The sequence below is a fragment of the Centroberyx gerrardi genome, chromosome 5 (assembly GCF_048128805.1).
Source record: "Centroberyx gerrardi isolate f3 chromosome 5, fCenGer3.hap1.cur.20231027, whole genome shotgun sequence".
Classification (NCBI taxonomy): Eukaryota; Metazoa; Chordata; class Actinopteri; order Beryciformes; family Berycidae; genus Centroberyx; species Centroberyx gerrardi.
In genome coordinates, this window is record NC_136001.1 from 11,769,531 (window position 1) to 11,913,709 (window position 144,179).

Genomic DNA, 144,179 nt, shown 5'->3' on the forward strand with positions numbered 1-144,179 from the left:
CTTTCTATATACATTTTACACAATGTAATTCTCCAACAACTACATTCAATCAAATCTTGAGTTCACACTGTAGTTGACACAATAGTTTTTCTTGTTTTATAATGCTGATTATAGATTGGTACAATAATGTGCAACAATACAATAAAAGTGCTGCACACTATAGTGTTAAGACTGAAAGTACAATATTTCATATTAGAACACTGGCAGAATCTTACTCTTGCTAATACATTAATGAACCAAAAATACTGCACATTTTTCAGTGTGAGAATAGATTGATTCAGAATAACTTCCAGTACAGGAGCCTCAAAAAGCAAAACAGTGCCAGATAGCAAGCTCAATTTAGTATATTGCACATTACATTACATTATTTCAAACCATCTTCAAATATATTTGTTTTTCAGTTGTGCTACTCAAAAAATTACGTGTTACCTATGGACCACTCACTCAATATGAACAACCAGCAATCTACAGAGACCAGCTGTGCTTGATCCTCCCTTTTAAGGCTACTGATCATTTTTCTTTCAGTAGAAACATACAGTAGATGTAGTGGCAACCTCTTCTAAGCTCTCCAGCCCTTGTGTGCAGCCGGGCCCTGCTCTCTTCATTCATTTTCCTCAGGGCAGCCTTCCTCTACCTTGCTATTGATCTGCTGTGCAGCATCAACATGCTGGAGTGTCAATTAGAGAGCCACTCCTGCCCATCTGTGAGAGGCGAGCTACAGCGCATCTCTAAAAGTCTCTGTGGCTGGCCTCCCCGCCCAGCAGCTGCACGCATTTTAGAAGATGAAGAAGGGAATAATGTGTCAGAAATATGCATTTGTTTCATATGTTTCCTTGTTTGCATTCCTTTGCTATATTGAATGCACTGGAAAGTGTTTGGGCTGGAGTGGTGAAATGCCTTTTATTTGAAGTGGTAATAAATATAAGGTCTCATGGTGAATGGACTGGCCTGCGGAACGCATTCTATATAGCTTCAAAGAAAACACATCTAAGGTTTTCTGAGGTGAAGTGCGTTTGTAAGGGCAGCCAGGTTGAGGAGAGCGGTAAGGACGGATATATTCGCTGAAAAAGGATTCTGTTTGCAGGATCATTACTCTTACGCAACCTGAGTCTGAGCCTATGTTTGCAGATCTTACTGGATCACATTTTCCCCAATGAATTAGCTATTTATGTTCTTTCATAACACAACCGTCTCCAGACCTCCTTATAATGTCAACAAATTGTTGAAACATTTTTCCTGAATATTGACGCTCTCTGTACACTAGAAAACCGGTCTTCTGACAGGTGTGTAGGAGAAGCAAGACAGGCCACAATTTTAAAAACACCTACACATTAAAAACAGTTTTATTAGATACTGTTTCAGTCAGGGACCTTCAAAAGGGTAAATCTCCTGGACTGAAGAGTTGCCAAAACAAACATTATGTTTTTGAATGTGTAGGTGAAGACAGTATCAGTTTTTGCAGCACATTATTGCAAACTGACAAGTCTTGGTCTCACCAGAATCAAGGTGTTATATTCACAGTCGCTGTTATGACTTATGAGGCCATGTAACAACACACACACAAATATTGCCTGAAGGTTATTGTATGGCCTTTTGAAATGAATGCATACTCTATTACAAAATCTGCTTTTGCACCTGAGGAAAGATTGTTCCCTTGATAGGAATCTCCAGTAATTCCTGCAGCTGTCTGTGACATTTTGTTTGCTGGTATGCATTTTGGTTGTTTTTCCTCAAGTCTCACTTGCACATGTTTACTGAGTTACGCCATTACAGTCTGATCTGTAAATATACACATATTTGTTCATCTCACTCAGTGCCCTTGTAACTTGTTTTCATTGTGAACAGAGTTCATTCTTCCAAGCAAGCCAAAGCTCTTCAGTAACAAACCAAATCACACTACAGTCAGAGTTGGAAATGCTAATAGGAGCTAAGGCATCTAATCTCTGTTATATACTATACAGTATATCAAAGCTGAATTATGGAAATAAAGTATATACAGCGAAAACATTTATATGTGTAACCCCATTTCACCCAATATGCTAATACTGTGCTCCTGATTTAGTTACTACATCACTACATTTTGAATAGAGCTCTGAAATGTGGTCTGTGGTTACCCGTCTTGCTTCATTAAAAAGGGACTTATTTAGGTTTCAGTGGAGTGATGGTCTGTGAAGTGATTTATTCAGAGGCCAGGCCACCAAGAATGCACTGAACTTAAGATCTTTTAGATTACAGAATGAATTACCTACATTCTGTTCAAAGAGGAAACACTTTTGTGATATTCATCTGAAACAAGACAAAACACGCTGATTAACATGATAATAGTTGATGCAATCTTGTGAGCCGAGTGATAAGATATTTTCTTTGAGTTGCACGCAACACAGCCGCTCAGATCGGCTAGCTGTTTTTCAGTCTGAAGAAGACACACACGAGCCCCCTCCCCCACCCGCTCTTCTTTTGTACAAACATGAAGTTTGATTACATCTGCCTGGAAATCTGCAGTCTTGCAAAAATGTTCCTACCTTTAACTCTTTTGCGATTACAGCTGTATTTTTTCTCTTGCCTATGTATACCAAGGGATGTTTGCAGCTACAATTTTTATTGCCTTTGCCTCAGTGTTTGCTGTTTGGTTAGATATGCTGGTGCATGGTGGCATTTGGTTATGGGCCTTTGGTGTGTTGGCGAGCTTTCTGCCTGTCATTTGCTCTGCAGCAGTTAAAGTGGACCTGTAGTGAATCAGCCCTGAAAAATTACTTCTCACTCACTAGGAGATAGTTGGGTGTATTCAAAGGACCTTGTCACTTCCAATATGCTCTCAATGAATCTCAGTCCTTGCTGAACCAAGGCTTCAACCCACTCCCCTGGAAAACCAATGCCTACAGCCCTATTCTGTGGCTGTGTGCAGGGAGATTGTTCCTTCAGAGTCTATTACAGCTTCAGCAGTGAACAGGTTTCAGATACATACAAGATGGGTTCTAGTGGCGTATTTGTGTGTCTATCTTTCTATCTTGCATGTATGTAGTGTGTGTGTGTGTGTGTGTGTGTGTGTGTGTGTATGTGTGTGTGTGTGTTTAAGGAAGGGAGGGGGAGAGAGAGAGAGAGAGAGAGAGAGAGAGAGAGAGAGGAGGGGACAATAGAGGGAGAGAGAGAGAGCGTAGATCTAAGTTATGACAATGGAGCTTAATTTAAAATCCAGTTTTGAATGAGCATCATGTATAACATAATCTCTTTTCACAACACTAGAATATGTATAGAATCTTCATCTAATACCCACAGCAGTGAAACATGCTGACTACAGAATCAAAACACAATTGATTCACTTAGGTACATCTTCACCTCTGTCGGCTTTATTCATGTGAACACTTTTCAAACTGACATCACAAACCTGAAGAAAAGGGGTTATAAGCTGCAAGTCTTCAGTGAATTGGAGCTATATTTCTGGATGTGATCAATGTGAATAGGACACTATCTTCTATATTGTGTTGTGATGTGTTGCTGTTTAGAATCAGGAATCAAGTTGTCCAATGCAGTGGTTTCTTCTCTCTAACCAGCTCTGGTTATCAAAGCTTCTCTCCATCTGTAGTAATAGCATAATTACCATTTCATAGTCATTTCCTAGACCCTATCCCCATGGTTTGTTGTACTTTTTCACCCCCCCAAGGCACAGACTTAGACATGCTTAAGAGATTCTGAGACCCACATATGAATTCTATTAAGATATGTAATGAATTTTGCCTGTAGTAAGCAGAATTACCTAGGCAATGTTGAAGTAATAAATTTGGCACAAAAGGAAACCAGCTATATCAATAGCTTATTCAGTCCTTTTGAACTTGACTGTGAAACCTTAATGTTTCTAATGAGCTGTTCAAAAGATTTTGAAAAAGTATGTAATGTGGCAGCAATTGTGACGTTTTCAGGTACATAAATGTGACAAAGTAAGTCCAACATGAAGAGCCACAGCTACTACTGCCAATTCCAACAACACAGCCTTGAATGTATTATATAATGTCAATTCATGACATCAATTTGATATAAAATTAGCAGTGAAAACAGGAAGATCTAGCAATGACACAATATTGCAGTGCTATGGGCTGAAAGTCTCTGCTGACAAGCTTGCTCATTCAATATGTGAAAAAGAAGCATGCGGGATCTGACTTTCAAGCCTGTCAACCTTGGGAGTCCATGGCAACCTTTTGAATTCAAGATGGTAGACGTAGGAAGAGGAGGAGTGTATAAGAGAAAGAGATGAGTGTGGGAGCAGAACTGTCTCTTCATTCCACACAATACTGCAGCAAAAAAGGTTAAGCAAAAAATAGTATTGAAAAGCTCATACCAATACAAATCCCTTTCCCATCTTTCCGTTCTCTCTGTGCGCTGTGTCTCACTCCTCTTCTCTTTTTCATCTTTCAGGAATTCACTCTGAAGCCTGTGGACCTGAGCGGGCCTGAGGGCTCTGACATATACCAAATCCCTGCCCAGGGGAGCAGGGGAGATTAAAAACTTCTGATTGAGGTGGAGAGGAGAGAGAGAGAGAGACAGAAAAAAAAAGCTTATCGTTCACCTTTGTTCTTCCTAATGCCCCGAGTGAAGGATCTCCATAGGCCAGGCTGTGAATAACAGCAGACACAAGAGCAGCTGCCCACCACTGTGGTCAGATGATGGAGTGAGAGAGGGGAAGAGAAAAGAACAGGATTACAGCCGGCGAAAGAGCCAAGCTCATATTCTGCTTTAATTGAATGCCTGGAAGAGAGGAGGGAAATGAGAGGAAGCCTTTTCTGTGCCAACTACTTCAAGAGGTATTACAATTAACCCTCTGGCCATCATAAAGTAATACCTGCTTTTTGTTGTTTTCTGATTCCTGGGGTGGGCTGTACGGTGTGGATGTGTGTTGGGGCCGCGGTCATGTTTCAACCTCCGGGGTGTAGACCGGATCGGACTGGCTGTCAGCGAAGCAGCCCGGTTCTGCTGCTGCTGCTCCTGCTTCTCTACGGCTCCCTCAAGGTCTCGCAGGCTGCCAAGCCCAAAGGGCCGGGACACACACATTTGAACTCCATCCGCATCGATGGGGATATCTCGCTAGGTGGCCTCTTCCCGGTGCACGCCAGGGGCCACGATGGCAAGCCATGCGGGGAGCTGAAGAAGGAGAAGGGTATACACAGACTGGAGGCCATGCTGTTCGCCCTTGACCGCATCAATAATGACAATAATCTGCTGCCTAACATCACATTGGGGGCGCGTATCCTGGACACCTGTTCCAGGGACACTCACGCCTTGGAGCAGTCGCTCACCTTCGTGCAGGCGCTGATCGAGAAGGACGGGACGGACGTCAAATGTCTGGGCGGCGGGGCGCCCATCATCACCAAACCTGAGAGGGTGGTGGGTGTTATTGGAGCCTCCTCCAGCTCGGTGTCCATCATGGTGGCCAACATACTACGCCTGTTCAAGGTAAGATCAGACCACAGCAGTTGTCTGTCTGTGTGGGTTTGAATGTTTGCTGAGTAAGAGTGGATATTGGTCTGGAAATCTTGGTATGTATGTGATGCGCAGTACAGAGAGTCAGCTGTGTTTGTTTGTTTGTCAGATATGCCGCTCCTCATTCTTAGACACTGAACACTGTGATCTGTGATTTCTTTACTTTATTGATTTTCCTATATATTTGTTTGAATAATTAATGGCAGTGACAGAAGAACAAACAACATCAGCTATAAAAGGCTTGAGAGAATATGTGTTGGATATCTGCTGCCACACTATGGGCATTTTCATAACTTTAGAGAAGTGATCCCATGGTAAATCTCATCGCTCTGACGATTGCTCCTGAGGAGTCGGTTGCTAAGCAGTGAGAGGTATTGCCTCTCACAATAATGATTAATAGGATACTAGTTGATTTCATTCTTACCCCCTAGCCCCCTTCTCAGTGCAGTTCAGTATGCTAAGCTCAGTATTTATATCTGCTCACACTGTGGAAAAATATGTTTTGTTAATTTGGACACTTGCTGAATTATTTAATAAATATTCTAACCACCCAGAAATTGCAAGCCTAATAGCTCTTTCTGCTTTAGTGAAGGTTTGATTGCTACTTATTGCTTGGCTCACTGCAAAATGAGACACCTTTCTTTGAAGTAAAAAAAAAAACCCCAAAAAAACCCCATCTTTTTTGAAAGTACTATATCATGTGTTTGAACTTGAAATTACACTTTTTCGATATCACTCAAATCACTTTCTCTGGGACTGGCTAGTTGGTTGTATATTTCACTTCTACAGCAATTAAAATTAGGGATTCTAATTCAGATAACGCCATGAGTTAATGACGTTGCATTTCAAATCCTCTGGGTTCTGTATTGTAGTTCTCCAGTTTATGGCAATTTTATTTTCTTTTTATAGAAGTGAGCACTTCAGCTGCGAATGACTTCTGAATGGGCATTTATCCATAAAAGCAAAGGGTGTGTAATGCTCTTCATTTGTTATTGTGGCATAGAGTTGTTTGTGGTTAACTTGAGCTTTCACTTTAAATGTTGATTATAATCCTAACCTTGACCTTACTCTTACCCGACAATTCATGCCTATAATCCTAACTAGAATTGAAGATTGAAAAAAAAAATGTTGCTTGACCAGAAAACTCTGGTATGATCAAAGAGACTTATTTGTACTGTATACAAACATGCTGCGACTTGCAGGTGGGCAAACAAAATTCGCTTTTTTCTTGCCACCCCCCTCTGGGAGGTCAAAGGTCAGGTTCATCTACAGAGCAGCGATCCTGGAGCTGACAGGGGTTCAGTGTCTGGCTTGAGGACACCTCAGCAGACCAGATGCTTACTGTCACAGGGGATTGAATGCAGGTCTTCCAGTTGAAGGACTGCCTCCCTGCTCACAACACCACCCCTAACAAGTTTGGATTTTGGTGAGGCGGCTTACACCAACACCCAGGGCTTGTATGTTTTTGTTTGCTTGTTTTTTGTAATACTTCTTTTTTTAGTATTTGGTTGTACAGCACTACATAGCGTCAGCCCACAGGTGCGATTCGATAAGCTCCTTCTGCAGATCCCAGCTGATACATCAGAGTGAAACAAACCAAGTGGGGTGTATCCTGCTTGCCGTCGCCCCCCCAGTGTTAATCTGAGTGAACCCAGTGTGACTGAACGTGCACAAACACACACACACTTCAGTATACGACCTCATGCATAAACACACTCACGCCTACACAGTTCTGTGAATTAACTCTCTCGCTTTATTTCTCGTTCTCTTTCTGTTACACACACACACACACACACACACAAATGCAGATACAGTAGATGTGGGCCAGAGTAATGAGCATCTCTGGCGGTGTGTTCTTGATCCCACTCTCACATGGAAGCCTCAAATCCTTCGTCATTAGCACAGCACTCATTTCCTCTTCATTAATGCACATAAGAGGTGTCCTTGCATATTTGATTTGGAGTTCTCTGATCTCCTTTCTCTTTATCCTCAACGTATATATTAGCATTCCCCTCTTCTCCCTTCTTGCATTCAGACAGAGGTTAACACAGCAGCTCCAGTCAAACTGTAGGTTGAGTAGATGTAGATGGTGAGTCTGCCTGTTAGTATCACTTACACTTCTGAGTCGCACTATTGAAAATCAAACTGTTTCCAAAGCAGCCGCCAATCAATCAACATCCGCTCTAATTGAATAACGGCCCTTACAACAATCAAAAAAGAGGGTAAGCTCCTGACGTGATGTAAAGCAGACCTGGTCAGTCGTATAGATTAAACAGTAAAAACTTAATGGAGAGTGGTGTGTGTTCGTCTCTGTGGGGTCTTGAGTTATGTCTTCCTGGGGATCCACAGGTCAGCTCGATGCCGGATGGGCTCCAGGACCTGATGGACCTGCTGATGGCTTGGGAGGGTTTTAACTTCACTGCCGTCTCATCACAGGCCCTGCGCCAGCAAGGCCTCATTTGCTGCATGATCTAGCGTGCAAAAACAAAGGGGACAACTGCTAACACTGTGGCTAACAGCTAGACATAAATGTTTGCTTTAAATGGAGGCGATGCATACATACAAGTACAAACACAGCATACTGATGAAGACGCTCGCAGGCTCCCTCATAGACAGGCGGACACACATGCGCACATGCGCACACACACACACACACATACATAAATGCGCCACACATAAATACCACAGAAAAACACAAGCGTACGCAAAAGCAATCAGGCGCATTTGCACGCAAACCACTCTAAACCGAGCAGCAGCAGCCACCCTTGTGTAGTTAGCAGGTTTATAGAAAAGTGTTTCCTCAGCACTCAGCTGCATACAGATGTGGTCCAGAGCAGAACTGATGAATATTTTACACCGGCCTTATGTAATGGCAACATGGGGGCCGGGAGCTGCAGCTCAAGAACATTTTAGTGTAGTTCACTGAGAAGTGGGAGCCACTGTGACAGGTAGTTGGGGAAAAGGTAATTCATGTTCAGAGACAAGCCATGTCAGATGATTTCATTATTCATTTGCATAGCAGATGCCTTTATAAAGGCGACACACATCACCTACAACACAGATTCCACTGCCAGGTCTGTCCCTCTTAATTACATGTTTATCTCAGTGTAAAGCGCGGTGGTTTTGACCAGGGTTTCCCATCCAACCCATCCATAGCACAAGCACTTTGTGGTAAATGCAAAGTTTGGCTCTTCTTTCAGAGTTAACTTTTTTGAATTAGTTTAGTCAAAAAGAACAAATATTTCTATAAATTTCATTTATTTGATTCTGTGATGCTATGTGAAGTAGCATGGCAGACTTCCAGTGACCCAGGAATAAGAAGCTCAGAGTGTTCTACCCTCTTAATGCTCAGTGGAAAGGATTTCAGTGGCTCCTTGTCCTGACATTACAATTTACTGTTGCGTGGACAAAGTATCTCACATTCACTGAATTGAAGAAGTAACCAGTTTCAGTGGTAAGGGGACCACAGAAGAGTCAAAAATGATCCATTTACAGGAAGGAATGTGGAAAAAAATGATTTTTTTTCATGCAAGAGTACACAGGCCTTTAGCATCCCACTCATTTTGACATTTTTCCTCACCCCTTAGTTCATGCTCTTGTTTGCAAGTCTCCCACTGGAGTCACAGATTCAGAGGAGCTAGCTCGCAGTTATTCTGTACATGAGCCTGTACAACTTGTGTAGGAACCTTAATGATTGTCTTGCATAGGGAAATCATCACTTCTAATTTTGAAAGGGTTCAAAACGAATGAATACCCACATGAACAACTTACACATTTGATCTAGACCCTTGCATATTTAATGTTATTTGCAACTTATAAACCAGAAGTATTGCCACCTTGCTGTGGCATGGCATTATTGTAATTAAATAGTGTTACTGCAGTTTAATTGGTCTGAACCCTCATGGGTGATGTGCTTCAAACTGTCAACAAAAAGTAAAGTAAATACTATTCAGTGCTGGATAAACACCACAGATTATGAATTGTTGATTAAAAATTGCAGACAGATGGCATCTGTAAGCCGTGTTTTCTCATGCACTCCAGAGTTATTCTATACATGATAGCATCAGTGGCAGAGGCATGTAAAGGCATGTTTTGGATAATAAATGGTTTAATGCAGATCAGCAGTTATGAATGCACTTTCATAATCTTTTGTCTTATGGTATACTGTTATTCCCAGGCCTTGTGGTGAGTGCTGTGATCCAATACAATGAACTCAGACATTTGAATTTCAAATGGTGATTCTTATTGTAATCTCCGGCATACATAAACAGTCTTTACACAATGGTTGTTGGCAAGGGCAACATACTTTGTAAGTATGACAGCGACGTAGTTCAAATACAGTTTTCTTTTCCTCCTTCCCTAGCAGACTGTGTTTTCTCGATGTGGTCAAATACTTTTAAAGACCTGTATATTGATAATGTTTTTGCATCCTTTCAGCAACTCTCGGACAGATTTTCACTTCCCAGGCAACATTTTTTCAGATATTTACAGGTCCGTAGCTTTGCCCATAAAACGTTCCCCATGTTTCCCAACCTACCTAATGATTCCATTTTAGATGGTTTCCTGACACCACTCCCAACTATGAAAGGCTCAATTTCATATATCTACAACCAAATTAATCTTTTACGTCCAGAGTCATTAAACTCTATAAAGACCCTTTGGGAGGAGGATCTGGGGGAGGTAATACCAGAGGAAGTTTGGGCGGAGATTTTAGAACGTGTACACAGATCTTCTATTTGTGCAAGACATGGTCTTATTCAATGTAAAGTGGTACACCGTACCTACTACACTAAGGCTCGGTTGTCTAAGATCTATGACGGTGTATCACTAGCCTGTTATACGTGTCAGCAATCTCCTGCAAACCTCATACACATGTTCTGGCTTTGCCCATCCCTACATAATTATTGGACAGAGATTTTTAATACCCTATCAGAGATAATTGGGGAAAAACTAGAACCAAATGCTCTCAGTGCATTGTTTGGGGTCTTCCCTTCATTGCTTTCCCTCCCTACATCCAAAAAAGACGTCTTTGCTTTTGTCACCCTACTGGCTAGAAGATTAATCTTGACCAATTGGAAATCAACTGTATCTCCTTCTCATACCCACTGGATAAGAGACATCCTTTATTTTCTTAGATTGGAAAAAATCAGACTTTCATTAAGTGGCTCCTCCAATAAATCTGGGAAAATATGGGGTCCATTCTTCCAATTTGTTCAGAGGATAAATTTCCCACTCATTCCTGATTGAAGCAACTTTTGCGGTCTGGAGGGGTATCAATATTGTGTTTGTTGTGGCGTGGGTGATATGCTGCTGTACTGACTGTTAGTGTCTATTACTGACACGGTTTACTACTAACTGACTGATGTTTTTTTTTTTTTATTATTATTATTTGTGTTTGTTTGTGGTTGTGTTATTTTAGTTTTCTCAGTCTTTGTAAGCTGTTTTGGTGTTTAGCAATAATTGTCACTTTTTTGTAATGTCTTTTTATAGAGGGAATATATACCTTTTTACTTTTTATAAATGCTCTGATGACACAATTGTATGTTCTTGCAAAACCCAATAAACAAAGTTAAATTATTATTTTTTTTTAAATACAGTTTTCTAATTAAATGTACAGTCTGAAATCGTTTGTGCTTACCTTTTCACTGTCTACAGTGATGACTCATTTCTGAGCTTGTGAGTTCTTGGAAAAAATAACTCAGAGTAAAGCAGCAGTTGCATGTTGACTGCTTGTAAGGTAAAGTAAGATGAAATCTATCACAATGGTGATCTCAGCCTAGCTATATCGTATGTGTATACGGGCAACCCAGTTACAGCAAATTGGGAACAGGATGACAGATGTCATTAGCTATTGACAACCTCCGTCACAATCCATTCAGCCGCTCCACTGTGGTTGAAGCACCGCCGCATCGGCCCTTCCCGCAGGCGCTCACCATCTGCTTTGTTGCAACCTCTTTTAGCGAGTTAATGGTTATATCCCCCTAGTTGCTCCTCTGCTCCTTTAAACATTTCAGGTTCATAAGAGGTTGGTAAAATTACAGTTAAAAATAAACTACTAAAACCTCTAAAACCTCCTTCCCCTGTCTTTGGCTACAATGACAGATCTTTTATATAGTCATCACAAAATTCATTTACGTCCCCTCCAGCATGTCTTGAAAAGAAAAAAGCACTTTTTGATTTGTCTTTGGTATTGCAATTCAAGTACAACCTCTAAAATGTATATTTTGGCATTGTGGAAATTTTCTATTGTACCTTGGAGCTATCCAAAATACATTTTTCCTTTTAAAAACAAAAGGTAATGGAGATTGTGTTCATAATAGCATCTCTGTGAGCACTATCTCAACCTTGTTTGTGTTCCAAAACATATTATTTGGGCAATATTATACCTTTATGTCAATGGGCTTGTTCTCATTTTGAATGAAACAGTAACCTGAGCAGTCCCTCTCTAGAAAATTGTATCAAATCACCAAATTTAACTGTATTCTTATTGTATTAATTTAGAATCTGGACTCAGACAGAATTAGGTCAGAGAAATAATTAATAATAATTTATTAATAATAATTGTATTCTTTAAGTTCTTCCCTATAAAAGGGATTTTAAGTATGCCAGTCTTTCTAGTGGTTTTATGCTATATGACACACATTCATATTGTTTACCCTGAGTTTCATCACTGTTTGCAGCTGAGGGTTGAAAATTAGTCATCCCCCGTGTTCATTGCATTTCATCACTGTGGTTGACTACACAAACATCTGGAAGACACGACTACAATAAAGCTTCTTCTTTGAAGGATAGGAGAGCAACCTGATAGTTCCAAATTTAATCAAGATAATATGGGTCCTTTTGCAGTATCCGGTCCTCCAATATCCAATACTCTTTCTTTCTTTTTCAACCTTATCAGGGCCCTGGCGCAGTCAATTCCTAAAATGAGAAAAAAGAAAACAGGAATATGTCACAAAATATCATGCTCCATCTCCCCTTGTTCTGATGGTTTTTATTCCCCTATAAACCTGCCGTTGACACAGTTGAATGAGGGCGCCGTGTCACAATTGATTTAGCAGCTCATTTAGGGAACGACAGCTAAATCAAGATAAACTGGTATCAGCCCATCAAGACATCTCCCTTCAACCAAACCCATTCATTCAGGGTGAGCCAAACAGGCACAAGAGGGTTGCTCACGCTGACCACATCACTATAAAACAAGAAAGGCGGGTTTTCTTCCTCACTGTATGTTATTTTCATGCAACAAGGTGAACATTTAATCAGAATCGCTATCGGAATATACAGCAATTTGTCTTGGTGACTGATGCAGAGGCATATTACATTGACTTATTGTACAAAGTTTTACTGTATACTAACACACAGTAGAGGGACAATAGGATGTCATATAAGGCAAAGTGCAAGTTATACTATGGAACAGATAAACTATATTTAAGCTATCAGCCCGAATAATAACAGAACATGACTTGTGGATTTATTGTCAGATTTTTGGTGTATACGTTTCAGCACAAGCACAATTCAACCCTTTATAAGAGAGAAAGTTGAAGGATATATCATTAGTGCCTCAAAAACATGAAGCTGCAGCGCCCATGGCAAAACAGTATAGGGCAATGTTGCTGAATAATTTTTAAATGAGAGCCATTTTGGCAGGTGTACTGCAAGTCATTACAGGAGCTGCAGATAGTAATCCTGCACAGTTCAGGGAGGTGATATTTTTCCATATTCTATATTTTCCTGTCCCATGTTTTTTTTTTTTCCCCTCATGCGCCCTCTCTCTGTCCTCCAACCATTATACTAACAAAATGCTGACTGCCATATTGTCCAGCGATTAAGTCCGTCGACGCTTTCTTTCTCCCCTCTTTATTAATCGAACGAAAAGCTCCTGTTCAACAAACTGATGGATTGATTTAGCTCAGTTAGAGATTTTGATGAGTCAAAAACGATTACACTGGTAACCCATTGTTCTTTGACTGGGGGGGGCGTCAGCATCATCCTTGTCATTTCATTCTGCTCATGCACACAGTGGCTGCACCACAGTGAAGGCTCTGGGCACACAAGAGAGGTATTTTGCCAAATTCTGGGTTTTTTTCAGGGTTCTTGTCTGATTTAGGATTTTGGCCAGATCAGACCTCAGATCAGATTTGATGGTCCTGCTGCTGAACCATATTCTGCAAGTCATATTTGTAGTGAAGGCCTAAGAAGGCAGGGCAGTTTGATACCATATACATGTTGCACTGGTTCTTAGTTCATGTCCATGTTTTACATTGTCTTGCTCACTTGCTGAATTGCATAGTGAAAGTTAATTTAGATTTGTCAGTTTTCTCTTGTTTTGGCTTTATGAAATAAAGCTTGACAACAGTGATTTGCACAATTTACAGCTGGAATTACAGCTAGGACATTGTTGTTATCACTTGTTAAATTCAGCTCCGTCTCACACTCACTGTCACACCTGGCATCACAAGTGTGTCACCGCAAGGAGGAAACAGAGCAGCACATCCACCGCTATCGGCAGTCCAAGGTTTTATTACAAATAAAAATGATCAGTTATATTGTCACACTAATGCAGTCAACCGTACTTAACGAAAAATGAGAAATATCTGCTGTGGTTCGTTTATGGTTGATTTTCAACTCATAAATACAAATGATTTTGGATGTGGGCGTTCCAGCGAGTAAAACACTTTCAAACGCTTTCAAACTGAAGTAAAGAAATCCTGTTCTTCTGCTTCTTCTGATATCCTGAACGCAGCAGAAAACCGGCAGCCAGCAAAGTAAACAAGGAAGTCAGCAACGGTAAAAAAGCATCAAATGTGCTATTAAAACTGTGATAATTGTTAAATCGCAGCCATTTAAAGGCATGTGGAACTGAATCGTGAGTGTTACTGTGTTGAAAGGACGTGTTTCAAATGCTTTTTCGTCTCAACCGCCCGTGCTTGCTTTGGCCCTTCAGTGTGTATTAAAGCTACATAAAGCTCTACAGTGAAGTGATGACATTTTGAACACAATCGATTGTCATGATGGCAGAAACTAGGAAAACAAGGCCCAGGTGGAAAATAACTGGAATTATCCTTTAATGTGATGATGACCACTCAAACAACCTACAATTAACTGTTACATGGAGGAGGATTTTTTTGAAGCAGCAAGTGCCCTTAAACAGCTATTTTTCCGACGGGTGGTGGAAAGTATTTTTATCTCTGCGCACAAGAGGGGACAGAACACCTTTTGATGAAATCTATTTGTTCAAGCTACAAGCCTTTTAAATTGGAAAGTGCATCCAAGGGACAGTTCATTTGTAATCTGCTATATAACCCGGTTACAAAAATGTATAATGAACCTGTAATAAATGATGATTGGTCATTCATGAGTGTGACATGAAACATGATGTTAGGGGTGTTTTTATGAAAACGGCATGCAGTCCGCTTACAAAGAAAGTGTTTGCAAATATTCTACAGTTCAGGTTTTACTGTGAAGGCAAAAAGTAACAAGCTACTCATTCTGCTTTGACACAATGGATAGAATGATGAAATACAATCCAAATCTTAACTTTACACTCAAGTAAATAACACGCTATCGTTATAATTACTTGATCTTCCACTTGTATTTTGCTGCTGGATGAGTAGGTGTTGATTCGCGGTGACTCATTTGTCTGAATAAGATAAGTTCTGACAACAAACAAAGCCCCAAGACAGCCATTTTATAATAACAACTGTAAGAATCAAATATGACAAATATGTCTCGGGGATTTCACGAATTTGAATGATTTAAAGTGATTTAAATTACATTTGAATCAGGAACAATTCCTGATTATGTGTCCTGTGATCCTCCACGGGTTTCTGTTTGTCTGACAATGCTTTTTTCCCTTTTCACGCACACTTTGTTTTGTTCATATTGAAGTGACAAATTACTTGAGGCAGGTGTTGGCTTTCTCTGTAGGATTTCTTTGAACTGCGTGTTGTGTATTCCTGTATAATTATATTTTGCCTTAGTTGTGTTTTCATGTCATCCAATACAAGCAACTGATTGTCCATGCAAATCTGATACAACAACGTTGCTGTATCTTCAAGATTTTACGAACCTCCATCCAAAAGACCTGCTACCATCTGTCAGTTTCTTAGCATGCCAGACACTCGTGTGTGTGTGTGTGTGTGTGTGTGTGTGTGTGTGTGCGCGTGTGTGTGGGGGTGTGTGTTAGAGGCTGCTTGTTTACATCTATAATTATGTATATCTGTTAAATAATATCTAACTGAAAATTCTGCCAGTCTAATGGACACATGTTTTCCTCAGAACATCAGAACAAACAGCGAGAAAACCGCCAGTATTCCCTCATGGCTGAACATACTAAAAAAATACAAAAAGCTTATTTCTACTGCCAAAACATAGGATCTATTGCGGTGATTTAGGTTGTCCCATTTAATAATGCACCGCTTTATCTCAGGAAATATCAGCTACTTCTACTGTGGGAAAAATCCCCCCTAAAACACTTAAAACCAGCTGTCGGCGCTGTACCTTGCACTTCTAGGCCCATTTTGTTGTTTTCTGCTGTATTTTTCTTATTCCCGCGGATAACTGGCCAAACGCAGCCGTCATGTTGAGATATTTCCAAAATGGAGTTTGATAGGAGAAACTTTTTTCAGCTGTCTAAAAAATCAACAGCAAATCTCAGGTTTTGGTGTCAGCCCCTCAAGACCACCATTTTGCACCGACAGTCGGATGGAGAAATCCATTCTAGAAGAGGCAGAGATACCAATTTCTCCATCAACAGCAGCCTCAGTAGACCACAGCTTGCCTTTTTGCAGACCTGTCATTGGTTGCGTGTGAAATATAACGCCTTCTTTGATGGCTTTTTTTTGTAATTGGGCAAGACACACCACAGCATTATTCTTTCTGCACTCTCCTTTTATCTCAGCTGGAAAACTTATTACACTCTCACGATCACTGTTGCTCTCTCCACCTACACATATGTAGTACAGAGAGTTGAAAGTCATTCTGGGAAATGTAGGAAATCACTAACTGAAGCAGACGAGGAAAGTCTGCTTTCCTCGTCTTGGTGGGTACACCAAAAAAGTAAATTACAACCCTTCATCACAAAATAACTCCTGAAATGTCCACTTTGCAAGTATCTGAGGTTGGAATTTTCCTTTAACAGTTATTAGCGCTACATGAAGTGCCAAACTGTGAGTTCACTTTCTATAATTTACTAGAGGTTTTACATGGCAGGACACAGATTGTCTAAACTTTGTGGTACTTATGGTAATTGTATTGTGGTATGCAGCTAATTAAACCCACGTGATACTCCAAGCAGGTTAAAACAAAATGTTAAGAATTGTTTGCAAATGCTATTTAACCCAGGTCTGTTGTGAGTCTTTAAGAGCCAATTAGACCCAGAAGAGTAAACCGAAGCAAAGGAAATCACTCTGCCTGCCACTATCTCCAATAAATACAATGTTTTCTGTGATAGACAAGCCTGCACTATAGTGGGCTATTCTTCAGCTGAAGAATGGCGGTGGATTGGATGCAAATAGCACTATTCAGAGTGTGTCAATGCTCTGCCTGTAGCTATGGCGATCTTTGACATGTGCTAATCTGGCTGTGAAAAAAATGGAAGCGTATTGATTCTATATTGAGTCACACATGCCCGATTAAATATTATCATGGCTGGGTTTACAGATCAGTGAGCTATGTGATTGCATGATAACGCCTGGCTAACTATTATTGAAACAAAAAGAAATGTAATGCTGTGCCTTTCATCATACCTTATCATGGCACAGACATGACATCAAGTGTTTTGAGTGTGATGTAGACAAGGTGATTCATGAAATCAAGTCAAACTTATGATTACAGATGACAATATATCATGAAGGATCTATATCACACCCTCCCCTACTATATCTGCTGACAGGCGAAAGGTCGATGTGGTTTGTTATTGGACAAGATGATTTATTGATCCTTGATGGTCACGACCAGTCTTTGGTGGCTTAGCTATGCTCCTTTCATCCTTATCATACCCACAACAGCTATACAGGTAATTACAGCTGCTTACTGATCACTACTGTTATAGACTGCTGTCGGACAGGGAAAAGGCCAGACTGTCTCCACAAAACATAATCAGCTGTCTGTGAGAAGTCTGAAGGCTTCTTATCAAGCAGCTTGGCTGAGACACACAGATCGATTGTCAAGATGCTGTAATGTCAGATTGTCCTGGGTGGAGAGAGAGGTTAAATCCCATTACATTCCATTTCTTCACAATGACATCTGCTTCATAAAACTGGACCTATCATAACCTCTCTAAACATAAAAAGACCTAGTCTTCCACCGGAGGATGAGGCAGGGATGAATGAATAATTATAGGGCAGGCTTATTTTCAAGACATCTTGGACAACAAGCAATTTGGTTTGACCTATAGTGATAGTCAGTCTGACAAGGAATTCAACAAATGCCAAACAGAGGAGAGACTCAAACAAACAGAGCCTGAGTGTTTTCCTCTTTGCCTGTGCACAAGTGTGTGCACGTGTATGTGCATATAAGTGTGTGTGTGTGTGTGTGTGTGTGTGTGCGTGTGGGCACACATGTTTGTGCTTAAGTGCTTCCAGCCTTGTGTGTGCAGTGTGGGTGTCTTTGTGAAAAGGCCATTGGACCTGTCGGGAATTGTGGAAAAGTGTTTGTCAACCTCCACCAAGGCTCTGTCTAATTCTGTATGGAGTTTTCCCAGGCTGAAGACAGTCTGCAGTGAGGCATGAGAGAGACCATTACACACATGTCTAGCACGCTCTGGATGATGAAGAGATCTGGGAGCCCATCCTCCCATGGAAAGAGCCTCTGGCCAAGACGTGCCATGTAGTCGATACAGGCCGCAGCCGAGCCCCGCCAAGCTCTGCTGACTTAACACACACGTGCAGCGCACTGAGACCAACCTTGTTTTCAAGTGTTAGCAACATGATGAAATGAATCCAGTGTACTCAATGTAGAAAGAAATGGAAATACAAAGGTGAAAATATCTTCTGTTAATGTTTTCTTTGTAAGTGCATATCTTCACAGTAGCACAGCTTTGACACATTATCAAAATTGTTGGGATAATTTGGTTGTGTATAGCAAGGTAGTGGCTGTTTAGCTCACACATACGTGTCGCACACACACAAATGAGATGCAGTAATGCTGGCATAAGACGCAGTAACATACTTCACTTACAACAACAAAACAAGCGAGACTGCTGGCAATGAAATTACTGAAATTCGTGCACTGATTACTAGCTAAACACTAGTTTCAGACAGCATCCTACTCTAATGTATTCATCTTAGAGCAGCAATAACAACCCATCTCCCATTAGATAGGCCATACTATCCATAATAATATCTCACTGTTGCGTTGTTCTCACTTATTAACCCTAGAACTTTGCAAGACACTTTGCAAAATAGTGATCCATGATGGTAACCATGAAGCCAGTGTAGCACAATAATGATCCGTCATCCCTAGACGTCATGCAGCCATGATCAGTAGTGATTAGAGCTCAGGCATTTCACGCTGTGTGCTAAAAATACACACATTTATCAGCCCAAATCATAAAGTGGGGCTACAACAGTGCATCCCATTGAGATGCTGTAGATTCACCTTATTTGCCCAAATTAAATTCTGGTGTCGAGGATGGACACGGGAAGTGACAAATCAAAATAAGAGCAAGATACAAACTGTCTCCTACACGGAGCGCTCCATCCACAGAAAGCTGGACTCACCAACATTAGCTCTTTTGTCTCTCTCGTCCTTTGGTATAAAATGAGCACACACCGGCCGGGTTGGTAAACATGAGCGTGCTGTATGCCTGTATGTATTGAAGTTCAAATTTTTCAAACAGTTAACTTCTGCTGCCATTTGGAGCTGCCAACATGCACAAAGTTGCCTAGTGCATCTTTAAATGACATGTTCATACAAGCCTACTGACATGTTCCATGATGCAATCATGAATTAGCAATCAAAACATATCTGTATCATCACACATTTATGTAACATGATTGCACGGTGATGTTCAAATATTTTTTATTTGTGCTCAGTGTTTATAGTGAAGCTTTTTTAAAAGAGAAGGGAATACCTATTATCATAACCTCAATAGCCCACTTAGTTTTCGGGTGGCGTTAAATGCCAGGTTCATGTTCTGTGTGAGAGAGCTGCATCAATGAAGCAATTAGGGGAATTCTTACCACTAGCTCTCCTGATAACTGAGACCAGAAAATGTGCTCCTGTTCTAGGGAATGTTAAGTAGCCGCTTAGTGTGTCTGTGGCTCTTTGGAAGCTGTGATGTGTGCATTTTTTGTCATTGTTTTAGGCAGCACCTTGACTCTGGTTCATAATACATCAATAGTGCCTGAACAATAGCTTCATAAAAGCTACATTGAACATTCATAAATTCTCTCATAAATTTGGCCATTTTCAATCTGGACCATATATTCCCATAATTTTCCATCATACCGATCAATTCTGAACAAAAACCTGTCAATTGCTTCACTATAGAGCTACTTACATCTTCCTTGCCTGGGTGTGCGGCTCTTAAATACAGTCCTATAGAGCCAATGGACACTCCACCCAAAGCATGACTTATTCAGCATATTGCTGCTTACTCTGTAATGAGACATGTGTATATATTTAATTCTCAGTTTAACCATGACCTGACAACTTCCACTACTGATTTTGAACTACTTTACACAGTGGCACATGCAGATAGATAGCAGCAGCTGGCCGGCAAAGAGTAAACAAGGAAGTGCCAATTGGCAATGGCCAAGGTAGCATGAAAACTGTATGAGAAAGGCATGAATTTGGATAATTTTCATTTACATCTTTTTATCAATGTGTCTCATTGCAGAGCGAGCAATGAATGTGTTGCAAAAGACATGATTTGGTGCTTCTGGGGCAGATGGAAAAATAGGATCCAGGTTGAAAATGATGCTTTAAGTCAGCTTTCATTCAGTGTTAATGTTTAATATCGAAAAAGGGGTGATTTGTCTTTAATACAGCTGATAAAAACTACAAATTAACAACAATATACAATACACAAAGTAAGTGCAAATTGGGCGACACTGAACAACAGGGTCTGTCACAGTGGTACATACAGCTACAGCACATCATCCATATCAGCAATGTCATCATTATGCAGTAACATCAAAAGGTTGAAAACATAACATCACAGTAGGCTACTCAGTTCGACATCTTCATTATTATCATCAGCCATCATCATGCACAAGGTACAAGGTAGCCTTTATTATCCCTTCAGGGAAATTTTGTTGGTCAGATGTTTGTTGATGAGGTTAACTGCAGCTTTGATAAATGAGTTCTTAGAGCAGACTGCCTAAGGCTGGGGACACACTAGAGGATTATGGGGCTGATTAACACCATATTTGGACATCCCAACAATCAAGAGAGGAATCCCAATCTGAGGACTGGTCAGGGCCGGTGGTTTGAACAGATTATTTAGTACTGTGAGGTGTTTACAGATTCAATCTTGGCCACCGATCGTCTCGCAGACTGACCTGAGCCGCCCCAATACTATCAAACATGTTTGAAAATAACGATCCGACATCTGGATGGGTCCCTTAGTGTGTGGAGATCACAGATTCATTCCAAGAGCGGAGAGTGCCAATGGTGAGGGGAGCCGGAAGTGGTATATTAAAAAGTTATATTAATGCTAATAAATATTGATGATAATGCAGGGATAATAATTTAACAACATCTGTCTACAGTAGCAGATAATGTCTACTCACCTCCAGCTCTTGCTGAGCCCAGTTTTCAGCCGGTGTGCAGGCTGAGGCAGTGACGAGCTGTTGGATTTTAAGGTGGAACTGAATAAAGAAAATTGGGATTGAGCCAAACAGAGGAGAGCAGCTGCTGCCCAGTGTCACTCGCCAACTGGGCTAATGCTCCCTTTTCTGGACTTGCCTTCTCTCAAAATCACTCACTTATGGCGGGTGGGCAAGCTTAATTTCATGCCCTGCATTGTGATTCACACTGGATCGTATGAGTTCCTGTGAGATTCGAGGTGCAGACATCAGTGACGTTTCAGGAGTCAGCAGGATAATCTCAGTTATATCGTTAAGTGTGTGATAACCCATCCTTGCCTAATTGTCTAGTGTGAGCGGATTTACCACTGAGAGACAAAAAAATATGTGATATCCATCATTATGCATGTGTTGCAGTGTGTTTTCAAAATCGGTTGGGATTTCTCTGGTGTAAAGTCCTCCAGTGTGTCTGCAGCCTTACACACAGGCAGCCTGTATCTGCACTCCGATCAAAGCATCAATTCTTTGTAAAGGGGATGCTGAGGCTCCATTACAACAGCTTGAGCCGTGTTAGTGGTCTGAACTTAGTACAGATAGGGGAGGTCACCAGACTTTGTCCCTGTGATCTTATCACACATCTTTTCAATGCTACCCAATCCACTGAGAGGCCAGGAGGAGAATGGAGGAGAGGTTAGCTGACAGAAAGAAAAACTTTCCTCATCTAAACATGAAATGTTGATTGGGTTTACTGTTGTAATGCCTTCCTCAGAAAACAAAGCTAAAACAGTAAGAAATTCTAAAACACAAAATAATATTATGAAACATGTTTGTGTCCAAGGCACTCTTCCCATACAAAAAGTAAAAGGTCTTTATTATTTACTAGCTAATGCATAGCATACACATGTTAAACATGTTTAAAAAGCACCTAGTAAACTATGAAACAGTTTCTGGGCTCTCAGAGTATTGTTTCTGCTGCGGAACGTGAGAAATCGCTTTCATTCCTGATTTCGGTTCTGTTCTTTTCATTTCCTGAGAAGGTTCCCTCCCATGCCAGAAGCACATAGAATAATGGATAACACAGCGGGGGTGGTGCATGTAACAAACAGCCTACACTGTCGCTGTCTTCATAACAAACACTTCATGGCTAACTCCCATGGAATGCTTTTTAGATAAAATGGCAAATTCTCAATTGCCAGGGGGAGACTTTTATCTTGAAATTTCCACTTAATAAATTCCCTCTTTGTCAATAGACTCTCTCCCATCTCTCCCTCATATACCAATTCAACAATTTATAAATGTGATGCTCAGATATTCCTGCCAAATATATCATTCCTAAAACCTCACCTGAAGATATCTATGTTTATACATAAAGTATATTATGTATACTATATAAAGCACTGCATGTATTACTATATATTGTATATTAAAGTAAATCATATACAGTATATATAGTATAATGTAGATAAAGACTACACACCCTCACATTTCTAACTTTCTAGTTTAAACATTAAATTAGATTTAGTTTTCACTTTAATTTAAGTACAGTATCCAGCAAAATCAAGGTAAAACAAAAAATTACAAATTGGAAAACTAAAACACCATAGTTGCATAAGTGTACACACCTTTTATAATTGGGGGTTGTATTTTGCTGAGGGTTTGTGAGCGAAACACAAGATCTCCAAGACCTTATTGTTGAAAGGTTCAGATTAAGTGAGGGATATAAAATGATTCCAAAGACCGTAAATATATCCTGGAACACAGTGAAGACCATGATCAAGAAGTGGAGGAAACATGGCACCACCAGGACCTCGCCTAGATCAGGCTGTCCCTTCAAGATGGATGATAGTGCGAGAGGGAAGCTCATCAGGGAAGCCAAGAGGCCACAGCTGCCTTAATAAAACAGCAGCAGCACTGTATGGTTTGGTTGAGTCTGGCCACTCCATGCCTATAACCACCATTTTGTATTTGGAAGCCACTTTTCACTAAAAAAGACACATCCAATCCAGTCTTAATGATGCAAGAAGACACTGTCAGTCTGCCCAAAGCATGTGGGAAAATGTCTTATAGGCTGATAAAACCAAGATATCACTTTTTTTTGTTTTAATTCCACAAGATATGTTTGGCACAGAGAAAACACAGCCCATTATCTACAGAACAGAATAGCTAATGGTCATCATGCTATAAGGCTGTTTCTCTTCACTGGGGACAGGGGAAATGAATAGCTCCAGATACCAGGATAATTTGGGGAAAAATCTGCTGTCCTCTGCAAAAAAACGAGCAGTTAAACGAGGATTTCATCTTTCGGCATGACAACGATTTGAAGTAGCCTACACAACCAAGTTAAATAAGGAATGGGTGAAAAAAAGGAAGATCAGTATATGGGAATGGACTAGTAAGAGACCTCAATCCTAAAAGAAAATATGTGAGCTGACCTAAAAAGAGTGTACATAGGAGAAGTGTACATAAGAGATCCCACTGCAATTTGAGTGAGTTTGAGCTCTTCTACAAAGAAGAATGAGGGAAAAAAAGTTCTAAATCCAGATACAAATCTCTAAATTGGTAGATTTATACACACAGATTTACTGCTGTTACCAGTAAAGTGTTAATTGAAGGATGTTCACACTTATGTAACCAAGATGTTTTAGTTGTGTTAACACACTGTCACAAATGTTGTTTTTATCTTGATTTTGCTGCAACAAGGCAGATGACTGTTCATGCTTGTAAAACATGGAACTGTCAGTGAGCTACATATAGGAGATAATGGAGTAAATATCGGCTTTTTAGACTCATAGTGCGACTGTTTGGCTAGGAAACACTTGGATTATGCTGCAGAAGCTGTTTAGAGACATCTGAGGGACATTTTATGCCTTTTTTGGAACAACCAGACCCGGTTCACTTCAGTTTGGAGAAGGCTAAGATGGAACTGCAGTAGCTAAATCGCTGTGAATGTGGGTGAATGACAGAATTTTAATTTTGGGGTGAACTCTTCCTTTAACAACACATTAGCTCATATATTTTTCAGCTCATAATTCACTGTTCATTGGCCCCCTGGAGCCTGGTCTACCTGGTTAAGTCTACTTACCTAAACTTAACTGTTAGCTAACCTTTTCACATGACGAACAGGTGAAAATGTCCAATTTGTCACTTAATCCAGTTAGTGGTGGAGCAACACAATGTTCACATAATTTGTGTCCACAATCTGAGTTTCAGAGTTGGTGGTGGTGGTGGGGTTTATTTGTTTAATTTATACTAGCATACAGTAGTTCAGGGAGAAGCTGAGGAACTATTTTCTGATTTATAAAAACAATTTTCCTGTATAGAATTGTTTATGGCTAGGATTGTTTATGGCTATGTTTACAAAAGCCTATGTTTATGGCTAAATAACATCTATGTAGTTGTTTGTTCAGCTAACAAAATTATATGATATATATGATTATAATTGAATGGCACATTCCATTGATGAGATGACACATTAAAATTTAATTTGATTCAATTAAATGTTAAACTGTTTTATTCATCTCTCTGGGCCGATGTAATTTTAATTAGCTGTAATTATATTTTAATTATATTCCGTCATGACATTTATTTTGAAATCTGCTACATAATCATCTGAGATGAATAAATATGTAATAAAGTTGTTGTAAAGGTTTAATCATTCATTTACTCATGCCATAAGAAGCAATATCCATGTTATATCCATGTTTCATGAAACCTGTTCTGAGCCTGTTTTAGATGTAAACTCTAGAGTGGGGGACAGGAGGGACTGGTGGTTCTTCCCTTAGCATGCAGAACACACGGTGGATCTGATTTGTCTATCAAGTTGACCGCTCCCCCCTTCGTCACGCCCCTTGATTTCTGCTAGCACCTCCTCATCCTCTGATTTTCCTGTGTGTGTCACACTGAGCCCCCGAGCAACAACAGCTAACTGACTAGTTTATTAGCTGGTAGTAGCTATCCCGTCTACGAACAAAAATGGATAAATTCCTGGAGGATTTGGACTCAACAATCAAATGTCAGGGACATATATTGCACATTCATCCCTTTCTTTAAAGAACTGCATTTGCTTGGAAACAGTTGTCCTACATTACTATTTTGCCAGCGCACGTAAACAACCACGCCCCCCAATCGCCACTCCCTGGTCACTAGCCATCGATGTGATTTGCTGAAGTGATTTTTTTCTGTGTGGTAACTTCCTATAGCAGTTCAGTCAGAGGTTTCAGACAGTCTCTCCTGCAGCGCTGTTGCAGCACAGACAGGGGAGACTCCAGAGAGGCTATGCAAACTTTTTTGTTGTTTTCATGCAACCCACTTTTAGTGGATATTCAAAGTTGGCATAAATTGAATACGACACTAAGGATGGTCAACTTCACAGGCATCATAAAGCATCACTAAGCCTAAAACCCAACTGAGTTTAACATGTTTACTGGACTTGTGAGCCGGTTTGCTCATTCTCCATGTTCCTCTTCCATTTCTCACCATAAGGACAAGGGTAGTAAACCCCTGAATGGCTAGAGGGGGACATGTTTATCAGTTTCTTGCAGATACATGCCACAGTAAATCAAATCTTAGTGTGATGTGATGCTGAGGAAGGAGATTTTCCTCTAGTCCCTTCTAACACTGGCTACTTTTACCATTCGTGAAAATGATCTGGGGTGGGAATGCTATCTGTCCTTTACAGCCCTCAAAGCCTGCATGCTGTAAAGCAGTCAAATACAGGCCTTAAAGTCAGGAGAAAACTTTTTTCAAATGTTTTGCTGATGGGTATGTCTCTTAAAATCCTAATTTGGCATTTTTTTTTTTTAACATCATATAGTATTTAACCTCCATGGCGATCAAGCCATTGAAGATGTACAGTGTGTGAAATTATGACTTTTTATGTTTGATGATAATTGAATTGTCAGGAATAAGTGTACCATATAATTGTATTTCTGACATTCTGCTAGAAAAGCTTATTTTTTTAAATTGAGCTCAGAGGCGAACAAGATGAAGTTAATTAACCATCCCCTCCTTACAGTGATCTATTGGAACCTGTTTAAGTAAAGGATGGGGAATTTAAATGTAAGACAAAAAATCCCTCTTCACCTCCAGCGCTACAGCATTTCATTTTTGTATTGTCTTCAATGTCCACCTTTTTGTTTCCTTTACCTGAAAAATTGTTTTGTCGGTTTCATTCCATTTAAAATGCCCCCTTTCTATTTTCAAAGTATTTTTCATCTTTTGGTTGATAGGGCTTTCAGTGGCTGAATGGGTTCACTCCCATTTCCCTGTCCTTACTCTCTTCTGCTGACTATGTCCCATTCAGCTCAGGAGTCTCTGAGGTGCCAGGCGGTGAAGCGAGGGTCTGACGCAGACCTCCGTATTACAAAGATTGATAGCATTTGTTGAACCATAGCTTCTGCCATGAAATAATAAAAGCCTGGTGTGTCACCGAGGCTTTTACTTGAAATGAACCACTAAGAGAAGGGGAATGATTATATTTAAGAGACAGATGAGCCTCTGATGAAGACGTTTTTTTTTCCCCTTCTATTTTCAATAAGTTATAGAGAAAAGCATGTGTGTGAAGAGGGACTTGGATGTAGTTGTTCTAATTAATCTGCCCTACTTTGAAAGGTTCCAGTCCCATCAGGCTTATTCATCTTCTACGGCCTTTATCAGGGGGCAATGCAATTTTCTCCCCTCTACCACATATCACAGGCACAGAAACCAAACTCTGATGGTGACTATAGAAAGTAGTCTTTCAAAGGAACTCCAGTGGGTATTCATGAAAAATGCATGAGTGCCAACTGCACATGGAGGGAATGGATGCTCCTTTAAGCTGAGGCTTGGAAAATATGACAATGACAAACAATGGTCTGATATGTCAGCGTTACTACAAGGGAGAGGAGTCTCTGAATGAACATGTGGGTGCACTGTGTGCTCATGTGTACACTGCAGACTGGGGCTGGTCATAGTCCCTCAAGCCCATGCTATTGTATACTGAAGCCCCAGAGATATTTTTCCATTGCAGCTGAAACTCTGAGTGCAATAACCCCAAAAAATCCTGAGAAGAAACGCCCAGGCTGTCTCTTGTTCCAGTTACATGTTAAATCAGGGATTATTGGGCTGCATCTTCCCCCCACGTCTTTGAAATCAACATTGTGAGATCAGGCAAAACACCAAGAGATCCACTAAAAGATCCAGGAGCATATTATAGTGTAATGATCTTGGAAAGTGACTTGAGTACTAGTTATAAACTCATATTATGCACATACAGCATGAGGATAGAGCAAATCATCTAATGGCAACAGTGTGCATTCAGTTGCTAATGTGTTTAGCGACAGACTGTTTGAAAAGAGTTCTGCTATAATTCATCCATCCAGAGCAGCACATGTTGCTTTGTATTCCCCCAGTCAGCCTCAACCGATTAAAACTGTAATTGCAGTACTTTAGCGCTTCATTAAATATGACCTTTCATTCTTGACCCTTTACCTTGACTCTCCAAACAAGGGCCTCTAAATCAAATTGAGTGATTGAAGTATGAAACAAGGCAATAAATTAATTCTTGTAACGTCTTCTTGTAATGTTGTTTTGCGGTCACAGTTATCACAGGGGTGACACGGCATGGGGGCTGATAAGGCAGAGTCGTGCTCACATGAAAGACAGGAACAGCTAACAGGCGGATGTTAAGCCCGTTTTCCCCTAACACTGATAGTCATGGTCTATTTTAACCAGGCCCTGCTGAGATGATAACTTCACTCACACGTTTGGTCCTAGAATGATATACGCAGTAGCTACAGGAGGTGAGGAAAGACGATTGGGAGGCGTAGTAAGTGTTGCCATGCCAGGCTTTATCCATGCAAGCAAAATAAATGAAACAAGGCAGTTATTTTATACTGGATTTTGGGGAATCAAGTGAACAATAAGTTGGTGAGGTGAGCTTGAAATAGCTTGAAATGATGAAGGGAGAGAGAAAGAGATTATTGTTAGTGGAATCAAATGCGTCATTAAAATGATGCCAAATGTCAGCAAATGCATATTAAACCAAAGTATAACACCAAAGGAAAATACAGCTGTTGGGCATGTGATGTCTCTTTAATCAGCTGGCAAAAGGGTTGTGAACATAATGTTTCTTTCTTTCAGGAGTACCTCATTTTCACATTTTGTAATCCGAGTCAACCTAATTATTTTAGGATTCATTTTGGCTGGGTGTAGCCACCCTTTCCCTTTTAGCTCATGCCCAAAGCTTCTTGGGTAATGGAATTTGAGCTGCCCTTGTTGGTGACTCATCCCTTTGCCATGAAAGGAAAAGAAGGTCACATTAAATGGGGATTTACATAAGGCTATCTATGCAACTATGAATTCTCATGCTATTATGACAAATTTCAAAAGGCACATAAATGCTGTTGGAGATATCTCAAAATTCACTGGAGACAAACTGATTGAGGAATATGTGGCAAAATGGAAAGACACTTTCCCATCTTGTCTGTATTGTTTGGTGAGGTATGCACCTTTTTGTTATGTGGGAGAGATGATGTCATTACACTCTCTTCAGGGACCATTACTTTCAAAATGTCTACTCGGTAACAAATGAATGCCTATGCTAAAAAGACCAAAGTAAAACAAAAAGACACATTTCTACCCTGAAAGTAAATCTGCCTGCTTCCCGAGCCTATCGTTGTAACTGTCAACAGCTATAAGGCTCCCTATCACTCTGAGGATAACAGAAGAAATCTTAGATGTTACAGTAGGAGACACCACGACTAAATGGAAAGTTCACACTTGCCGATTTTTATGTCTGCTGCACCCTGTCGAGTGAACTGCTTGTACCACGGTTTCACACAGATTACAGCATTGTGCAAAGATTTACATCCCAGGAGGCCCTGTCCCTGATATTGGACATATTTGTAATATTGGACAGCACATAAAAGATACTGATCTATTTAGGCTTGTGTTATTCCATATGGGGAGGCCATTGATAAGAGCTGTCTAATTGAAACAGCAACTTGAGAAAGGGATCGATGGTTACATTGGTGCAGGGAGCTCTCCTCGTGAGAGTCATATTATTAGATTCCATACAATCTGATAACCCTTTTGCTTTTGATTGATCTTTTCCATTTCAAACATTCAGGCTCAGATCAATGCTGCTGCCCTCCAGCCACTACTGTCAAAGGCTGGGGCTGAAAAAACAAAACAAAACACGACATGGTCATTCTCCTCCCCCCACATTCAAGTAAAATTGTGTGTTGTGAATTGATGGGACACAGGACATGTAGTCCAGCTTTCTCTATAGCAATCCTAGCAGGACTCAATAACAACATTATTTATGCGAGAAACACCCTAGAGCATCAAATGAAAGCCAGTCTTTTATAGTTTAGTTCTGCTTGGGAATCGTTGCTGTAATAGTACGAATTATAAAACAATGAGACTTCCACACAAACTGACAGATGAGACTCAAAAGGAGCCTTCCACTTTTACGGTCTTTACATTATGTCATCTGATCTTTCTGCAGTGTATATCTAAAGAACTAGGATGTGAGAGTAAAGGGAGGAGAGTGAGTATGCAGAGCCAAGTGCCCCTCTCTAATTCTCTCAGCACAATCTCTTGAGATAGCATACTGGTGTGGGTGGGTATAGCTATATGAACCAAAGGGTTGAATGAACTGTAATGAGATTAGTAACTACAGTGCACAGGAACAACCATTTTATGGGGCAGCATGGCCGGTATTAAATAACCTCCTTGAGCTTGTCCTGCTGTTGAGCTCAGCTTCAGTGTATGTAGAGGCTATAATCTTTCAACGTGAAGCTGCACAGCATATGTACAGTCCTGCAGTTCTGGAGTGTGTGAAAAAAGCCGCTGCACCTGCATAGCGTTTAGTCATTGGTTATGGATGTAACAACATACCATATATCAAGTTTATATGTCATTTGCTGGTACGCACAATCCATACATTGGAATTAAAATGTACCCGACTGGTTTAAAGAAGAGACGGGATGAGAGGAAAAAAGAGAGAGAGAACATGTACATCTTGCAACAGTAAACACAACAAATAACTATAAGCCCTAAGAGTGATTGTGCATGTGCAAATGCAATAGAAAAGTTGCATGACTATACACACAACACCCCCCCCACACTCCCCGAAATGCAGCATGCACAACACTGTCATATAGCATATCGCATATCACACCCAAAACCCATATATAGTTCAGGTCTTACCATTCCTTCACTTCATTCTGCCTTTCTGATGGAATTTTAATCTGACTTTTGGGACTTTTATGATAAAGAATTCCATAGTTTTGCACACTGCATGCATTTTACCCTCAAATCCTCATGAAAAGTTAATGCGTTCTCATACACAAGCACAGAAAAGAAGATCAGCATTTGATGAGGAGCATGCAAACACATGCTCTCCCTGGCGAGCCTCCATATTTTAAGACTAGTAAAAACAGAAGCAAAAACAAGGCAGTTATGCAAAATCTTCTGTCTTCTTAAAACCAAACGCACACACAATCAACACATTTTAAAATCAGATTCTACATGGGCCTGATTTCTGTCAAGACAGCATAATGGCCTTGACCTCCAAAAACACAATGAATGAACAAAATAACAAAAACATTCAGAGGAACACTTTTCCCAGGAAACACTGTACGCTTCAAAAAAATGTCTTGAATTCCTTTATCGGTCATTAGTGACACCAGGAAGTAGGCCTACTTATCACAAATGATATTGTTTACCCTCTAATAAGGGTTGAACTCCCAAGCAGACCTTTAGTGTTGCCCTGACCACCTACACTAATCATTCAGACGGGTCAACAAGGTGGAATCCTCCCATGGCCACCTTTGGCTCTGCTGTGCCTCATTTAAACCCTTCTCCAGGTCATGTTATCTAAATGGATGAAAAAGGAATAGAAATGCCCTCTTGCTGTAATTTTTCTTTTTTTTTAAAGATTTTGTTATTTTCAGAATGGACACAACAATCCAATCAACAATAGACAACAATAGACACAACACAACAAAAATATACATAATAAAAAATACAATTGACAGAAAAAGACAGTATTTATAACATTTATAGAACAGAATAGGTTCTCTTTTATGTCTTCCATAGCCAGCTGTATAGACTCGCTGTAATTTTGCACTTCGTGGCCATGCTATGCTACAATGCTTATTTTGATAATTATTCAAAACTAAATGATGGGAAATCGAGGACGGGCTTAGAGTGTCTATATTGTCCATCCAGATTTAATTAATTTGGCAAAATATAACTAAATTTGCTACATTATCATCCTGTTAGAATTTGAACCACTTTGCTTAAAGCCGTTATTGATTAACATATTTTTCATAAGCTGGCTTCTCCACTTGTAGCATAGTAATTGCTCACCCCAACCCCGATGATCTGTGGTGCAATCACTAATGAGCTTATGAAAGTCTTAAGTTCCTGGCAGGGATAGCTCTCAATACTTAATGAACAAACCCCGAGCTGAATTAGGATATGAAATTAAATGTGGAGATACACTACACTCTGTCTCAAGGTTTGGATGTATTTTCTTTGTAACAGCTGACAACTATCTCAGAACCCCCCCCACCGTCACCATATCATAATTTTGCTGCACTGCAGAATTAGAGAGAGATAGAGAGAAGAGAGAGAATAAGATAGAGCGGGGGCAGGGTCAGAGACAGCAAGATTGAGAGAGAGAAAGGGAAAGACGGTGGGGGGGGAGGAGGGTCAGAGACAGCAAGATCGAGAGACAATCTGCATAATTAGGTACAGTAATTAGGTTGTATTAATCAGTCACACAACATCCTGGCAGAGTTAGAAAGCATCCCTCCAGTAATGCAGGGAAAAGGTATGACCAATGATAAAACATAATACATTTTATTAACTTGATGATTTTGACTGTGAAAGACAATAAATTAAATGTTGAAGTATCTTTCAGTAATATCTACGGTAACCTTCTCTGTTTACAAGCCCCTACGACTTTAATTCATGTTTCCTAGACATGACTGAATCCATTGCAACATGTCAAATTCAATATTCGTCCCAATGTCGTGATTATGAATAGATTACATTTTAACTCACTTTCACTGGCCTGTCATATCAAATTAGCCGTGGGCAGCTCTGCGAGTGGATCTGGTGCTTTTCTGTCGGGGAGTGGCCCGCCAGTCCTCTGTGTGCGTTTTAAAGCCGCCCATCACGCTGTTTAAAACATTCAGTCAACCAGCCCTGAAAGCAAGCTGTGAACTGTCAAACCCTCCCACCATGTGCCAGGCTGCCCAAGCCTACTGATCAAGGGACAAATGCCAGAGATGGAGTGTCCAGGGAGCCCATCCCAGGGCTATTTGAGGGTTGATGTGACACATTTTTTTCAGCCATCCCCCCAATAAACTGTCTGCTTTCTCCCTAAACCGTGCATGATAAGATGTTTCCCCGCCTAGCATGCGGGCTCTCCCTGCTTCCCCCCACATCCATAGAAATCAAAGGCATGTTGGTTTTGCAGCGTTTAGTCAGCCTTATTCCAAGGGGTCACGATGAGAGCTTTTAAATCACATAATTTGTTGATTCCATCAAAACAGCAATTGCACTTTGCATGTCTTACTTCTAAAAATCCAGCAAAGCCCGGAACGGAAAACAAACTCACACATCTAGACATGTTTTTGCAGGCTGTATAAAAGAGACTCTGACTCATATGTGATAATTACTTTGTGAATTCTGACTTCAAGTGTGATAGAAGGATCTCATTAGAAAGATGCCACACCTTCCTAAAGAGGAAAAGCAGCATTTCATGGAAGAAGCTCACAGCTCAGAGACTTCCATTTTCAATGACTTGCTGTGACCAATAGCATTTTCTCCAGCTGTTGCAATTCTCTAGCTCATTCTTGGGGCTGGGGAGACTATCTACTGACTTGCCAATAAAATGTCTGTTGCCACTGGGAAAGAGCAGAAACCGTCAATTGGTTTCACCTTATCTACCTTAAACATGCCTCTGCTGACTTCATGCTTCTTCCCATTTCTTTTTCATTGCAGTTTTCTTTGTTTTCTTTCCTCATTCCATCGTCCCTCTGCACATGCACATAAATAAATTAGTCAATTACTGAAAATGCATTATGAAGCTGAGTTTTTTTTAACAGAGACATCAGACAGAGTGAAAATAAGTAACTGCACAACTTCTTGAGTCAAAAGTTAAAGGTCTACAAGATCATTTAATTGATGTTGGCTGGGATTATACAATACTGTTCTGAATATCAAAGAGTGAAAAATAGTTCTATAATGATTAATTTTAACATCAGAGGGATATTTAACTGTAACAACAAAAAGACAACTGGCTTACTGTAAAACTTTATTTGATACTGTCTTTTACCACAAATAAGTTTGTAAGATCAACAGTCTATTTGGATAATTGAGTGTGCATGCAGTATGTGACAAGGACCGGATATCTGTCCATCTCTGGAGATAGAGGGGAGGTCAGACAAGGTAAAACCGATCAGTCCTGATTTTGAGTGCTCCTCAAAATCAGGACTCCAAACAGTGTTGGAAATATAGATGACAAAGCCTAGCCAGGGAATTGCTCTCAAAGGGCCTGATTGAAAGCTCATGTCAGGGAGACTGAAGCAATCAAACGACTTGTGTATTTCAAGTCGAAAGAGGTCATGTCAAGAGCATGATAAATCCAACATCCAGATCCACAATTCCAAGGCAGCTATTTTCTGTTGTTGGTTGTTCCTTGGTGGGGTTTTGCAGTCTCTGAAATATCGTCTCTTCATCCGTCTTCATGTGCAACAGCTCCTTGACATGTCAACAAGTGACTATGCATTGTTGCTTCGGTGGCACCCAATTTCATTACCTGTCATAGCTACTTGAGCCTGTTACATGGTAGTGACAAAAATCTAATATTCTGAAAAAATATGAATATATAGTTGCATCTGGTTCCAGGATAAGGCAAAAAGAGAAGACAAGGGTGTCATATTGGCAGGTTTGTTAGGGAAGCCACCTAGTAATTGAAAAGTTGCCTGTTGGCAACTTTTCAATTACTAGGTGGTACAACTCTGACAAAATGCAACTTAGCAAAGGCTCTTAGCACCATGTTCCAAGGACAGGTATTGAAAGGCTAACATTAGCTAAAATACTGTGATACAACCAGCTCTCATTAGCTGAAATACTGTGATACAACCAGCTAACATTCGCTAAAAATACTGTCATACAACTAGCTAATATTGGCTAAAAAATACTGTCATACACACACATTGGCTAAAAATATTATACGCACACATACAGTAATATACATCCAGCTCTACATAAGGCCTACATATACATGTATTGTCTATGTCTATCTGACATAGTACATTCAATAGTTAGAAGACTCATCAAACCTGCAATGGATTGTCTATATAATGTTGCCACCATAGTTGTTACAGACAACACAAAAGTAAAATCAACTCTCAAAAAAATTGGAACAAAGTAGGCTAATACATCTGTGAATCATTTCACACAGTGACACAGTTATTACTATGAAATTATTGTCATCTTGTCTCTTTCTCCAGTAATCCGGCCTCTGTCTGACATCATAAAGTAAATCAGTGGGCACCCGATGCTAATCACCACAATTAAGCAGGAGGTGTTTTTCTGAGCCGACATATCACCCACATTAACCCAAGCACTGCTTTCAACTAGAGGCACATTTTAATAATTAATGGACTCGGAGTCATCAATAATTGAGTCGTTTATTCATTAAACAACAAAAGGAAAGCAACAGGGGCAGAGCGGGGCAGAGCCAGTAAAGAAGACTCTTTCCAAGGTTCATCCCGTGCTGACAGGGAAGCCTGATCTTTAGGCTAGAGAATGGACTAAACAAGGACAGTTTATGAATTACAATGGGAGACTCATGCCTCTTGTGGTTTCCAGACAGGTTCTGCAGTAGGATGATAGATAAGTGGTCTGTAATTGGAATGGCGATAACTGTCATCTAAGTACTTATGAAGATATGAATTTGACAGCTCAGTTAGTCCTATCCAGTTTTATACATTCACTACATACATTTTAGAAATATGTAACCCGCACCCCATTGTCAGTTACAACATAAGCCATGTTATGCATCATATTTCAGGTTTTTCTTTTGCTTACTTGTCCACATGGTCAAGAGCAGGGTAAAAACTCTGGATATCATTGTCTGTGTTTTTGGTTTTTTGTGTGAGAGGATACAAGCTGCAATAGTCTTACTTCCTACTCCTTATCACAATCAAGAATAAAGCAGGACATAAGCCTGCCTTTTATAGTTGGGACTATAAAAAGCCGCTTTTCTAAAACAGACAGAAGCCTGTAAGTTACCCTCCATTAGTCTGGGTTTTCAAGTCTTTTTACTGCATCTTCCTTGGCTTTGCAAAACTCCAGAGGGATATTGTTAACAAACGCAGACCTGCTGCCATCAGCACCTTGCATACTAGTGAGAGTCATAGGAAGAATTGTTATTCTTGCCCTCCAAATTTATCCACCAGTAACAACTAGCAGCTACCCATCCTATGGAAAGGAAAAAAAAACAGCCTTTTACATTTGAAGCTTTGCCTGCAACTCTCTGTGAAAGCTCTGAACAAAATGATACTGTACTACACAGGGGAATATTGGGCAACATTGTTTTTCAAAATGTATTCATTTGTGATGCATTCATTATAAATTCATTAAGTCACACAGGCCAGTTTCACAAATCTATATTAGTCTAAAAAGCATGTAAGCCAAAAAAGTTGCAGCAACCTGTCCTCTACAATTTTTGTGCAATTTGATTTGTTTTAGGCCGAAAAGAATTATAATGATCCTCTTCACAGAATATCCACATAAGTTATTTTTCTCATACGGAACAGTCTGTGGAATCAGAGGTTTTTCTGGTTCCATTGCACTTTTCAATGAAAATTTTGCCCCACAGGATATTGTAGTGCAAAAGTTACATCATGGTTACTGTCTATAATATCAACTATATTTGTCATGGGATTTGGGGCTAGTATTTCTACTTTTCCAATTTTGATCTAGTTATGCTGTTATTTATGGCCTCACAGAACTCAGAATAAAGACACAATGTAATGTAAATAGCAGGCTAAAATAATTATTCATAATCAAACGTGCATATCCAGCCATTTTAAGATGATCATAATAGGTTATTGACCAATGGTGAAGTGGGGCACCAAAAACCTGCTCACACTAAAAGTCTTGCACTCCTCCTACTCTGCCTATTTTTCTTTCAGTAGATCCGTTTCTAGAGTTGAAACTTAAGTCAAATCAGAACACATATCTCAATGTGCTGTGTCCCTATTTTATATAGTATGTCAGTGTGGAGCTGATCTGAGCAAAATGTTATGACTTTTGCCTTTTTTCTATTTGAAGAAAAGAAAGACTATAGTGTTTTGTGTTTGTTCAGAGACATAGCGTACGAACATGAAAGAATACAGAATCATACAGAATTTTAAATAAACCTTCAAATACAGCTGTTTGATTTTTATTCCCATCTGTTGGGTGGGTAGCTGCAAGTTGAAATGATCACTGAAGATGTGGGCTCACACAACACAGAGCATCACCTCAGAGAGCATCACCTGCCGCAGCTGATCACATGTCTAGATTTTACTCAAGATTCTGTGTTTAAAGTCTTGGGGATTAAAGGATGACATACAAGCAACGGCCCTTTTCACGGGTGAGTGAGTAAGACACTTTACTCCATAGTGTTTTTTTTTACCCTGGCTAGTTTGAGGAAAATATATTTGGGCCAAGGCTGTGTTTGCATCTTGCCTCCTCCTGTCACTCCCAACCCCAGCAGTGCAATCACATTGATGGTTGGGTATTGATGATATCTTGGGGTCTTTATGGGGACATTCTGTACCTGTGTTATTAAGTGGCATTTCATTGGTTTGTGAGGTTTTGTCAAGAGACAATTTTAAGTATTGCTACTTCGAGAGACTTGGCAGATATGCTTTCCCCCTCTTCCCTTTGATTTAAAGTTTATTTTTGCTCCTTGTAGTGATGTATCAGTCACTTTCATTAAAGTTTGGAGTGTCATCACACTAGATTAACATGGCTGCTCACTATAATTGCCACGAAGAACTGAATACCTTTTGTTGGAAGCAGGTGCTTCCTCACAAGCCAAAGAGAAGTGGATGACATTCAAGAGTGTCTGGAGGACTTATTTTTGAACTTGTTGGACCACTGCTGAGCTTCTAATTTCTATTTTCATCCCTTCATCCAACCCACACCATCCCCAACACTTCCTCCTTATTAAATACCTGGTGGATGTGTTAGCACAGGATTTGTGTGTGTGTGTGTGTGTGTGTGTGTGTGTGTGTGCATACTTCTTTTTCTTTGATTCTACCACCATATGGTTCCAAGTGGTGGCGTGCCATGGACTGCTGCATGTGTCAGTGGAGCTGTGAACCTCTAGTAGTGAGTAGTGGGGGCTGTCGCTCGTGCGTGTGGCTTGTCTTCATCACCCAAGGGCCACGAGGAAGTCTTACCCGTAGCGTCAGTGTTACTGAGGCAGCGGCAGATGATCCGCCAGGCAGAATAAAGGGTCCCCTATGTGTGCTTTGGACCAGGACGCTGGCTAAGGAACATGGCTGGTGTCCATTTTATACCCTGACTGCTTGGATTTGTTTTAATTTATAATTATTGGAAGCAATTCACACGTATTCGGATGCTGTGGACTGTTTACTGTTTTCTGTACTGGCACATAGCATCTTGCCCCTGAGGACATCCGACTTGTGATCAAGGAAGAGGTTGACCACTGGACAAGTGTTAACATCAATTCTGATCAAGCTATAATTATCTCCGTGTGTTGCTCATCTTTATTGCTACAAAGAATCTAAGGCTTTACAATATCAGAAATGTGTACTGTGTCATCCCATCCTTGTATCAAAGTATAATTTGGCCTGTTGAGGAGAAAATATGGGCTTACATAATCGTATATTTTTAAGTCGAACAGTGCATTTACCCATCACTCTGGTCACCCGTGTACAACTGTTATTATGGACACTTTGGTGTTGACGATATCTTGCTTGATATCTGTATTTATGATTTAACAGGTCATAATTTTACTTCTGCAACCCAATGGTAAAATTCCTCTGACAACAAACACCATCAGAATCAAAAGAAAGTTGAAATCCAAGGACGGCTTGCACAGACACCAAAAATCTTAATGTCTTTCATGAAGATGGTCAGTATAACAAAAATAGGACATTCATCAGCTTTGACTAAAATCTAATGAAATAACTTTAGGAACATTTTTTTCTGTTCTCTTGCAACAGAAGCATTTTTGCAATTTGTTATCTGGTTTTGTGTGATCATACTCGTAGCATTGCTATATGTGAAATAGTCAGTCATTAGCTGGGAATGCTGTGAAGTGTGCTGCCACATTAAAAAAAGATTGAGAACCACTGTGAATTGACAGCTGCTTCCAGACTAATATAGCGGTATGAATTTGAAATGCTGCAAATGATCAAACTCTTCACTAATGTCTAAATACAAATTGACCCACCAGCTTGTAGCTATGGTGTAAATATCAGTAGTTCTTATTATGTGCATTTAAGAACCGTAGAGTGTCTTTAAGAATCTCTAGGTCGGTGCATGGGGGTCGTTGTTGAAAGGAGGGCTGGCTGTGGAGGGTGATTTCCCATGGGAAGAAACCGTTGTGGGGGCGGGTGATATGGCCACCCAAACAGGTCAAACAGGTGGGTGTCCCAGTTGGCAGGGTCGGTAGATCCTCGGCAATCCTCCTTGCCTTTTTCCTCACTCTGGCATTGTGCAGGTCTTTGATGCAGTGCAGCCGACACTCGATTACCCCCTCAGAGGTTCGAATGACACGCTTGCCTTGGAGCAGGAGGAGGCAGAGTCAGATCAGACTGTGATGGATGATGTGAGGATGCTTGCTGTGATGGATCTGTAGAACTGGACCAGGATTGGTTGTGACACAATGAGCTGCTGAAGTTGATGCTGGAATAATATCCTCTGCTGCGCCTTTCTTGGTCAGATTGGTCAGATGTTCTCATCCCATTTGAGGGTGATGCAGATTGTGGTCCCAATAAATTTGAATAACTCCGCTGCGTTCACAGTAGCACCATTGATAAGCATATGGAGATGATCCACTGGGTTCTTGCGAAAACCACTCCACCGTCTTGAGAGTGTTAAGTTGTTGTTGTTGGCACACTAAAATGGAGATGAATGAATGGAGAAATGCAGAGAAGTGGCCAGCATGGCCAGTCTGGCCACCTCTCTGCATAAAATGGGCTCGCTTGTGTCGTCTGCAAACTTCAGCAGCTTGAATAAGGGATCGCTAGAGGTGCTGTCTTTGGTGTATAAGGAGGAGAGCAGAAAGGAGAGCACACAGATATGAGACCCAGATAGCAGGGAGCCCATCCTCACATACTCTCTCTGCCTGTCATAAAGCCCATGATCCATTGACAGATGGGGGTGCTATGTTTAGCACAGATGAGGGGTGCTTCAAAGAACCTTGGAGCATCGAGGATATCCAAAGGGACCCGTAAGAACCAGTCTGATAGAATTTGCATATATGTACCAGCCCACTTTGTATAGTGGTTCTTTCTATTACTACTGCGTGAATTTTATTTTTTTGTAAGCCATTTAAGTATGTATGTGTTGGTTATGTTAGGTTGAACATTATGGGTGCATTTACACTGATTACATCTGGGAAAAGGTAAATGGTAAAGACTTTCTTGTTCAGGGCGTTTATGAGTGTATTAGATAAAAATGTGTAGCTTAAGTATACCATTGTTGGCTATAGCATTGATATATTATCACTTACTGCCATAAACAGAAACAATATTACAGTGTACTTACAGTCTAAAACAATATATGTTAAATGCTATTGCACAGTGATGTCTTGACTTGTTCATCATCACTGTTAGGGTTGATTAAGTTCCTTGAGCATCCCCTATAGGCTGAAGAAAATTTAACAGCTCACAGAGGGATCTATGAGGGTTCCTCCACCTTTTTAAAAACACTTTTAAGTTCTCCAAGTAAGCTATTCTTGCAGCACAAAGCAAAAGTTCCCTTTGCAACTTTTTCAAGAGATTCCTGGAGGTCACCCAAGAGGCTCTGCCAAGTGCAGCAGCATTCTGGGTAACTAAAAGAGGCTTCAAATCATTCAATATTTTGAGTTTACAGGCTAAAGTGAGTATGATGCACAGTTTGCACACCATGTATATTTGCTGTAAATTCACATATCTGTTTTCCTTATGTTCCCAAATCTCGTTGTTATATAAATAGATAATTTTATTATTTTTCCACTTTTGTCATACTGAATATACTTCACATTTTCTGTATATTACATTTTACATAATCTGCATTAATTCTCTCTCTCTAATTGTCTCATTAAGTTCTACTGCTTTTTTTTTGCACACCCTAATTTCTAACCACTTTATTTTAAGTGCAAGCGTAAGTGTTGTTTTTAATGAAAGTCAAATACAATGATTTAATGTGCATAGAAAGAGTAAAGGTGTCTTGTTGTGTCTCATCCATTCCAGACAACATCAAATGGATCACATACTCTAGAGCCAATCTGAACATGCACAGCAGAAGTGTGACAAAAAATCAATATCTGGGACAGCTTCCAACAGAAAACATAGACACGCATGCATGCACAAACATATGCAAACAGGCACACAGGCACGCACTCACACACACACACACACACACACACACACACACACACACACACACACCTACACACACTCACACACAATGTACAATTTAGCACAGCCTGGGCTGCTCAGGTGTGATAGTCAAGTTCACTCCCTATATCGAACAGCCTATAGCATACAAGTACTATCCACAGACATGTTTGTATTTGACAAAACACAGTACACACTGTTGTTGTAAATAATCTTTTGGAATTTATCTTAGATTCCACTGCACATTCATTTCAAAGAAGTAAAATCATATCTACAACATCCATGCCTCTGGTATCAAGAGAGATTTTGATTTTGATGCATCTCATTAATTTGGAGAAAATCACACTAATCTGTTCATTATGAATCATAACTGGGTTTGGATTGGCTTTAGTTGGAGTTACAACATTTCTGCTGGAGAATCTTTCATAATGAGGCCAGCTGTAGGTTTGACATCATTGGGAGAGAGGCAGATGGGCTTTTTCCAAGTTAGAAAAAAAACATCTGGGGGCAATCGCCTCACCCTGCAACCCCTAACGCTCACACTGCAAGCAGATTCAGCTCAGTTCACAAATCATTTTATAACTTGAGAGCTACCATCGCTGTACTATAGCTAAGGCAGGCAGTGGAGAGGTTCCCCAGAGTGATCTGCATGATTGGAGCAGGGTGATGTCAGTCTCTGTGGAAGACAGAGCAGGATGAGCTCAACCTTATTGGCTTTGCCTTCTCCTCTCAATGCAGTTGAATGTCAAAATATTAAAGGTCAAATTTGAGAGATGGAAATATTATGAAAAGGTCTAAAGCATGCTCAGAGATTTTATCACCAGCCTCTTGGGACTGAACATTTGACTGACTGGACAGTACTGCCACAGTGAGTGGCTCTATCTGATTGCACAAGAAATTAGGCAGCATTATCTAGAATGATAATATAGTCTACCATCAGCTTTCAGTTAACTGTTGACATCCTCCCTCTCCATCTATGTTGTGTCAGTACTAATACTATGTGCAGTGCATCAAAATAAACATACAACACAGTCTACATTGATTGATAAAATGCAAGAAATTAGACATTTCCTTTGTGGAAATCTACAAAAATAATAAAAATAATGAATTAATTCCCAATACTATACATGTGCATTATATAACAATGCATCACTCGGAGATGTCCCCATTCTGTTCACTGGTAAGTTGTTGTTCATTCCCAGAGTGGTGAGAATGTGTTTTGTTATGTCATTATGCAGGAATTGGTTTTCTATTCAGGAGGCTCAGCTATTTGCTGCTCCACTTACCCTGACAGTAACAAAGTGAAACTTTAATCTCCCCTCAGTGTCAACAGCAGCTGATAGCAATTAAGGAGAAAGCCTGGATACTGAAGTGGTGCATTTGATTCAAAGAGTCCATCCACCACATCCCTCATTGCAAAATTGCAAAACGAAGTCTGCTTATGTTTGCAGCCTCTGTCCGAACCAAAATGTATATTTTGCCTCAATTGAATGAAGAGGCCATGTGAATGAAAAAAATATGTGTGCCAGTATTCTTGAAATGGACAGGCACCAAAGATGCTGAGAAGACATGAATACATATATAAATATTAGTCTTTTATTGTTTATTTTCATATTGCATATTCTAGTCCTGCACTAGGTGACCACCACATATTTAAACAACAGTGAGATGTTTCTGTAAATGGAATCTGCATGGAACTGGAGCTCAAAAGCGGGGCCATCAGGGTTGCTTGAATATAGTGAGAGCACTATGCCTTTTGGCCCATTGGCACTTAGGTGTAATGCAGCACATAAAGCACCTGCCGTGTGACAGTGAGGAGGCTTTTTGCACTGGGAGCTCACCCACTGCTCATGTTGTGCAAAAGCAGGCCTTGGTTCGTTAGGCAGTCAGATGTTCTACTTTTAGTGTATAATTATCATAACCATTTGTTTTTGTCTAAAGACAGCAGGCAGAGCTGTTGAATGCTCATGATGTTGGGTGAAATTGCCTTTGGGCACTGGTCTTAGGCCAGTTTTAAGCATTTCCCCACCAAATGTTTTTATGTTAGTGTATGAAAAGTGTATGCTAATCTGAGGAGGATGCCTGGGGCCAATCTTGCCTCAGAGTAATTTGAAATTAATTCTCTTTTTGTGGGAATAATGTTCTAAAGGGATATCTATCATGCGCCAAAAGCATGTTCGTCATCATCACAAGCTGTTTAAAGCAGTGTATCCAAATTATTTTGAACCTAACCGTATGCTCTGACTGAGGACAATGAATGCTATTGGCTACAAGGGCTGGATTTGTCTGCAGAAGTAAGAGCAGGGATGGGAAAGTTAGGTTCCAAATTCAGTCCATTACAAATGACTGATAACCTGCCTACAATTTTAACAAGCAAGGTAATCCCCTGCAGCACTCAAACTTAGTGACACAATGTGATTGCCTTCAGTTACTTTTTGACCATTTGGTCTCCAAAATACAGTGAATATCTAACTAAACAAACAAACTATTTGAGTACTTGACTGCAGACTGTAATTTGAATAGTGCTGTTATCATCATTACAGCTGCTATATGAACGGTTTTCTAAGACCTTATCTATAGAAAGATGTTATTATCTATCACAATCTAAATGCCTTTTTCCTTTCTAACATGCTTTTGACTAATCCAACAAGTAATCGTCTGTTTTGTTTTGAAAATTATCTGTAATCTGATGATTGTTTCTTTTAGAATAACTGTAATGGAATACAGTTACTGTTTTTGTAATAACATTACTATAATCCTGTTACATGTATGTGAATCCTGTTACAAGTAATGGCAAGGACATGAAGAAACACAGCCAAGCCTAGACTATTAGCCTATGCTCTGAAGGTAAACATTCTGCTAGGGTAAAATGAGATTACTAAGTAGTAAGGATAAACTATGTTTACCCATCCATGTTGTCCATATGCAACTTGAGTGAAGCAGATGCTCTGCATTTGAGTTGTACTGCAGGTTACAAGAATCTGTCAGGTGTCTGAATTACAGATGCAAATATAGTCAGCTATTTTGCATGCTATCATAATCTGCACAGAGAGAAATATTGCACCTATACCTTGGATCCCAACATTATCATCATTAAGTTTCCTCCCGTCTCAACAGGATACAAACCAAAGCAAACAACATGCAAGATAAATGTGGCACCAGACAGTCACTAAAAGCTCTTAAATGATGCTGTAAAACATAAAGGGATGCAGCACAATATTTCTATGCCAAATTATGACTTTGGGGAGCTGTATTTGGACCTAGTTGATCTTAGGACATTTGCAAATGTTACCATTAAATGTCTTCATATCATAGGGCAAAATCTGAATTAGAAATTAGACATTTGAATGAGGTGTCAATTAGGGACCCATATTCTGGAGATAGTCCAAGTGGGATGGATGCACAAAACAAGGGCATCTAAATATCTATGCATCTCCATAGATTCAATCAATCATAACATTGTAATGGAAATGATTTGTGTTACATTGAATTCAAGTAGAGTCTTGAGACTGAAATGCAATTTGAAGTGTAATTGAAAAACAAAACACAGGGAGGGTGTTGCAGTAATTGCTATTTTCATAGTCAAATGAACATTATAGTCAACATATTACTGGGTTATGATTCGCAGTGTGATTCATTAATCTTAAATTGATATCAGCTTACATTAGTCTGTTACAAGACTATCTGATTTTACACAATCAGTGGGACAACGAGGGTTTTACTACTCTATTCACAATCTCACATGCTAAGAGCACAAATTTAGGCTGAGATTAACGCAGTATAAATATAAAATATTCAGCTCAAGATGCCGTATGTAAAATTATCCACATCTCTCTCACCAACTGTCAACTTGTCATCTTCCCAGCAAAAACAGATTGCTTGACTCAAATTATGTTACAGAAATCTATTAAACAGCTTGGCACACATGATGGGCCTTCCATACATGACATGTTTGGTGTCATACATTTCTGAGAAAGCGCCAAGCCAGGAAGAGGAAAATATCTGCTGCCTCTTTTACGCATTTTAGCTATGTATATTTCTGTAGATTCTGCTTATTGTATTTAGTTATTAATACCCAAATATGTCTCAAATCCCAGTATCTATCTATCTATCTATCTATCTATCTATCTATCTATCTATCTATCTATATATCTATGGGGTGGGGGGGCAGAAAAGGACTGCTAGGTTAACACGACAATACCTCTCTGAACTAGGAAAAAGAAGAAATGCTTCAGTCCTTAATTAGTAGGACTCCTTTAATTACGATAACATTACAATACAATAACTTTAATTACAGGCAGGCAGACCCCTCATGTGGGGTTAATTCCATTGAACAAAGCCTTTCAAAGCATTTAAAGGGATCCCTGCTCTTGGAGTCCGGGCCACACCGCAAGACCTTAATTGAATTGGAAATGCCACCAACACTGCTAAACGAACAAGTAGTTATTGTGAAACTACTGAGCGTTTCTTAAGGCATTTTCACATTTCAATTATGTGGTGGAGAGAATTTCTCTCTGCAACTTTTCTCTGTGTCCTCATTTCCAATGTTTACTTTTTCTTGTTTTTCCTCCCAAATAACCTCAACCAGGAGCCTCACATGTGTTCACTCAGCTTTTGAGAATTCCATTCCATGAATATTCCAAGTAGAGCTCACTATATGAAGGTGATGACCATTATTATGTTTTCCATACCACTGTTTTATGTTTTCCCTTGCTGAGACACGCTGACGCTGAGGGAATAAAACAATGCTGTGCAGGGCATCTTAGGGTCCTGGTACTGAAGTGAAGCACTTCAGCGACTCTGGCCTCTAACCTGTCTGCATGAATAAATTTCAAACCAAACTAGTGTAGCTTGGACAAGCATGTATTGGATAAGACTGAAAATACCAACAACAAACACCTTATGATACCAAATAAAGAACAAAAACAGATTTTCATTGTTTCATGCCGTAGCTCTGAAAATCAACACTTATCACCACATCTTATGCTTCTGAATGCGGTTTGCTTATTAAAACTATTCTGGTGCTTTAATATTCTCGCCCCCAGATGCAGCATAGAGCGCATTAAAAGGCTCTTACAGAAAATAAACTTTCAAAATTTAGTGGTTTATGCGCGCTCATTAATGTAATCCAGATCATGTCCTTTGACTAAGTCCCTTCTAACCATCTTCCTCTAAGATTTTTTTTCTTTTCTAATCTATATTTAATACTTATCACAGGTAATCTGCGGCCAAGGGCCTGTGAAGATAAGAATCCAGTTCAGTTTTTTTCTTTTTTTTGGTCCCAAATAGGGAAGGTGGGCCAGAGTGCTGTTCATCTTGGCAGGAGGAGGATGCCTTTAAGTCAGATGTTTAATACCAAGGGTTATCTCTGTGTATGTGTGTGTGTGTGTGTGTGTGTAAGCGTGTGTGTGTGTGCCTACGGGTCTGCTGTCTGTGATAATGAAATGCTGCATGTGGCAAAGAAGCATCCAGAGGGAAATCAGAGCTGTTTTTCATTAGGATCAGGTTTCACTGAGTGCACCTTCTCCTAATTTTGTTTAGAGACACAAAAACATGCGGATACATCCTCATCAAAAAGGCATGCTGTGTATCATTACCGGGAAACACCTCTGCCTTCTGTTTAGTGAATCAATATATGCCATAGGGATGAAAAATTCCATTTTCACGAAACACAGTTTACCTATAGCAAAAACTGACAAGGTACAATCCTTGAAGATGGTTCCCTTTGTTGAGAAACAAAACAGCACCCAGAAAATGCTACAAAAAAATTGGTCACTCAATAAAGGCTGCGTGCCTTAGTTTACTTATTTATCTATTTATTTATTTACCTGTTTACTTTTCCAATGTTTTTCCTACTTCAAGACACAAGCATTAGTAAAATCTCAGGTGCAGTGGCAGTCATTATAGAAGTCCTCCATCATGCATCTACCTTTATTTGATTCCATTTAAATGTATACTCGCTTTAATGTAGAAGTGAATTGGCATTGGCATTTAACTTGTGTCTCTCACAGTTGGTACATGATCATACGACCTATGTCAGTATGCTATGGCAGTACAAAACTGAAGAAAACTTTAATTCCAAATATTTTTTCTCCAACTAAGAAGCCACACTACCTTCTGTAGTGCAGAAAACCCCTATAAACCCATGCTATGCTACGCTTCTGCATCCTCATAAGTCACTGAGACATGTTTATGTTTTGCAAGTGACCCCTACTCATGAGTTTGACATGCTCATCATCTCAGCTAGTGAACTGGCCTGCCTCCTGCGGTTTAAGGGAGCTCCGGCGCTGCGCTCAGTATGAAAAGGCTCGGTGGGGGTTCAGGATGACTGGCTCTGTTTTGAGTGTGGAAAAGGAAGGCAGTCTGTTGGAGGCCGTCAGACCTCTCCTCTGAAAAAAATTCTACTTTCTCCCTCCCTCCCTCCCTCCCTCCCTCCCTCCACCTCTACTCGCCTCTATCCCTCTCTCCCTCCCTCCCCCTGACCTCTCCTCCCTAAGTCTCCCAATCTATATCCTTTCCTCTATTCCTCCCACCACTCTCCTTGCGTTCCCACACCCTCCCTCCTATATACCCACAACTTTAATCTCTGCCTCCAAATCCATAACTCCCCCCCACCCCCCTATACCCTTATATCCACTGGAAGCTAATTCTGTCCTCTTCCTTCCTGTGCAGATACCCCAGGTGAGCTACGCCTCCACGGCCCCAGAACTGAGCGACAACACCCGCTACGACTTCTTCTCCCGTGTGGTGCCTCCGGACACCTACCAGGCCCAGGCCATGGTGGATATCGTCAAGGCCATGCGATGGAACTACGTCTCCACGGTGGCCTCGGAGGGGAACTACGGAGAGAGCGGTGTTGACGCTTTCATTCAGAAGTCTCGGGAGGACGGTGAGTATACTTGGCCTCATGTATCATTACCGCTCGTCTTGCACTGTGCGTGGGAAGATTTCGTCCGGCGAGGACGTACTGTAGATTTGATCACAGAACATGCAAACAACCAAAGATAAAGGACATACTGTAACATATAAGACACGTCATTAAAGCACATTCAGCAGCCTCAAAATAGCACAAGAATATAATCTGATACAACCAAATATAGTTACTGCGTGAATGGCTTTCAGTGTGCAAAGTGTGTTTTTTCTTTTTCCTTTTACAGGAAAGGCACATTAAGAACAGATTTGTTTGTTCTCAAACCAGCAAAAAAAAAGCTTAAGCTTAGGCTTAAGGATTATTACATTGTGTCTTCACTTTTTTTTTTTTATTATTTCATGATCATTTATCTCTGTCACCCAAGCCTAAGAATTAGTTCTTACTGGCTTTGACCCATTTGGCAGAATCAGGTTGAGGGTCAAAGGTACAGATTCATTCAGCATCCTCTGGTAGGAAAAAAAAGGAGAAACATAATTTCTCCCACACATAACACAAAAAAACAAGACTTTTCAAGGGGCCTCACTTTGGATGTTCTTCCTTTACTTTTACTTTTACTCCCATCCACCAAATTACTCCATTGCAGGAGTTTAAGTGTATCGGTTGACTAAGTAAAAGTGTAATTAAAAGGATGAGACCTTAAGGTGCCCTGGTCACGTCTTTGGCTTGCACTTGCCTGGACAGAGTGAGACAGACTTGGCTGTGGCTGCTCATCAATTACCTCTACTATCACTCCCTTGCCTGAACATTAAATCGCCTGGCCACCAGTCAGCGTCGCAGGGACAGGAAATAAGTGTTAATGGGTAAAAGTTGTTAAAGGATTACATCTCTGGGGTAATACTTGAGCATAAAGACCAGGGCATTAATATCTCTGCATATTAAGATTTCCAGTTACCCAAGCTGAAGTGCTAATAGTCATGTATGAGGTACGGGTGATGGAAACACCACCATAAAATCTTGCCACAGTGACGACTTCTGTTGGCTGTGCACTGGTGTTAAGTGCATACTGTGGTATGATTATGATTATGACTCCTTAGAGGCCATATTCAGTGCCATCAAAGGTAATCATTAACAATTCTGAGTGATCATCTTCATCTGATGATGCATTTCCTTCCTAAATATTAGACAGAGATGGCAAGAAAGCCTTTCTGATCTCTGCACTCTCAGCATGAAATAGTCTACAAAAAGACTTGAAACAGGAACCTGTTTCTCTTATTGAGTTCAAAGTTGTGAAAGATGACTCCATCGGGAGTTTCTGTTGCCTTAAATAAGTTGTTCCGAATTCTCTCTCTCTGTCTGTCTGTCTGTCTCTCCCTCTCTCTTGTACACACATCCAACAGACCCTTTTCAGCAGGAGCTTTCTAAAGTGTGGTAATCCCAATGTGATCAAGGTTCCAGAAATGTTTTGCTGATTCATTTGTAGTACCCAGATTTCAGAATAGCTGGGATCCATATGGTTCCGCTCATTCAATCAATCAAAGAATTTACGATGCAAGAGTAATGGATCACTGAATCGGATTTGCAGTTCGAAGTCTGAAAAAACAAACAAACAAACAAAAAAAACAAGAAAAAAATCATGGGTACAAGTCTGTGTACATAACAGCCTTAGCTTGGTAAAGGACTACAATTTCCACAGTGCTGTACGTCACAGTGCCTTTTTCGATCTCCGGCTCTCCGTGATAAATGGTTTTGTGCCGGATTGTAACCACCGCTCCGGTGTCCACTATTGTACAGCATTTACAGATTCTCCAAAGAGTGAATGCTTGAAAGAACGGTGGATCAGACTCATATGGTAAGATCAGATTTCTTTCAAACAGCCATGTGGGGTGCTAGGATACTGGGGGGGGGGGGTTATGGAGCACATAGCTAGCTACCTAACTTGGGTCAAATTGGTGTTGAGGAGAGCGTGACAGGGGATCAAGCGTAAGAGGGTAAGAGCTGTTCTGATCATGTGATCGGTTGTGAGTTGCTGATGCTGGGATATTGCAGTAGGTGTCATGGAAACATATGTGTCACATTCAACATTCAATCACTGATGATAGCAATAGGGTTGAGCTGATGAACGATGCCATTGTCCATGAGGACCTTAGATGGCTGAGCACGTTGCTAGCTTACAGAGCCCCCCACGAGTCACCTGGGAGAAAAAAAATAATTGATGTGAAAATCCGTACCCACGGATTAGTAAACTGTACCCACAGAATCTGTGCGTACAGATTCGTCAACTGTACCCTCAAATTAGCAATTTGTGCCCATAGATTTGTAATAATCTGTGGGCACATCGCACATCGGATCATAAATTAGACCTACTTGTGTGATCAATCAATGGGCTATAATGGCTCACAATATATAGGCCTAGTGGTGTGTAATGACTGTTTTGGCTCACAATAGGCCTGGCGGTGCCTAATGGATGTGCATATCAATAAAATGGCTGTCAAAACGAATCACTGTGGCTAAAACTACAATCTTTTCATAGATTTTTCATTTTAATTACAATAATGATAATACAATTTCTATTTCTATCAGGCCAAATGTACAAAGACAAACAAAAAGGTGAAACTTCACCTTTGATGCAACCTTATTTGATAATTAATACAAGAGAATAATTCTTATTCCATTCCCATCCCATAGCTTGGATGACAATTTATAAAAGTCTTAGCCACGATTGGTGACCCAACAGTCTGAAACACATTGGATTGGATTGAAAATTGGATTAAGTGTCTGACTTTCACCTGATGACCCCAGTTGAGTCACTGCAAAGGAGTCGTCTTGATGATCATGGTAAAAATGATGTCAGGCACCCACAGGGGGGAATTATGTTTCTCTAACAGTTCAATGAGCAATCGTGTCCTGAAATCTTTGGTCCTGATTCACTAAGATTGCATTGCGGGAGGAAATAGTTCGAGCAAATTGGTCCTGAACTGCAGAAGCAAAGTGCATCCTATTCACAAAAATATATATGCAAATATCAAGTGATCGTGCAAAAAAACACCCACAATTTATAACTGCGCCTGCAAATTGCACAATTTCCAAATGGCTACATTTACATGCACATAATAAAGTGACTATTGCCAATGCAGCTTTTAAGGTTAATAGTCTGATTAAGCCATTTACATGATTACATAAACTGACAACTCCTCATAATAATCTTGTTTACATTACTGATACGTTACTATTTATTTTTAGTATCTGAAAGATATATATACGTATATATATATTCATATATGAGAAAATTGTGGAAATGGGATTTTTATGTTTTTTTGTTGCACTAGCAAATTTAACCAAAACAATTACAACCTTGATTCTGCTCTACTACATCATGTTGTTCATCGCAGCCATATGGCTATCTCTATTATAATTACAAAATCCCATGCTTCTGACACTACTTTTGGAAAACCCATTGGAAAGAAGGAGATGATGCAAGCAATTGCTGCACCCTGGGCAACCCAGTGTTTTTGGATGAGGATACAGAGTGAGGAAACAGGTGGTCCTGAGGGAGTTCAGTGATGTAGAGTGGAGACAGAACTTCAGATTGGAGCTGTGTGATCTACTGCGAGCGTCTCCAGTGCGTCCAGGATGTCACCATCTGTGCTCCTATACTCCTGATGATTTGCACTGTATAAACTTGGAAGGTGTACGGAATAGCCTACCAAATTATAGCCAACCAGTTTGGTGCGTACAAAAGCATAGAGTACTTATTTTGTAACAGCCTGGTGCTATTTGAGCAAGATTCAAACAAAGTACCCACATTGGATTAGATGTGCATAACTGCGCAGTGCTTGGAAAATAAACATCGTATCTCTCAAATTAGAGGCTGCAGATGAAACGCACATATCTGTCCCTCCGCCTTCGGATGAATATAGGGATTTCATCAACCAAAATAGATCCTACAAACAGTTGTGGATGACAGATATTGGTAAGAATCAGCCCTTAATCTAGCCCAGTACAGACTACAGTTCCCTTCTACCTCCACATAACATGTTGAGCTGGAGACATGCGCAACTTTGTCATAGTTCAAGAAATGCGACTAAAGTGTATACATGTCCCAACAATGCCAGGAATTGAATGGGATCTATGGGTCCTCTGTTCTATTCTCTTCTTTTATATTATTGATAAGATGCAATATCATCTGAGTCGGTATCTCCAAATAATTTCTGGCTGTTGCAGTTCAAGGATAGAAATTCTCGCAATGCTCACATGCTCTCTAACTGATCTAATTTGCTGGTGACAATGTCTGCGTCTTGCGTAAATAACAGCCGCCATGGTAAAAATCCATCTGACCCAAAAAGTGGCTAATTTAAGGGTCTCACCCAAGTAAGCAATTAAGAGCACCTTTTGAAGGATTTTGTTTGCGGTACGTTTCCTGCAGGAGCGCATACTGCCTGATGTTTTGTGAATTGGTTGCTAAGCCAAATTTACATGACCAAGCCCCAAGTCATATAATTTAGGCAATAATTATATGTAAAACTCCTATCTACATATGGATGAGGAGCATTGGCAGAACGCTCACAGCGCACCGTTAGTGATTAGCAGGAGCTCCTCTTTCTCTCATTGCGGAGGCTTTGCATGTTCAGTTACCTCCGCAAACGCTTAGTGAATCAGGGCCTTTGTATCTGCTACAAATCGCCAGTGTTACTCTGACAGTGTAAAAGCACTATGCCAATGTTTCCACATTCATCGGAGTTAATTTAACACTTGATAGTTTTGAACTCTCTCCCCAGAACCATATCACCTCTATGAGTGGACAAACAACTCAAACTTGTCAACTCAACATATATTATCACTGAAAAAATCAACTTATTAACAGTTGAAAATTGACTGTGTCATGATAAGCATTAATCTTGATCTCTTAACTGAAATGCACCCTATTCCATTACTGGCCCACCAAAACCCTTGACTTTATGTTGCTAATTCATTGTTAATTTACTGTTGCACCTCTGCACTTACTTTGCCAGCTACTATTGTCTTGAGCTGAATGTACCGAGAAAATGAGGCGAAAAGGCAAATTATCTGAGTCAGCTCCCACAACGACAACCCCGGCAGCCACCTGCTTGGAGCTGCACCAGCACAGCTCTCCCTCTCTCCCTTAAGAGAGCTGGCAAATATAACTGAGTACAATGCGGGTAAAAACCAGATGATGAAAGGTAAATATGTATTCCAGGTGGGGTTTGTTGATCTCTGCTGTGTATTGCCCTTCCCTGGTAAACAGTGTCTGGAGTCGGGCATCAGTGGCCTTCAGTCCTCTCCTTCTTGGGGTATTTGGGGTGAGCAGCTGCTCGTCTTCCACGCACTGACCCAGGATGTGACTTCCCCTAAGGGGGGAGATATAAGGGCAGATGCAAGGATACACAGAGATAGAGGGAACCACTAAAACAGTAGTCGACATTTGTTGTATGACATGCTTCTGTGTTCAACAACACCACTTCCGGAAGCGCATGTTGCTGCCAATGGAGACTGAATTGGAGTAAAATGTCCATAGTCCTTCATTTGTTACCCCGGAACCCATTAAGCTCACTGAAAATGCTGTATCTTTAAATTAGAGTACATTATATGACATTTTAAGCTAACGTTGGACATAAAAGGTTTTAATCTGACAGTAGCAATATGCTCTTGCTGGCCAAGGGACATGCCATGACCTTTCCTTCAGTACCAGCCTCAAAGAAAGTTTTCTCCTGGCAAGGTGAATTGTGCAATGTAATCAAACCTGGAGGAAATTTAAGGAAATAGCAGGACAATTGGGCCATTAGCCTCAAAATTACGATGCCTGCACTACCAAATAATTTGGTAGGAGCAACTTAAATTATGTATTCTTGGCTGATATGGACACAAGATGCTTTATTTCTTTAATTTCCAATGCAGGGCTTATTTTGTGCAATATACACATAGTTTTTGAAATGAAAAGTTCGTAATGGTCATCTGGGGCCCACTCAATGGTCTGTTACTGCATACTGGCTTGGTATTTATGAATTTAAGATCCTTTTCGAGTCGCGCCTTTAGGAAACAGGCAGGAGACAGTGAGGCTAGTGAAGTGTGGGCTAATGGGCAAAAGAAGCCCATAGAGTCCCATCTTTGACTGCAGACAGCCCCTCGCTGGTGCAGAGATGTTGATTACTGTGGAGCATGCCCTAAGAGATGTCATTAATCAAGTTAATGAAACACAATGTCAATAAGAACCCTAACGAGATTCCCCTGCAAACCGATGGCCAGCCTGACATCAACATGAGAAACCCTGCTAATGGAGTCAGTGTCATCCCTCTTTGACGTCCTCGATTACAAGCACTAGCCACAATGCTAGCATGGGCTGAATGAGCGCATGGGGGAAATGTGAAATAAAGAAAAAGAAAAGGGGAACACACACACAACTCTGCATTGCTCCTGGGTGATTTATTTGTAGACGCAGAGAGCAGGACAATATTAGATTGGGCTGAGTTTTTGCCAGGTAACAGAGTGTACTGTATAAGCTGCGATAGAGGAAGGAAGGAGCTCAATTATGCTTGAGTAACTTGTTTTATGCCTGAAGAAGATCTTTTGGGTTTACAGTGTAAATATATCATATCACAAGCAAACCTATTTAACTGTGTCCCTTTTTAGTTTGTTTCTTCCTATAATGTATTTAAAGATGGCCATGTAAGTTACAAAAAAGTTACAAAATGTGGTGATTGGAATATCAAGCAGGCATAGCATCGTTCCACCCAGAGCGACAGAGAGACATCTGAACATCTGTATTGTAAATGACCGCAGCCTCCCAGGGACCAGATCACAGCGCACTCAGCGATGTTCCTGCTACTTTCCATATGGCCTTTTAATCTCTAGTTCTCACCCGTGTGCGGCATGTCAGCCAGTTATGTCCTTATTTATTATGTGACATCACGCAAATGACCCCTGAGTGCCTCAGATATGTCCTGTTGCAATTTGTTTAAACAATTACTTGTCTTTGCTTAATTGGGCAAGGCGGACGGCTCAGTGATCATCACTCATCTCCTCTGTCGCTTTTATTTCTCTCTCTCTCACTCAGGGTATTTCTCCTCAATGACATAATGATTATGTATCTCCATTAATGCAGAGATATGGTAAAATCCAATTAGGCCTATCTAAAGGAATAGCTTCTGTTTTAAGCTTGGTCATCAGTAGTATATACAGTAACTATAGCAACTATAGGCAGCGAACCACAGCGTTTCAGGTGACATCATGCTGTAAGTGTCCATGTTTGAGTTTGCATACTGCAGTTCATGGACATTGGTCAGTAAATACAAATAAACATTTTCCTCCCTTTTGTAAACATGTAGTTTCCATTTGTAAATATTAAAAACTAAGAAGAAAATTACAGCAACTAATTGTTGCCGATCCAATCAAGACAGCAGAAAGCCAAAGTAATGGATTAGGGTGTGGGGGAGGTTACAGTGGACGCTGCTGTGAAGCAATCCAGTAGATGTTTAATTTATCCTCAAGTACCCGGGGGATGCTGCACAAATTGGTCACAAAAAGCAATGTGAATTGGTACAGATAAGGTTAGTGGCTGCTAAGCTAATATATGAATATAACTGCATGTAAAATAAAAAGATATAAAAAGAGGATGCTGACTATGAGAGATCAACACCAAAATGGCTTCCAATCGCTAGGCTGCTGTGTTGTCATGTGGCTATGAGTAGAGCTCCATCAAATTGCATCCAACAACAGGGGGGACAATCAATCTAGAGTTCAAGAAATATAAAAGAGCACAAAATGAAACAAATTTAAGGAATGGGAACCGATGATTCAGCCGTGCAATAGCTCCATGCTTGTGAGTATTGGAAATGCGGACAGGGGGGAGGGGAAGTGATAGGTTGGTGAAAGATATTTAACTATGCCTTTGCATTTACCAATTGTTAAGAAGAGAAAGGATTACAATGAATCAAAATCAAACAATTATGTAAATTGATCCACTCAAGCAACTAATCTGGATTACAATTCTGCAACTAATCCATCCAGCTCCTCTTCATTAGAACATATTGATAGCACTTTTGTAAGAGGGATAAGATGTGCTCAGCTTTCACTAAGCACTTTCTAAATGGCTTCATATTATCATCATTAGACTAGGCTAGACATATTGTATTTCCCAATATTCTAAAGATTTTTTTAAGAGAAAATGTTCTTTTTTGGAGTTCAATAATGTAATAATGTGATTATTGCATTTTTTTTTTTTTTTTATAAAAGCAGTAGTACTGACAAAGCTATCTGATTGGTTAAATTGGACACTCCACTCTATATTCAACAGTTACAGTACACACTGATTCTTCAGAACTGGGACAAATCGGGCTTTAATTTTGAAAAAACACAATTTTTTTTAAAACGTTTTCAGCTAACAAGGATGTTTCAGTGCAGTCTCCTGATTTTTTTTTTCCCATGTTCGTGTCATTACTTGGTTTGAGTCTACACCATCAGACACAGCAAAAAACAAAATTCATGTTTTTTTTGTTTTTTTTTGTTTCTTTCTTTTGACCAACACAGATTCAGAGCCTCAGAATCTTCCGTTCTGCTCCACAGTTACACATATGTGCAATTAAATGTTGAATGTTGACTTTTGTTCATTTATTACACCACCACAAATACATTAACTTACCTCATGCAACTTTATCTTCAGTATTAAAGATATAACATAATCATTTCCAACATCAAAAAGCACGTCTTTAAGTTCAGAGAGATAAATGTTTTTGTAAGGAGATATGAACACATTTATTTAAAATCAACTAAAAGTCCATCTGACGGAGATGACAGAGCTATAACAACAGATAACAGGTCATTATTTAAACCACCCGGTCAATTCCTGTTCAGTCCAAACGATGAAATGAAAATATGAAATATGAAATGAAAAGATCAAATGAAAATCACCAAAACAACAAGGTTTGACATGACAGTCCTTACTATGTAATCGCATAGTTTTTAAAAGTAATAAAAAGTCATGTCTGATTTAAAATTATTCAATTAAAGTATTTACAAAGTAAACACCAAGTACCAGCCTTCAATAAGTAAAGTTTTATCTTCATTTTAGTTTTTAGCGATTACATCAAACCTCAAAACAATGAAACATCAACTGTATCTATCATGTATATGGTGAGAACATTATGTTTTATTTAAGTACAGATGTTAATAAAACATGACAAGACATATTAGCATTTACTATGATCATAAATGATTGTCAAGCCACCATAAAAGATGCTTTGGTGATATTTGTTAACACCGTCAAATAGAAAACCTGACGCTGTTGATGTCTGACAGTGTTGACAAACTATCACATATTCACATGTCACCCATGTCTTCTACACTGGAGCCATTTTGTTTTCCCTCTGTTGCCAACTGCCTCTGGGCCCTACTTGAAATGCATAAATTTAGTTCAGCAACAAATATTTCCAATATAAAAAGATAGTGCTGACATATGGTTGACAGCAGTTATATCAATATACTGTATGTCTCCATTATCAAAAAAAAATAAAAAAATTGCAAACTTACAAGAACCTTGCATTACGCACATGTGGAAAGCAGATAAGGAAACCCCATATATTACAGCTGACCATGTGGTTTCATGATTTTATGATTTTTTTTAAATATCTGATGATGGTGACAGCAATCAGATAATAACAGTAAGTGCTGTTTAATATTCACTGCATTTGGATCTTTGCATGGTGTTCATGTTCCTCTTTCAGTTCATACTTGTATTTAAAATTTTAAAGAACTTTTAACCCATTTTGAAGTTGTGATCTCCTCTCTGAGGACAAGTGGTTTTACAGGTAGTGGGATGATATGCAGTCACATAATTTACAAAAAGTATAAAATATGAAAAACAATGAAACAGATGACCATTATTACTTTTCAACAAGCACTTTTTCACAGAGGATTTTTCCCTGGAAAGACCCAGGATTTGGTGCTTTGTCCCTGGCTGGCACCACGTCTAGAAATGTCCCGGGATTTCCCCCCTATCCGGACGCCATTAGTATTACCTGTGGCCATCCTGCACATCCTGTCCGGAACAAACATGTCACTGATTTTCCCCGGCTGACATTACCTCCATGTTAAAGATAGATTAGATGAAACTTTATTGATCCCCATAGGGAAATTAGGTCATTGCAGCAGCTAAAGTAATAGGATTCAGCACAAAAAAAGACTAACAGAATATAAGCAAACAAATAGAATGTAACATAATCAATAAAAGGAAGAGATAGTGCGTCTAAGCAAAGAAAATAGTGGAAAAGAGCGCAGGAGCTGCTGCATCTGGCGTTACGACCATGTGGAGCCACTTAAAGAACAGATGAAATGAAAAATGCCTTTTTAACCCTTTTAGATCACATCCCCGGTCATACTGTGCACCTATTTAACAATATATGCCAAAAAAAATACCAAAAATCAATTTCATTGTATTCTTATATCAAAATTCAATCATGTTTTCTTCCTGTAAAACAAAATATGCCGTGTGCTGACGTAAGCATGCCCGTAACTAATTTCAACCAATAATATCATGACATCCACCCATCAATCAATCTTCAACTTTTAGCGCACAGAGCTAAGAGGCTAAGATTCATTAGTTAGCTAGCTAGCAACGGCATGGTACTTCGGTGTGTCTTCGGGTGTTATGACACACCCACTTTTCAACGTTCAAATCAAATTCCTCCCAACGTTATGTCCCACCTGTCTTTCCTGTTTCACTCGGAAATACGTCACGATACGGAAGTTAGATACTCTCGAAATGCCGTTTCATCTCGACTTTAAAGAGAGTTTTGCCTGTTTTGCTGTACTGCGGATGACGTTGTGTGGCATGTTCCTGGATTACCACAGTCGCAAAAAAAAAAAATTACTGTCTGGATGATTGACATTGGTAAAATCAAATTACTGACCTTCCTTTCTAATACTGATACCATCTGTCCTTATTTCCCTCTCAATAGAAATGATCAGCTTTAATTTTTTCTTTTCTCCTCTAAAGGGTTTTCAAACCACATGCAAACATCCTTACATAGCTAAACTGTTGTCACATAAATAAACAGATCAAATTTCAAATTGTTGTCACCAGCCAACAATTTGAATGCATGACTCAAATTCCTGTTGCTCTTGTGCGCAAACAGCTACTGTAGCTATGGCTTGGTCCAAAAAAAAAAAAAAAGTCTGATTAATTACAAACTGCAGAGTGAGTTTTCAGATTTTTGCAGTTCTTGTCTCTTTCTTGTCTGGTCACCATAGCTTAGAACACATGTAAACACTTTAATGACCTAAGTATAGGCTGAATCATTATTGTGTTATATGAATCAGTGACAGAGTAGAAAAAATGACATTTATATGAAAATAGTTAGTGCTTAATCTGCAATGCTAATCTGTAATGCATCGTATCAGAGCAAACTTTGTTTGTTTGTTTCTTCCTTTGTCTGAGGTAAACTGTCAAAGAGAACAACACTGCTCAGCATGGAGTCTTGTGCTACAAAGTCCAAAGCAAAGCAAACACAGCTGTCTGTAACTTTTCCTCCACAACTCTCGTCTCACTAAAGACAGCGCTTGCTAGCTAATTAGCAGCTGGGAGATGCTGCCAACGTCTCGGCTATTAATGCCATCCTCTCATTTAACCTCAGTCTCAATCCTGATAGACACCCTCTTCCCAAGAAAGTAGCATTAGTTAAAACTCACCAAATTCCACGACAACCCAAATTTTCCTTAATAACATATCCGAAGTAATTGGTTAGCTGCTCTGTGAAATGTAGATCTTACCAAGTGATTTAATGTAGTATTTTGTCTTCAAATTGTTTTCTTAGCAACAATTTCCTGTTTTTCACAGAACAAGCAGTCAAAATCTACCAGTGGTTGAAATTGTTTAGCTTCAATCCAATTCAACTTGTTTCAAAAATATTCTTGAAACAAGTGGAATGTTCTTCCAAGATATTGTAGTGAGTTGAGATTTTTTATTCAAGACCAGGAACAGTGGCCCATGCAGAATGATCATAAGACAATTATAATATATCTAGATAATGTAGCTCTAAGAATGGTTGATATTAAGGCAACAAGGGCCTTAACTTGAATAGTCACGGACTGCAAAGGAGCACTGCTCCCCATTCACCTTTAAAAAAAAAGGTCAATAAACCTTTCATCTTAGGAGTTGTGAATGACCTTTAAAAGGCTTAAGCAGCATGCAGCCATTAGTTAAAATTGGCTTGGAACAGCTTGGAATTGAATAACCGATGATTATCGTCAGTCATCTACATACATTGTATAATGTATTTTTTTTTTTTTTTTCCTACTATTAGCTAGGTGAATAAAAATGAATAAAATGCCATGATATTCTTGTACGATACAAAGGCAGACAATCTCAGCACCTTAGGACTTGTTGCATTGAAACGTGAATAATCGCTCCTTTAACTGTATTTAAAGGCATTGCTGTGAGTGACATTGTCCCAAGCAGATTATTCACACATCTACTAAGAGACCCTGAAGTGAGTCTTTGGTCCCTCGCAACAATGGAAACCAACCTTTTGACTCATTTGCATAATAATTCTATTACTCTATATAGTGTTCACTACTGTCACAGAGTTCCAACAATTTCCCAAATCCCCATGCTTCTTCTAATGGGGGACAAATGCAATTTCATTTCGGCATGAGGACCTTGAAGGGTCAATTTGGAAATGGGCACGGGAGAGCCCCCCATCCCCCCTCCCCCCTCCCCCCCATGTTATCAAGCCAGACAGACCACTGTCAGACTAACGTGACGGTGGGTGGGTGGGGGCTTTGGAGCCTTATGGCATGGAAGACGTCGGCGCCAGCCAATCGCTGACTTTCAGGGACAAGCAATCTCCAAGCACAGCATGCTGAAATAACCCGACCCTTGATGGCGGAAACTAAATTTGATTTAGAAAAAAAAAAAAATCGTAATGCAGTATTTTGAATAAGATTTCCATATGGTAATAGGCTGCGCACTGAGACACAAATAGGATTCCAACTGGCCTATTAGCACTGATGAAACTGTGTGAATGTCTGGGCTAAGAATCCAGGTTTGACTGAAGGGGATGCCACAGAAATGATAGTTTCTGTTTATCTCCAACTTTGTCCTTCATTGGAATAAACCTGTACTTAATTTCTGACCAGAAGCTTTAGCCTTCCTGAGAAAGACTGGAGAAAAAACTGCTAAAGCATTCTGCCACGTGCTAATGTGTTGTGGGTAGGGATTTTTTTTCATCAAAATGGTAAAAATGATCTGCCTTAAGGATAAGTACACAAAGTGGAATTTTCGACCGGTTGGGCGTCCAGACACATTTGATATTTTCCCTTTGGCTTTGCACATTTTAGTCTCTTTTATATCAGTTACAGCTACAGCAACCTAAAGCAAATAAAAAACATAGACCTTTCACAGCTTCATAAAAATGTGACGCTACCCATCAGTCTCCAAGACAAACAGCAGGAGGCTGAGGCAACGCCATAAAAGTCTATCCTTTGTGCAAGTTTAAGAAAAGGCACCGCCATTTCAGTGGAGGAGAGAAAAACAAACAGCCTTTCATTTGTTTGTTGCCATTTAAAAGTTGAACATAATCCCCCTATTTTCTCTGGCAGATTTCAAACTCACTAAAGAGGTATGGAAGTTTGCAACTTTCCCAGCAAAACTTGAGCGAAAGGCATATTGGCTAGAGTTCAGGATTTCAAGTGTTATTGAAGACATTACACTGGAGTCTTTTTGAAGTTATGGAGGCTCTGTGAGAGTGTTTCCAATTTGATTCTGAATGAGGCATACAGCGAGAGTGATTTAGCCTGGCAGGAATCACAGGATAAAATTCTGACATAATGTCACTTTGACTCAGGGCGTGTCATTTCCATTACAAATGACAATGCGCTTAACAGTCAGCTGAAATAGAAACAGAGAGAGAGAGAGAGAGAGACAGAGAGAGTGGGAGGGAGAGAGAGAGACGTGAGGGTGAGACAAAGCAGGATCGGATTTGGAGGGTGGAAAAAAAAAATGTTTGCAGAATGCAGGGAAACAGTTGTTTGATCAGCCAGTTCTGAGTGAGCTGCTGTAACTCTGGAGTTTCGTTGCTCATTTGTTCTTCTGTCACTCTGATGAAGAAGTGATCAAAATGAAACTGCTCATTCATTGCTGCTTATGTTAGAAATAGAAAAGTTGATTTGGCTCAAAGTTGGCATTCCCTATCAAATGAACACCCTCTGTATTATACTCACCATGCAGAATACACTTTCTTTACTGTTTTTTTTTTAACATAACATGGATTTCTGATTAATCAGTGGCAGAGGAGGGGGGTGGGGTATTGACAAATTTTTCAGGCATAAATCTACAATTTTTAATCTCATATTTCCATTTTCCTTCCGTATTGATCCATTATGTATCATCAGCGGGGCTTTGTGAATGTGTTAAGCTACCGCGTAACAAACAGAATGGGGTGTCCCATCAACATCAGCAGCATGATCAATGGGAGAGATGGCTTGGGTCAACAATTTCAAAGCCTGTGTTTACTGAGGCAAAGTATTGGAGCAAGAGGGGCCAGTGGAATAGAAGTCGCAAACTGGAATCAATAGAACAGCTATCATCATTTGCAGGGTTTATTAATGGCTTTGCCCCAAGCCGGCAAAAAAAAGAGTAACACTCACTTGCATTTAGGCAACACTCCAGCGCTTATGGAGCTCGGTTCCTATCAATCATCACAGTGTACGTTGCTCTCAGCAATGGTCTGGCTACCTCCATTCGCCTCACAAAAACACTCCCTTCAATCAATTAATGAATGGCATCAATTATGTGACCAACCTGCCAAGATATACAAATGATCCAGAATGGGTCAAAGTCTAAAGCTAGCAATAGTGAGGCTCAATTTAATTCACTTTCTTACTGTAGCTCAATAGAATTTTCATGAATTTTAAAAGGTATTTCCACCTGTACACAACTGACACCGGTATCATCAGTCACCCAGGATACAGCCATGAGGCAACGAGTGTTTCCACCAAAAGGTGCGAGCTATCCTTGTGGTTGTCAGATCATTTCCTGTAGGTAAAACGCTACATTCACTTACTGAGAGACTACAGAAAGTGTCATCCACTATATCAGACAGCAGAAAAAGAGACACACCGCTATCTATGGCAGTTAAATAGTTTCTACAGAATGTGGCAGTTGAAGAATAGGGGTTCAGTTCAGTCAAATATCACTGCAGTGTAAAGCAAATGAACAAATCCATTTTTCCTGCTGTCAAATCAAATTGCCGAACGCTTTGTGATAGATGAAAAAGAAAAGACATAAAGATCTACTTTTTAGCGTTGCCAGACAATTATAGACAACTTTTGATTAATATGGAGGATATGATAAAAGATATGAAGATGAAGATATGATAAGAAAAAAAAAAAAAGAATTTGGGTGAAGTATGAACTGATCCACAAGCTATCAACCAAAAGCAATGACATAAAACCATAACAGAATAATGGGGGGAACTACAAGACAATAGAAAGATGGGAGGATTATCACTTCTCACAGTCCATGAAAGAATAAAAGGCCCGGCTAATGAATTCGGCTGATTGAGCGAGCTTAGCTTGGTTTATCTCTTGTGTGGTTTTATGCTCTCCGGCGTCTATACAGATTAGACACTGCGGTTCTGGCCTTGTGGTACAGTACCATGTCCGCGGGATTAGCCCACTTTAACACAGCTCCCGCAGTCTTGACCCACAGACTCGAAAGTGTAGTCCTACTTGAGAGGGCCCGCTGTAAAAGCCAGGGAGCCTGATCCAGGATTACCATATCTGGACCCGCTGTGCTGGGATACACTGACATGAATGGCAGTGCAAAGATCTTGGAATGATCCTCCTCCCTCTCCCTCTCCTCTCACTCCTCTTTCACTCTCATCCTTAAACCACAAGGCAGAAGCAAATAAGCATCACCTTGTCCGAGGCTTCGGTAAATCTGCAGTACCTGCAGTGGCATAATGCTGTTGGAGATGATGCGAGTCGTCTGGAGGAAGGGTTTGAAGGCGTATTCACAGTCACAAGCGGCGGTTACCGGGGTCACTGTCACTGCGTTCATTACAAGGCACGAGCGTTAATTGGAAACAACACAGAAAATGATAGAAACTGTGCTGCATTGTTTCTTGTACAGTATATTCCAATGCATAAAGCACATCCTTCCCATAAAATAATTTGCCACAGGACATAGAAGTCGTAGAGTCGTCTGTTATCCATTTTATGCTTGGCCTGTATTCCTCCGCCAAGTGTTCTTTTATTGTAGAATTGGGAAACGAACAATGTGTGCACTCTGCTGTGAATTCTCCTCGGAATCCTTGACAAGGCTTGAGAGAAAGATAAAACAGGCATCAAATAGTCAGATCTCCATGTATTTCATTGTGGAGGCTGAGTATCTTTCTCTGCATGCAAATGAGAACGGGTTTTCTTTAAAGGTACTTGCGCTTATTTCTATCTTACCATAAAGTTGGAGTTGGGCCCATAAATTTAGCAATCCACAAGAATCATACTACCCAATTTGCAAACAAAATAAATGGTGAGATGTTTGTTGAGTGCAACAATAACATGCGCAGAATGTGGAATTTTGTGAAGTATGGCATATGGCAACAATATCAGTAAAACAGTATGTCCAGACTGCAACATTGGCTTCAAGGGAGTAGCGTATTTATTAAAGTAGACAAGCAAGTGCAAGTTTAAATCCCCATTTCAAACAAAGCTGCAGTGAATATTCCTCATCCAGTTGAGTTTACCCTCAGTCATGATACCGGAATATTTACGACAGACCTTCATTCTGCAGTGCTAAACACAAATTAACACATTAAAGTAAACTGGGCTGACCTGTTGATAAGCCATGTCTTTCGCAGAACATCAAAAAACCTTCAATAGCAAGCCTGAAGACAACCCGGCAAATGAAAAGCCTCATCATTATCTGACTTTGCCCATATTGTTCACACAATATGAAATGAATGAAATTGTGTCTGCAAGGAACGGGCGAGACGTTCCCCGCTGTGGGCACTAGTTCATGTGCCAGCGTGCATGAAAAAAAATTGGAGAACAACAGTAGCCTGAAGATTAGAGAAGCTGGCTTGTGACAGAAAAGGTTCCCAATTTGAAAACTAGCTTGGGCTGGGAAAATCTGGCTGTGGAAAGTGAATACACTCCCGAAGTAACTATTGTCATCGTTCCCTTGAGCAAGATACTGAACCCTGTTTTTTTTTTTTTAGCACAAAGGGTAGAGCACTGACACTACCAGGGTTTTGATTCCCACTGGGGCCACGCATGCTAAAAATGCATGCGCTCATGGTACTGTAAAACACTTTGGATGAAAGTGTCCACCAAATGGCAAATGTTATGTTTTAACCCCCAGCTCCCATGTGCGAGTGAATGTGTGTAATCCTGCAAGTACTCCCAGAAGCCATTGCTGTGAATCAGAAATGTGTTCTTAGTCAGGTTTGTCTGGTTGAATAATATGAAGGTATTTTTCTAGCAAAACACCTGAGAACTTGCATGGAATTTAAACTTACAAAATATTCACACACACCGTGTTGTAAATTTGAAGTCATAGAAAAGATTTACAAATGTGCTAGTTGAATAAATGCAACAGCAGCTGCAAATTTGTATTATCATATTTATTTTCTTGAATATATTTTTCTTTTTTCTAGTACAAGTACAGTGATTGTTTGGCCAATCAGAAGAGTCGTCTAAAGCAGCTTTCACCACACAATCTCTCAGGTGTTTTGTTAAACACACACACACACACACACACACACACACACACACACACACACACACCCACACACACAGAAAGACATGATTGGGACCCTCTGTTAAGTATCATTAACCGCTGAGAGGACACAAACAAGCTGCAAACCCAATTGTTATGCTTTCTAAACAAGCACTTTCCAAGCTTAAAAAAATAGCATTATGAAACAGACAAAAAGGTATTGCAATTATTTAAAAGAAAAATAGAAAGCAGCACATCACTATTACAAACACTTTACAAAAGATTATTTACTATTAATTGAAGGTCGGGCTAGGAGAGCGATAAATAAAGAATATAGCGTTTATAAACTGCTTATTTTTGTAGGACACTGTGGCATTTGATGATACTTTGTGCTCAGAATAATGCGTTTGAATTGAGCCAAATCAAGGATGCTGCATTTGTGGTGAAAATGTTGCTGTATGAGATTTCAGGGGAAATGATATCACTGTCCCTCTGAATTCTTTTCATCTTGCTTCTTTGATGCAAAATTGGTTTGGTGCAGCCGAGCACTTAACAACATCATAGAGTGGGTGGAATACTTCCCTGTCTGCACACAAACACCGAATCTCACAATCCTGTTTGGTCGTTTTGTGAGGCACAACACATACTTCTTTGTTTAGTGTTATCTCTTCATTAAGATCTGTGTCTGCAATATTTCTTTCTAAAATGTTAAAATGAAAATGAAGCTTCAAACGGGACTGTTCAACTACCAGTGACTCAGAACTAATGTGAAATCACTTATTTGAGGACAAACTCCCCGAAAAATGACACTCAGCGAGGGCATTTATGTAAATAACAAGTCAAGCCAAGTCAAGCTTATCTTTATTATCACTGAGAGGCAAATTCTGTTGGCAGAATCATCCACATTTAACACACACACACACACACACGCACACACACAAATTAATAACTAAATTCATAGCAAAATGAAAATATCACCCAATGCCATTCTCCTCCAGTAGACCTGACTCATGTCAAAATGCTTCAAGTGCCTTTTATTTGCTGGCATGTCCATTGTAAAGCCTGTTCATGCTGGAGTGAGGAAGCTGCCAAAATGCTTAGTGGGTATTCCACACTGAAATGGATGGCGACTCCCTTTCTTGCTGGTTTTCCTGCTGGCATATTTAACAGTTCTTCCAAATATGTGGTGGTTAAGACTGCATGGATCCAAACATACTGTACAGACAATGTGAAGGGATGCAGCCCTTTGCTCAACAGTCTGGTACAAATGTCTTAGTGGACTTAACAATAGATTGGATTTTCTAACATTAAACTTGTTTTTTTGCTTATCTGGGGTAATATGACTAGGGTTACACCGATATAATAGACCAATATATTGGGCCGATATGCTGTTTCAGAGGCTTTACCATCGTGCCAAGAATAAAAATCTGGGTGAGACACTGAATACTTGTAATTTTTTGGAATGAAAACTATCAAATTTAAAGATATTGAATATTGGCCCAATATTGGCGACTTCAGTCTAAAAATATCAATATCAGCCTTCAAAAATCCAAAGCGGTTGAACCTTAACGTAAGCCAAAAATAATTTTGGAGAAAATTCCAGTTTCTCATTTTTGCCTTAAAGGGGAAACTGAAAAACAAAGCTGTTTTATCCCGCACATGATTTCAAACATATCCCAAAACTGAGAACAGTCGTGCACAAAATCCTTTTTAGAAATTCAACTCAAAACAAAGACTGACAAACAGCTATCGAATGAAATAAGGATCTTAGCAAAATTTATTTTCTGAAAACCAATTACCCCAAAGGGTGGGAAAATAGCACTCGGATGAATGGAAAATGCCTCTATAATAGATCATCCTCAGGGCTGGACACGTCTCCTCTCAAAACAGAAACCAAACAACAACAACAAAATCTTTTAAACAACTCCCACACTGGGCAGTCAGTCATTTGTAGCCTCATGATTCTATAGATATTTATAAATATCTTGAATATGTACTTAGTTTTGCATTATCATATTTTTTTGTCCACATTTGTGTCTCTTCTACAGGAGCTCCAACGGGAACAAATTAGTGGAACAAAACACTTGATTTATTTTTGCCATGTTTCCACGGCGGGCAGCGATTTTATGCCATATGAATTCACAAATGGTGTTTATATCACCTTCCCACGTCAGCGCGCCTGGTAAAGCAGCATTCTGTAAATCAAACACAACAATGTCAACGTTGGATCATAAACCCATTTTAGAGGGTGATAGGGAAACTGGGCAGTGGTTCTCAGCTTTGGGGGCCGGGACCCCCCAGGGGGTCGCAACGTCATTTTTTTTTTGGGGGGGGGGTCACGAGATGACTTATAGGATAGGAAAGAAAACATTTCTACGATAGAAATTCATTATCATGTCAATTTTTGCTTTCAGTTTTTTTTGTTTTCAGCCTCCAGGCCTTCTCTGAAAATCAGACAACAAACTGAAAAGGGAAAATCATTTTTTGGTTGAACTGTTCACCACTCTGTATATGCAGCCTGCGATGGGGGGCTGTGAGTAGGCATCACTTTGTTTTAAGGGGTCACGAGCCAAAAAGGTTGAGAACTACTGTCTTAGGATAGAGTGCTTTGTAACCATTTCACTGGTGAGGAGATGACGGCCACAAATGGAGGTTATTCATCTCCTGCAGGCAAGTTTTTCATTGGGACGGGAAGTATAACAGGCCGCCTCCACAGGGCGGGAAGGCAAAGAGAGTTAATGGACGATTTGAAGAGTTTGTGAAAGGGATGAGCTGGGCACATTATTTAACCGTTTTCAAGCACTTTACGTCACACATCAGTCTTCAGGTTGCACCATTTCCCATTGCTTTGCACAGTTTCTATGAAAATGTTCTCCCAGGTCTGTATTCATTATGTATTGCAGAATGTTTGATTAGCATTTCTACAACCCTGCATAATGAATGGGCAGACTGGGCCTGTTTGTTGTCTGCATATTTTGCCCATATCTCAGCATTTGTGATTGTGCAGCTCTGTTATCTCCCAGGCCTGGCAGCTTAAGGGCTTGGATTTTCCTCCTTGGAAACTCCTGTGCTCCTGGGCAACAGGTCCCTCTAATGATGGGAAATTATGCCTGTGGCACGTCAATTATGGAGGAAAAATACTGGGGAGCAGTTGCGATTCATTTCTTGGGGCTTAGGATTCTTCTCATAAGAGGTTTTCTCTATTGCAACTTCCTTTTCACTCATAGTAGGCTGCCTCAAAATAGCACCATAATAATCATTAAATAACATATATATCAAATATTTTCATTGAGTTTGACCCAATCTATGAGTATTCAAGTATTGCCTGCACCACTTTTCTCAATAAAACAAAAATTCTTCCTCTTGACTGATATTATGCCATTATATTTCACAATTTCCACAGGACAAACAGACAAAACAGTGTGGCCTACTTTGTGTGGGAGGCATGTGTGATCCAGCAGATGTGATTTACCAAGCACCGATGGCCTGTGAAGGCCTATTTCCTGATCATAGTCAGTCTGTCATTCCGGGTGACCCCATCTCCACAGTGACACAGGAAAGCAACAAAGCCATGTTCCAAAGCACAAGGACCCTGCTGTTAGGTGGCCCGCCTCCATATGGCACCTGTGTGGAATTCCTCCTTTTTAATTAACACCGTTTGAAGGCAAGCAGCAGTCCCGTTTTCATGCAGGACAGGTCATAGCTGTGCAAAACACTCTCTCTGGAAGAGGCACAGCCAGGATGCTTAGACGGAAATAGCGGGAACTTCCCTGCTGTCTGACCTTTTTTAAACACTCCAATTAAACAGCAACTCATCCAGACATAATCACAACTCAAAATCTTGGTCATTACCACTATAACATCTAGTTCAAATTTCTATGTGACTGCTCACCCTAGATTTGGCACAATGTATGGTTACATCAGTCCTGTGTATTGTTAAATGTTTTAACATGCAGATATAATTGATTTGGAGTGATTTATTCTAAACAGGCTAACATTGGGTGTTTCATTGCCACTGTTTTTTGCGATAAACTTGGAGTCGCACTGGGAGCCTCTTGTCGTTTTTCAGTGTATCAATGTTGCCGAAGTACACTTGAAAATTCAGTCAATTTGGTGGCACTGAACTATGACACTATTACAGAGTCAATTAGGTAAGCTACAGTCTAAAGCGCTCCTATTCTTAGGGCTTACTGTGCAGATTCAGCTCTGCCTGAGGCATTTTGGGACTGTAGTCATAGGAAGGAGGTCAGGCAGAAGTCAATTGGTTTGATTGAAATCACCGCCCTTGCTTCAGAAGAGAGGAGAAAAATAAAATACAACATTGTGAAACCATGTCGTTTTTTTGTGCCCCTCACGCTGAAATGGCCGGGGGTGTAGATCGGGCTGTGTCCGTCTCTCCGTCAAATGCAATATCTCAGGTGATATCTCAGACACCACTGATCTGATTTTGACAAAGCTTGGAAGGATGACATCACTGCACTGTGTTCCAGCATTTAAAACGAGTACACTGATTGGCCTGATGGGGGCGTTAATTAAAATAAATAGTAAAAAAAAGTTACTTAGTTAAAAAAAATAACTCAAATGTGATATCTTAGACACTACTGGTCCTACCGGGTTTTTCTGGTGTTTAAAGGATAAGGCCGGTGTTTTTTAATGCATTGCTTACTGTCAACAAATCCTATGAAAATAACAAAATCAGCAATGCTGATTTTGTTTTGCCAGCAAATCTCATCCATGTAGCCGGTGCCCAATGAAGCCATGTCCCATCAGCCATAGAACTCCATTGTATTAAAAAAACGATTAAAAACACGTCACAGAGCCATGCCGTTGCTCTGGGCAACATATTTCATCATCACGATGCACCGGGCCGGCCGACTTTTTCCTCAAACAACTTAATAAGCCGGCTGTAAACACTTTGCATCTCAGGAAAGTAGTTCTGTAGCACCGAAAACAGTCCCCGGCGTAATGAAGAATTTGTTCCCATTTGAATTTGATTTGGTAATAACTACAACAGCCTGACTTTTCGTGGTAACAGTTAGTGATTTTTAAAATTGAAACTATGTCTTTGTGAGCTGTATGGAGCCAATGACTTCCGGGTTGACGGCTAAACACGGTACGTGGGAAGTCAGAAAGTAACGGGAGTAGAGCAAACGCATTGTTGATTTTGTTATTTTCATAGGATTTGTTGACGGTAAGCAATACATTAAAAACACCGGCCTTATCCTTTAAAAACATTACACTGATTGGCCTGATGGAGGAAGGTCAATTTTTTTTTAACTCAAATGTGAGATCTTGTTACTGATTGGCCCAAGCTGTGACTGCATCATTCCTGAGGGGACGACATGTTCACTTGTTTTATTTCGACACTTCAATAAAATTCCAGTGTTTGTTGTATATTTATAAAAGCAAAATCATAAGAAGCCATTCAGTCAGAGACAGAACGCATTCCTGAAAAACACCTAACATGCTGCCAGCCTTCAACAGCTTTTACAGCGACATGGCAAAAAAGGCCTGTAGCCATTTTTGCTGTCTCCCCTGTGCTTGGCCAAATCATCTGCTCCAGGAAAGATTAAAAGTCTCGCCAGAGCAGCTGTTCACAAAAATAAGGAATTCTGACATGGGCCTGTAAGAGAAAACTGATCTGCGGTGTATAGGAAAACAACGATTTTGGCTGGAAATTTCACCATGAGTAAAACAGCTTGCCGCTAGTTTTAAGCTCGCCACCTGTTTTGTCTGGAAACCAATATAACAGCGTAAAGTATCAAACCCAAGTATATCAGTTGTACATTCACAATTTCCATGAACTCCCAACATCTACGCTACGCTGATGACAACATCACACAAACAACAAAAATCAAGAAGACCCAAGGCAACCTGCTTAGGCCAAGAAATAACTATAGTCTCAGAGGGGGTGAATCTTGAAGTGCATGGTATCCACATTGCACTGCATAAAATTAAGTAATAATAAATAAACAAAATAAAGCATCAACAAACACTCTCACTATCACTTTCACACACACACACACACACACACACACACACACACACACACATATAGGCACAGCTCCTCTTGAATGTCTCTCCACAGTTACTTCAAGGCAGCCCACAGAACTACAAAAACCAAGAGCCATATCACAGAGGACATATGCACTCATCAACAGTTATTTGGCGGCAGCGTCAAAAGACTAATTCCCTAAAGAAAGAAAGAAAGAAAGAAAGATGCAAACAAAGGAAGAAAGGCACAGCCAGAAAGTGCATGAGAGAGAGAGAGAGAGAGAGAGAGAGAGAGAGAGAGAGAGAGACATAGGGGATCATCTTCTTTCATTCAGACATTTTTTTATATTTAACTTATACTGCTCAACCAAGGCGACCATTTCCATTTGCAAATGTATTTACTGCATATTCAGCATTCAGCCACCAGCCACCATCAACACCAAGAAAAATTCTGGTATATTTAATGTATTGGTGAAAAAAGTGTAACCCTAACCCTTTCGATATTTGAAAAGTGTAAAAGCAATAATTCTAAAAAATAACATAAACACGACTAAGATGTATCTAATTTGTGTACAACGTAGCCTACTATAAAGACTTTATAGAACGTCAAAGTTGATTAGTGCGTCACTTGCATAGTCAGCCACATTGCATCACTGCCTTTACCTTGAGTGGGGATCAAACTGCAAACCCCACACAACAAAATATTTTGCCTTGCCACAGTCTGCTCAGCCAACAAGACTAATATGTTAATCAAAGTGTCATTTATAGCTGACTGAAGAAATCATCTGTTAATGCATCATGTCTACAGTATCATCTAAAAAATATCATTTACTCTCTTTTTTGTAATTAAAAGTTACATTTTAATCTGGAAAAGCTACATGTTTAGAGATACCTGTTTAACTATGGCAACTATTACAAACTATGCCTGTATTCTAAAAAAAAACAAAAAAACCTGTGATGTATTTTCCACATAAAGAACTCCTGATGAAGAAAGACAGATCAATCATGCCTACAACAGAAGCATCAGACCCTACAAAAAAATGTAAATGAATCACCCACATAAAAAATAAAAAACTAACTTTAAGTAACTTTGGCATAAACTAAATACCACCACAGACTAAATACCATAGAGACCGGTCTTGGCCTATCCGTGACTTGCAGTAACGTCAGTGTGTTGGTGACACACCGCCTCACTGACTCCCTGAAAAGCGTTCCATTATAACCACAGACAGTGAGCGATTTTGAAGAAGCAAACATCTCACCTCATTTCGGATGAAAGAGAAAAAATAGTTAAAAAGTCTGAAGTCCTTGGAGAATGGGACCCTTACACTCTACCGCCGACATCGCTGACACCAGCAGTCACGTCTCTCTTTATAAGTGCAGAAACGATTTAATTCCTCCCCCTCCAGTCTGATAGTTATTTCAACCAATAGCACAACATACAGTATACAGTAACAGCCAAGAGCTCAACAACCATGGCAAGAGCTAGTCATAAGTACTAAACACACAACAGTTGGTCCATTCTGAAGATCTGGAAAGAGACCTGAAATATGCTAAATGCTACAGAGACAACGCCATATACTGACCAGCAGAGGTAACTGCCACAGCTATAAGTGAATGAAAGTGAATGAGCATCCAAAATGAATGGAAGTCATAGAACATTGTCTCCAAAATGTGTCTTCCAAAATGTCTCTCCACCTATAGTGACGAATTTAAAAAGGAACAGATTTGTTCAGCACTTGACTGAGCCTCGAAGCTGCAGTGTGATGCAGTTTTTCTTTACCAGCTCCCTGCATTTCCCTCCAATTATTGATTCGTAATTGAAATGACTGTGGATCATATTACACACTAGGCCACTGAAATGACAGGCATGCCTTACCTGCCAGATATTATGTGCACAGTAGCCTAAACGGTAGTATGGGGTTGTTGACTTTAACATTCTGAGTTAAATACACTTTAAGTACAATTCAGTCTGCATAACTCAATGGAATACAGCTGCATTCCAGAAACCTAATTCCTCTTTTACACTCCTTTTCTAGCAACTTTAACTTCAAAATGAAATGCCATAAGTCCATAAGACCACAGCATACAAATGTAATTTTACTGCTGTATATCACTGCAAGTAGCATTACTTTACTGTATCTGGATTTTGAAAGATAAAAGTACAGAGCTTTATTCATCGTTTTCTGTTACATCACCACACGGCCATCTTGGTAGGAAAATAACAGGTGATTGTATAGGCAATTACAATCAAATGACAAACAGCCAATGAGCTGTGTGTATTGTAAAGTGCCGTATCGGTAGGAAATGCATGCGACATCATGGGAATACTATGAATAGGGTTAATCAATCATTTTATTTTCTAGATTATTTGTCTGACGCATTTCTCACAGGTGCACACATATGTTTGGTAAAAGCTCAGCATCATTTAGATGTTGGATACAGGTGTAGATAAGAACAGAAGAAAAAGAAAAAGAAAAAAAACACTGTGGAGAACAGTTCAGAAGCCAAGAGGCATCTGAGTTGGTATCAAATAAATAAAAAAAACCTCTGATAACTGAGATTAGGTCCATTTATCAAAAGAGATGAGGTGTGATACAGGAGGTTAAAAACAAATGATTTGTTATTTATAAAGACAAGTAGTTTGTTGGTATTTTGTATAAACCTAAGCTAAAAACGTAAAAAAAAAAATTAAGAACAGTTATGTCAGAACTGCATGTCGCACAAAAGACCAAAGATGTCCCTATGCACAGTAAAGCTGGTCTAAAGCACATTACCATTAGCTCTATAAACAGGGAGGTTCAGTGGTAAACCACAGGAGGACAAAATCTGTCTATTATGTGACAAGCATTGAAAATGAAATTCATTTGATGTTCTATTGTACTTGATATGATGAGCTGAGGAGTGCGCTTTATAGCAAAACCATTTTGAAAGATTTGAGAAACATTTCAAAAAAGGTGTATTCTATGTGGAAAAATTAATCTGTAAAGCATAAGGGGGCAAAATGACAATGTTTGTATGATTCTGGAGTTTGTTTAGGAATATGTTTGTTATACACACATATTTCAACGTGATATAGATTATATACTGTATACAGATATACAGTAGATGTGTCAAGTCATGGGCACCTTGAATGCCTGATAGAAATAAAATCAATGTAGTATTTATTAATCACTTAATCACTGTTTAAATGCTGCATATTCACCTGCTTTGCATATACATTTGCGAACATTTTGCAAATAGATTCTAACTCAATCATTCAACTTTGAAAAGTAAATGGGGAAAGCAAACAAAACAACAGTACAATTGAGTCCATGCAAACTGTAAAGCTGCTGATTGTTGGAGCTGATTATGAGTCCAGAAAAAGGAGAACTTCTTCAGGCATTAGTATCAGCACTGATTAAAGGAATTATGTCAAATGGCAAAATGGTAAAAAGGACAGCAGTCAAAATGGGCCTGAAAATTATACTCTCTACATTTATAGCAAGCTATGGATAAAGTCTCTACTTCCAAACTGCCAAAAAAGTCACTGCACATCTTTCAGTGTGAACATGATACACCATAGACAGTGATTTAATTTGAAAGTGGTCCAGTACAAGGACTAAATATCAAATGACGGCTCGAAACATAAGCCTAATCATTTTGCTTTGGCACATCAAAACAGACCACGGCGACTGAAAATTGATGTGCGTTAGCAAGGCTTCTGCCAAAAGGCCAGCTCATCATAAACGGAGCTGAGTTAGCTATGATAGCTAATGGGCGTTATGTTAGGTAACTGCTGCCATATATTGGCAGAACAGAATACAGAAGTACAGAAGTCCTTGATTCATAATTTGTCAGCGATTTGGTTGGCAAAACGTAGCCACAGCTAGCATAACAGATGTGCAGCTCATATCGTTATATCATCCTGACTACAGCAGCGCAGCATAGCGCAACATAACATTAACCCAGTTAGTTCTCAGCTGTGCACAGCCTGGTTCGGAGTAATAGAGATGAGGTATTACATCTATTAGTAGGGCTAGACAGCCGATAGCAAACGTTAGATAACATAAATTGCATTTACCTATCTTGGAAAATAAAACGGCCAACTCGGCATCAATTTTAATGTCTTTCATCTGTCTCAAGTTCCTCCATCTTTCAATAGCAATGCCAAGCAATTTGGGAGGGATACCAGAGTGTTTTGGTCTAATGACTGGCTTCTCCTCCACTTTATTTTGCACTATACACTGGGCGGGGGAGGCGGAGCTGGTTGAGCCTGGACAGTTAGAACTTGTGGGAGGGGCTACAGCTAAAGGGGAGGAGCGTCTTTACAGCCCGTAAAAAATAGATTGAGCTGAATACAGGGGACAACAACAAACCAAATGGGGAATAAACAGATTATAAATCCCATCCCTCCACTATATTTTTTGACCTATTGAGATGACTGTAGGCTAGATTAAAGTGAACATTTTACATAGACTACCTTTAAATATTTACAGCTCAATATTTGCTAGGAAAACACAGCATATAAAACTAGAAATGATTTGCTGTCCAGTGATATCAAGTTCATTCATGTGAGATGAAATTATATATGAACAAATGAGTAATTTGAAATTGATTTTTAGTTCTCACTATATGTTTTTCAAAGTCTTGTCATGGACTCTGACACGTGCCATGTCACACAACTATCTTTGAGACCGCCAAATACAGAACTATGACAGTTCAATTGCCTAGAATATTTGACATTATTATGATCAAATGTTAGATAAATGCATTGCACAAAGAGCAGCTTACTGTCTTGAAAGTTAGACCAATATGCTTTTATAGCCCATGAATTTATGTTGCACCTTCCTACTTTTTGTAATAGCCAGCTTCCCATGGCAATTGTACAGCTGGTGTTTTTTCATTCATTGAAGGAATAATATTCAGAAGGGGCATGAACGTGGTGCAGTGATTGTGTATTGATGATAGTGCTAGGTGGGCGAGGTAGAGATGGTCTGTGTACAGTAGAGCACAGTAGGAGAGGAGGCTGAATTTGCAGCCTTAACCCCCAAAATGCATTGTCGATGTAAGGCTCTGACCTTGGGACTCGGCTGAACAGAACGTAATAGAACGCAACACATAGTGACAATGAAACTAGGTCAACAGTAAAAATACAGTCAACATAACTCTCATTGTGATGGGCAATGATTTTTTGCCCATTGTCTCTCTTTTACATCCTACATTGCACTTATTATCCCAGTCAGAGCAACATAATTCAATATCCCACACACCATTGACTTCAAAGCATAGAAGTAGCTTATTTCAAGTTGTGCTCGACTTTATCAGGAATGATGACATTTTCTGGAACTACTTGAGCTCTCATTTGATTAAACACATCCTTCCAAGCTGAAGGTGTGACATTAGCTAACTTGGCACTCACCAAAACTGCAAAATGAAACATATTGGAAATTGTCCTTTTTGCCAAAGACATTCAAATCTGAAACATACAAAGCCTAGCCAAAGGAGTCAAGATGGTGCCACATGTTCATTATTTACTTGAGTGGCTTCGCAGAGTAAACACATAAAAAGACATGTGTGGTGAACAAATAACAGGGGAAAGATGTACAATTAGGAAACCCAGTGGAGCAGAGAAACAACAAATTGTGTTTTCAGAGCTAATACTGTTGTATTTCTTTGTCTTAATTGAACATGAACTGAGCATGGACAAAGCATAACAGATTAATGTATACCACAGTCACACTGATAGGGTTTGTGGCGGACAAGTGTGAGATAGATTTTTAAAGGAGAATACCATCATTGGGCTATAATTTCTCTGTCACATCGGACCCGCATAGACCGTTAAAGGTACACTACTTTTGGCAGGAAAAGAGAATAATTTGCAAGTAGAGGTTATTTCAAATCTCCTCACATATCCACAAAACAACCTTCTGACGCAAAGCAAGCCAACAGCAAACCTAGACGATGCTTCTTTGTATTGTAAATGCAGTGGAAAGATAAAACCATCAGAGGCAAAGTTAGTTTCTAGCATCAAACGATGTTCTCAGGATCCAGTTTTCCTCTCCCAACATTTAGTCAGTTCAGTACTAAAACTATTTCATGAACTTATTTGACTTTTCAGTAGTTCAAATTGTATTTCTAAAACCACAGAACAGCTGTTAAAAACATTAATATGGCTAATAAACAACTCACATATGTTATTTTAACAGTTATTAGCTTCCACTGCTCATATGATCCCATTAAGTTTAAAACTCCATCAAATTTCCCGCTGACAGACATCCTCATTAATCTAAAGATAACAGTTCATCATTGATGATTTATTGCTATCTTCCTTCCACAGGAGAACATCCTTGTTCTTTTCAGGGAATGACTTTGCTACCTGGCAAAGAGTTCCCTACACGACATATTCAAATCAGAGTATGCAGCAGGAACACTATAGTTTGCACTGGAATTAATAGCAGTCATTTTTTTTATTTGACTGTTCTGCAAGGTTAGCAAGCCGCTGCTCACTGCTGTTTTTACAACTCCTGACTTAAGCAGGAAATGATGTTTTACCTCAAATTATAACATTAAAGCCATGCAATGGGAAATGGTCTATGGATAATGTAAACTATAGGTAGAACGAAGGAAATGAACCAAAAACTGAACACCGATATTTTCCTTTAGGTTGCTCAAAGACCCAAGAATCCCAAAGATGTAATACTGAATTGCTTAATGTTCCTGAGCTGTTTGAGCAGTCACCATATACATTTATGGGTTGAAGTGAGACTCAAAGACACCCTCAACATACTATATGTACTGTATGTACCACCACCCCCCTTCCCCCCTTTCCCCACCTCACACACACACACACCCACACACACACACACACACACACACACACACACACACACACACCCACACACACACACACATATATGAGAGGCCATGCAGAACATAATTCAGACTCACACACATATGAAACACTCACACATACAGTACATGCATACTCACACATAAATGTATCCTCATATACTGTATATGTACAATACTTGCATATGGTGGGTATGGAGGGCCAAACAGGAAATATTTATTGATCTTTGATATATATACTGTGATATAAATACATCAAACTTTTATATGTATTTATTGAACTTTGATATATATAATGAACTTTGTTATATATAAGGAACTTTAATATATATACATCAAAGTTTGATATGCTGTATATATTGAAGTTTGATATACACTGACTTTGATATACATCAAACTTTGAGTTTCAGGCAGTATAGAGCGGAGTGAAGACCATTTGCCACTCAGCAATCGCCCGCCATGCTCCGGTGAGCGGTGCAGCCGATTGGGCGGTTTGTCACCGGTCCTTTGGAATTCAGCTCTCACAGAGGATCCATCCCCGTTGCCTTCAAGGCCAGCGGATGACGGCGAGGCGCCGGCTCATTTGAGAATCACGGGGGAAACCCTGCTGCCATGCTCGAACTGCCGGCCCGGCTGACTACTATCCTTAAAAGAAATGATCCCTACTGTCACACCGCTGCCAGCTCTCTGTCTGCGCTCCACACAAGGGAGGCACGAGAGCAGCGGAGCAGCCGGTTGTCCCGAAACCCTGTTTCCCACGGCCTCGAGCACCGGAGTGTTGAGAGTGGTAGGGCTCGCTGACATGAACCCACCCTGCTGCTTACTAGGGCAGTGGGGTGGCAGTCCTTCATGCCTAAGAACATTAAGAGTTCATTTAGGTCAAAGACGATTCAGCTGGATGCGTTCCATATCAAAGTTCAATGTATATACTGTATATCAAACTTCAATATATAAATATCAAAGTTCATTATATATCAAAGTTCAATGTATATACTGTATATCAAACTTCAATATATAAATATCAAAGTTCATTATATATCAAAGTTCATTGAAACAACAAAATGGCGTGTCCGATTTGTGTGATTGTGGCTGGCTCGACATTGGCACACTGGCGAGTTTTCTCTATTAGTTTCTATTAGTTTTAGTTTAAGACATCATTAGAGAGAACTCCAGGATCATCCTCTACCACAGCATGTGAAAAATTCCCAAGTGACAGCAAGGTTTGCATGCTGCTCACTTATCCAATGCCCACCCATTTCAGTAAACACCCAAAATTACCTATAATGGAGCCTGGACTAAGTCAGCTTGACAAGTGGCTCGTCACAAACAAATGGTTGAAGTTATGAAATGCTCCCATCATAGCCGTATTTGAAGCATCAAGACAGTTAAATTGTGGTCTTTAGAGATCCCACAGGTCACTCCACGGATCAAACACATGATTCTCTTGAAACAGCGGCCAGTCAAGGCAAGGCAAGTCTATCATAATAATGTCAAAGAGCAAATTCATGCATCAAAAAAAATCTACCAGCCAAAGGTAGATGGGCTTGAACAAGATCATTCAAACAACTGGCACAACAGAATAAACATACTTTAACTCTGTAAACAGCAAAACATGACACTCTTCATTACGGTACCTGAATCCATAACCTAGTCATTTCTGCTTACTTATAAACACTCTACAACTCCTCAGATGTGTCTCTGCACATCTCACATGGTAGAGCGTGGCACTAAACCTGGCAGGGGATTTAACTCCCACAGCGGTCACCCATGCTAAAACTGTATGCTCTCCTAGTACTGCAAGGTGCTCAGTGTGCAGATTGGTAACAAGACAAACAGTGAAAGCATTAAACGATATAAACCACAGAGCAGCTGTGCAAAGTCTCCTTCTTGGTGTGAGAGCAGAACTAATTACATGGGTCTGCAAATTTATGATGGGCCATCTTCAGAAGGTTTTTTTCCTGATTTTATATAAATACTCACCTTTCTAAGTTTTTTGTTTTCTATGTGGTTTTTCAGTTACTTTTTAATTTTGTCCCTTTATGTATTGGTCTGCACTATATTTTTGGTTTTAACTGACTTGACAAGCCCCTATGGGTTTTTTTTTGGCTCCTCCTGCACATCTTTTCTGTTTTTAGTTGTGTTTTCAACTCCCAATCTCTATGTATTATATTCTGTCTCCCTTCACTGTTAAGTTACATAATGTTGTTTTATACTTCTTAAACTAAACTAAACTAAACTAAACTAAACTAAACTAAACTAAACTAAGGTGAGATAGTAAAGGTGTTTCACTGGAACGCTGTCAAAAACCTAACATGTCATCACTCACATGAAATAACCTTCTTTCCTCTAGTTTTTTGTGTTTCCAATGTAGAGGGCGCACACTAAATGATGTGGCACAGACGGGGAGGTTACACATTGTCCAAGTGAAAACTGGTCTAGTGCTAGTTTCAAGCTCAAGCTTTCACGTTGTTTTATCTGTGAAGCTGACCAATATAACAGCTTAAACTATCAAACCCAAATATATCAACTGTGCATTCAAAATGTCCAATAACTCGCAGCATCTAGCCTATATGATGACATCACACAAATGACAAAAACCAAGAAGATTTGAGGCAAGCTGCTTAGGCCTATAAATCATTTTAGTCTCAGAGGGGAAGTGCATGACATCCACATTGCACTCTCTCCCAAAAAAAAAAACAACAACAAACTTACTTTCTCTCTCTCTCTCTATCTCTCTCTCTCTCTCCCTGTCTCTCCCTGTCTTTCTCTCTCTCTCGCATGCGCACACACACTCAGACTCACACACACTCACACACACAGCTCCCCTTGGATCTCTCCACTTATTTCAAGCCTAACCATCACTATAAGAGGCTCTCAAAAAAAACCTTCCCTTGGATTTGGTGATGAGGGATCTTGATACCCCACTGTCTTGCAAAAACAAGTGACTTTGTTTTTTTCACCTGATTGAATGAAGTTCTCATTGGCTATTGCTGCTCACCATTCTCAAAACTTGTCTTTACATATCTCACAATACAAGAGCGTTGCAGATTTTGTGCTGACCAACTTTGGAAGTCTCCTGATGCGTGAGACTGCTCCAAGACAGGAGTCAGACTGCCTGTCTGACCCGCTCAAACTTAACGAGCTTCGGTGACATCCGCGCAAACTGAGTGGGTTCCGACATGAGAATTTTGTCTCAAATCTCAAAAACTTGTCTGGGACAGCTAAGTCGGACCTAAAGTTGTGTTGTGGGCACCTGGCTTTCCTTGCAACCTCCCCCCCAGACCCTCAGTGACCTGGGCACTGGGGTAGGAGGCCACAGGGTGACACTCAATTCTCCATGTCACCCACACAGAACAATATTCCACCTTGCCAGTCCTTAAATAAAAGGGAAGAAGTCTCACACTCCTCCTGTCTATTTGCTGAGGCATTTATTTACATATCAGCATTTCAGCTACATTGCATCAGGTTGTTCAGAGTGTAGTTGGTGTGTAAATACATGGAAAGGAGTGTGCGACTTAATTAATTTACCCCTAATTGTTCAGTGATTTCCAGTAGTCTGCCCCTTGCTGGGTGTACCTTCTGACTGCTTTTTGAGAACGCCTTGTCAATCCTTATAACTGATCTTTTTGTGACACAATTGATAAGTGTCACAATTGTGATAACAATTAACAACAACCTGAAATTGGACTGACAAGTAAATCACATACTGCCTTTGGCAAACAAAAAGTTATTGAACAAGTCTGGCCTCCCCGACTCTAAACTGGTCTCCATCTGCAATAGCAATGCACATCTACACAGGATCTACTGCGTGCAATATCTACAAAGTCTTGATTTGGCAATGTTTCTCCACTGCCTTGCAAACTGCACTACTGCAGGATGCTCATAAACAAGCTTACAGACAAGCATGCCGCACTGAGGCACTCTCCAGTCTCACCCCAGAAACCCTGTTTGAGAGGCACACCGACCTTTGCTTTGACCGTGCAAAACGACTTCCCATGTCCTTTTTGTTTTGTCCCATACAACAACCTCTGAGGACGTTGCATATGGAACTCAAAGTGGTCATTCCTTGTGATCATACCATACGCTGCCTCACAAAACTGGAAATGGAACTGAAAATGGACAAGGAAAAAAAACAAGACAAAACATACATATACTGTATATCTCAATCTATCTGTCTATACATCAGTGGGTAATGCATAATCTATTATGTACTATTATGTATTACATATTACACATTTTATATGTCACATACATATATGTATTGGTGATTTTATTATTTACAGAATTTTGGCAGCATTTGTAACAAATCGTATCTATTGTTCCAAGTTAGACCAATCTTGTTGTAAACCCACAAAGTTGAAAAAAAAAAAAAATCCTTTAAACTCTAAACTCAACAAACTGAAACATGGCAAGGCTGTTTCTCTGTTTTAGCAGCCAATTATCCTTCTACTGGTGAATCACTTTGCAGGGAAATTGAGCAACATGCCCACAAACTTACTTTCAGTTTCCTAAGCATTCCCTAGGTATACCAATGCGGTGGCCACAATGCCCTCAATTTCATTACCCTGGACATGAGTGACTGACTTCATTATTTTTTTGTAACTAATTACATTTTAATCAATTCACAAAATTAGAATTGTGCAGTCCCATTTTAAAGATAGGATTAGGCAGAAAGGATGAATTTCTTTACAGAACACAACACCCAGTGGCTACTGTTGCTCAAAGAGTGTGAATGACCCTGGACTGTATTATTAGGATATCACAGACTCAATAAATTTCAATTAAATGGCAATGACATGAAAGCAGAGGACATAACATCCATCTACTTTTTAATTGCTGTTGGTTCTCACTCTTTGCAAATTACCATCCCACCTTTGGACTCGCATTATTTGCTTTGTATTTTGTTTGATAATGTGTTCCTCCTTATGGTTCAACTGCCTTGATGAAAACTGTCCTTGATGGAGAAGTGGATCCTCAAAATGAGCCGGACTTAAATCAGATTCCAGATGTCAGATTTCCTTGCTTGTACCCTCTTAACAGGAGATGCTCTACAGTCATATACAGCAGTGTCCAGCCACCATGAATCGCTGTCTTTAGCACTTTTTGAATTTGCATGGCGATTCATAGCGGTCTGGACGTAAGCCTATCCACTGGCAGTTATTTCAGATTACAGATACTGTCCAACACCTGATTGGATGGTCGATGTAGGCGGGACAAACCTACTTGATGAGCGTTACAGAGCGTGACAACAACTACCAAAATGGCAGTGCTAGGCAAAGGAATTGGATGATAGCGAGCTAGATTTAGCAATTTCGTCAGTCCGTAAAAACTTAATGGCATCGATGAATTAAACAATCAGCATGTTTAAAATCTTGTAAGTGAACGGCGCCATGATTGTTGTTCCCTCTGAGGCATTTCCAGATTACGTCAATCTGCTTTCCTACTGTGATTGGTCAAAGATTTTGATAACTGACAACTAACACCAACCTTGTGTCCGTCCAGACCCCTATGAATCGCCATGCAAATTCAAAAAGTGCTAAAGACTGTGATTCCTGGGGGCTGGACACCAGGCAAAGTGAGATTACAGAATCTTTCTCCTCAAAACTGAAACCACTGCTGTTGATTTGCTGCACACTCAACCTGGAAAAAGTGTGTGTTCTCTAATGAACTGCCTCAGTGGCAAAGGGCAATATGACGTCTAACTAACCTAACTACCATATTTCTGTTTAACTCACAAATGTGGTAATTTTGCATTCCTGTGATTAACCAGCTACTGTGACAGCTTCCTCCAAATACAGATATGATATGTAATTGTAAATGTCTCTGTCTGATTAGGGGGGGTGTGCATCTCCCAGTCGGTCAAGATTCCCCGGGAGCCCAAACAGGAAGAGTTTGACAAGGTCATCCGGCGACTCAGAGAAAACCCAAACGCAAGAGTTGTCATACTTTTTGCCAATGAAGACGATATCAGGTAAGGCCGTGTAATAGCGTGATAGCACCCCTTTGAAGATGAGAAATACATGATTGCATTGGACAGCACAGAAACACCTGGGAACACAGCAATTTCAAACCGACTCAGCCGGAGCATTGTACTGTAATGAATTGTAAAACAAAATCAAAGTAGAGCTTGTAGTGAAGCTGACCTTATCCATGGCAACATCTGTTTCTTCTTCCTTTTGTAGGCGGCTGCTGCATGCGGGTAAGAAGGCCAACCAGACAGGTCATTTCATCTGGGTGGGCTCCGACAGCTGGGGCTCAAAGATCTCCCCGGTTCTGCACCAGGAGGAGATGGCAGAGGGAGCGGTCACCATCCTGCCCAAGCGCCAATCTATCAGAGGTACATCGAAGGACATTATGCATTCATGATGACTTCAGGGACTGCTTTCCAGTCTAGGTTACTGTATATTTCAGTGGGTTAATCCACTGGGGCCTTTCCATGTGAGGGAAGGCTACATATGTTTTCTGAATAATAAAACATGCTTAGCCACTATCAGCTGATCAGCTAATGTCAACAACAATGAAATTATTTTCAAACAATGTGACATTATTGAACGCATTAGAACACTTCATCACGTACTGTACGGATACCACTGTTTACACTGACACTGCACGTCAGTGACACTGAATCCATTGATCTGTCTAGGGTTTGATCGTTACTTCATCAGCCGCACACTAGAAAACAACAGGAGGAATATCTGGTTTGCTGAGTTCTGGGAGAACAACTTCAACTGCAAACTCAGCCGTCACGCTTTGAAGAAAGGGTCCGGGCTCAAAAAGTGCACAAGTAAGATATTCTCCTCTTGGGAAAAGCTGTTTAATGTTCTTTTCTTTACTTTTTACTAAGTTGAAAACACTCTTTTGATGTCTTGAAGGAGGTGACACATTTGGCTCATAGTGGAAGAGTTTTGACGACATTGCCCAACCATTAAAACTGGAGCAGCTATACATTCAATATTCAAAATCGCAGTTCATCTCACAGCTCATTGCAGTGCTGCACTATATTTCTGCTGAGTCTGGAGTGTTTACCCACATGGCTATAACAAGTGAATGGCTTAGCAGGGCTGCATGGTTAAAGGCTTTGGGCTCTGTGCCATACGTTATCCAGCTGTGGATAGCACAATCTGTCTTGGGGTGGAAAAACACTGCACATTTTAATTTTAGATTTAAACACCAATTAACTAGTCCAACACATATTTAGTGCATGAGGGTCAAAATTCTCACAGCAGGTTTTTCTTGAGGTTTTCTCGCAGCAGTCTTTCTTATCTACTGTAGACAATTTTCTGCTTAATTAGTTTCAAGAAATCAACAAGAAATTCTGTTGTGTTTACCACACTCATAGTGGTCAATATAGAGGTTGTTTCATCTTGATAATGGCAATGATCACAAACATACTTTTGTGCCTTGATAATTTGTTATTTTTTGTTGTTTTTTACTTGACATTTTAATCAATATTTCATGCAAAGGCATATAATATATCCCATGACAATAATCCAGCAGGTGCATGCCCCATTTGAGTTTTCTAATGCAAGACACATGTTCATTATGTAAAATGAACCAATAAGAGAGTGGCATAAGTATATACATTGTGCATAGTTATTCTTATGCACAAATATTCATACATTGTACTGCTATTGTCAGAGAAAGCAGTCACATCTCTTTAATACCATCTGTTTTTTGGCACCCGCTGCTTTCTACCTGTCAATACGGGATCTCAACAACACAAAATTTTGGTAATTGAAGGCAATCTTCTGCTCATCCACTCTTGTAATTAAAGCAAACACATTTTCTGAGACAACAATAACAAACAATGACAAAATGAATTCTTATCTAATCAATGAGATTTACAGAACAGCCATTTTGTTGGTCCACATATCAATTAGAGCCCGATTCAGACTACATTAGGTCACGCGGGTCTCATGCGGATTGAGATACTCATGCTGTTCCTAATTAGACTTGGATTAACCGTTGCGCGCACTGAGGATTTTGGGCATGCCTTCTCCTGTGCATGGGTTTATTCAAAACCTTGGTTTCTTTGTCGCTCCCACTGGTATGGTGGAAAATCAGGCCATCAACTTTTCTCCTTTTCATGTCTTTCTGCAGAGAAAATGCCTTTACATACTGTGCACCTTTAAATCAGTTTTGGTTGGGATGATGGCGTATAAAGATTGAATTGGTAACATGCCCTTTGTGCATCAATTGGATAAAAACTTTACAAAATCCAAATTCTTTGCCAATAAGGAACTTTTTTAAATATCAAAAATAAGTTTTATATCAAAGGTTGAGTTTTGAGGTTGAGTTGCTTTACACTCTATTCACCACAGTCACTCCCCAGTTGCATTGCTCACTGCATTGAAACGTGGTGCAAACACTCAACATCCATGTCTGCATCACATACCAGCTGAATGTTCATGGAATGTTGTCATGTTGAAATTTGTTCTTGTGCTCTCTGTGCGCTTACGGTCACAGATGATGGCAAAGATGTCGTTTAGAAAGCTGCGTGATGGAATCTGTCCTTGTGTGTCTTTGTGTGCATTGTGTCTGGCCAATGTATTCTTTGGTGCTTCTGCTCACTGCCATTAAGAACTGCACTATAGTGGGTGACGCAGCACCTGACACCAGGACGGAAAGAGTGCATGTTACCTGCAGTAACACAGGAAGGATTTCGGCTGTACAATCTGGCTCTGCATATCATTATTCGGCTCTATGATCGAGGCTCTATCCATGTGCAAACGCAGGGCACATTGAGCATCTGTTAAACTCCGCCAAATTCAATTATTTTTTGGCACCCCCCATGTCCACCCTCCATCGCCTGTGATGATCCCCTAGAAACTCAGGCACATAAATGGCAGGGCAGTTGCAATCAGTTGCAGCTTTGGCAGGGCACATGGCAAGACAAAACATTTCTGACTTTATAATAGGGGCCCAGATGATGCTTAATTATATTTTTAAATCATTTTAATAATTTCTGAATACTCAATTAAGCATTTAAAAGTGTTTAACCTGGATAATAACAAATGACTAACAAATTGTTAACTAAAGCAATCAAAAATAATTCAATTTCTTAACAGTTTCACAACACATAAATGATTAATTGACCAACATATTGTTAAATACAGATTAAATAATGTAGACAAAGAATGTAGCAAATTAAGTAATCATCGATTCATTGTTAATTAACCATCAAATAATAATTAATAATGATTAACTCACCATTTGTGTGCAACCATTAACTTATTATGTGAGCATGTTTCATATCTAGTCACATGCTTTTTATGCAACTTGAGTGCACATTTTATATATTGCGTGAGCACAATAGCATGTCAGGCACACAAGTTAATACTTTGCCATCACAATTTTTATTTTTGTTTTTCCTACAGGGCGGCCACTTGCGGCTTCTGTAATATACTGAGGAGGCGACCCATTTGTAATTAGCACTATGCTATATTTGCTTCACAAATCTTGAGATGATTAGATGGGAGTATAATTGTCAACAGTAACGTATCAATTAACAGGTCATTAATTTACCGTTGTAATGGCTCATTAACCTGAAATGTATCCCACATATCACGTTATTATATTAATTCTCCAATCCACCTGACTTGCATGTCTTTGGAAGCCTTCTTTGGAAACCTGCGCAAACTCCACACAGAAAAGACTGTGAGGTGACAGTGCCAACCACTGAGCCACCGATATATCAAAGGTTATTGAGATATTTATGGGTATTGGTATATCAGTGTATATGGAAAGCGTGATGTTGAACTGTATTGTAAAGTATTGAAAAGTTTAGGTTAAATTAGCGTTAATTTAGCAAAATTTTAAGATGAATATAATGGTTAATTAAGATTAACAATAATTCAATTAGGGTAATGATGAAATTTACAATATTTAAGTTATGATTTATAGTGAAATTAGACGTTTATAAACGCAAACCTGCGAGCATCCCACCTTCGGATTTAAAATATAGATAGGATGCTTCAAAATATAGGCAGCCTCCAGTTTTTAAGCTGTTTGCTAGACAGATGTGTTGTTTGCAGGTTTGTAAAAAGAAGGCCCAGAGGTAATATAAATGACGAAACTGAAACTGAAATGAAAGCTAAAATTTAGGAAAAAAAACAGGTCTCTCTGAGTTTAAACTGAAACTCACCTCCCTGAAGCAATCAACCGCATAATTGTCTACGTTGATCACTACCATGTACGACATCACACATCCAGTCTTGGTTGATAAAAGACGAAATTATCCTTTAACATCAACACACTGTCTCACTATCTACATGTAAAATGTTCATCTACTTGACATGATTTTGCTCTCACGCATGTAAAACCCCTGGAGCAAGGCTTTGAATTCATGACACTGAAAATAGTTGACACTGAATAACATGTTATGGAATCAGCCCTACTAGCATGAGAGCATCACAGAACTTGAATGGACAGAACAGTCCTTACACTGTTTGCCTTGGTAATTTGGCTTGTACGGCAAAAAATGGTGATTACAGAATTTTAAGGGTTAGTTGCTATGGTGACAAGGCAAGTCTGTTCATTAAAGTGTGTCACACATTTGCTTGAGAACTGCGCAGATGAGTCTGATAACTGTCAAAACTCAACTGAAAGCTAACGTTAGCTATGAGGCTAACATAGCATTATCAAAGACTGTACTTCTCTCTCTAGCTCTTCTAGTCAACTGCTAGTCAACTTCTTCTAGTCATTAGCATGTTAGCAATCCATGGCAGCAAGGAGACAGAGAAGCTGTTGTAGTTCTTGCTGTAAAACCTCTCACCTCAGTGACTTGCCGTAAGTCGGTTCATACAGAAGCTAGCCCAACGGTACACATAAAAATGGCCGCCGCTCTGACCACCCTGGAATGTTGATTTGAATGGGAATGACCGTTCAATCCATTCAAGTTCTGTGGAGAGAATACAGTGGGGGCGTCAGTGGCGGTTCAGTTTCTGCCATTTTCCTTGCTCATTACAAGCATTTTTATTGAGGTTCTGTAAAAGTCTGATACTTCAGCGTTAGCGTTAAAGTTAATTATGAGCTCTGCTTGCTGGGGAGGCTGCCACACGGCATCTGTTCCAGGGCAAAGTGTGGGACTCCAGGTGCCGCTGCACTCGTGGAGAGCTTTGCCCCGTCTTTGAGGCTGCTGTGCCAGTACCACATGGGGTATGGCTGCAGAATAATCAATGTCCTGAGAGGGTTAGGATGCTCAGCGTGATCAAAGGATAAGGAGTGTGTGAGTGACTGGGAGAAAAGAGAGAGATTTGTCTTTTATCTGTGAATGAGGGAGATGTAAAACTGATATTGATTAACATGGAGAGGGGAAGTAAGGTAGAGCAGGGTTCCATCTCGTGGGTTCGTATTTCTCCTGCTAATTAATGATGCGGGGGGAAAAGCATGCAGACAAAGCGATCATGTCCTTTTTATTTGTATGAGATGAGCTGCAGTACGGAAGTACCCAAACCCCAAGTATGCCATCCAAGTAACAGTTTGATGCATCAGGGTGAGTTTGTTGTTCAAAATTAACAACAAATTAATTGTTCCTGCAGTAAGGGTAGAAGACTTATAGATATGCTATATGGCTTATTTTTAAGACAGAGCTTTTGCATTGTGAAAAAAATGATACTTGATGATCCTCAAGTGATCCTTCCTTTCTCCAGGAGACCCTTCATAATATTCAGCTAATTATTACAGGGTGTAAAAATCTACTTGAACAAAAGTAAAAAGTAGTTTATTTAAACTGTACTCAGAGTTAAAGTTACTTTAAAACAAGACATTGTTATGTATGAGCTTGCCCATGCAATGCAAAACAAGACAAGAGGACAAAGTTCAAACTAGATTCTATTAATTAAAAAGTAAACAAAAAACATAACTTTACAAATGAAAATACATGAACAAAGTAATGGATGAATCAACACAAAATGTGGGAATATGTGGCCTGTTTCTGTACACTATCCCTCTTTCTTCACCAGCTTAGTGTTTGATACTCTTATTTTTAAAACTGCACACCTAACAAGCCATAGGCATGGGTGAGAGTCTGGGTAATGATTTGGATATGATAACATTCACTGACTTTTCCTAACCTGCTCATCGTTTCCCTCACTCACCAACTACATCTTTCCCTTTCACATTTGTGCTTAGCTATTCACTCTCCCTCTCTCACCAACCTGCTCTTTCCCTAAATCACCCAAAAAAAAGGTTGCTGTGGGCAAAGTTAATTGCAAGAGTGTAGTCACCCACATAAAATGCAGGTTGAAGACAGAATAACAAAGACTAGCACAGTTAAGTGATCAGTCAGTTGAAGCATGAATCTCTCTTTCCACAACTGCTTTATCCTCATCAATAATTATTTTCTCTCACTGTTGATATTGCACATTTCTATATGAGCATTGGAGCATTCCAAAAATAAGTTTCTGAAATCTCTGTCATTATTTGATCTGTGATTAACACAAAAAAAAAAAAAAAAATAATAATAATAAAATGCCCATCCCCATGTTTCTTTTACTATCCAACTAACTAGCAAGACTAGCAAACTAGCAAGACAACAACCAGGCAAACAAACCAATAATCCTGTAGCTGAATGGATGTTTTCTGGCTAATGTTAGCTGAGTTACTATCATGGATAAATTTAGCATTTCACATTACAGTCAGTTAACTTAATGTTACCTCCACACGCTTGCGTAGCTTTCATGCAAATGCCATTAACGACTGGCCAGTTTCTGAGGCAGTGCTTATGGACAGCCTCCAAAAGTACTCTGTAATAGCTATGATTTGAAATGTAGCAAAGTATAATATTTCAGTTAAAGCATACTTAATAGTCTCACCCTCCTCTCACTATGCGCAGTCTGCCTTGAAACGGCATCAGAAGCCGAGGTAACCGGCCATCAATAAAGCTCATCACAGATGTTAAAGAAGCAGACAGTGAACTCAGGCAATAAATAGATACATGAATAAATAAATGAATAAATGCATAAATGAATAAATAAATAAATAAATAAATACATAAATAAAATAAACAATGTTGACATTCCCTCATGTTCGTGAGTGGGTCTTGTCTACCACATGTTTAGCTTCGTTGTACTTTCTTGTCTTACTGCCTTTTGCCATTACTGTTTCTGTGCTGAGCTGAGCTGTAGCCGCTAGCCTCACCTTGACAGGCACAACCAGCTCACCGCTGGCTGTGCCAACAGCAAATGGTAATACGCCCCCAAGAGCCAATTTCAGGCAAACAGGGGTATTTAGGCATATGTACGCCCAGGGTCCCCTGACAAACACAGACTGATAACGTATCATACATCTTATTTTTTATTATTTGATTGTGAAAAAGTTGTCAATTGTAGCTTTAAGTAAAAATAAAATTACTGACTTCAGAAAATACTCAAAAAAGTATAGGAATATAAAAAAGATACTCATTTATAGTGCAATTGTCATGGGTAAATACAAATTAATGAATGAAGAATGTCTTTTATGTCCAATGATACCAAATATATGTAGACTTTACCAATTGTGAGGCTAATTCAAAACAAAAGCTAATTCAAAATCATGAGATACAAAATAACATTTATATGAATTGATTTTTTCTTGGCAGCCATATGGATGAATAGGACCCATAGTGGCTGGCTATACGTGCCTAGAACTTGGATGCACTCCAAGTGTTTTGGCAGAAGAAGACTGGATGGCCTGTGGCCAATCACAAGGAGAAAAAAGGTCAAAAGGGTTTGAGCCAACATAGTCTGTCACAAACTGCCTCGTGTGACACCTCAGAGTGGGAGACACCCTCACTTTGCTGCTGCTATGCTTAATCTGAATGGATTTCTCTGAAAGCAAAAAGCCAGCCTGGGAATGTGTGGGAGTGTGCCAACATGCCAATGAGAAGAGAGAGAGATAGAGAGAGACAGAGAGGAAAAGGGGGAATGTTCTTATGGAGAACAGACAATACAAAGTTGGTGTGGGTGGGCCGACAAGCCTGCAGGAGAAATATCACTCTCACAACCAATCTGGTTTGCAGGCTTCCCCATGGCATAGGCATGTCAGCCAAACTGTGACAATCGCTGTCCAATCAAGGCCCTGTGGCCCTTAATTACAGAGCCGTAACCTCCGCCATTAATTCATACATTTCAAAAGCTCATGAGATAATCGGGGACATTAAAACACCTTTAGTCTGCAGTGAGGAGCTGGAGATGTAGCAAATGAAATATGGCTGTGAGAAGTAGACATCTGCTGATTTGGGGGCTAGCACCCTTTTAAATTGAAGTGGCTATTGAAAATTGCTTGAGCCCTTATCAGGACAGCTGTTGCATGATAAACTGAAAATCTGTTCTGAAATGTTTTGATATGGAGCTCTAAAAGTCTCTACATGTCCAACATGTTGAGAGAAGCCGATAAACAAGACGACCCCATGCTGCTCAAACAGCAGTCCTTCGTGATAGCCAGCAGTCAAACTGTGTGGTGAAGCTTGGTTTCATCTTGATCAACCTGTGCCATACTGCATGGTGCAGTTATTAAAATCGGTTACGCAAAACAGTTGGCAAAGAGACAGAGACATGTTGACCAGCACATGAAGCAGAACATGTTAGTATAAACAGAGATCTGGAGATATTGACTGTGTCGCATGATTGTCTGATGCTATAACGACAGTTCATTATTTGTGTGCACGGATTGCTGTGTCTCTGTGATAGGAAGAGTTTAATCTGGAATGTCATCAGGGTCTTCCTGAGGCTGCTACACTGACAGTGAATAGACTTTCTGGAATATTTTTTTGAACTTTAATATGCAAATGAACATTATTTGCTCAAGGCTCTGAGCTGGAAAATGTGTCTGTTTTCCCATAAAGACACCCTGGGTAGCCTACTGTCAGTGTCCACAAAGAAACTGGCAATGCAGAAGCTCCATAAAGTGCCACAGGTAAGATCACAGATGGGTTAATGATACACTTGGCATTTTTTTTGGCAGTGTTGATGCGGCGATGCTCCCAGCAATAGACAACAAAGGAGACACAGAGTCAAAAATGTATTGAGATGTTTGCTTGTGACAAATTGTTACAATGTGTTTAAATACTTGGGCGCTGCATCAGTGTTGCTCAGCAAGATGTATCACTGCCTGGAGCTGGTGGACAAAGTTGTTTATACTTTAAAATCTAGAGTAAACTTTACAAGTCAGTGAAAAAATAAAGGTACATTTTAATTGGCAGGTTTTTGCTTTTGATGCAATTGGGGTTTCAACTCATTAGATTTTGTAGCTAGCTAAGAGTCGAGCTACAGCATTAACTTATCTTAGCCAACTCACCCAGTTCTTTCTCGAAGTTCCTCTGCATTTCTCTTCCACAACATTTGGTTAGTTGTGCTGCTGAAATATATTTCCTGAATGTAATCATGTGCTAGTGCTACTGAGGTAGTCCAAACTGTGGTCAGCTACAAGCATCACAAGTATCGTTGCAGTGTGTACATATTGCAGATTTTTTCATTATTTGATTTTTATTTGTTTATTTTTTTTGTTTGCTTGTTTTGGTTTTGTTTTTTGTTGTTTTTTGGAGATTAAGTTTGCTACCACTGAAACTTAATCTTTGCCTCTGACAACACAGCACCTCACACAGTAATGGATCATTCAAGACTAAATATTTAGTTCATGAAATCATTATTTGTTCGACTTGATGCTTGCATGCAAATTTTGTTATCTGAATATACTTATCTACACTTTTCTGTGGATGTGGCCAATATAAATCTTGTTAATTTGCTTGAAGCAGTGTCCGTTAATTTTTACATACAAAGATGGCAGTGTCTTGAACCAGTTGGTAAGCACAAAAAGTAATTTTGCAGCCTACGGCCATTATTCCAGGCTTTTCTCTCTTCAAACTTCCAGTCAGCAGACCCTCCACCCCCCCACTCCTCCCCCACTGTGCACTTATTAACTTGCAAAGCTTAATTGAATTCCATTCAGCAGGTATATAAATATATGAAGCTCTATAGCTCATTCTGGTAATTACTCTATTGTTAATCTAAATTGAACACACACATGCTTTTTTTTTTATCTCTCCTCCACATACAGTAGGGTTACATGGAGGCGGCTTTAAGAACAGGGGCTCCTGACGAGAGGACCAGAAGTTAGGATTGGCATGTTGTATCTCCTTCCCAGTCCCTACCTCCTCATAGCAATTAACAGTTACAAAAACTTATGGAACAACCTGGGCCAGGATTAATAAACACCTATCATAAGTTATTACATTCAGCCTATGAGCGGATTAGCCGTGTCTCCTGAATGGATGTCTTCATTTACTGCTTCCCTGATTCCTCACTCTGTTGGCCTCAACATCCCAGCAGAAAGCATTGAATTCACAAACAGCAGGACACACTTTGTCATGCAGGTCAGGATTACATCAAATCGTACGTTTTGTTATTTCCAGTTTGCGAATGGAAAAACGGCATAATATAGGTAAGGCCTAATGTTTACAGACTGCTCAGAGGGAAATCCATGTATTCCTGGAGAGACAAGAAAGAGTTTTTGTTTTTAACTGATTAGATTTCTCCGTGGAGAAAACCTTGCACTCCAGATATTGGAATTGATTTGCTCCTCTGCAGTGATCCAGATATTTACCTTCTAGCTAATTGCAAGAGGCAGAGCCCATTCAGGGTAAGACTCACCGAGGAGCAATGCATTTTCTTCTATGCCTTTTGGACTGGCGCCACACCCTCCATTTAAAAGACTCAGCTCATTCTAAGTGGCTTGCACAGAATTGTCCTGTCCGAACTTCAGCTACTTTACAGAGTGGGGGTAACACTAGATGAAAAGTGTTGGCAAGACAACAATAGGTTTTTGCTACTGTGGGGCAACACTATAGTACATTCTAGTTGTGCTCATGCTAAAAAATGTAGTGGGGTGAGTGTAAGTTGAAGATGGCTCTCATAACAGTTTCTTTTTTTACTTTGATATTTCATGCATATCAAATGTTAAAAACTGCTGCATATCAAATGTTAAAAACTGCTGCTTTTTCACCAGTCTGCTTCAAACAAGAGCAACAGTAGGTCACGTTTCCACAGGGACAGGGACAAGCTCACAAGTAGATAATTCTTTAAACTGGTCTCTCTCAAAGAAACCACTCAAACCTTAAAGTGAATACATTCTTCTTGATTGCATGATGTGGCTGATGGAATTTCAAATCTTTCCCCTTGATTGAGTATTTCCAATTGACTTTTCAAATCCTTTTCAATCTCTCTCTCTAATAATTGCTTGACTGCATGGATACCAATGACTTATCCCAGCACTTGACAAGGTTAACAATGAGTCAAATGAGTGACCACAGAGGGATGCAATTTCACTGATTTTAATGTCTCCAGTTGATAAGAAAAAAGTAGTATGTGCATGTGACGTTTCTAATTTAAGTTTGTCTGTGTACCTTACAGATCAGGAGCGGATAGGAAAAGACTCATCATATGAACAGGAAGGGAAGGTGCAGTTTGTTATTGATGCGGTCTACGCGATGGCCCACGCCCTGCACAGCATGCACCAGGAGCTCTGCCCAGGGAAGGTGGGTCTCTGCTCTAGAATGGATCCCATCAATGGCACGCTTCTGCTCAAGCACATCCGCCGCCTCAACTTTGCAGGTCAGTCAAGTTAATTAATAGTGGAACATGTGGTCGTTTATCTCGCCTCAGGGTAATGTTTTTCATTTGACATAACGTTGGGCACAGTTTAAACGCTGTGAAGATATGCAGTGGGGACATGTAATGATTTCTGCAGTTTAGGGATACTCTAACTCATTTGTAATCTTTTTAAAGAATGATTTTCAAACATTTTCTGGTGTCATACATAGTCCATCAATTTCTCTCATGAAGTAAACTGTATTCACTAACCTATAAATTCACTAACCTATAGTATGTTTTATGGCTTACCTTACATTGCAGGTATTGAAAATACTTTTATAGCATAACCAGTAGTTTTGAAAACATTTTCTCCATTTAGGCGACAATTTTGATTCTTCTGTGACATATCATGCGACCCAACCCAGCCTTTGATAAACCCTAGTTGTTGTCTTTGACCAATTTGCCATTTCTCACATTATACCCCCCCTAGGGTGGCATATGAATGATTTGCTGCTTGCAAGCAAAGGAGCTGCGATCCTAAGTTTCATCATGCAGACACTGCCTTTCTAAAGCAAAGCCTGTATGGCTTGTGCTTGTACAGAAGAACATTTTATGACAATTACAATTCTTTCACAGAGACTCGAGTATGCTTTGTACAGATAAATTATTCATTTGAACTCCTGCTCTTCAAGCTAATTTGTCATTCTAATATCTACTTGTTGCATTGGCAGAATGTCAATTCAATGTTTAATTCATATCAGAGAGTTTCAAAAGATGTTGTCCCTCAAAAATACTAACTTGTGTGTGTGACTCATGGCAGGCTTTCAACTGCCTAAGGCTGATAGACTTTTTAATGATGAAAGGGAGGATACTATTGTATATAAATATGTTTCTCCTACATCCATTGTAACATATTACAGTATTGTTCACTATAGCCAGAAAGGAGAGACAGTGGAAGCCACAAAAATGTATAGCTCCATTTACAATGAACTGGAAAAAAAGGGAAAGGTGACTGTGGAAGCGCCTGGAGGAATATTCTGGGATCATTAGCACAGTTTCTGGCTCAGATCTGTTAGCGCCACTACTATACAATAATGAAGCTCATTTGTGAAGGCTCACACAAATATTCAGCATGCCCACAAATTGAGTTTCTTGTTCATTAGCGTTAAAGTGGCTCCACAACGTACAGTTTTCTAGTTTCTGTCTTGGGGAATGAGGTGTTCATGATCACAAATATTTATTGAATTGTTTGAGGCTACAGAGATACTTTTCACACCATATTTAACATACAATATGAATCATATTCACTTCTGAACATCATTATAATTGTTTTTAAATGCTTAGCTCGTGTGACTTCCTCAGCAGCTATTGGAAATTGAAAAGCACTTTGTTGTTAAATGAGGAAATCATACAAATAATGACTATTTCAATTTAAATTTATTGAAAACTGAAAAAATAGACAAGCATAAAAGATCAGTGTTTGCTAGCGAGTGGTCAATTTATTCATGGATTTGCATGTATCATAAAAGGAATTTTGTTTCCTATGTTTTGCCAATATTCAAAAGATGCTGCATAATATCACATCATAATGTCATAGGAATATTAACTGTGGCAATATACATTGACCTTTTCAGTGTGGGAGTGGGGCAAAGGGCATAATGTACACAATGTCCTCAAAGCATTTCCTTTATATAGTGTTTAACATTTGTTCAGCACATAAGAACTAGGCTTGTAAACTGAAGTGCCACTGGTTTGAATTCCTGGACCTGCTGGGAAATCTAGGTGGGAAAAGTAAACTAATAATGTTTCAATCTCCCTCAACAACCATCAGGCTTCCTTTAACCGCCCAGCTGCTCCAGTGGAGCTGCTCAGTAGCCAATAGCATGAGTGAGAAAAAAAAGACTGTTAGACTGTTATATGCAACATGTCCGGTGGTCAATCAAGTCAGGTCCAGTGGTGTTCATGTTCTGCTGTAAAATAGCTTCCTATACTTTGATAACTGACACTGTAATCTTAGATGAATCATGTTTGAATCATTGTCTACAAGAGAATGTCATATTTTTCCATTCGGATCTGATAGCTGTAATATTTTATTCCATATATGTGTATTACATTAGAGACACTTCTGAGCCTGCTACCGAGTCCAAGGTAGAGTTTTGAATGCAGACACCCTGGGGCAACATCACAGCTTTCCTTCCCTTTTGGCTCTGACTTTTGATGTCATCAATTAGATCATGGTCCTAAAGGGACCATGGTCCAAATAAAAACATCAAAGCTATGCAATGTGAAATGACATATGGTTAATGTAAAATAGAGGCATGATGGATAAAATAATTGTGCAAATACAGATATTGTGCTTTAATTAACACAAGTATACCAAGTCCATACCAAGTATGCATCTTGCTGGAGACACCTTGTTCTGTACTCAAGTTTAATCTCCAAGTATGAAGAGGAAAATGTGTGCAAAACATGGAATTAAACATCTTCATGCAGTGTGTAGGTCGAAATCGTGCGAGCGCCCATAATAAAAATTTCATTTTTAAGTGAGCCACTTATAGTGGCATGCTTCTATGTGTTGGGTTTGGTGTAGGTCATCCTTTTTTGGGGTCAAAGTGGTACAGCATCGCAATTTGCTGTCAATCGACCAATCAGAGCCCGTACTCCCACTGCACATCTCTCTGACCCTACTTTCAAGACGCCCTGGTTTGAACACAGTTTATTTCCTTGTCTTAATGTTCATACAGTTAATTTAACTTTAGTAGCTGAGGCTATGTGAAGTGGTTGGCTAATTGTTGCTTCAACTCAGCCAGAGATACTGCAGGTTCTCCGCAGGGAGAGAAGCCTAAGGCCGCGACAAAAACGACTCCCCACCAGCTCGGGCTACTTGACTAGTATTGATGATATTAACTGGAGTTTTTATGCCTTATGTTTTCGGGTTGTCCGTCTGTCCGTCCGTCCGTCCGTCTGACCCATTCTCGTGAACGCGATATCTCAGGAACGCCTTGAGGGAATTTCTTCAAATTTGGCACAAACGTCCACTTGGACTCAAGGATGAACTAATTAGATTTTGGTGGTCAAAGGTCAAAGGTCAAGGTCACTGTGACTTCACGTCCGTCCCATTCTCATGAACACGATATCTCAGGAACGCCTGGAGGGAATTTCATTACATCTGGCACAAACGTCCACTTGGACTCAAGGATGAACTGATTAGAATTTGGTAGTCAAAGGTCAAAGGTCAAGGTCACTGTGACCTCACAAAAGACGTTTTTGGCCATAACTCAAGAATTCATATGCTAATTATGACAAAATTTCACACAAATGTCTAATAGGATAAAATGATGAAGTGATGACATTTTATATCCAAAAGTTCAAAGGTCAACTTCACTGTGACATCATAATGTTTTGCTTACCACTGTAGCTGAGAAAACGATCTTGGGTCATTCTACAAAAACGGTGGAAGTGCTGTCACTTACTTTTGCAGACACCAAAATCTTTTAAGTTGACCTAATAATCACATTATATATGTTCAATAAATAAAGACTGTCCTTGCAATGATAAAACAAAGTTTATTGGAGGCATACAACCGCGAGGCGGTTATTTCTAGTTTTGGCTACAAGTGAGCATGTGTTTTCTGCTTATTGTAAGTGTGTTGTGGAGAGAAATAATAGTTTATGTCCTTACTCAAATTTGTTATCTATAAACGAAAGTGTAATCAGCACAATGCCAGTCTACAATCGTGGATCTTGCTCTTGCAACTTGTGTTTGCCTTAGAACTCTGTAGTATTTTGCGCATCTTCCTATTTTTAAACAAGCCACTTATAGTGGCGGTTAGGCTTGAAATAACTATGGAGAGACATTCAAGGGGAGCTCTATATTAAGTGGCTACAGCAAGGGTTAAGCATTCATGTTGGGACATCAAGGTCTGGTAGGCCTGTTCAAACTGAAGTCATTTCTAACTAGCCAAACGGTATGACAGTACTTACACACATCTCCATCTAATTGCATCAGCATGTAGCAGTATATTGAACTTGTCCAGATGGATGTAACAACCCAACTGCTGGGACTGGGCTTACTGGAATGGAGCAACACATTAGTTCAGGCAGAACACTGAAGTCATGCATGCCATCAGCTGATTGGCTATCAGCTGTCCCATCCAAACAGCACATCAGCTGATCAGTATCCACCGACTCTGAATCACCAATCACATTCAAACAAGTCAGTGAGGCGGTCTTTATAATCTGACAGCTCACACACACCCTGCTGATCATTGAACTTATCATTGAATCATAACCATTTCTTGCTATAAATAGTCCAAGCTCCTTTGACGTAAGTGTCTCTGAGTTAACTGAGTGTTATTTTTCTCTATATATCCTGATATAAGTTAGTCACGCACCAATAAACACACAAAGCATTCATTTTTCCTCTCGTAAACAAATAGAATTTGACAGATATGTAAAAGTAGGTCAACTATTTTTTTCAGTCATAATGAATCATTCTTGAGACTGTGTTAGCAAAAGTCTATTGTTACAAGTGTTTGTTTATTGTCAGCAGTTTTAGGGTATCTCTGCTATAAATAAATTCACATCCCATTCTCTGCAGAACTGCACAGCTTTCAGGGTCTGGTGTGACGCCCATGCCAGATGTATTGTGTCTTTCTCTGGTTGCATACATAATGAAGCACATCTGATAAAGGTCAAATGTCAAAAAGCGGCTGTTGTAATTAGAACCTCATAGTGAGCTGGCCGAATCCATGGCAGGCTCACAATCCATTTATTTATGATATCTCAGTGGACTGTCGGGGTCTCTACAGTCGACACAGTAAGCAGGCTGGTGACAGATAACCTTTTATAAGGGATGACAAGTAATCTGACAATGGTATTAGGTTGGCTGGGGTATTTTACCAGTCTGGTAATATCTGTGTGCTTTCATAAGAGCCTATCAAATCAAATCAAATCAGACTTTATTTATATAGCGCCTTTCATGCAAAATTGCAATACAAGGTGCTTAACAATACAATGAAAATACAACAATACAATGAAAATACAATAATACAATGAAAATACAACAATACAGCGAAAATAAACTGTAATATAAGGAAATGATAGTATAGGAAATAAGAGACATGGTAGAACAGAGAGACCAGTGTAGCAGAGTAAAAGAGGGTAGATTAAAATAAAATGGATTAAGAGAATGCTAAGCTAAAAAGGTATGTCTTAAGATTTGTTTTAAAGGTGTTTACAGATTGTGATGCCCTCAGCTCCTCTGGCAGACTGTTTCAGAGGTGAGGACCATAGACACTAAATGCCGCCTCGCCGTAGTTCTTTGTCCTCACCCTGGGAACAATTAAAAGGCCAGTGCCAGAGGACCTGAGTGATCTAGAGGGAGCATACATTAAAAGCATGTCTGACAAATATTCAGGCACTAGTCCATTGAGTGATTTGAACACCAATAAAAGGATCTTAAAATCTATTCTAGAACTGACAGGCAACCAATGAAGGGACTTTAGGACAGGTGAGATGTGTGCTCTCCTTCTGGTCTTGGTCAGTACACGTGCTGCTGCATTCTGAATGATCTGTAGCTTATTTATAGCTTTCTTAGGTAGACCGGAAAGGAGAGCATTACAGTAATCAAGCCTGCTAGTGATAAAAGCATGCATAAGTCTCTCAGTATCTGCCTGGGAGAGAAACGGTTGCACTTTAGCAATATTTCTAAGGTGATAAAAGGCGGTTTTAGTGAGATTACTGATGTGAGATTCAAAATTCAAATCAGGGTCTAGAAGCACGCCAAGATTTTTTGCTAGGGGCTTGGCGTTTTGTGCCAAGGATTTTAAGTTAGTGCACAGTATCTCTCTCTGGACCTTTGCTCCGATAATTAAAACCTCTGTCTTTGTTCAATTGCAAGAAATTTTGTGACATCCACAAGTTGATATGATCAATGCATTGAACCAGTTTATCAATAGGGCTGATGTCATTGGGTGATAAAGAGATGTACAGTTGTGTATCATCAGCATAGCTATGAAAATTAATCCCGTGTTCTCTGATGATATTTCCCAGCGGCAGCATATAGAGACTGAACAACACAGGTCACAGAATAGAGCCTTGAGGAACCCCACATGTTATGCTAGTGTTAGCCGAGGAGTGGTCACCAATGGAGACAAAATAGTCTCTGCCGGACAGATAAGTCCTAAACCAGTCTAAAACTGAGCCAGAGAGGCCAACACACTTCTGTAGTCTGTTAATAAGGATGTCATGATCGACTGTATCAAAAGCAGCACTTAAGTCTAAAAGTATTAATATTGAGAGTTTCTTGTCATCCATGTTCATTCTCAGGTCGTTTACAACTTTAACTAGCGCTGTCTCAGTATATTGTGTGACTCCAATTTTCCACACAGACATATCTGAAGCTGTAGCCGGGCTATATAGCTATTTCTTCATTAAATCATCAACTTTTCAAGTGCTCATTCTGGCTCATTCAGCAGCAGCAGCCAGAGCTGCAGCCTACAAAGCAGGAGAATCAAACAGCTTCAATCCGTGCTCATGCCCTGTTTGACACCCTCCAGCGCTTCCTCCTTTCTTGTGCCCACCTCTGCGTTTGATGCATCTAAGAGTAGTTTCAGACTTCAATAGGACACAATTGAATGAAGCTTCCCATCAGTGTTCCATGTCTCCAGCTATCACGTCAGAGAAAGTGTTTTTGCTTGGCTGCAGACAAAAAGCAGTGGCCTTTCCACTGTCATTCTCACCAGGCACTGCAGTCATGAGTGCGGAACAAAGGCAAGCTCTCAGGGTTTTCCATCTCTCCACTCCTATCTCTCCTCTCAAGGATGTGCAAAGCCTTCATTGTTGTGTAACTCCAAGATGCTTCCAGTTGAAATATTTTCCGCTTAATGCAAAATGTCTGACTTGCTTTCATAGGCGTGACACCCACTCCTACGCCCCGTTATTCACAGAATCAGACTGGCAGCATCAAACAAGACACGAATAAGGACAGTCTTATGTAAACTCTACCTCATACTCCATTATAGTATCTATTATTGTTACCCTAAGAAACCATCCTAAGGCTGGTGTACACATACTGTTGATGTGTGGCTACAAATCTTTGCCATTCTCCTCATTCTTTCCTTTGTTCTAGTATTTCTAACCTCATAACCCAAACGCATTATGTGGTTATTAGTGTAAACCCAGGTGTACTCTAAAGTGCATGCCACTTGCATGCTCATAACGTTGTAAACCCAGCTTGAGAACACTTACAGATAGCAGAGGCTTATATATTTGGATTGAGTAATCATGCAAACGCTAGGATAATGATAGAGGGGCAGGAAAGAAACACTCTTCAAAAGGATCAGAGTGGATCTGTGGTAAATTCTGCATGACTTGCCTGCGTACAGGTCATTAAGCGTTAATGACCGGTGTAGAGGGCAGCAAACTGTGCTGCCATCCGCCAAGGTGTCCCGGTTGTGCATCCATGCAGAACAAGCACATGTTGGATTAATGATCACACTCCAGTAATTCTTAAGGTGGGGGGCAACATAAGGTGATACCACAATCATCACCTATTACATATAATTACAGGAAATCCATTAACCCCAACATTCCAGGAGAGCACCCAAAGCCAGGTTACAGTGTGTAGTCGCACATGTGTGTATCACAGGCTGGTCTTGTGTGATTGCGTTGTCACATTAGTGCGCAGCACAACACTGCAGTGGCAGAGCCCTCTGTGGAACTCATTAGGCCCCTGACTAGTCATGGGCCTGTTTAGACAAGCAGTTTGTGCCACATGACAGGCCTAATTCCTCATCTGCAACTCAAACCTTGACCATAATGCCCCAGCATGCACCACTCTCCACTCGAACTGAAGAGAACAAGACACTGCCTCTGGGGGAACGACAGAGATCTGGGCCAATATTTCCCCATACTCCCTTAATATATGGCTTCAATCTCCAAACAAGAAGCAAAAATTGTCTTTTATATTTGTCTCACTATTATTGTCACCACTGGAGAGCAGTTGGCATAGCACTGCTGTCCAGCTCTACAAGCTGCTAGTGATGGAAAACAGACTCATTCTTAAGTGATGAAGATAAAGCAACAGAGAGTGGAGATATGTGGCTGTGGCATTATGCAGACCAAGACTCAGAAACACCTGAGTGGTAAATCTCTAAGGACAATCATGTACATAACTGCCTAAAGTGATAATTGTTGAGATTTTTGTTTTTGTTATTTTTATTGCGGTAACATCATTGCTGTGGTGATTTTGCACTGCAGTTCCCACAGATCACCTGTCAATCAAACAGTGTGTCCAGTACTGTGACATATTTTTCCTTGGATTTGCTGTTGATGAAGTTTGAGTTTCTGTAGGTGGCGCTCTTTTCTCTGGCGCTCTTTTCTCTGTCTGTTCAGCCATCCTCATGAGGATTTTTCCCAGGAAAGACCTACCAGACACCGGGTGTTTTAAAACTCTGAATCACGATCGTATTATATCAATCTGCAATAGAGAGTAACAAAATAGACATTTATTTAGATGAAAATGTTGTAGATTTTTACTTTAAAGTGATATTAGAACAAAATCAGCATTGAGTACATTTAATCGAATTTCAGTTTTTCACTTCCAAAAACCTTCGGAAATGGTAATAGGCGCAATGCACGCATATAGCAGCAAAATATACAGTAGCTCACGGCTTACCTATTCTACATAGTGTATTCTATAGCCTTTTTTTCCCCTAAGAGCCAGGGTAAAACAGCTGTCAATCTCTGGACAGGCCTTAATTTGAACAGCAAGCATGACCAAAAGACCCCATAAGCTGTTAAATATAATCATATCAGTAGTGTTATGCTGGTAGTGCGGCTGCATTAGTCTCTCGAAAGCACCAGTACGGCATTCAGCATCCATTTTCCTCTTTCAGCGACAGCGTGGCGTCCACGTGAGCACTTACAGGCTCTAATACACAACCCCAACCGTGACGGTATAATGCAGACGGCTTCACAGCTCTTTCAACAGAAATGGAAAAAAAACAAACTCGGTACGATTAAAATCTTTGACAGAAAATATGACAGCTCACCAATAGTGTCGTTGTGCTTAATATGTTTATATAAACATAATGCCTCTCTGCTTCATAAAGTCACTGTAATCCCCCCACGATCAGTAACTGCTTTGTGATGTGGGCGGCATTGTCACAGAGGCACGGCTGACTAAAATGGTAATGCCTTAATCCAGCGGGGCTGACTCATCGAGATGTGGATTAGGGTGCTGCATCCTCCAGCGCCAAACAAAGAGCAAGAAATAATACTCATCAGCAGAAATCCAACAGCAGCAATTGGCCACGTTTCCCCCCTTGTTCTTAACTGGGATGCCCATTGTGGTTTGGGGGACTTAATAATAAGCCAGGCAAGACAAGAAAAACGCAAGTGCTTATAGCTTTGATCAGTGTATGAAGGTAGACGTTTGTGAAGCTTGATGTTGAAAAGCAATTAGACACAGAGTTCCCCTGTACTCCATCTGAGGAGAACCCTGACACCTTCTACCATGATTAAATGAATTGCTGGACTGGAAGTGTGGCTTGTCTGGTTTCAACAGGGAATAGCTTACAGAGAGATCTTTGGTATTCTTTGTTATGTGACACATCATTAGAGTGTGTCTTAAAACACCACAAAGGAATACAGCGTCAATATAATACAGAAACTCAGAAATCTCCCCACATATACAGCACATCTTGGGCAGACACGGAAAAGCTTGAGGTCAGGAGGTTGCCGGTTCAAATCCCTGGACTGCCTGTGAATATCTGGCTGAGGGAAGTGAAAGAGAAGCAACTAACATGAACGATTAACATCCAAAGAGTGTACTATATGTGTGTATCTCTCTCATGCAGCAGCCATGGTAATCAAAAATGTGTTTATAGCCAGCTTACCAAATTAAAAAACGCTTCAGAATCACAAGTGTAATTTTGGTTTCTAATGTATAAGGATGATAACTGTAATTATTGTATTACAATGACAATGTGTCAGTATGCTTTCAGAAATTCATGCTTACTACACAGAAAATAGCGAAGTGAATGTGCAGTAAATAATGTGATTATTCTCTCATGTAGGCATAGCTGGCAACCCAGTGCTCTTCAATGAAAATGGAGATGCCCCCGGGCGCTATGAGATCTACCAGTACCAGATCCGAAACCGATCGGCTGAATACAAAATCATTGGCCACTGGACAGATCAGCTACATCTTAATGTAAGCGTTGCCCTTTCTATTCCATACCCACACATTCCCACACAAAAGGATTGACGGTATTCATGTTCATTCATATTCCCTACAAATATTCCATTTGTGTTAGTGTTTACAATGGAAATCCTCTCTGCTAAGCTGTTTTCTCCAGTTCTGCAGCTGTGTTTGCTCAGTAATTCCTCCCAAACCATTTGATACTGCTTAGTGCCATCTTCAAAGGTGTAAATATCCAGAGGGTGCTTTAAATGATTAACAGGGCGGATTGTGATTAAAAGAAAGCCATAAGAGCTTAAGGACAGACATATTTAATATAATCACTCCAGACAGCATCACTGACTTCCAAAAAACAATGTTGTGGGCAGGGGGTGAAATGAAGTAATGCTATAATAACAATAAATTACATAAAGGAACCAAACAAATTATGTTTTGACAAAATGAAGTGGAGGCCTTGGGCAAGCAAAGGGGAATAAAATTGAACACATGAAGCAGCTTGAGAGGGCCTTTGTCTTCTTTACCTCTTTTAACAATGTGTGCTGCAAAAAAAGCAAACCAAAACAAAAGGTTTTGTTCGAGTTAGGCTCGTGCTGGGCACCTACTGTGGTATGTGCCAGTTCCCACTCTAAAGCCGGTTTTATTTAATTAGTATTCTTTGAGCTCTTAATTAAATACACATTTAGAGGAGAATTTGCCAGCTTTGAGTTGAACAACCACAATTGAATGAAAACAGTAATAACATAACATTAAAGAGACCCCTTTGAAATGACAAATTGAGTTTATCTTTAAAAGCATACTTAAAGGGGAAAATCCACAAAGGGAGGACATAATCCTGAAACAGAATTTATCTTTTATTCCCATGATCTTGGGCAGGTGAGTTTAGATTTTTGAACACAAACATCTACTAAAGCAAGAAAAAGCAGGAACATTTAAGTGTCAGCTCCCTACAGAGAAAAAAATGGATTGGCCCGCTCACCCTTCAGATAATTTGACCTCCCTTTGGAAATGTTTGCTGAATCTAAAAGCAAAGGAAAGCTTCATTTGCCCTCTCTGACCCCGCACTCAAACAAATAAATAAAATCAAAGGGTAGCAGGGTCGCATATGGATTAGGTAGACCGTCCTTCTACTCAGGTTCAATGCTCTGTAACACCAAGCATCCGCTGTGCTGAAGTGTCCTTGAACTCCAGGGGTGCAAGTCTGTAGCTGACCCTGCACTCTGACCTCCTGTGGAGGGGGGCAAGCAAAAATATGCCTCCTTTGGGGATCAATAAAGTATCACAAACTATAACCCTAACCCTCCAACACTCCATATCCTGTAAAACAGTGGCATATACAGGTAGTACATGCCACTGTTTTACAGGATATGGAGTGCTCAGTACAAATCTCTTTTTGTTCGCTCTGTTTGTTTATGCGTCTATCTTTGTCTCTCTCTGTTTATCCTTGTCTGCCTCTGTCTCTCCCTCTCCCTCCCTCAGGTTCGGTCAATGCAGTGGCCAGGTGGCGTCCGTCAGGTCCCTTCCTCAATCTGCAGCCAGCCCTGTCAGCCTGGCGAGCGCAAGAAGATAGTGAAGGGCATCCCTTGCTGTTGGCACTGCGAGCGCTGTGATGGCTATCAGTACCAGGCAGACACCTACACCTGTAAGATGTGTCGCTTTGATTTGCGGCCCAATGCGAATCACACGGGCTGCGTTCCAATCCCCATTGTCAAGCTGGAATGGAGCTCTCCGTGGGCGGTCATCCCCGTCCTCATCGCAGTCGCTGGCATCATGGCCACTCTGTTTGTGGTGGTCACGTTCATCCGCTACAACGACACTCCAATTGTCAAAGCATCGGGCCGAGAGCTGAGTTATGTGCTGCTAACTGGCATCTTCCTCTGTTACGCCACCACCTTCCTAATGATCTCTGCGCCCGACGTAGGAATCTGCTCCCTCCGAAGGATCTTCTTGGGTCTGGGCATGAGCATCAGTTACGCTGCCCTCCTCACCAAAACCAACCGTATTTACCGCATCTTTGAGCAGGGTACCATGTCTGTGAGCGCGCCCAGGTTAATTTCCCCGGCCTCCCAGCTAGTCATCACTTTTACCCTGGCCTCAGTGCAGCTGCTTGGTGTATGCATCTGGTTTGGCGTGGACCCCTCCCAGGCCATCATTGATTATGAGGACCAGAGGACATCTAACCCAGTTCTGGCCCGTGGGGTGCTGAAGTGTGACATCTCTGACCTGTCTCTGATCTGCCTGCTGGGGTACAGCATGCTGCTCATGGTCACCTGTACAGTCTACGCCATTAAAACCAGAGGGGTGCCGGAGACCTTCAACGAGGCCAAGCCCATCGGTTTTACCATGTACACCACCTGCATTATTTGGCTAGCATTCATCCCAATCTTCTTTGGTACCTCACAGTCAACAGAAAAGGTAAGCTTACAACTGTTACGGTAATGCTATAGCAGCATATTTTCTTTATCATTATATATCAATGTGTTTTCTTTATTCTACACATTGCCACAGCCACACATCCTTTTCTGTCATACTATCTCTCCTCACTTGCTCATGTTTATGTTTTCTCTTGGTCTGCTTATCCTCTCTTGGGTCGTTCATGAAGATTTTTGGAACCCATTTTTATCATTGCAGGACTGTGCGGATGTAGGTGGACAGCTGGACTGAAATACAACCAAAATGTATTATGCGGTAGCCAATTTTTGCAAAGCTACAGTTCAACAATGCTGAAGTTTGTACCTCTGTCCAATACGGGACATCAATTTTAATTTTCTTATCATAAAGTTTTTAGTCTTCCACCCACAGTCTTGATTTTATGACAAGTGGAATTACAAATGCAGTTTGCACGGCTCTGACTTACAATGATGGAGAGACAATTAAAAAAGTGATGTCATGTGGAAACTTTAGATTTTGAACATAAGCAACTCTGGATGTAGAGTTTTATGAGTGTATTCTCTAATAATTCTGCAGGCACTTGGGTAAGGCAACACGCAAGCCTGTGACTCACATATATGTGACGGCTATATGCCACAGTGCATTAGAGACCCGTGAGCTGTTTACACAAACACAAGCTCACACTCGTATTCCCATGTCAAATCAATGTGTCTGGCCTCGTGAACCATGGTCCTGGATCACATCCAGTGGGAGCACTGGGAGGCTACAGGTCAAGAGGGATCCAAAAGGGACATGGAAATGGAGGCCGGGCTTGGAACACACACAAACAGAGGAGAGAGCCTGGGTACAAAGCCAAGGGGTACAACAATGGCACAGTAGAAATGTGTCGATCCAGTTGAAAGGGGTCTTTTGGCAGTGTAACAGAAGGGGCTCAGTGGCTACAAGAGAGGACAGTGGTGAGGGAAAAAGCCTCATACTGGCATGGACACTATCAGCAGTGCCAGAATGGGTCTGACAGATGCAACAAATTAATCCTTACCTCCTCCCCTTTGGGATTAAAGAAAACAATGCATCAAAATGTTGGCCTGGAAGACTGGCTGTGATAGTTTCCTTTGTGACAGACATTCTTCAGAGACCAAGCTTGTGTATTGTGTCATGCTCAGCACCACAAAATAATTTCTCTAGTCTACAGCATTGCAGAAAATCTGCATATGACTGTAACCAATTGAATGTCATCATTGATGCAGTATGTGGCCAGCAGTAAGTACTTAATCTAGGCTATACAGACAATTTAGCAGATATAACAAGCACAGAGTTTCACGCGCCATTGTCAATATAAGGCTTCAGTCTTTATTTTCATACTGCGCATGTTGTGTTAACACCAGAAACGTCAGTGGATTGATGGTTGATTTGAATTTTATAATTGAAATATCTCAGCTTTCAAATCCATGACTTTTCCTTGACTCACTTTATGCACAAGCCAGTGTTGTTAGATTTTCAAAACCATGCAAAGAAATAGTGGTTAGAATTATATTTACCCTTCAATTGAGAGCTTGCTGGCCTTCTCTTACACCCCCCAAAAAAAAATCCATTGGCCTTTCACACTAAAACTGAGCAAGAATTTCCACATCTAGAGAATAAAGAGACACCTGCAGCTCAATAGATAGACTGTTTGGTTTATGTTTTATTTGCTTTCCCAAAATCTATTTTGGAAAATATATTGTCAACTATCATCACTATATGTTCTTAATCACACACTGTGAAATTCACATTACTTGTTAACGTGAACGTTGCTCATCGTAAGTCACATGTCAACAGCAGCCATGGATATCGGTTCGCTCTTTGTTTAAGCATTCCAACTCCTGCCTCTGAAGATGAAAGAGAATTATAAAATTGTGGAGAGATTTAACATCAGCTTTTTTGGAGGATGAGGTAATCCATTAGCTAGCATGGCTTTGAATAGTAAAATAGAAAGAAAAAAGAAAACTTTGAAGGGTAAGTAAAGCCCTACTTTTGTTTCTTCTCACAATCCCTGAAATGAATTCAATTTAAAAACCTTGAATAACCTCTCATTGAGGCTTAGTACAAGACGCTCCGTTTCTTGCTTCAAATTTTATTAGTCACTCATTAATTATTATTTCCTGTAGAAAACTGCACACACAATGGCTGGGAGATAGGCCCACTTTTAATCATTAGGAAAACTTTGCCACCATTGCCCGGAGCTTGGCAAGGTACAGTAAGACATAAAATGGAAAAGGAAATGGAAATTTTGCTTTAGGGAAACGTCCTACATTTATATGATTTTTTTTTTCTTTCTTCACTCGTCTTCAGCTGTAGAGACTAATCACATTTAACTTGACTTACACATAACCAAAGGGGTGTTCGGGTGTAGAGTCAGAAAATCATTAATTTAAACTCACATTGCAGTATAGTTTAGTCTGGTCAGACTAAGCAATAAGTTACTTTGTTGTTGTAGATTGTCTTTATTGTGTAAGTAGCAAATTTTGCTGTGCTAGCCTTCATGCAAAAGACTTAATTTTTTAAATAAGGGAGAAAAACACTGTGACAGATTCTCTGAGCTGTTACATAAACAATGTTCTTATTTAAGGAATTAACATGTCAAAGCAAACACACCTCATAATCATCGTACTGTAAATGACAGGCACCACAAAGCCTCGCAGCCCACGTTGACACGTCTTTCAGAGCAATTAAATGCTCCACTTCCTCTGGGTCTTGATTTACCTTATCTATCCGCCTAGGCGCTCATCACCAGTTTACAGCGGGCCTCTGCCTCAGCATTACAAGCACAGTCATTTATTTGTCATCTGGTGTCAGGATAAATGTAACGAATGCCATGGGAGGCTTTCTCTATCATTCAAATGGGGACATCTGGTCTATCTACGGAGCGTGATCACCGAGCTTTATGCCAGCTTCGGGAATAGACGTGACACCTGCTTACCTGGAGAAACAGTCTAAATCAGCGGCTGTCTCCAAGACAGAGGGAGGAAGAGGGACATTGGACAATAGAACTCGTGGGAACGAGGCTTCGGCACAATGGGCTCAATTCAAATTCAGTCAGCCCACACAAAGGGGTCCTGCCATTACGGCGTATGAATGGTCTGATGAATTGAGTGGTGTTGTTTATTTCTCTATGAAGTTTCCATCACACTATTGGCACTGTCAACTTAATGACAAAAACTGCTGTTAGTGCACTAGTCAGACAAAGAGTGGGAGCTATAGTGAGTTCAACAAGCCCAGATGTCACGCAGGAGTGTGCTCGTACCAATGTTGGATCAGTGTTTATCCCTGCTACCTGTTACCACCCTAGTCCTTTCCATTTCTCTCTGTGTCTCTCTGTCTCTCTGCCTCTCTCTCTCTCTCTCTCTCTCTCTCTCTCTCTCTCTCTCTCACGCCTTTCTTTCCAAAGATAAACAGCATTACTCACAGTAGCATCCCGCAGGCCCAATAATACATAATGAAGATCGATGCTACAGAGCAGAGGGAGCTGGGCAACATCTTGGATTTCAGAGAGCAGTTGTTACATTCATTAGGCCTACAGCACACCGGCCCTCCGAGTCTAAGCTGTTGACCTCTGGGTGCTCTGGCAAAGGGAGAACAGGCCATGAAGCTAATCAAGGCCAAAGCATTGTGATCTTTGTAAATGACATTCTCCCATGAAGCCATATTATTGCGTCCCCTAAGGCTTCTGTTTGTTTATTAGTTTAATTAGAGTGCGATTATAGTGAATTCTCATGCAATAAGCCACTCTGCTGAACATTTCCACACCATGCTGAGAAACAAAGCTTAATGTATAGTGGGAATTATGCAGCATTTAAATTAATTTTAGAGTTTGCATCTAGGAGAACAGGCTCTCTAGAGAACCTGGCTAAAATTAGCATACTTTTACATATATTAACCCTCAAATCAATCTTATGTTATCAGATTGATCACAGACTTGCTCAGCCAATTGTTCCGCACTGTGTGTAGGCAGTGAAGTGGGAATCTCTTAGGACCTCCTATCATGTGCTGTTAACATCCCCATTTTCCTCCCTGCTTCTAGTTCACTCATTAGTGTTGCATTGCACTGCTTCTTCTAAGTGTGCTTTGCCTCAGGCAAGATCTGTTGATGACAGTGTGATGATAGGTGCGTGAAATATACACCATCTCATCTTTATGAGCTCCACACTGTGCATGCTCAGGTACAGTGCTATCAGGAAGAAACAAATTAATGAGCCAAATACTGCAGTGGGTCTGACAGTGAAAACAGGGCTCCTCATGTGAGCTCAAACAGGGCTCCTCATGTGAGCTCAAACAGGTCCATGATACAGTACATGTTGTAGATCATTTTAGTTTTTTTCAGTGACACCTTGATACTATTCAGGCGAATAATAGAATGGCCAGAGAAATATTGATTTCAAATGGTTATGTATAATGAAGTCTACCTTTGTTTCCATTCTTCACTTATCTTATATACGTCAGTGTCCACATGGGAGGCTTCAAAGATGGCTATTCTTAGGTGAAAGGCAACAGAACATTTTTTTTTTCTTCTATTTATTGTATGAGTAACAGCTTGGGTTCTGCAGTCCCTCCCTCCCAAGGCAGCAGTGAACCGAGCCCAGAGCAGTGCACTAGTTAACACTCTCTACAACAGGGAGGGGATCGCCGCAGCTGTCCCTCTATCATGCAGCCTTCATCCTCCCATTCTTCACTCTATCCAGCAATCCCCCATGGTACCGGGCCTGGCCGAGATGAGATACAACCGTTCTGGTGGGAAAGCACTATAGAGAGTCTCAAATAATGAAAACAAACAAGATACTAAAGCAGAGGTCACATCTGGGGAGCTAAATGTTACTCTGTTTTGATGAAAAAACCAGCAGGGACGTACTGTGGTCACTCAATAGCTGATGAAAACACATACAGTCAAAAGGAAGAGATTCTACTTCAATGGTAGAATCGTATAAAATATTTACAGTTTTGCGGCGTGAAGTCTATGCATGAAGGGATTTATAGATTTCTATTAGATGGTGAGAATGAGGGGAGCCGATACATGTGGTATGTGGTGGATCCTGGAGAGAATGCCACGCTGTCAGGATGCATTCAAGCCCACGGTATCTTGTACTGTATACAAGTTAATGCCTCTCACATGGGCGGTCAAGCAGGCACTATACACTACAATCTATAGAAATTACACAAGCTTTCCTTCCTCCTTAACACTCCCATGAAGAGGTCTCATTAATTTGCCGCAGCTTTGCAAACAATTAAAATGGAAAGAGCCAGACTGATACTCAGCAAAGCCCTCCCCCATGATTCAGAAGGTTCAGCCATGTATAAAATTTTCATGAGGTTGTTGCTTTTTTATGGTCCTGCTTGTTGTGAATCAGAATAGGATACGATCGACTGGTGTTATCAAATTTGTTTTCAGGTTGACGTGATGGCCATATTAAAACTAGCATGGCAGAAAATTAAACAAACAAGGTGGCCTTGGCTGCTCCAGCACACCACCATAAAAGTAGATGAGATGCTGATTTAAAACAGAATTTTATCACATATCGCTCGCATTAAATCGTTCTTTGAGCCTCTGTAGGACACAGTGTAAACCACTTCAACAACAGCTTGACCAGCAAACGGGTCATTGGATGCTCTAATTACAATGATACACAGCAGATGTCATTTTCACTGTACAGGCCGCTACCCATATAGAACAATCAGAACGAGCCAATGCCAAAAAAGCTATATAACGTCTCGATGTGTTCCTCTATAAAGGGCATAGCAACAAATCAGTGAGAAGAGGGCTTATGTGTTGGTGTTTGCCTTTTTGCAGATGTACATCCAAACAACCACGCTGACCATCTCCGTGAGCCTGAGCGCCTCAGTGTCCCTGGGGATGCTCTACATGCCCAAGGTCTACGTGGTGCTCTTCCACCCCGAGCAGAATGTGCCCAAGCGCACACGCAGCCTCAAGGCCGTGGTTACCGCTGCCACCATGTCCAACAAGTTCAACCCCAAGGCCAGCCTAAGACCCAACGGAGAAGCCAAGACCGAGCTGTGTGAAAGCCTGGAAACACAAAGTAAGAACAAGAATGGTAATGAGGAAGCCTTTGACTAACAACAAGTTTTTTTTTCCCCATGTATGTTTTGTCCTTCAATTTCTGTAAATCACGGAAACAAATTAATGTGATGCAGAGATAGAAGGCAAAGTAAAAAATAATTACTTATTGGCAAATGTGCAGCATGTTATTTTACACTTGAGTGGATTCAGGAAATTAGCCACTATTGTTCATTTTGAAGAAAAAAAAAGAAGTGGATTTTGTTTGTGAGTCAGGAAGAAGCATCACAGGATTCCCAAATGTGGGGAGAACCAAGTCATGAAGGAATGGATTAAGGTTGTCAAGAGACAGACCATATTCTGCAGTACAACAATGCAACTGCAACTCTACATCTGTAATACCTTATAGTATGGCAAGTGGAGTGAATTATTGTGAATTATTTCAGTGCATTTAGCGGCTACTCATGAAACTTGTTCAATATGCTAAACAAGTATCTTCTCTCTCTCTCTCTCTCTCTCTCTCTCTCTCTCTCTCTTTCCTCTCTCTCTATTTACACTCCAACACTGTTTCAACACATTGTAAATAATCAAGAGGCAATTGGATCTCCTTTCTGAACCAGCTGAACTTCTCTCAGTGTGCGCCTCCCCCTAATTTCAATACCAATAAAAATGCTTGGAGCTACTGTATCAGTGACAGACTCTGGATTTATACAACTGAAGTAAATAATGACTTCAGCAATTGAGTCAGCAGAAATTACTCAGGTGACGTCCGAAACAGTCTCTCTCAGCTCGCCTCGGGCAGGAAAAGGTTTTAATCGGTCATGTCTGTCAACAGAGATACATTCCCGCTGCCTGGCCTATCCTAATCATGATGCATGCTTATTGTCAGGCATTTTTGAGCTGCATTGAGTCCTTGCTTTTCCCACCAATAACAATAATACCACATTTTCCCCTCATAAAAGAAAAAGACAAGCTGACAGCGTATTTGCTGTTGATACCAAAAATAGAAATCAATACAATTCGCAGCGATTGTATGACAATGTAGTAACAATGGCATGTTTTTGTGAGGCACGCCAGAATAGCTACAGTGCGTAAACACACAGTGCAACATAAATTCCTATCTAGCCTTAAGTTTTTTAGGGTTAACAGGGGCTTTTGTTAAGAGGGCAAAGATGCAGATTTGATAGCCAGCACCAATTTATTCTGATGGGGTTACCGTTTACAGGCGCTGTACAGTGCATGGCTATTTGAATAAGCACCATTTATCATTGTCATTGCCAGTGTGGACACATGGCTTGATGAAATTGAAAAATTCCTGTCTGGGCCAGCTCCCCCACTGCCTGGATCTGGTGGCGATATGTCAGGATTTATCTGCTCCACCTCAGCGAATCAGCTAACACGGTCTAGAGAGACAAACTGGAAAGTTGAGGCCTGATAGCGCTGTGTGAAGGAATTGGTGGGGGCAGGGGGCTTTATTGAAAGCATCCTCCCACTGTAGGTGATACAGGCTATGTATTGAGGGCAAAATATGACCAGAGCGCCAAGTCATTTCTCGGGAATTATTAGCATTCGTGCTACGCTGCAGCATGAAGGCTTGACAGCAGTTCAACACAAATTTTTCAGCTAGGACATTTCGTCTTACACTTGTTACACCAGGAAAACTGGGTCAAACATATATTCCCTGCCTACATTCCCTTGTCTTCCTTATCTTGTAGGTTACAATAGTTCACCTTGATTCTGCAACTCTTCTCTTTCAGCTTTCTCGACAAAGCAAACATACATCAGCTACAGCAACCATGCAATCTAGGGGACGAAGGGCATCACCATCGTTCAGGATTTCCACCTGACGGAGAAATCGTGTATATGCAGTGGAATTCAAACCCGGCAAAATGGACGTGTCATCGTTTGGGTGGGAATCACGGAGGGAATTCCCAAAGAAATGGCATGGCGAGGACAGACCACACAGAGATGCAGGGAAGGACCCCGAGGGGACCAGAACAGATACAGTGCAATTGTAAGGTTCCATCTTCTGTCAGCCTCACCAGAAAAAAAAAAACCACACTTGCATGGCAGAGGCCAGGAGACTAAAGGATGGAGCTTTCCTTTTGAGTGTTTACATTTCAGCTATGCCCTCCTTTCAAAAGACTTCTCTCTCATCTTGAGCAGTGCTGGCTGACATTCAACTGAGATCAACAATATGTTCAGGTGTTCTTAATGTTGTCTGCCAGTTTTGTGAACGATAATATTAAAATCCTCAAGGCATCACAAGGGATTAATCAACACCAAAAAAGGCATGAAAACATGATCTGTGAATTTCTAAGAGGGGTTTATGTTTGTTTTATTTCTAAATGTACTCCAGTTACATGGATCAAATGTCTGGAAATGGTGATCATTTCAACAATGCAAGATATCTGTATCAGACTCCATGTATTTTTTTCCTCTTACAGGTTTCCATTGAGTTAATGACAATGACGATGACTACACCTATAAAATGGTCTCTGCTGATTTTGAGCATGCCAGTTTGAACATCCTGTGTTGTGTTGTTAAAAAAAAAAGAAAAAAAAAAAGAATATTTGGAATGCATTTAAACTCTGTTGCAGTGTCGTTACAATTGTTTGGGCCCAAGCCTATTGTACGTTAAAAACTGGTCTCAAATGGTGAAGGTCTAGTGAGTGATTTGTTTATTTGTGCTTAAGTGAGGCCATGATTTGTATTACCAGCTAGCCCAAGGCTGTCACTGCCCTCCGCATACCTGTATGTGCTTTGAAACAGTGGCTCATGGCTAAAATGAATAGTATTTCAGCCCCGAGATCCTACTGTAAGCTGTCATCCAGGATGACCCCCCATCACTGCCACCAGCTATTCTCTTGGTTACACATAAGGGTAAGGCTTAGTTGTACAAATCCATTTGGATGAGAATTAAGATGAAGTATGCCCTTGAGAGTGGATCATGCAATATGCTGTGAAGGTGATATCCATAATGGACCAGCTATTGAAACTATTCATTACTAAACATGTCCTCCTCAGGCACTCTCATGATATGGAGGAGGTATAAGGAAGTTGTAAGGCTTTTCGCGAATGAAATTCTAATTGCAAAAGTATACATTATCTCTATCAATCACCCCGAGCTCGCTGAACAGATTAATAGATGGCTTAATGCAGTATAAAAGCCCTCTAATGTCTTGGAGAAAATATTGTGGGGTCATTTGTGTTGTGAATTCAATGCTGCTTTTCATGCCTCCCTCTGTATTACTTTCAACACCATTTGTGTTGCAGAATAAAATGTGAGTGCTGACCAAATTAAATGGCAAGTTAATGTATGTTATTAAATAGATTGATGATGTCTGCTTTATGTCCTGACATATCCTAAAATAGGGGAAATTGTACAAAAAGAAACAGTGCCTGGCTATCTGACTATGTATTTGTAAAACCTCATGAAAACTAATGAAGTGTGTGAAGCATGTTTAGTTTTTTTATACAAAATTTTATTTCTATTAAAAATGTTTTCAAACTTCAATGTCCTCCTTTTTTCAGTTTTGTGTAATGCAGGGAACACTATTGGTTTCTTTTATTAGTAATTTGTTTGTTTATTATTTTGATCCATTTGCTGTAAATGAAAGAAAAGGATACAACAGGTTGTCACAATTCTTACAATTATTATATGCAATGTTTGCTGCCTAATTGAAAAAAAAAAATAGAATGTTATAAAAGCGAATGCAGATTATGTTGAGGTAATTACCTGTGTGTGTGTGTGTGTGTGTGTGTGTGTGTGTGTGTGTGTGTGTGTGTGTGTGTGTGTGTGTCTGTGTGTGCGCGCCTGTGTGCATGCATTTATCTGTGTGCCTGCTGCAGAGAAATAATATAAATTAAAGACAACGGCTGCCATCCTCTGAATAATGTGTTGCCAAAATTGCTCTGATAATAGCATGTGAAAGACAGACAATTATTGGAGGGAAACATGAAATTATTTAAAATGAATGGTTAGCCTGTACTTTAATCCAAGGCCCCTGCATTCAGCTAGCTCCCAGGATCTATCATCTTCTCCACGCCTCCCTGATACTGTGAATGCACAATACAAAAGGCTAGAAGATAACAGTTGTTACATGGCAAGCGTAAATGCATGCCCAAGCACAATGACTAGATTTTTGCAACATATCAGTGTCATCTTCACATAGCAGGGAGCCAGAGTAAGGTGTCTGCAGTCTCATGAGATATTAGTGTAAAAGCTGAAACCAATACAATGTCTCAGTGTTGTACTGCCAATACTGCAGCTCCAGTGTGTACATCTTAATGACATCGCAATTTATATTCTTAGTTTTCTGAAGTCAGCAGCCAAGCATAAGCTCTGCCTGTGTGTGAACATAGACAAAAGCATCTAGTTAAATCAAACAACTGTGAAGGCTACAGGACAAATACTGTATGTTGTTATACCACAATATAAACATTTACAACAAAATTAGATCATATTACAGGCATTTACATTACATGCCATTTAAATATATTTATTTTCCATTAATTCTGTTGTCATTATAGCCTTGTTACACCTAAAGAAGCAGTTCAGCAATACAATTGGCACTTGGACAAAGGGCTACTGTAGGGCCTTGGTGTAAGAATTGGTGAATTATTTAATTGTTAGGTGAGAGAACACATTTGCTTTGTAAGTGAAGGTGAACAAACCAGGAAAGATTTATTTTAGAGTAGGCACAAGTTATGGTAGTTATGGGGAAGCTATGGATTGGGAAACACAAGCAGACATAGACCAGCAACTGAGAGGCTGTATATGGTACTTCTGTCTGTATACATTTTAACACAGCGGGTGGTTGTAAGCTCATAGACATAAACTGCTCTAAACAAACAGACTATACCACTTTTTATACATGATGTGAGGTGCTCAGGGCTAAGAGAGGTTTGACAATTGTGGAGATGGCTTTCCAATTTAACTTTCCAGATGAATTTAATACAACATATAGAATTTATTGGATAAGATTTAAGTTAAAATGATAATGAATGAATAGCAAATGGAGGTGGTGGGAGTGCCACAGAAGAAGGTGAGGGCAGAGGTCACTTGGCCACAAGAGAGATACTATCCAGGGAAAACACAAAGTGAGTGTGAACAATGGCAGGGTAAAATATGTGGTCAAACAGAAATAAATACACTAATACTATAAAACCAATGACATCAAAAGCCTAATATTAACAGCAGCCTGTATGAAGGACAATGAGAGCAAAACAGCAGCTGACAAGTGATTGCAGGATTTTTTTCCCCAGCCTTTTTCCTCATGGCACACTACCTATGACAAATTAGGCCTGCATTGGAAAATAGAGTCATTAATCTTATAAAACAGTTAAAAAGCTTGATTAGCCCAGCCCAACTGGCCATTCTAGTGGCCTCAGTACATGTAAAAATTCATCCCAAGCAATACTGTTCATCCCAAACATAGTAAGGGATCTGCCAGTGGAGCCACCTAACTAGATAAAAATGTTTAAATATATAAATAAATAACAGTTGGCTAAGGCCAATAGCAGCAGCACAAACCGATGCTACAAATAACGTCTATGTTGTTTGCTCATCCACAGATCATCACCCCCAAACTGCAGCAGTGCAACCACCTAGGAGATTAAGAAGGACCTGTTGCTAAAGTCAGTTTCCTTCCTTTTAAGCACACAACAGAGCAACCAGGGGGGAGTTTGTGTAAACCCTGGGGCTTTTATGGGGGAAGTAAAATTGCCAACAGGAAGAACTGCCTTAACCTGGTGCTGATTGGATGCTCCGTCTCCAGCAGAAAGTATACTGGCTGTCACACTTTGTAGAGCTCACTGTGCCATGAGGAGATACAGTAGATGAGTCACATGAAAAGAAGAAGCTAGATACACTGAGCTAGTAGGGAAGCCAGCGTATGCCCTGTAGAAATTTTGTTGCCATGGATTTGTAGCTCCATCGACTACTAGTTTATTTAGGGAGTCAGGAATTCATATTCAGGGATCACGGCAGGCCACAAAATCAGCTTCTGAAGCAGCCAAAAAGGGCAGGCAGTGGCTCCGGCTGAGGAGAAAGAACAACTGGTTTGGGTCCAAAGTAGGCTATGGGAATCTACAGTATCTCATGACTAAGATAGGAGTTATTACATAATCAAGCTTAGTGTTTGCTGATGCAGACTTGCTGCTGTTAACACCAATGGTGAGGTTAGAAATTCTGAGGTGTAATGTTGTGAACTAGGAGTAAGCCTAAGTGTAGGTAGTGGTGTGAAGACTGATGATTCAGGACCAGTTTATTTGTAAAAATGACAATTTCATAGCCAACAGAACATCACCTCATCACCTCATCACCTCATCCCACCCCCACCTTGACGATTCGTTCAGTCCGATACAGCAACTGAACGGTTTGTTTAGTCCAAATGAAAGATGTTGATTCGGTACATTTTCTGGTTCAAAAGCGTTACAAGTGTTACAGTATGGAATAAACCATGTCCCATTCACTAGAATCTAGCTTGGGAAGATATTTGTTCATATTCAGAAGAGTGACTCAACTCTCTGATCAATTAATTGTGTTAAAGCTGCAATAAGCAAACATTTCTGACCACTAGAGGATGACAGAAACCACAGCACATACCAAGGCCTACCAAGGACAAACATTGCAAAGCACCGTGCATAAATTCGAATAGCTAAGCTAACCGTACCTACAGAGAAGTGTCATCTCTTTCTCTCTCGCTTTCTCCTGCTGAAGGTTACATGTCCCACAATGACAAGTGAAGAGGTAGGTAGCAGGTTTACTAAGTTTAGTCACTCGCTTCATCAATTTCTTTAGGAATGGGAGGGGCTGAAGGTCTCTTTTAAACAGCGAGGGAGGTGGCAAGCTAGTTTAAAAAAAATAAAAAGCTACTGAATGGACCGGGAGGAGCTTCATTCCTGATAAATTACCATCCTTTAATTATTAGGTCATTTGTGGTGTTGAAATGTTTGATCAAAATAGGCACATGTCATTTATTATAATATTGTATCAGATATAGTATCAGCACATAATTTCAATAAATGAAATGACTGACTCATTGAAGTGTGGAAGTCAAGGCATAAAATGCAGTTTAATTGTGTTATGTTTTTCATCACTGCTATGAAGATAATACACAGTTATATCTATCATTCAAGTATAAAGATCTTAACAGATTAGCCATTTTGCAACTGTTTATCTGCCATTAAACACTTGGTGGCACAACATTTCCTCCAATTTAAAATGGAACAGCTTGTCATTAACCCAAACCACATAGAAAGCAAGATTATCATTCAGCTAGCATCCAATATCAAGCCTTCCTAGAATTCATTGCAAAATTCTTCTGATCCCCTACAGGGCATTGCATGGCCATGCTCTGACTTCCATTACTGAGAGGTCATGTCCTCGTAGTACTGTCAGGCCACATAGGTCCTCTGAGGAGCGCCTGCTGGCCAAGGTCCAACCTTAAAACAAAGTTGATCATGACTTAGCAATGTTGGCTCTGGAAGACTCTGAAACAGCTTTGAATGTTAGACTGGCCACCTCAGTTTCTAGTTCTAAGAAATGACTTCAGACCGACCTTTTCTGCTAAGCATTCTCATAATCTGCTGTCTGTTGTGCCGTGTCTTATGCAATGGGTGCATTTGGTGTCATATATATGTTTCATGTTTGTTTTAAAATGTGACGTAATTTGTGATTGTTCAAGGTGGTGCCATACAGGCACCATACTTACTAGATGTAGAGTTCAAGAGTTCAAGTTGAGGTAGGTAGGCTTAATCACAGAGAAATAGCACTTACGGGAGTGTTCAGGTGAAAATCCACCCTTACAATTGTTTGTTGATGCAGTATCCACAGTCAGAACTGTGTGTTATCTTTGAGTATTTCTAAGTGCCACTTTAGCCATCCCATCCTTGAGCAAGACACTTCTTTCTGCCCCTGAATTCTCTGACCTATCTGAAATATATACATTCTCTAAGGGAGATGCTTAGAGACAAATTCCTATTACATTTACAACATAATTGAAGTGCTCTAGGAAAAAACAAAAAACAAAAAAAAACATTTATTTTTTTTCTGAAATGGCTCCTTGAAATAATGGAGCACCACCACAATTGTCACCGTGCACATAAGCTTCAGTCAGCAGAGACTTCAGTTACTATAACTAGGGACCTTCCTCCCAACTGCGGGGAAGATGACAGATGAGTATGTATTATTTCTTGAGCAGCTGGCCTCTTCTTGCTTCAATGAGTCTGAGTCTGAAAGCCAGCAATTTTCAATAAACTTGAAGAATATTTAGGACAAGTTAAGATGTTGTTATGCAGAGTAATATCAAAATACATTGAGAAACAAATTTCCCTGGGCAGTCAAAATGACACGTTGACTGCTCTAGTGTGAAAACTATTGAGGGTTTCAATGCAATCTACTCAACTGTGTAATTGCAGATAGAGTGATACAATTGCTCAGATAGAGGTTGAAAGGTTTATCCACACAAGCCAATGACTTCAATATGAACTGATGACACTATAAAGGAACAACTATGTTGTTGATTAGACGGTCTTATGATGTGAATGCACCGGTGGACAGACACGGAAATGAATGACTGACTGGCAGTCTCTCAGTTCCAGATAAAAGCATTTGTCACGATTCCTCCTGAGCACGGACCCATCTGCATCACTACACAGTCACAGTGTCGATGACAGTCGCTTCGGATTGGGGGAGTAAATGAAGGACTGGAGCAATGTTTTCATGCAGGACATAAAGAATTGATTGAGTAAGATCGATAATTAATTAATAGAAATGTTCACACAGCATTGTCAAACATTCATATGAGTATACGCATGCCCACATATCACATCACATGAGGACTGGTTCACAGTGCAATTATGAATCCTTTCATATGTTCTTGAAAGGGTCTTGGCACACTTTCCTGCAACAATGGAGCCATGTGAATGCCCCTAAAAAGTGTAAATGCTACCCATCTTTTGCTGCAAGCATGCCACAGAAAACACTCAAAAAGTAATTTAATTTATTTCAGTCATCAAGAAGCAATTTAATTAATTTCATTAATCATTTTAAACCATATTGCTGTGCATGAGGACTAAAGCGATCTTCAGCAGTAAAGCTGCAATGCTGAGACAATCCTCAAGCAAGTATGAATAGTTCAAAAGATAAAATGTGTATCCACTCCATAGTCAGTAGCTTGTTTCCCTATGCACCTGAAGATAATACAATGCAGCTGCCCCTGAATGACAGAATGAGCACAGGAGCACATTTGTCAGGAATTGAGCACCGATATAGGATTGAAAGATGCATTGCAGTGATGTTTCTCTCAAGGGTCCTTTGACTGAGCTCCCTCAGCTGTGCTGTGCAGCTATACTATTGTATACCATCATAAACAGACATAGCACTGACAGCGCCTGCTTTGCTGTGAAAACCTGATCTGGAGGAGTGATATTCCAACAGAAGGGACATAGCCACTTTTGGAGGCTCAACAGTTCACAGTGTACTGTGATGGAAAAGCAAGCTCAAGGGGAAAAAAACACCTCTGTAGATGTACTGTATGTATGCAGCAAGATCACCAGGAAAAATGCCGGTGTGTGTAAAGGAAATTATTTGAAAAAAGTGCAGGCGATCGTGACTACTGTTGTTTTGTTTTACAGACTTACAGCTCTTACGTTCAGTGACACACTTTCTCAAACATTCAACTAATATTTCATTCACCCTTTGTCTCTAGATGATAGCGATGACTGATCAGACACATGGTAGCTTATACACAGCACATACAGTATGTTGCTAGGAAACAGTACCTCATGAATATCCTCCAGTTATTGCACAAATCAAAGGAGTAATGTCCTGACAGTTCAGTGATTGGGTAAAAGCAAAGCGTTGGGTTAATACATCCCCAGAAAAAAAAAAAAAAAAAAAAAAAAAAAACATATTCAAGCCAAGAGCACATTGGTTGAATACTAATCACTCAACGTACAGTATTTATGTCCCTTATGAATATATTATTCCAATATACTTCCATCCAGTCTTTGCCAAATTGTAGATAGCATCAGGAAGTATTCTGCATCCAATACATATGTTAAGATCCTTGGCTCCCAGATGTATATTCAATTCTCCTCTCACGTTTGTGTTAAAATTGATTCAAATTTACTTCATTTTATTAACCATTTTTATTTTATTAACCATTCTTCAGAAGTTGTCCATTGCTCTCATTACGAGCAATATGTAACTGTCCTCCACAGCAGAGGAAGATGTCATTAGTCCTCTTATCTCCAAGGTTGTGGTATGAAAGAGAACATACTCATCTGTCTGTAATACACAGTCAGCAATCATTTCTACTTTGGAGTCCGCCGAACGATGTTTCTAATTGAGCCCCAGGGAGGAAGGGAAACAGGAGAGTGCTGTACCAAAAGATCCCCAGGTTAAAGACAGACACTCTGGTAACATGTTTCCCTCAGGGAGAAAAAAACCCAGTGTGAGGAGGTGGGTGAAGCCTTTACAATGAAACTAGGCCATCCTAACAAGGACTGGGAAAGACTGTGACAGTGGAATACAGAGCCTACTGTACCGCAGCCAGAGTCTCTGATATTCACTGCCAATATTGCTTTCATTTGCTATGCACCATTTCACTCTCTCCTTTAAGCTCTGCCGACCTCGAATGCATTAAGATGTTGTATGGTAAATATATTTCTGCTGCATACCTCAGGTAATCTGTCAGGGGGCTGTTTCACTTAAAATGTTATCTGGATCTGTGCTTCAAATGAATGCCAAAGGAAACTCTAAGTATCATGTCTCTGTTGATCCAACAGTAGATAGTACCAAGTTTCGGCAACAATACAGTATTCCTTTTGCTATTGTATTTTATAACAGTTCAATTTGCATTACTGAACCTTTACTTCTCTTTCCCTTTGCTAGAATTGAGGGCACTTTCATATATCGCATATTGATTCATTTGGATCCTGAAACATTCATATATTCTGATCCAGAGAAAATTATGGGTCCACAATTTAATTGCATTACAATTTTTCAAAGCAAAAATCCCTCATACAAAAATTTTTTTGTGTTGTTTTTTTAAATCTTGGATAGTTAAGAATAGATACATGAAAAAGTCTCTTGCAAAACTAGAAACAAAAAAATCTCTTCCAGTGACAATGAATAGCAGCATAATGAATAGGCCACTGTGACAGCACCCAGATGGATTTTCTGGGAATACAAAACTGTTTTTACTGTAATCAAAGTCTTTGCTCTCTGTATTCTAACTTGGGAACAGTTGCTCATGCTCACAAATATCGATTGAGTTGATCACGATAAAAGGAATAGAAAATCTTAATTCTGTTTTAGGCTGGATTTTCCCTTTTACAATTTGACACAATGTAATTTTTCAATATATAATAGAAAACAGGGCCTGCAAAAACTCTCTAGCATGTTGTGATTAGCATACAGGTGGGACTTTTTTAGTGGTGAAATTCTTAGAGGTCACAGTAATGGGAGAGAGATACTTTGTGGTTTCAGAGAGGATATAGGCAATTTGGGGAAACTGGGCTAACTTTCACAGCTCCATTGTCTGCTGTGGTCATCTGACAAGTGTGTAAGTAGGTTTAATGTGAAAAATGATAGGGGATAAAAAATAAAAAAAAAATCTTGCAGGCTCCTTCCCAAGTGGAGGAAAGTCTCTGAGCCACATGACCAGATCTAGTTTAGCTAATCTGCATGCAGCAAGGTTTAGAATGAAGATAGTGAAATGCTCCTTCTCATTCACATGGGAATCAGAATTGAAATGAGCCACTTCTATCGGTCAAGCAGTCCTCTATCCTGAATGACTCAGCTGGAAGTGAAGATGTAATTTCTATTGAAGCGATGCATCAGTGTAGGGAAACTTGTATTTAAGTCTGTCTTTTGTGTCTGAATAACTGGAACTGTATATTTTTGATGTTGTGATGTTATAATTGATTGATTACTTTGATAGTTTGCTGCCACTGTCTACTGTTAAGATCAAGGACCACAATAGAATGAAACTGTACTTTTGACTTTATCATATCACCCTTGATGATTTTAAGATGCAGATATTCAATTCTTTTGATAATTGTCATGCAAACTAAACTCTAAACTAAATGAGAAGGTTATCGTGTTATTTTAGCACTATTTTAGCACCATTAGTTATTGGCTGCCATTTGTGATATGGTGCATTTAGACTTATGTGCGACCTGTTGATTTGTAATTTGAGACCATCAATGACATGCAATTTGAGATTTCTAACCCTAAAATCTAAAATCTGGTCACTGAGTGAAGCTCCTCTGTGGAAAGCTCATCATAATATCATTGCTTCACCCCATGACAGTAATCTCAATATCTAGCATCTAGACACCATAATAATGCAGCTTGATTCCTGTAAATCTCCTGCAGGGACCAAGCTAACCGTGGCTGAACAACTTATTTATTACAGGGTTGATTAGTCAGAAGATGATCATTAGGCATCTAGCAATAATGTTTGGAGACAAAATATTAAAGTATAAGACCACTGGAAGCAGCACCTCCCTAAATTGGCTACTACTAGTTGAGTTTTTGTTATGTTTTGTTTTATTCCTGTTGTGGATTACACATTACAGTAATCCGTTTTGTGACCGAGGTAGCTACAGGGCCTCCAGCTCTTCTAGAAATGTAATAATCATTTAATTATGTAATTTTTTAAAGATACATTTTCAACTACAACTATTTCAAGTGTTTTTAAATAATTTTAACCACCTCGTTTGCCTCACTGTGGTACAAAATGATTTGTATTCATTTTTTTAGCTCTTGTCATAATGATAGGGCAGCAACATAAATGAATGCTGCTTTGGTGGAATAAAGGAACTCCTGTCAGTGAAAAGTGATGAATTAATCTGAGGACTACAAATGAAATTCAAAGAGCAAAATGTTCACATGAATATGATGTGAAAGGTAAACAGTCTTCCCCCACACCTGTAAGAACAGTAATTTCTGTGTCCATCTGAAATGAATGCAATGAGGCTGCAAAGGGGCATTAAGTAATATGTGACCTGTGCAACCAGTAGGAATTGCAATAGCATCAATAGAACTGTGATAGAATTTATCTCCTCCAACATAAGTCTCTGGCACAACCCCCGTCCCCTTGAATTACGGTGGCCTGTAACATTTACACAATAGAGACCAGTGAACTATCTATTTAGCGCAGAGATCCACCAAAAACATCCAGTGAAGAAGCTTTTTGCATTGGGGGGCCCACAGGTGAGTGACCCCTGATTGGTTGGCGTCATGAAGGAACGCCCTATACTCATACTTGTTGGCTGAGACTGGCCTGGCTTCAAGGAGGTGTACATGGCAGCACAGACAGAGGACTAAAATACAATAAACCCAATGGTTCTATGGTTCTGGACCAGTAGAAAGCCAAAAGATACAAGGTGTGTGTGTGTGCGTGTGTGTGTGTGTGTGTGTGTGCTTGTGTGTGGGCATGTGTATGTGTTTCTGTACACGTGGGTGTGTGTGCGTATGTATGTGTGGCTGTGTTAGGAGGGGCTCTCCAATATTACACCAATGGCCTGTGGTTTCATGAGCTGGGCTTGAGACCACAGCAGCATGTCCTATGGGGCTGCACCATGGCAGTGAATGTAAGAACCGTAAAATCAGAAAACCATGACATCGCGAGTATCAAACTTTAAGCAGATTTAGCTTCTGTGAATCAAGGGTTATACTGGATATTTTTCAGTGTGGGAAGGAAAACATGGGACTGTTGCTTTTGCCTCAAGGCAAATTTAGAATTCACCATTGTGCCCAAAGATTGTCTCCAAAAGGCAAAAAACAAATGTATGTTCAACAACCTGTGACAAATGCTATTAGTTGCAAAGTCCTTCTGATGCATAGGGTCTGATACAGGGTCTCATCGAGGCTTATCCAAATCAATCTCTTGGAGTTTTCAGTCTTGATGAGTGGGAATAGGTACAAGTGCCTACCTCTCACTCCATTTGCTCCATTTGCTCTTAGGATCCCAGTGACAAAAATAAAGAGAGACTTTATTCTTTCTATCTTTCCTCACAGGAGGACATAGTCAACAAAACAACAAGAATGGTGGGTAAAGGATAATGTCTTATGAAACCAGACATCCTGCACCAATCAAAACAAAATACAAACAGTTGATGAGTTCATAGTATGAGGTGCTCACCTGCTGTGGAGGTAATGGGCACACAGACAGTAACCACACTGTATCTTCTATCAACATCTTAATCACACCGGTCCTTTTTGATATACCCATTAAGCCTGAGAAGGGATTATAATGATTTGTTTTGGCAATCCTGAACAATGAGCCTGACTCAAATAAACTGTGGCAACAAACCACCAACAATAATAATATTTCAGTAAAGCCTATTTTTTTAGTTTTTAGTTTTTTTTTTCATATCAAACATAGTGATGCACATGATATCAGACTATTGACTCAGGTAATGGAAAGTAAGAGGTCAAGTTAAATGGCAGAATTGAAATGCATCTAAAATGTGTTAAAATGAAACAAACCTGAATCTGCTTTCACTTTGACACCTGTTTGTGATGTTTTATCATCCAAGCTTGATACCCGATAAAAAAAAGCAGACAGCTGCCATAATGTTTGCCAAGTAGCATTGTAGTCAGCTCTGCATGTTCCATGGACAAGAATGTTGCATATTATTTACTTATTTATAAATGTATTTTTTTATTCAGGCTGCATCATGCCCTTAGTTGAATAGCCATAATGCACAGTTTTAAAATTAGTGTTAGTCTTGTGGTGCACATTAAGCTTCCTGAAATCTTAAAAATAATGTTTATGGCAGCGATCACTGAATGGATCATGATATCTTAGGCTTTTTTTTTTTTAGAAGATTTATAAAATTCTGAGCCAATTTCTAAAGCACTGCAAAAGATCCCAAAGAGGACTCTGAAACATTTCAAACATAAATTCTAAAAGCTAAACAAATCTCACAGAATTTTTGAAAGCTCTCAAGACAACGAGTCCAGGGAACTGCTCTGAATTTGTGAACGTTCAGAGAGCATAGAAAATCATTGAGACTCACTCCACTCACTCTTATATGGTGTGACAACCTACACAATGTTTTCCTGGTGCTCTATCTGTCTGGTTTCAGTTTGAAAATTGTGCTGCCAATAAATATTACCTCCTGTAGACCTGCATTAAAGGTACAACAAGGAATAAGTGTACAGAAGGCACAGAAGTATCTGATCTGAGACAGAAGCAAATAAATGGTTCCCCTTTTCCCCGTTTTACTAGAGTTCCCTCTCTCTCTCTCTCTCTCTCCCTCTGTCTCTCTCTTCTACAACATCCACTATATCTGCTATCTGTCATTTAAGGCAGACATGTCCAGCATGCCGACTGACATTTGACTGAGTTACTGCTGATACACTGTACCTCAGCCCACAACCACTTCAATCCAACCCTGGGAGTAAGCACATGAATGTAACATGTGAGCCTACTGGTTGGTAAGCCACACATGGAAAACGGCCATGGTCTGAATGCATCATCACTGTCCAATTAGAGGGTGTAGATTGCAAATAACTTTCACCGATGGTGTGGAAACCAGTCTTGTCTGTAAATAGATCAGTGAATCAATGGTGTTTGTGTTTGATTATTTAAAGCTGTGTCATCCCAAACTGAAAATCACCTGAAAGCGTTTAGTAGAATATAATGAGGACGAACCTGTATCTGTAGGAGAATATTTCCTTTAAGAAAAACCCCATAGACTGATCAATATCTCATACCTTAATAATAAGGGTTAGTAATTGAAGTTAATTTTTACACAGAGCAGGAAATAAACAACAGTTGAGGGATAACGCATTCCTTTTCCTAGCTATTGACAATTTAAAATTTACATCCACTGTATTCCCATTTAAGGGAATACAGCAGAAATCTTCTGATTAGTATTAAGCTACACAGCTCAACAGGTCTCTGATTGGCTCATCTATATGTTTACACAGGTCATGTCCAGCTAACCTGTCCAATATTACATCTTTTGTCAAATGACTCAATGGCTTGAGTGGAGAGTGTAGTGCAAATCCAACCCCTTTTCTTAATAGTCTGCAGGTGCTTGGGCAATTTACTGTAGTGCTGACAAGCTATTTGAAGACCCTCCCTGCTGGTTTTGTTTTAGTACAATCATGAGTCCTTGTAGCTGATGAACTGCTTTCATCCAGCGCTAATTATTAAAGACCTTGACGAGCAAAAACCAGACAACAGAAGAGGAGAGTGCATGTTCAGAGAGCATGTACAGTAGCATGAATGAACCTCACCACATTAATTTATGATTCATAATCTACAGACATGGGTGGGGGAAGTGAATAAGTAACACTGTCCTTCTCCTCGGCAATTACTGTCAAATTGACATTGATCAAGGCACGGAACCCCTTACTGGTACCCAGCAGTGAAGCTACACAGCTGTACAGAACTGGGGTAGCTTCCCTGGTTGAAAAATAAAATAAAACATGGGGATGTTTTTTGGACTGACTAGGCATCAATGACAAGACTCTTGATCAAATAATGATGCTAAAATGATGCGATTTGAAACAACAATGAAATTAAATGGTCTCTTGCTTTAAAGTATTACAGAATTTTCACTTTATTGGTCCCAATTACTTAGGAGTTTCATACTGCAAATCTCTCAATCAACAAATTTGCAAAAAAAGGGGTCCCAGGACACAGGGTTAAACCATACTATAGCTCACAGTTCTCACTTGTTGTCACTGTAGATACATTCATTGCTGTTGCAAATAGTGACATCATGCTTTACAACAAATGCACTGTTTCTAAATTTCAAGGCTAAGAGGGCTTAAAAGAAAATGGAAAAGTCTTTGCACCAAACAGTTATTGTAAGCACACATGCACTGCAGATTGAATGCTGTTAATAGCAGAATATGTACTGGAAGAGTGAGTCCACACAGATGGATGTAGTGCACGCTACTTAGCTGCTTAGTTACACCGAGTAACAGTCTCAGCAGTACCACCGACTGTATAGTAATTTGTCAAAAAGGAGCCCTTGTTGGTTGTCAAAGGTGGAAAATCATCCAATGGAATCTTGGATTGGGGGACTTTTCTTTATAAAAGTTACACTTCAGATGTGATCAAGTTTTTTTTTTTTTTTTTTTTTTTTTAGCTTGGGGAGCTTAAAATAAGTGCAGTACCACTGCTTGCACAGTGTGACAGGCAGAGAGCCTGAAGAGATTACTTTTTCACTGCTGTCTACAATAACGTAATATCATAGCTTCTTACTCTCCGACTCCGGGGCTGCACTTGTCACTCTCACCTACTCACATGAGACAGACACTCGGATGTAATATGTAATGTCTGAAATGTAAGTTTAAAGCAACTCCTAGAAATTAAACCTCAGTGATAAAATCTTCAGAGTTCTCCACTGATTTTCACTGATCACATCCGAGTGACATTTGTTTGTCTTTTTTTCTTATTGCTGTGTTTTATTGCTGTGTTGTGACTTTTTGGTTGTTTGTTTAAATTTAATACACTGAAGGAAGTTTGCCATTGGATCGGCCAGACTAGTGGATGAATGGATGTTATGATGGAAGGTGATAGATTGCACACACATATTTGGTTTTCACTCCATATTGCCTTGTCTAAGGTCGGAAACAGCCCAGGCAGCAGAAAGCATTAAATGAGCAATTCTACCCCCCACACAAAAAAATAAAAAACAACAAACCTTAAATTGCGCAAGAGTTTTTTTTTCTTCTTTTCTTATTTGTTCCACAAGCTATCATTTATCTCCTAAGCTGGTAATCCATCACACTTCAGAAAAAAGGTGGCTTCCCTAGCAAAAGTCCACCATGGTCTAGATGAAGGTGTAACCAGGTAACAGGTAGTGGACATTTTCCTGTTCTTTGCTTTCACTCAATAGGAGGTACAGTTTAAAGCGGTATTTGAGCAGTACACAGCACGGATCATGCTGCACGTTCCACAGCACTTGCACTGTAACCACCGAAAGACCACTCACATGCTTGAATTGCTGATGGGGTTGACAGGTCAAGTAACAAAAGGCCATCTGATTTCTCATCCAGATTCCAATTGCCCTTTACTCTACCTGATCCATAGCAAGGAGCAGAGAGGGGAAGTACCTCGCAGGGCCATTACTATGAGGCATATCAGACAGCTCATCAGCTAGAGGCAGATGAATGGCAGTCAGCGTAACTCAAGCAAAGCCCGGGATGGAGACTTAAGGATATTAGCCTAAATGATGACCGCTATTTCCCCCAGTAAAGAATAAGGTTGCGTGGTAGGACTGGTGCAAAGTAATGGCCATGAAGGCAAAAATGTAATGGCCATAAAGATATTGAGAAACGTAACTGCAGTATGGGAGGGCCTATTTCAGTTGCTCATATGTTGTAGATGATGGAAAGATATATGCTTTAATGTCAGGGAAGTTTAATAATCATCCAGGAACAGACATGATATTAAGGAAATCCCTGCAAAGGCTTATTCCAATGAAAATGCTTTATGTTTGCTACAGTACACAGTATGTTTCAAAAACTGTATGGGCAGAGGAGTACTGAAATTACTGCAGACAGCAGATTTTTAAAATGAAAATGCCTCTGACTCATAAAGTTAACCTCATGCTCTGTCAGGCTAAAACGTGCCTACCAGTGTTGAATGAAATGGATTTCATGGAGGTTTCTGAGAGCTAAATTGGACAACAAATTATTCTGCATTCTGACAACCCTGGGCTGCTTAGACATACAGGTGAGTGGGTATTGTGGTCTCTTGAGTTTTTCCCACAAGAGACATCCTGCAGAAAGGACCTTTTTATTGAAGAAGTGTGTTTTATTAAGAATATATTTCTACAAGGGGGGCTCGTCCATCATCACGGCTGCGCAGAGGCCCATTATTAGACCAGAGTTATCGCTCCTGTCCCTAGTAACACCGCAGTACTCAAACGGCTACTATAAGGAAGAGTTATGGTGACCAAGACAGAGAGATATATAACGGCCAAGCATTGCATGATGAATTACTGCTTTGGCTGGGCTTATTTGTTGGCACTTAGGGTTGCCTGTGATATATACCAAATAGCTGTGGTATGATACGGAGGTGGTTTGAGCTAGTCTGTCAGTATAGTTGGCTATCAGACAGGCCAACAAGCCAAGAGAAAGGGGAGGTGTGGGTGGAAAAATAGAACATAATATTGAAATCATTTTTTGCTTCTATCTATGTAAGGTTTGCTGTATTTCATTAATTGGTTATCCATCATCATGCCATGGAGAATCTGTATAAGCTTTTAGTAGAGTTGCATGAATTTAAGGCCATTCTATTAATGTATATTTCTGCCACCAGGCACATAACAGACCAATGTACAGTTGCAGCCAAATTACAGTGCACAGTATAGAGGAGTAGTGTAGATGGTCAGGCATATTTGACAGAGTTCAGCACATTGCAGAACTTGTTAGACAGGCTCTCTCTTTGGGAGTCATGGTTCTGTATAATGCACCACCAATCAGCATACTGCTGTCTAAGGTGGGGAGAACTGCATCCTAACATGAGTAGTTAAATGGCAGCAAATGTAAAATTTTTCAATACTAGCTATTAAGCAGAGGCAATTATGAGTTCAATGCTTCAAATCCTGTCTTCTTTGAAAAGAATGATACCCTGTTGCCCTGCTGTGGGGTGATTCATAATGCAGCCGAAACTCACTGTGTGGAAACTTTTCAATACCTATTGTTTGATAAGTTTATGTGAATAAACGACTCTACTTGTCACAAGTAAAACTTTTAAAAGCGTCTTTCTTGTACTTCTATCATGTCCCTGGATGACCTGCTTTGAAGCTGTAGGCTTGAAAATGTTCCCTCAAAAAACAAAAAAAATCCTTTCATCCAGCAGCTGTCTAGGCCTTTACTGCAGTTGGAAAGGGTGCTCCTGAAGTACAAATAGCTCTGTTTACAGTCTCCTCAACATTTACATAACTGATTTACACTTCGGAAATTGTTACCAAAAATTACTATTATCTTGTCTTGTCTAGTCTAGTCTATCTTAGCTTTTTCATGATTATTTATGTATTTATTTATGAAGAAAGAATCTGTTCTCTGAGGATTGGTACCTTATACATTTTCATTTTATACAAACATAATTAATAAATTGTCATTCAGTGCCAACTCCAGTATGTAATCCACATGAGAAATGGTTCATGTAATATGAAAAAACACAGCAGTTGTGTTGGTCTCTCTGATGTAGACTTGGTATCGTAGAAAAAAAAAAAGACAAATGGTTTCCCCTTGGCGATGCAATCCAATTTTACCTCTGCATTCACCACACTTTATAACTGATCTATGCCTACTAAGAAATGGATGGCCATTAAGAAATGGAGGTCTTTCTGTATATGAATATACATATTCCAAGATACCACTTATCATCTAAGTGAATTTCATAATGCAATCAATACTTAATGGTCACATCACTGCATCAACACAATATAGGCTATGCCTCAAAACCACATTGCAATTCAGGGTCAATAAATCCTGACCAGTGCGCTCTAGATGACTACAACTTTGTGTTTTTAATGTATTGAGCTCATCTCCTCCTTTGAGGGAGGCGTGTCCTCAGAGGGTGGGTGCCATACAATAAAGCATAACAATGCCATCTAGTGGCAATATTGGACACAAAATCATACATGTCAAGCAATCAAGGCAAACCTGTACTCTGTTTGCATGTTCTGGACTTAAATTGGAGTGACTGAAATTTCTCATCTTTTAATCACTCAGTTTCAACAGTTAACCTGCAACATAATTTCATAATGCTGACAACAACCTTTATGTCTTGTCCCCATTCCAACTCTGAGCAGAAACCCGATCCATGTGGTTTTCACTGCTGCTCAGCACTGATGATCAGTTTCACAGGCCTATTTTAAACCCTGTCTGGCCCCATGTCTGGTGTTGACGGAGTCTAACTCTGCAGGTCCAAATGACCATGTTGGTTCTTGATAAATGCATGAATGCAATGATCCAGTTTTTCAACATCCGTTCCGATACTTCCAGCCTACATGAGCGTTGTGAAAGAAATATCCGTTGATCTATTGATGAATGCAATCAATGTCCTGTCTTTCTATCAATTCAACACTTCTGATCTTGATTTATAGTGTAACAGTGATGTATGAGGTCATACAGAGATGAATGTGTCCCAAATGTAGGTGGTAATCCATGTCAGAAGAGGTCAAATTCTGTTCCCCGTGACCCAGTATGCTACACTGACCTGCCCATACCCATATCCATTCCCGCTGTTAGTCAAGTTCAAAAACAGCTGTACAGTTAACCAATACTGTCATGTATATGACGTAAATGCCCAATGACAGTATCGTCTGCGCAGTTGATGCAAGAAAATACATTTCCAGCTTACTGTTCGAAACTGAGCGGGTTGTTTACTTGAAACATTTCATGTCTTCTTGCTTTAGCTTTTCTATCTATCCTGTAATCTGTGAACAAAAAGGTAGGAAAACAAAGGGTAGAATAACTAAAAGTAACTTTACTTGTAACTTTACTTTAGGCTCTCTTTCATTGGGACATATGCAGTGGTCATGGAACCTAAAAAAAATCACTAACCCTAAGAGAAGGATGTCAAAAATAATGTTTCAAAAACCCAAAAGAGGGATTTCATGTTATTGGAAGGTTGATATCCTGAAAAGAGATTTATCTAATGTTTTGTGAAAGTAAAACGATATAATGAGGGCAAATCTGTTTTTAATCAATCTCAAGACACGAGTCGAGACAAATTCGAGACAAATTATTTCCTCCTCTCCTAAATTGGCGAATGTTACCTAGAAAACAAATGGACTAATTAAAATTTTCACAAAGTTCAAACTTTTTGGTCACACCTACTGTGCAAAGAATAATCACGTTCAAGAAGGCTATCATTACGAGGGGTGGAGAAAAATAAATATCTCAACGCTTAAAAGTGGTTCAGGTATTTTTTATTTTTATTTTGGTGACATGACATCTTTGGTGCCACTTGCTCATTGCTGTGGTGTCTCTGCACTGCACTTCCCATAGATCATAATTACAATGTGTAATGTCTGTTAGGTCTTTTGCCCTTGGATTTTCCGTTGATGAAGTTTGAGTTTCTGTAGGTGGCACTCCTCTGTTTGTCTGTTCAGCCACAGTGGCTATCTCTACTCATACTAACTACCCAATTATTCTATTTATTCCAAACAAACTGCTGTTGCTGCTGCTGGAAACTTAAAGGTAAGCTTCCTGTGTGTCAGAGGAGTTTTCCTGGGAAAGACCTACCAGGTACCGGGTGTTTAGAACAGCAAATGGAAAAGCTTTCATGAACTGAATATAGGTTGAATCACGGTCAAGCTTTATTTGGATAGTCCAATGTTGATACTCAATTTTCAATCAAGTGGCTATAATGCGTCACTAAAAAAATTTACTGAGTTTCAAGAGATTCTCATAATTGTGTGAAAAGTAGTCTATAGATATTCAGTGTCTGGGGTTAATCTTAGGGTTGGGGTTAATGTTAGAAATAGGGTCAGGTTAGGGTTGGGTTTAGGGTTTGGCTAAGGTCAGGGTTATGGTTATATGATCTGTGAAGATGTACCAATAGATAAATGACACTTTGTTGAACATGTAGGCCTACTTGTTGTCACTCGATAGTTAGTTGAGTATTAACACTGTTGATACTCAACTAACTAGAGACTGTTACAGCATCCTGAAGAAATGGCTACAGGAAAATGGAACAGGCTATACATGTGAGAATCTGCTAGTGGCTCCGATGTCAAAAGGCGCCTCTGTTTACTGTTGCAGAGGAGTCAGGTTGTAGACAGGTCAAACGCTTTGCACCAACGCATCATCCATCATCCTCTTGGCAGGTTAGCAGAGGGAGAACCTACTGACACAGTCGCTATCCCAGCTGATGAGAAACAAAAAGTAATCATCAAGATATCACAAGTTTAATCACTCCATTATTGAACAGATATGTTTCCCACTGGGTGTCTCTGTGGGTAGCACCCTTTGTCACAGGGGCATGACCTCTGAGATGTGCTGTACTTCTTCAAAGACATCTCTGTCCCTCGGCATATGCAAAAAACACAAATATAGACCACAATTTAGACCACAGACAAATATAGCACATTGTAAATTTCATATATGACACTGACATGCTAGTAAATCAAAACTATGATCTCCACTCTGTGTGCTTCCTACATGAACCAGGTGCAGAAATAGGTCAAAACAGACTAAAAACTAAACACAGACTAAAATCTGACCTACTTACACAAAAGGAGTCTTATTAGTTGTGAGCAAGTGCATGTTTTGAGGATCAGTGTAAGGTTTCTCTTTTCCAATTGATTCTGGTAGAACTTGTTGGTATTGACTATGACACAAATACATCATCCATCTCAGAGGAAGAGTGCTGATGTTTAATTTTCCATGTAGGTCATTGTTTTGTTCCCCATTTGGGTCATTGTGAATGAGAATTTACTCTGAGTAGTTTGATCCCAGGTCATACTGTGACGACATTTTGTTCTTGTTCATCTCAGTCCCCTCAATTTCACAAACAATATTAATATAATTGATAATCATGACAAAACTGCTTACAGGGCGGCACAGTGGATAAGTGGTCGGCACTGTCGCCTCACAACAAGAAGGACACGGGTTTGATTCCCAGCCTTGGTCTGCATGTTCTGCCTGGGTTCATGTGGGTTTCCTCCCACAGTCCAAAGACTTGCAAGTCAGGTGGATTGGAGACGCTAAATTTCCCACAGGTGTGAGCTAAATTGTCTATCTGTCATTGTTAGTGATGGACTGACAGCCTGTCCACTGTGTCTCCCTACCTTCCTCCCAATGTATGCTGGGATACGCTCCAACCCCCCTCCCCACAACCCTGAAAAGCATTAAGTAGGTAGAGAAAATGAATGGAGTTGCTTACTAGCTCTGACGGGAAGTTGATTTCCATGATTAAAGCCATACATAATGACGGCAGACTAAAGATGTAAAGGTATGAAGGTGAAGCATCCACATTTGTGAGGTGTTTTCTACGGCTTCACAGTGTGTACTGTCAAATTTAAAAATGCACTTTACTACTTCATGATAACAGACTGACATTCATCCACATATTATTTATTTACTGGCTTCAAAAGCATGACTGTCATAAATTAGTATATGGTGTGTTTAATAACCGGCATGCCAGGTGACAGCATGCACTGTAGCTTAGGGCACGAAAAGATGATAATCCTGATCACAAAGCTCCTTTGTAGTTTTGTCACTAGCAATAGGTAGTCTTTGCAGATGGTAATTCTCCAGTTACATGGCAATTATAACCCATGGTTTAACTACATTAAGTACAATGCACTCAGATCTTTCGGTAGTGGGAGTTGTGGAATCCAATCTATGGAAAATGGCATCACAGCTGTTTGATTGATTGCCAAAGAACAGTTGGGCATTGATAAACAGTGGGGTGTTAGCTTTTCACTGGAGTAGCTTGTATAATATCTGGCTTTTATGTGTCAGCAGATTCCAGATATGTAATTACAACCAAATGTACTGCAATTATCACCAAGCTTGGGCAATAGAGCTTGCAATTAAGGCTGGGTTGAAGTTCTTCACGGCAAAGATTTCATGTGCAATTACGCTTTCGTTTTTCACATTAAGTGCACTTTGTAAACCTGCCAAATGTGACAGAGGCAGAACAAGGGGACAAATTGTGAGAGCCATTTCAGATCATCCTTAATTTGTAACCAAATTTTCTGCTTAGGAAATTACTGAAGATAATTATAATTATTTCACAACATCTGTGAAATACAAATTCAACTCATAATTCATTGTCAAAACACATATGTTCCCCTTTTTGCACAGGCTATTTGTCTGTGCAAACTAATTTAGCAGAAACTAATCTAGAGTATCTTTTTTGATAGAAGTTCACCAATCCTGGCCAGCGTTAAAAAACATTATACCTCTCTTCAAAATTAAACTACATCAACAGTACAGTCTCAAAAAACGAAGCTGCTTAGATATGAAGAATGAGTTGAGATGACTAAATGGGGATGTCAGAAGCAACCGAACACCACCTCCTGTGCTTTTATTTGAGAAGTCTTGGGTTTTGCGCTGTCCTCATCACATTCTGTCATGTCAACGATCAACAGCCCTCACTCATCACAACTGAGATCATCGGACCACCTACTGAGCGTGCTGACAATGGTCCTCCCTTTATCAAGGCTCCTATAACACTGCCTGCAGACATCTGCACACAAGCAAGTATCTGTTTTAACACTAGAAAGGCCAAGCCAACATCAACTGACTGCTGAACTGATATTTTAGAACTGAAATGTCAGCATTCAAAATGTCCCCCCATGACTTTTCCGACACCCACTTTCGGTATAAACCAGAGTTGTTAGATGTTCAAAATCAAGCAAGGAAATAGTAGTTACAATTATTCAGTTGACAGCTTCTTGGCTCTCTTTTAAGCCTCCAAAATTCATTGACAAATCTTGTTTTTTTTATCTCACCCCACTGGAAGATTTTTTTTCAGGAGGAAGAAAATTAGATTTAAGTATCTGCAAGATTGCATCAGTTGGTAAGGAGGAAATATTTTGCAGTGCAGTTTTTCATATGTAACACTTGCTTTAATAGTTATAAATGATTGCCCTTGGTGTGCAGCTTCTTATATATTATTATTATTATTATTATTATTATTATTATTATTATTGCTGCTGTTGTTATTGTTGTTGTTGTTAACAACACTGGGTCTAGTTTAAGCTTTGGATACAATCTTCAGCATTAAGTTGAAGGTTGCACAATGTGAATTAGGGGATACAATTATAGAGGCCTTTGGCTTAGGGGAAGGGTAATACACATTCCTTCTCTGAGCACCTGGTCTATTAAAGTGATACCATGTTGATCCCGCATCGCCTCACAGCTAGCCATGGGTGTACCATCTTTCACCCTTTTCGAATTGTATGTGTCCTGTATTAGCAGTGGATTGAGTGGCATTAATTGGACGCATGTCAGTAGTAAAATGATATTAGGAGGGTCAAGTCAACTGAGTAGTGCCGTGTTTGCAGTATTCCAAGTAAAGCGTCCCGGCATCCGCAGGCAACAGGTGGCACCTTTATGAGAGCACTGTGAGTTGTATGACAGGGACAGCCATGGGTTTATCACCATGGTCAAGGAAAGGCAGGGGAGGGGAGAGGGGGGAGGGAACAGGGATCGAATGTCAGTGGAGGAGACGGTGAAGTTCAACTAAGCGAGAAGTGGGCAGCAAGGAGAGAGAAATGGCATCTGAGAAAAACAGACATTCCCCAGATGAGGAGCGAGAATTTACCTTCTCTTATTCCATTACGGTGCTGAAAAATGAAACAGATCGTTCTTTGGCTGGGAATAGAGGCATCTCGGTTATCTGCAACCCTCCCTCAGTAGCCGCACCACATGATGCAGAGAAAATACCAGGGAGGCCACCTCTCCTCCCCCCCGACTTACCCACAGCCAAAAGAACCTTGGATCATGACTCAAGCTGGGGGCAAGACTCCAAAGAATCTAAACCCATCACGATTCAAAAACCATGTGGCCTGCTATAAACTGATACGTATCTAAATTGGTAATGTAGCCTCTAACTCTAGCAGCCAGCACCATGCAGAAAAACAACCTTTAACGCTCCCGGCCTTGAGAGAAACAAGGACGTTAGTGAGCACATACATTCTGTCAGGAGCAGCTACATATAGGACTGAGCATTTTCATTTGTTAAATAGTATTCATTATAGAGGAATATTCAAGGATAAGGAGTTCTAATACACAATGAAACATTACTACAATATTGGTGAAAATTCATATACAGTATGTAACACTAATACGAAAAAGTTACATTTTTGAGTTAATCTTTGAGGTAGTGGTATGTCTTGTACTTATACTAAGGTTGAAAGGGTAACTACTACTCCTTTTAAATAAAACATCTAATTACGTCATAGTGTACTTTATACCTACTTATACCTAACTGTGAAATGTGCTGTGGTGAGAGGCTGACATCAACTCCCACTCCTGTGATGGCTAACTGCCAAGATGTGACCATTTCACATTTCTGCTAAATTGTCAGTTAACATGTTTGTATTTGGTATCATCTCTCATCTCATTCTACTAAACACTTCTGTTCAACCATCTGTTTAACTGCTACATGCCAGAACTACGTATATGTAAAAAAGAATCCAGTCGTTATTGCACACGGTTGCCTGCCTCCTCATTATAGTAAGTTGATACCCTGTAATCATGCAATATTTTAACACCTACTTTAGTGCCAATACTCTATATTGGCATAGATACACAGTATATATGAAGATGTACTGTAGTTTTATATATTACACATTCACAAATATATGAATAATATAGCAATAACACCCAAATAACACCCAAATAAAAGATTTCACAAGATGGTTTCAACTCAGTGGCTTCACTATCTATCTATCTATCTATCTATCTATCTATCTATCTATATATCTATCTATCTATATATATATATATCTGTCTATCCATCTATATATCTATCTAGTGCAGAAATCAAAACATGTTTGAGGAATTAACAGCATTCCACTCTGTGCACCACTGGCCATAGGAATAACACAATTTAATTTAAAGCAGCCTACTGTTATCAAAGAGTTAAAAAGAACAAGAGTCAAGATATAAGTCAAGATAGCAAATGAAATAGCAATTGTCTTCTGTTGACTTGATAAATCTGCCCAAGTAACTGGCTGAAATTGTGTGCCTTACTGGCACACCGCATGGATATTGCTTCCCCTTGATTTACAATGGGCCACAGATGGGATAAGCATTTGCCCTGAGGACAGCTGCAGTCAATGTCTCCGAGCACTTTTTCAGTAAAGCATTCCTTTAAAAGTATAGTTCAGTCAAAATTGAGTTTTCCAGACTGTTGAGTCCATGACGGCGACACGATGAACGTCACTTGAGTGTAGAGTCAGCAAAGTGTGAAAAGTGAGCATTCAATGACTGCGGAGTAATTGTAAGAAGTGTAGCTGCCTCTTCTACCTCGAGGAAGTAACTGGCTGAATTTGTGTGCTTTAAAGAGTGGAAATGGTGGCAAGGGTTTGGTTATTTGTATACTTCTCCTCCTGGTTCAGAGGTTAGATGGGGGGCCAAATTTAAACACCACATTGACAACTGAGACCAGAGATAAAAGTCAAATTTTCATCTTTTTCACTATTTTTTCTGCATTTGGTTATACTGTTGTTACCACAGGACTTAGGAAAATAACAGATGACTAGATATCACTTTTGTTACATTTGTGTGTGCCAGAAGTAGACAAGGTAATGTTTAGTAAACTCAGAAAAGAAACACCCTCCATATCAGTCCTGTGTAAAGCCAGAGGCGTAATATTGTGCGAAGAAATAAACTTTGGCATTTATACTGTATACTGTATATGTTCTGTACGTTTTTTGGTTTTTTTATGTGTCTGTGTATGCAAACTCTGTACTGTTTTTGTAATATTTTATATAATTTGTATACACTGCTTACTGTTTGTTTGTTAACTAAAATACCAATAAACAGACATTAAAAAAAATAAATAAATAAACTTTGGCAAGGCACGAATGCAAGGCGAACAAAGAGACAAACTCAGACAACCTTTTCGATAACCTTTTGTTAACTGGTTCTTTAACAACCATGGATTCCAAAATATCTTCTGATTTATGTGCTGCCGTGGGTTCTGACCAGGGTGTTTCAGCATAGCGGAGCAGTAAATCAGACACATGGTGTGACCTCATCAACCGCTCGCCTCAAGGGACTGGGGGCATTCGCTTTCCTGATCACATGATGCACTTCCTAGAGCTCCAAAATGTTATCCATGGTTGATAAAAAATGTCTTCCTGATTCTGACACTATTTAAAGTATGAAGATGAAAATAGCGCCGCCACAATCTACCTGAGGCCTGAAAACTGCTGGCCGAAACTTTGCTTTAGTGACAGACTTTGGGGGTTTCTACAGTGTAGCTCCTCTCAATGCAAAGTCCACTTTTATCACAGTACAGTTTCAACTATCATTTTCACTGCAATTGCATACAGCAATTTTTGAGCACTTTCCTGTCAAAACAATGTAAACTTAAAACAACAAAAGCTTCACAAAGCTGTCAGACAAACCTTTAAATGGAACTGCATATGGCGGGCCATTATAGTGTTTTTCTAAAATACAACATTGACTGAGATGGATCGAAATGAGAGAACGTGATAAGACATTCCTTGAGAAAGCAGCATCTAAGGTAGATACAAAAATCAAAGGAAGGGGTGGCATATCAAAGAATGGATAGATACCGATGGCAAAAGAAGTGAAAGGGAGTCGACAGGGAGCCAGAGGAGGTGGGGTGTGAATTATGAGGCAGACCATTAGAAACAGATGCAGACAGTTATAAGGAGCCAGTTGGCATTTAGGTCAAGGAATTTGGAGAATACTATGGCATCATTGTACATGTGCTATACCTGAAAGCTTTAGAGGGCTATTAAACAGTCTGAGAGAGAATGTCCCATGCCAGAGTCTTCAGGGTGTGAAACGTGGAGCATTTTGCAAGGAAAGACAACCAGTGGTTCAGAAAACAGATAATCACAGGAAGAAACCAACATGAGGGGCGACTTGGAGCAGCACATTATCTTACATTATGCAACTGAACACAGAATCAAACCTGGAAGCTGACCTCTGATTCTGTGGCCAGAGTGTGATGAGAGCATCCATCAAAGGTGTT

The 144,179-nt window shown here is 40.0% G+C and overlaps 1 protein-coding gene across 1 annotated transcript; it reads left to right on the top strand.

The window, feature by feature from the left end:
- Positions 1–4,902: 4,902 nt before the first annotated feature.
- On the top strand, positions 4,903–116,293 carry LOC139915340 (metabotropic glutamate receptor 4-like). Its single transcript, XM_071903938.1, has 10 exons — positions 4,903–5,445; positions 47,528–47,744; positions 84,115–84,250; positions 84,462–84,616; positions 84,923–85,063; positions 95,667–95,867; positions 105,928–106,064; positions 107,529–108,464; positions 114,262–114,508; positions 116,244–116,293. The coding sequence occupies exons 1-10, from the start codon at positions 4,903–4,905 to the stop codon at positions 116,291–116,293; spliced, it is 2,763 nt and encodes a 920-aa protein (XP_071760039.1).
- Positions 116,294–144,179: the final 27,886 nt, after the last annotated feature.

Bases quoted from the DNA above. Each gene is read 5' to 3' on its own strand.
- LOC139915340 (XM_071903938.1), top strand. From the start codon at position 4,903: ATGTTTCAACCTCCGGGGTGTAGACCGGATCGGACTGGCTGTCAGCGA. The intron at 5,446-47,527 runs GTAAGATCAGAC...CTTCCTGTGCAG, and splicing joins ACATACTACGCCTGTTCAAG to ATACCCCAGGTGAGCTACGC. The intron at 84,251-84,461 runs GTAAGGCCGTGT...TTCCTTTTGTAG, and splicing joins GCCAATGAAGACGATATCAG to GCGGCTGCTGCATGCGGGTA.